Source organism: Podarcis erhardii (assembly GCF_964252035.2).
Source record: "Podarcis erhardii genome assembly, chromosome: 1".
In the NCBI taxonomy this organism is placed as follows: Eukaryota; Metazoa; Chordata; class Lepidosauria; order Squamata; family Lacertidae; genus Podarcis; species Podarcis erhardii.
In genome coordinates, this window is record NC_138497.1 from 87,294,504 (window position 1) to 87,430,875 (window position 136,372).

Below are 136,372 nucleotides of genomic sequence, written 5' to 3' on the forward strand. Positions count from 1 at the left end.
TAGGGAAAGGGAAAAATTGGGAGGTAGAGTGTGGTGAAGTATCCAGCGCATTGTATGTGTGAGAAAGTACAGAGCAATCTGTAGCTGACCTGAGTGTGGAGTGGGCAGTACTTCTGTTCCTAGTAAGGCCGACTTCACTAGGCAAGGAAACCCACGAAGCGCGTCTGTGAGTGACTGAGTGGATACTTCACAGGGCCATACAATGGGAGTTGGGGGTTCAAAGGGGGAAAATACACCTCTTGAGTGTATGTTAAATAATTTTAAGAAAGCCTTCTCAGGGGCATATGGAGTCAAAATGACGCCAGAGCGCTTGAGAACGTTATGTGAACTAGAATGGCCAAAACAAATTACTGGATGGCCATCCCAGGGAACCTTTGATATAAATTTAGTAAGCAAACTTTGGACTGATATCGCCAAAGAAACTGGAGGGTGCCCAGAACAATTTCCATATATAGATTCCTGGCTGAGCACATTAAATAAAAATCCTCCATGGATAAGGGAATGCAAAGTCAAACGATGCAAATTATTGGCTGTAAAAGCCGAAGCTAGGAAAGGAATCTTGCCAAATAAACTCAAACCCATTTTTGAGGGGCCAGAGGAAGAGGTGCTTCCACCTCCACCCTATGCTCCACATCGAAGGGAGCTTAATCCAAACACTCCACCAGTTGTAACCCCAAGGCAAGAAACTGGAATGAATAATGGGAGTGGAGTCACAGAGTTTGATTCCTTGATAGATTATGATAAATATCTTCAGGAGGCATTGGAGTCCTATAATAAAGCCCAAGCAGAAGTGGTTATTCCACCTGTGACTCCTAATAGACCTCCATCTACAGTCTCCTTTAGTGGAACAACTGATTGCCCACCCCAAACCCCTGTGCATCCAAGTCCCAGAGAAATATTACAGAAGTTACAGGGAGACCTTGCTCGGTCAGCAAGCAATACAGCCAGGCGTATAAAGCTGCTAAAAGAACGCCTTGCGACAGATACCATCCCCTATGATTTGAGGCCCCTAGAGCAAAGTGAAGAGAAAGGTCACGTAGTAGCCCCTCTTAGAAGAGTATTTGATGCACTTGAGGAGCCTGCGCTGGTTAATGGGCAACCCGGACCACGGCCACCTCGAACTTCGACCCTGCAATATATTCCATTCACAACTACAGATCTGATGAATTGGAAAACACACACCCCATCTTTTGCAGAAAAACCTCAGGCTATGATGGACTTGGTGACTTCAATAGTAAATACTCATAGCCCTACTTGGACAGATTGTCGCCAGCTCCTAAATACTCTGTTCACCACTGAGGAAAGGAGAGACATAATTGAAAAGGCACAGATATATTTGCGTGAGCAGGCCAGAGCGGGAAATATTTATAATGTTGACCGTCATCTCCAAGATAACTTTCCCTTGGAAGATCCTAATTGGGATCCAAACAATGCAATTCACCTGGCCAGACTCACCACCTACCGCCAGACACTTGTGCAAGGTATCCGCAGGGCATGCCAGAAGCCCACTAATATGTCTAAAGTCTCAGAAGTAGAACAGAAACCAAATGAGAGTCCGGGAGACTTTTTAGAGAGGCTGCAAGAAGCCTATCGTATATGGACTCCTTTTGACCCTGAAGCCCCTGAAAACAGCAGAATGATTACTGCTACATTTGTGGCCCAGTGCGCTTCTGACATTCGTAAGAAAATTCAGAAATCAGAAGGATGGGAAGGGATGCTGATGAGCCAAATTATGGCCATTGCACGCCGAGTTTATCGGAATAGGGATGAGGCTGAGAAACAAGAGAAGAAGAAGTGGCAGAAGGAAAAGATGGTAATGCTAGCCACAGCAGTGAAGCAAGACCACCGCCCCTTAAATGGAGGGCGAGGGCGAGGAAGGAATCCACCACTGGGAAGGAATCAATGTGCAAATTGCAAGAAGGAGGGTCATTGGAAGCGGGAGTGTCCTGAACCCCTGAGGTTGGAAGAAGTACGCCCAGGCCCAGGCCCAGGCCCAGGCTCCGGCCCAAGAAATCAGGGACGGGGACGGGGAATGATCCGAGATGGAAGATATCAGAGACCAGGACAGGGACGGAGTAGAGACAATTTCATTGGACTGGCAGAAGAGGATTTTACCCAAGACTAGGAACGACCGGACTCCATAAAGTTAGGCTTCCAGGAGCCCACGGTCACGATTCAATTAGGGAGCCATTTAATAGATTTTATGATTGATACTGGGGCTGAATACTCGGTACTCCCAGAACTATTGCAGAAAAAGGCATCTAAAAGTGTAGTCATTAAAAGTGCCACTGGACAGTCAGCCAAGAGGTCTTTCCTCCAACCTTTGGAATGCCAGATTGGGGGACATCGTTTAACCCATCAGTTTTTGTATATACCTGAGTGTCCAATACCTCTCTTAGGTAGAGATATGCTGTCCAAATTGCAGGCCCAAATCACTTTCACTCCTCGAGGTCCAGAAATGAAACTGCCATCAAAAGCAGCAGGAATAATTACCCTCTCAGTACCTAAGGAACAATCATGGCGCCTAATGTCAGCCTTGCAAGTCCAACCCACATTGGATACAGAATTAAACAAGCTCCTCCGAACTCTACAGGTGCCACCAGGAGTATGGGCTGAAAATAGCCCACCAGGAATGGCTAAGAATATAGCTCCAATTGTAGTAACCCTAAAACCTATGGCTACCCCTGTATCTGTAAAGCAATATCCCTTACCCCGGCGAGCAGCGGAGGGCATCCAGAAACATTTGGACCGCCTATTAAAATATGGTCTGCTTAAGCCTTGCCAATCAGAATGGAACACACCCCTTTTGCCTGTTCGAAAACCTGGGACAGATGAATACAGGCCAGTGCAGGACTTGAGGCTCGTAAACCAGGCTATCGAGACCTTGCACCCAAATGTACCAAACCCATATACTTTGCTGAGTTTGATCCCACCAGAAGCAACATTTTTTACTGTATTGGACTTGAAAGATGCATTCTTCTGTTGCCGGCTGGCACCACAGAGCCAACCTATATTTGCCTTCCAGTGGGAAGACCCTTTGACAGGAACAAAAGGCCAGCTAACCTGGACAAGATTGCCCCAAGGATTCAAAAATTCCCCAACTTTATTTGGCACTGCCTTGGCGAGGGATCTAACAAGTTACCCCTCAATACCGGGAGAAAAGGTGGTTCTGCAATATGTGGATGATCTTATACTAGCTGCAAAGGATTTTGATACCTGTAAAGAAGGGACAGAGGAACTGCTCCACTTGCTCTGGGAAGCTGGCTACCGAGTTTCCCAGAAAAAGGCACAGTTATGTTTAGAAAAGGTCAAATATTTGGGCTTTGACATCTCACACCAACAACGAGCATTGAGACCAGAGAGGAAAGAAGCTATTTGCCTTATCAAGGAACCTACCACAAGAAAACAACTTAGGGGATTCCTGGGAACAGCAGGGTTTTGTAGACTATGGATACCTGATTTCAGCAGTCTGGCCAAGCCCTTACATGAAAGCACTCGAGGTGCAGAAAAGGACCCATTCGTATGGGGACCTGAGCAGAAACAAGCCTTTTTAGTTATCAAACAGCGACTTATGGAGGCACCAGCCCTTGGATTGCCTAATTCGGAAAAACCCTTTCAGCTGTATGTACATGAACAGAATGGGATTGCAGCGGCAGTCCTGACCCAGAGATTAGGAAGTTGGAACCGTCCAGTAGCTTATTTGTCTAAACAATTGGACTCAGTAGCAAAAGGATGGCCTCCATGCCTAAGGGCAGTAGCGGCCACTGCGAGCCTTGTCAAAGAAGCTGATAAATTTACCTTTGGCCAGACGATGTATGTGAATGTACCTCATGCTGTTCTGACACTCATGGAATATAAGGGTAGTTATTGGCTAACGAACCCAAGGATGGCTAGATACCAAGGCCTATTGTGTGAAAATCCCAGGATTCATCTACGAGTAGTGAATATGCTCAATCCAGCGACTTTGCTGCCCCTACCAGAGGTAGATGATGAGGAATCACATGATTGTCTCCAAGTAATGGATGAAGTTTATTCCAGTAGACCTGATCTGAAAGATGAGCCATTAAAAAATCCAGATGTTGTATATTATACTGATGGTAGCAGTTACCTGCATGAAGGTGCCAGACGAGCAGGATATGCTGTGGTCACCAATGAGGAAGTTGTGGAAGCTGAAGCTTTGCCTGCTGGCACCTCAGCACAAAAGGCTGAACTTATAGGTTTAACTAGAGCTCTGCAATTGGCAGCCGGATGTAAGGCAAACATCTATACTGATTCAAAATATGCCTTCTTAACCCTGCATGCACATGGAGCTCTATGGAAAGAAAGAGGTCTAATCGGAGCCCACGGGAAGGCCTTGAAATATGGACCTGAAGTAGAAATCCTGTTAGAAGCAGTATGGGCTCCAGAACAGATTGCTGTAATGCACTGCAAAGGTCATGGACGAGGAAGGGATCCAATAACCAGAGGAAATCATGCTGCTGACAAAGCAGCCCGAGAGGCAGCCCAAAAGCCTGTGGGAGGATTTATAGCAGCCCTCATACCAGAGGTAGTTCCAGAAGAAGTTAAACCTCACTATACCCCAGAAGAGAGGAAGTGGGCTGAACAGGAAGGAGCGGTTGTGAGGGACGGTTGGATGATCCTGCCGGACAATAGGATTTATGTACCTCATCATCTAGCAGGCACAATTGTAAGAAATTATCATGAATCTACTCACCTTGGCGGTACTGCAACTAGAGAGAGTCTCAGTCGGAAGTTGTATATTATTAATCTATCACAATTAGCAACTTGCATTTCACAGAAATGTGTTCTTTGTGCTAAAAACAATCCCAGGCAGGGACCGGTACAACCTCCTGGAATTCAGCATGTGGGATACGTCCCCATGGAAAGCCTAATTGTGGACTTCACAGAGCTGGTCCCTTCTAAGGGATTCAAGTATCTCCTTGTGTTTGTAGATACTCTTACCGGATGGGTTGAAGCTTTTCCCACCCGAACTGAAAAGGCACGAGAGGTAACTAAAAGACTCCTCACTGAATTGATCCCAAGGTTTGGATTACCTAGATGCATTGGAAGTGATAATGGGCCAGCGTTCATTGATCAAGTAGTACAAGATGTATGTCGAGTCCTACAAGTAAAATGGAGACTGCATACAGCATATAGGCCTCAGAGTTCAGGGAAAACTGAAAGAATGAATCGGACTCTGAAAACCCAATTGGCAAAATTAACCCAGGAAACGGGATTGGGATGGGTAGATGTGTTACCCATAACACTGTTTCGTGTTCGGTGTGCACCCACAAAAAGACTTAAGTTGTCACCTTTTGAGCTCCTGTATGGGAGACCGCCCTCCTTTGTTCAGAATATTCCAGCTGACCTTAAACAAATAGGAGACCATGTGACACAGGAACAAGTGCAATCTCTCTCCCGTGTTTTTGTTTCTCTTAACAGGTGGGCCCTCGAGCGCACGCCGTGCAGCATTGCCGAGCCGATTCATCAGTTCCAGGCTGGCGATAGTGTATGGGTGAAAGAGTGGAAACGTGATCCACTTGCACCTAAGTGGCGTGGACCTTACACCGTCTTGCTCTCTACTCCAACAGCGGTGAAGGTAGCTGAGGTGACCCCCTGGATTCATCACTCTCGTTTGAAGAAGTCTGAAGGCAGTTGGACGTGCAAAGGTGACCCCTCTAATCCTTTAAAACTAACTCTCTCCAAAAACCCCTGTATCTAGCCCTACCGGGAACGGGCTAGGTCACGGGCAACATTTGACGACCGGCCTGCTGCAGCCACAACCTGGAAGCTGGCTGACCTGCGCACGCCTGAAGCTTGAGGAGCGTCTGAACCAGCGACTGTGAACGGAAAGATTCTCTAATACAATTGATTGACTGCCCCCCCCTTGTGGAACAATTATCAGAGATATTACTCATTGGGGATCCTCGGGATATATGTTTTGGTCTTGGTGGTTCCCCATTTCTGTCACTGGGGGAATTATATTGGGGCTAATAATTATTTGCTATCATAATAAGGTAATCTTTTGTGGAAGGAATGCATATACTAGACATCAACATGATTTTATTAATCCTGATCCCTTGGGAAGGGGAAGGGTCCTTGAATCTGACCAAATTGGCTAAATATGGATTCAGCCATGACCACAATATGTGGGTAGGTTTAGCTGAAATGGTAGCTAATGTTGCAAATAGGACCAATTGCCTTGTTTGCTCTCTTGGGCCAGATGATTCAGAGGGAGGTATGCCCTTATTACCGATACCATTAGATGCTATTGGTATGGTAAGCGAAATGCCACACCAAACTGAAATACAGAATTTCCCCGGATGGAACTCAACTAAACCATTACGAGTTATACCTGTACAAGGGGAATTCTGTGTACATAAATCATCAGATGCAGCTGATTCTCCCATGATAGGCTCTTCTCATTGTCACTATACTTGGGATTATAAGAAGAATAGTCATACCTGGGCACACGGTACTACCTATCGAACTCGGAATGCCTTGCCCTGTGCACCTCCTTTTATTCACGCATGGAAAGTGGTGTGGAACATAACTGTGACAGAAGAAGGCAATCTAACATACTGCACTGTGAACTCTCTACCCCTTTTGGTATTTCGCCTTCTGTATTCCCCGTACCAAAAACCTCAGACCCGATGGTTGTGGTGGATATGTGGAGAATGGGCATACAAGAAACTCCCTTCCAAATGGAGTGGGACTTGTTTCTTGGGTTGGGTATTACCACCAATGTGGATTATGCCCACTAGTTCGGCCAGGCGAACACGAAGGAATGCTGATATTTCTCATATAGCAGGAGGAAGTACCCAAAGTTGGAGCGGTACTGATGATTGGCCACCAGAGCGCATTATAGCCTATTATGATCCTGCCTCCTGGAATCCTGGTGAGCTCATACAAGGGGCACGGGATCCTATTTATAATCTAAACAGAATAATTCGATTGCAAGCAGTAGTGGAACTTGTAACCAATGCAACGGCCCAGAGTTTGAGACTTATTGCACAACAGTTGGATGAAAGTAGAGCCGCCATTTTGCAGCTGAAAATGGGAATGGATTATGTACTTGCCAGGCAGGGAGGCCTATGTGGAGTCTTGAATTTGACAGGGAATGCCTGTTGCTTTAACATTTCTGATAATGGTGAGGCAATCCGTGTGTTGGCCACAAAGATGGAGAATATAGCACATGTCCCAGTACAAACATGGGAAGGATGGGATATGGGATGGCTCACCAATTGGTTACCTAATGTCACAGGACTCAAAGGGATACTATTGTCTTGCTTGTTTTTCTTGACAGTAGTAGTATTGGTTTTATGTATGATGCCATGTATCATTTCATGTTTTAGAAGTACAATTAGCAAGATGGTTTCAAATGAAACTCTACCTCATATCATGGCCCTATACAGAGCTTTACCTCAGGAATATGATGAAGGTCAAGCTATCAAGGACACTTGGGATGAAGGTCCTTGAGCTTGAAAGGGGGGAATGAGGCATCTAATCATAAGCCTGCATTTTTATCAAAGCTTCTATATGTTTAATCAGGGCTTGCATTTTAAAAATGAGCTTAAAAAAAGGATTTTCAAATGTTTCATGCCAGGCAAAAGACCAGCTGCCTAAAAGAACCTTGGCAAGATGTTTTTCCTCCTAAGACAAGAAGGGCCCCATTGATTTATAGTAGAAAAACAATTCTCAAAGTCATAAAAAGGGAGAATTACATATGCTGCCCCAAGGCTGAGAAAACACCATTAGGAATGGGGAAAGATAATACTAATGTGCCTCCCAGTAAAATGAGCCAGATCTTCTTTCTAAGGTTAAAAGGCCAGGAGCAAATGGGGAGAAACATTTAGCTGGAAAGAGAACATTTTTGAAGAGGCTTCTTTTAAAAGCTGTGTTTTATTGAGTTCCTTCCTTTTCACTTTGAGAAGCTTTATTCTTTTAAGAGGCTACCTATGATAAATGTATGAAATATATTAGCTTAAATATATTGGCTTAAATGTAATTATGCAAAGGATTTAAGGAATGCTAGATTCTTATTTCATATGGTTGTAAGAGTTGTATTTATCCTGAAATTAAGTCAGCCACCAGCCCCCCCCCCTGCCAGACAGAAGACGCCATCCGGGCAGTCTTGATATATAGTTGTCAGGCATTTTGTTTAGAAACATTAAATGAAGGAAATCTTTCAATGTTGATGTGAAACTCAAGATCCTTGACATCTGTTGAACATAAAATGTAAGATTAAACCATTTGTTTTAGAAGGCAATAGGGCAAGAAGGGCAAGAGGTGAGCTGGTAATTAAGATTCCATGTAAGATATATTATTACTTATTTGTCATTTATATATAGCTCTTTGTCTCCCATATAAGGGCAAGGAAATGGGTGTATCTTTTGTGGGTGTATCTTTTGTGATTGGCTCTAGCAAACAGCCAATAGGAATTTCAACCAGGCTGATTGGACAGAGGCAGCCACAGGAGGAGCAAAGGGGGCTGGATTAAGGGAATATAAGTGCTGGCCAGAATGGCAGGAGGCCAGGCCAGAGCTTGGTAACCACGTACCACTGAGCCTCTTATTTATTTGTCTGACAAATAAATTACTATTTTAATTTCTCTATTGCTGCGTTGAATATTTCATTCCAGCTAAGCGTTAACCACAAGCAGGGTGCTACAGCTGGAGGGTACTTCTTCAAAGCCAAAGTATGAGACAGAGCTCAGACCTAAGTTCACATTTATAGGGCAGTTGCAGGACTACAGGCCTGGAGGAAGGAACCTCAGGCCCAGGGGCTGAATGTGGCCCTCCAGGCCTCGCTATATGGCCCTTGGGGCTCTCACTAGGCCACACTGTTTCCCAGGTAATGCCACTCATTGGCCCTGCTCCACACCCTCTCCAAGTGCTTTTGTTTAGCCAGAATGTGTCATTGAATTGCGATAATGCCTCTTGTTTCCTGAAAAGAAATGTGTGTGCACAGGTGCAAACTGCTTGTGTAGCTTACTGTATAAAGGAAAGACTTACATCTGTTGCTCTGGCCATTTTTGCAACTGCTTCCAACTCTACAGTGCTATGCTATGCTATGCTATGCTATGCTATGCTATGCTATGCTATGCTATGCTATGCTATGCTATGCCCTGCACCTACCACTGGCATGAAGCCCCCCAAAGTTCCCTGAGAGACTGTAGCCCTCAAGCTGAAGGAGATTCCCCACCCTTTCCCTCAAGACCCTTTCTTGAGGTTTTTTTTTCTGCACTGCACAGTAGTCCAGCTTTTCCAAACCTGTTTGCATGGTACACAAGGACAAGCTAAATATTGGCCACATTCACATCTTACATTTGAAGTTCTACAGTACCACTTTAAACAGGCATGGAGACTTCCATGGGCTCAACAACTTTGATTTCTCAAAAGCTCAACAGCTTTGCCAGCCCCCACCCCCAACAAAAATCCTGGCTATGGCCATGATGGCTTCCCACAAATTCCCTCTTCTCCCTGGGAAGAGGGGATTGGTTATTGAACCACCCTGGGAATTCTAGCTCTGTGAGGACAATAGGGGTTCCTAGAAATATTTGAGGAAGCCATGGTGATTTAAAGTAATGGTATAGCACTTTTCAACGTGTAGTGTGCATGTGGCTGTTTTCAGAGAGGTGCAGTATGCTCTGAGCAGCTGGAAGCTCAAGTAATGCTTGGAAATGTTATTGCAGGTACGCCATTTCAGAGCAGCGGGTGAGGGGATTCATCAGGGTATTTTGAGCACATTGAAGGTTAAATAGCATATATGCTGTGTATTTTCAGAGCATATCCAGTACTGTATATATTATATATAATCTTCAAACTATAGGAATGTTACTAACATTGGATGAACAGGCATCCCCCCCTTTTTTTTGAAGCAAGGGGGTCTGTGCCTTTCTGATGCGTATGCTATGTGGATCAGTAAGTAGAACTAGTGATCTTACCACAGGTAATAGGTCCCCCAGGAATAATCCTTGAGTCCAAAATACTGTTTGTGGAAGGGTTGCCACCCCCTGGTTTTGCCTCCCTGTGTTACCACCCCAGAGGAGTTAATGAATCAGTCATGCCCAGTTAATTGCATGATTACCGAGTGAAAAGTGCATTCACATGAAAACTGTTGCTCTTGGACATCTGTAGGTACCACTTGCACCCAAGGTACCACCTGTGTATTGTCAGCGAGGGCAGATTACTAGAATCCAGAGAAATGTGGGACCTGGAGATTAATTCTGCAAGACAAGACTCCGACCCTTTTCTGAGTCAGCAGATGGGACGCTTCCCCCCACCCCAAATCAACCGATGCAGAGGAGGGGCTTGGTGGGAATTGGTCCCCATCCTCTCCTCCGGTGACCTGGTGTAATGGATCGAAGCAGAGGGAGGGGATATTTATTTGTAACCGGCATGCAATGGATTGCAGCCGAGTGTCGGAAGGGAATCCCGGCTGCTAGTGTTTCCCCCACTTTACTTCTGGGTGGGTTTGCTCGCTGAAAACGAAAGGCGCCCAGTGCCGGATTCCTGGGCGGATGTGGGAGACTCTGAGAGGTGGAGCCTGGCAGTGTTTTGCTGGAGGGAGGAGCCCCAAGCAAGCAAAGTCAATTCAGTTCAAAGCAGCTCTGTTGGCAAGGCTTGTTTATGTAAGGCTTGCCAAGGTTCACGATAAGGGATGTTTGGAGAGGGAAAAGGAGCCATGCACCTACAATCAGACATGATCTTTTCACCAGAGGCCACACCTGAGTTTCTTTTCATTCAGTGTTGCAAAAATGGCACAGATTTTGTGGCACCTTGCAAGCTAACAAATCTATTGTATGACATGAACTGCAGAGACACATTACATTCCTGAGAACAAATGTCTTGCCAACATGGGCTTGCCAAGAGTAGTGACTACTAATTCCAGGACTGCCCAATTCAAGACCAACAAATCCATACACAAGTATAGCTAATAATCTTCTTTGTCCTGGAACAAATGAAGAAATAAAAAAGAGAATCCCTCTGAATGCATTTTGCATTTTATCAAGTAACTGCAATAACCTTAAAACACTGGGATTAGGGATAAGAGACTCCACATCAGGAGGAAAAAATTACCAACCTCTAGACACTCTGCTTGTGCATTTTACGATTCCCACACAGAGCCTGCTATCTCTTTGACAGGCTTTGACAGTATGCTAAACTGTGACCTGCAGTGACCAGTAGCAGCCCAGCTTGCTAGGACTGGTCATCTATTGATTTCAAAAGCAAATCTGAATATTAGGTGATACACTGGATAAGAAAAGTCAATAGGAGTCAAATGGGTAGTTTTAGCCTAGAAGGTGGAGGGAATGTTCATTCAGAGAATAAGATCAGCTGGTATTTCGTGTTTCTCTTTCATTTTCTAGGGCACTTCCAGACCATCACTATTTCTTGCTGGGATTCAATCATATATAGTGGTACCTCGGGTTAAGAACTTAATTTGTTCTGGAGGTCTGTTCTTAACCTGAAACTGTTCTTAACCTGAAGCACCACTTTAGCTAATGGGGCCTCCTGCTGCCGCTGCACTGCCGCTGCACGATTTCTGTTCTCATCCTGAAGCAAAGTTCTTAACCCAAGGTAAGCAGAGTCTATAACCTGAAGCGTATGTAACCTGAAGTGTATGTAACCCGAGGTACCACTGTACCAGCAAATTTCAGTGGCACAGTTAGAGTTGCACCACAAACTCACTTCCCCCCAAAATCAGACCTTTTCCCAATAAGAAGAATTACAGGAAAGGGTGGGATAATACTTGCTTTATGCTCCCTGAAAACAAATCAGGATGAATGTTCAAAAAACAAATTGTCTTGAAGCAAACCTAGTTTCAGTTCCCAGTTAAGGTTGCCCACTTTAGCCAGCCTGTGTAGCTGTGCCTTACTGTATAGAATTGGCAAGTGAAATGAATGACCTTCTGATTTCTACACACCAATCTGCTAGTAAAGCAGACCACGGGGTGGGTGGGTGTATTTGTGGCTTTTTTGGAGTGGACAAGTCTACTTCAAGTTTGTGAGAGTCTTGCCCACTTTACAGATGGTGGGTTGGCTATGAAGCAGATGTGGTGTTCTATGAAAGGACCTGTGTTGGTTTAATTGGTTGCTCACTTTTGAGTTCAAGTTATGTGATATGTCAGTGCTGCTGTTTTGATTCAACTCTGAGTCTTCTATCTGCACTCTTTGTTGCATAATTTGTCATGGGTCATGTAACCTAGGAAATAACATCCAGAGGACAGGACTAGAACTAATGTATGGAAGGTACAGGGAAGCAGTTTTGAGCTAAACCTCAGGAGAAACTTCCTAATGGTAAAAGCCATTTAACAGTGAAGCAGACTTACCTAAAGAGGTGGTGGGCTTTCCTTTGCTGGATACATTTAAGCCAGGTATGGGGAAGATTTGGCCCGCTGGATGTTGCTACAGCTCCCATCAGCCTCAGCAAGCATGGCCAATGACCAGGGATTATGGGAGATGTAGTTCAGCAAATATCTGGAGAGCTAAAGGTTCCTGACACCTAATCATAGCTGTCAACGTTTCCCTTTTTTAAAGGGAAATTCCCTTATTCCGAATAGGATTCCTCGCAAGAAAAGGGAAAAGTTGACAGCTATGCACCTAATTAAAGCAAAAGCTGTCAAGAATGCTCCAGTTGCATCCTGCATTGTAGACAGGGATGGGCTAGATGACTTGCAAGGTCTTTTCCACATTTATTGTTTTATGAATAGATTCTGTTCACGTTTGGATCAAACCTTTCGCTCCTATCTCTCTGTAATTGGGCTGTACCAAAACCTGAGTAGCTGAGAGGGGAACCTCAGACTTCTCCATTTCCATTGCGAGGGGTGAGTGAGCTATGTCTCCACAGTCACAAGGGGAAGAAAGAAAATGAGCCATTGTGCCTTTGCATAAGGATCCCCAACTAAGGTTGCCAACTTTTCAGCTGGTCTCAGGAACTGTGCCATTAACAGCAGCTTGATATGTGCAGGCATTAGCAGATAAGGTTTATCTTCATGCTGTGAAATGAAGATTTCATGCTGCCAGATTTCTGAGTGTGAAGATGCGGCTTAAAAACACAAGCACATACCAGGCCACTTTTTCTGATTGGTTGGCAATCCTACTGTGGCTCAGTTTTAGTTTCCTTCTGGTGTAAAAAAACAAATGTTTGTCTGTGCCTTGTTGAGGCTTTAGGGATGGACCTTCAGTGTGTTATTGTGTGTGTCAGAGACAGTGAATTCTGCTTAGCTTTCTCGGTTTGTATGCCAGCAGGTAAACCAACCAGCCTGCTGGGTATTAATTAATTAATTAATTAATTAATTAATAATAACAGATGCACAAAAAGAAAGATGGGTTTGGTAAATGCCTTTATTGGCTACCAGGTGCAGGTCTACTGCTTGGCGGGCCCTTGGGCGCAGAGGCAGGTGTGGGGGATGCTGGTGGAGTGCAGGAGGGCCGATGCTGCTGCTGCTGCTAAGAGACAGCTCAGTGCTGGACACGGCGGATGGACTGGATCTGGTTGGTGTGGGCCTGGGTGCTGTATTCGCTGTACTTTTTGTATTCACCATTCTGTCTGTCCCGCTCCAGGACATATTGGTAGCCCCGGTACCCTGGGTATTGATATGCCACCCATCTAGGGGATAAAGCAGAACATTGGCAATACAGGCACTTCCAGCCCCAAAAGCATATCCTACACCGAAAAAGGGATGGTTCAGCCCTGCTCCCACTGCTTCTTAACCCATATCCTTTGAGGGGTCCACTCCTCCTCCAGCAGCTCTTACTGATCAACCAGTCTCAAAAGGGCAGGACGCAATTGGGGAAGGAGACCGGGAGCCTGGGATAGTTTCTCTTTAAAAAGGGAGGCAGCTATGGCAATCCCAGGATTGCTACTGGTTCATCTAGCTAGCTGGTTCATCCAGCTAACTGGTTCATCCAGCTAGCTGTGTTCTTGGCAAAGTAAGAATGAGGCTATGGGAGGATTCCCTTCACAGAACCTGAGGGGCGGGTGGCCCTTCCAACTTTGCTCCAACTCAGAAGGCATCACTTACGCTCCAGAATTGACCTTGATAGAAGCCACCTCCTTGTTGCCCCAGCCCATGGCCTGCAGGGATGGATAGTCATCGCTGAGCTCAAACTTACGTCCTTGGAAGTTTTCTGCCTCATACAGGGTCACTTTGCTGTCACTGTGGTTCTGCAGGATAGGTTAAAGTGGAGGATGATTTGGTGTGGGACTGTCACAGGCAAAGACTTTTAATACCCAACAGATAAACCACAAGTTCACCATGAGTTGCCTAACAGATGAGCAAACACACCATGGCTTATTTCTCCTACATTTGGGTTTTTTCCAGCTGCCCTAGCCTCGTGTCTTTTGGTGAGTGTCTGCAGTGAGGTGGTGAAACACACCATGTTTATGGAAGGGTACTGGAGTCACAGATAACACCAAGCCATAGTTAAAACAAACCAAGTGTTGTAAGCCAATAATAAACCACAGTTTCATATGGTGATTTGTTGGCAGTAAACAAACCATAGATACTGCTGGGCAGGGTTCACACATAATGCTAAACCATAGTTTAATAAACCATGACTTAGTGTTGTGTGCGAACCAGGCCAGTTATGACAGAGGAAAGGAAGAAGGCAAAATCTTTGAATCTAAAAGAACACCATTTGCTATTCCTGCATTTTTATCCACCTTCCCTTTCAGCTCTCCTTTTCTTCACTTTCTTCCCTTTGCCACTGTCCTATTGGCAGGTTGGATTGCAGTGATCAGATTGCAGTGGATGGTAGAGCTCCTCAGGCATTGCTCTGAAGGGCCCTTTTCCTGCACAACCAGCACCTTCCAAAATTCCCTGATCTGTATTATGGACTTGCTCCCTTCTTCCCTACCCCCTCTAATGCCAGTCCCTTCAACCATGTGAGGTCTCGTCATCCTCTGGATGATGCCACAATGTTTATATTTGCTTCCCCTTATGACTGGACCTCTGCGTGGCCCACCTCCCTTCAAAAACCTTTTGAAAATCCCCTTTTCCTATAAGGCTTTTGGCACAACCCCTCTTAGTCCCCATCCCCTACAAAGCCTAAATGAACTGTAGACATATACTGTAAACTTCTCAGGAGCTGGAATCTGTATTTTGCTTGACACACTGTAAAACTCTGTGCACAGTGGTGATACTGCATGTGCACGCACACACAGAGAGAGCGCATGCACACACACACACACACACACCCCCCGCATGCAAAGGAGTTTTATCATCCATTGCCTCTGGTTTTCCTAGATCAGAAGTCGGGACCTCCAGACATTGTTGAACTCAAACTCCTATAATTCCCAGCCTGCATAGCCAGTGGTCAGGGATGATGGGAGTTAAGAGACCTGTAACACCCGGAGGACCTTACTTGGACATCCTTGGGCACTGTGTGTGCTGCTGCCAAGCAGCTGTTGGTGAATGACTGTCAAGCATCTCTATGGGTCTGTCTGTTAACATAGTCCCCAGCAAGCAGCAAAGAAAGGCTTGGGATTCTATCCGTTATGCAAAGAAAACCCTTCCGGCTTTGCAAGTGGTCAGGATGTGTAGTCTCTCGCTATCCTGCTGTGGACTCAAGGGGTTAAAACTGAAACTGGGCACAGCTGCATCCCCCTCCCCCCTCCCCTATCACCCATTCCTGCAGGCTGCACTCCGCCAAGTGATCCTGCCAGCCAGAAACGAGATGATATCTCACACCCCTTTATTAAAGCGCGGACATAATCTGACTGGTTGTTATTAAAGCCCAGAGATGAGGACGTGCAGAGATTTTAAACCCCGGTTAGGAACAGAAGCAACTGCTCTTCAAGATGGAGTGATATGCCATACTGGCTATAGCCTGTTTGGAGCTGGTACTACTATACATTTGTCCCAGAAAGCCTGGCTGACACTTGCGAAAAACAAAAAAAACCTTTCCTTTTCAATGCCAACCTTTCCCACCCTTGACCAGCTTTCTGACTTTAATGCTAAAAAAAAAGCACCCCTCCCAACTTATTCATTTGTCTATGGAAGCTTTTTAATATATGCCACTCCACATTCATTCATTTATTTAGTTTGCTTCTGCCATTGAGGCAGAAAAGGCCCCAAAGCCATGTGCCAAACTGAGCTGTATGTCTCTCCTTTCTGCCCCAGCACTGTACAGTGAATGAACACCTGGTTTCCCCCATGGGCTTGCCTTAGTTCAGTCCACTCTGCTTATGGATTGGGACACTTTTAGACAAAAAAGGAGTCCAAAGCATGTGGTTCATTTTAGAGTTATTTACCGCCTTGGCTTGCAGGGTGTGTATTGTTTGTCAAACAGCATGGGCCTCTTATTGATCTAGCCGAGGGACTCAGCCTTCTGACCCAAAGATGCTGCCATAAAAGCCCCAATGCACAGCACTTCTGCAGAGAGCGATCGAAATTCTTCATTCTCCTCAATTTCACTCATTTTAGTGAAAGCAAGGGGAAGGTCTTAGAGGGAATTGTTCTACAGCAGTGATTTTTCCCCTCTAAATTTGAAGCTGGCAACCCTAATCTGAGCCTTTCATTGGTTCAGATTGGGGTTGTGGGACCCCAGACCCTGATGAAGCTTTGAACAGAAGGGAAATATTGTCTCATCACTGGAGGACTAAGATGGCGAAAACCAAACTGGGAGCCACTGTAGAAGATGCAAGAGCCCTCTCGACATCTGGACCTAGCAATCCTGTCTGAGATAAAAGCTATTTCTTCCCCATAGCCACCCTCATTTGTGAAAGGTCATGAAGATAAGCAGGATTGCAACCATGTTTGGCCCTGTCTTCTCGAGTATATTGTTAATTGTTTATATGTGTCCCTTCCCTCCCCGGTTATTGAGTCACCATCTGGAGAATGGGCTTTTACCTTTAAGGCTCCCCAATGATGCAGGTGATGAGATCTCCGCAGCTTCTCCAAACCCCTTTCCCCCTTGTTCCTTCTTACTGCAGTCCTTGCCCTCATTCAACACTGAGCATAATTTTACATTTGCCCTGAGCCCCCGAAAATAAAAAGGTGGAAAACAGGAAGACCGCCATGGTTTTACTTGACTGACAGGAGGTATACAGAAATCCGCAACAAAAGAGTTCTGATGAAGAGCTCTGTATAACTCAAAAGCTTGCTTGCTACTGGATTAACAGCACTTCATTTGTCTCATAAAAGCAATCACCTTCACCTGTTGTGCATCTGTGGGATATCAGCTTGTCAGATAGCCTGTTAATTTCATTTCAGCTTTGTTAATGTCACTCCCCCTGGCAATTTCACTGAAACCACCTTTGTCCTTGAAGACTCTTCTGTCATGCTTCCACTTAATTTATTACAGGCAGCAAATGAAATCGGTATGTTCTGGAAGTAGCTTTGGTTAGAAGAGTGCTTTTCAAAGAGATGGTGCTTGATCAATGAAATATGGTATTGTTGTTGTTGTTGTTGTTGTTTTCCACCACCATTTGGGGATCCCTTTGCCCCACCAGATAGTTTTGTGTTTCCTTTTACTCTGTGCTCTCTGGAACAAGACCAGGAGGCACCCTTCTCCATTGGCGATTGGGTCCCTTTCAGGTGTTTTTTTAGAGCCAAGAGGTATATTATTACACTCACAGCACACTTGATAGTCCGGAAGGAGAGCAGGTGCTCGGTCCTGTAGCCACTGTTCCCACTCCAGGCCTCCCACCGAGGGTAGTCTCCTTTCTCCAAGATGAATTGCTGTCCTTGGTATTCAGGGTACTCAAACCCCACCCAGCTGTAAAGATGAGAAGAGAGAGAGCGCAAATGCTGGTAGCTTCAAATTTAAAACTCACAATAAAATTTAAAAATCAAAATCAAATATTGCTCAAACCATCCAATAACTGCCTGTGAAACATTATGGGGTGAAAGACTGGCAGAAGCCCCCTATGGAGTTCTCTCTCTCTCTCTCTCCTTCTACCCATCAGCCATATATATATCTGAGGATTCTCCAAGCATGCTGCTCTTTTCAAGCCAGCTTTGCAAATATTGCTCAATGGACACCGAAGCACTTACGGGCCACTTTCCACCTTGATGGAGCGGATCTTGCGGAAGCCACGTTCCATGATGCTGGGACACTCCATCAGAAACTCACAGCGCTTCCCCTGGAAGTTTTCTTCCTCCCAGACGGTTATCTTGAATTGACCCAGGGTCTCCATGTGCTGGCTGGTCATGGGCAGCTCTTCTGCTATAGAAATGCAATGTTTGTGGGTTTTTAATGCTTGTTTCTGGTGGTGAGGGCAGCAGGGTGGGGTCAGCCCTGTCCCCCTGCACTACCCACAGAAAATCCAAAGTTCACCCTGTTAGCAGCTATCATGGAGTAGCATCAGCAAGCACCATGCCATACAGTTAAGAGAATGGGTCATGGAGAAGAGACAGACAGTAGCATCTGAAATGCTAGAAAAAGTAACCGAACTCTGAGGAGGATTATCTGGCTAAGTGATGAATTGTACAGGCCAAGAGAGTCCATGATGCTTCTTTTCATCTATTCCTCCCCAATTTGTCATCTCATTTTACTAGCACCTATCCCTGGCTAGTTTGTACAATGGAGCACCCCCCTGTCCTTGCTGACCAGCGGCTGGATTCATGCAGATGGTGGAGTGAGTCAGTGGAAAACGGGTGCCTACACACCCAGCTCTACCATTAGACAGGGCGATGCAGCTCACCCCAGGGAGCAGGTTTGAAGGTCCTATTAAAGGGACCTTATTTCATTTTATATTATACAGGATGAGTCCTTTAAAAGAGGCCCTGTGGATACAGAGTACACATGTTCCACGGGGCCTCTTTTCAAAGACTCACTCTGTACTTTCTGACTCGGGAGCCAAATATATTGGGTCTTTTCTTTTTTCTTAAACAGAGCCAAATCTCATACCTTCCTTTAACCTATAGTTCAGTCAACATCTGCAAGCTCTCGTAGGGCTGTCAGTCCCCATGATCCAGCTGTATTCCTGTCTGTTTATGAGGTATGTTGTCTGGAGCTGAAGGGAAATCCAGAATCCAAGTGACAGGCCCCCTCCCCTCAACGGGAATTTTGGGGGGGAAAGCTTCCTTTACATTTTTATTACACACAGCCTGGTGCCAGAATTGTGCCACTAGATTTCTGCTCGCCCCTTCCATCTTACCTTATAGTGCACACTTACTTATACACACACCCTTCAGTGCTGTGTTTGACTTTCCTGCCAATGCATTCTAATTGTTACTTTTAAAAGAACAAAAGAAAAAGGGATAGCCCTGTTGCAGTTGTGGGTCATACAGAATTATAGAGGTAGATGGGTCTGAAATGCCGTTCAACATAGCCCTCTATCTAAAGGCAGGACCAGTCATTCAACAACAACACCCATCAACTAACACAATCCAGACCACAGCTTACTGCCAGCAAAGAGCAGGTGCATCAGGAAAGGTGCCGATAGAACAAACATCTCCAAGTAACTCATGAAAGCAAGTGAAACCAGTACAGAACCATACCCTGGAGGAATGTGCTGAACCTTTCCTGCCCAGTTCATCCCCTTTGTCGGTTGACCCAGAAATTATGAGTTGAAGTCCTTGCAGAGAAATCTTTCCCCAGTGATTCTCCAAGGGAAGGGAAGTATATAGGGAAAGGGGAGACACTCAATTCCATTCACATTTAAATTCACATTTTCCAAAGCAGTTATCCTTCAATTTTGTACTTATCCCAATTTTGAGTGCAATACTCAAAGCAAACAGTGTTTACAAAAATGCATGTATTTGGGGAAAGTGTGCATAGAAACAAAGATGTTATGGGAAAATAACATAAAAATGCATTATATTAGGGGGAATTGCTAGCAAAAATGTGTACATTAATTAAAACTGCATCCAAAAGTATGTTTATTAGGAGAAATACGCGCTAAAATGCAAATGAATTTTTATGAGAATTTAGGGAAATAAAGCACAAAATTGCTCCAGAAATATGAGGAATAAAATTTAAGACTGGAGAAACCGGGAGAACCAAAACTGATAGGTCCTTCCATCCCTACCAAGATACCACACATAAGGACACGGGGGGTGGGCCACTGGGGCTGTTTGGGGAGGGCAGGGGGCTGGTACTTACTTGGCTGGCAGTGCACGGAGGCAAGAGTGGTGGTGCTGGGCTAGGGGACCCCAGCAGCATTATATAGCCTGGCCTGGCCAAGTGTCCAATGACTGAACACCAATAGGTTGTGCTGAGTCAGCAGTGGCAGCTGTGGGAGGTGAAGCAGCCCAGCTCCAGCCCGGGCTGTCCATTCCTCTTACCCATCATGGCGAGATGCCTCTCCTCTCTCCTGAGGCTAACAATGGGAAGCACTGGGCATGTTTGCTTAGCAGCGGAGGGACACAAAAGACAAAGGCCCTGACGTGCCATTTTTCTTTCACCCTCCAAACAATGCCTCTGCTCAGCCGGAGGATTAAGAACACGGCCCTTTCCCAGGACATTGCACAGGAAAGGCTGACAGCCATTCCACTGGACAGAGAAGCTACCCCTGGCGCCATCAGGGATGGCACTCTAGAGAAATGCCTCCCTCTGCCCCAAGTGCCTCATACTTTCCTGTCCCTGGCATCGTGCCCCTCAGAGTGTGAAACCTTACTGAGCCTATACATCTGGGGTGATTCAAAAGCCCTCAAGTTAGCTCCAGGTTTTGTGACTCAGATTCCCCCTCTTGACTGTAGTTTCCTTCTCAGAGCTACAATGGGGAGCACCCTGAACAAACTACAGTTCCCAGGTTCCTGGGGGGGGGGTCATGTGCTTTAAATGTGTGTTGGATATGCTGTAAATGTATTTTGTGGGCCTGTCACACCAAAGTGATAAGAATTCACATTTCTGCTTTGGCACCCTTTACATTTTACTCTGATTGCTATACCACAAGGGTGAGGAACCTGCAGTCTTCCAGGTGTTGGGGGATTACAGTTCACATCTTCCCTGACCATTGGGTGTGCCGGCTGCGGCTGATGGGAGCTGCAGTCCAACAGCTGGTGGGTTACAGGTCCCCCCAGCCACTGTTGTACCTAGATGGGGTAACAGGTGTAGGGAATGTCTACTCCAAAGAAGTAGATAATAAGCAAGAATCCACATCTAAAGTAACCTGGCGGCATATGTCAACAACTAATAGGTAAATGTCACAAAAGCATGTTATTTCCCTTTAAGAATTCTGGGAATTGTAGTGCACAGTTACAATTTTCAATTCCCCTTAGCAAACTACAGTTCCCAGAATTATTTGAGGAAAAGATTGTGCTTTATAAGTATAGTATACACGGAGCCATAATGTTTGCACAGCCTTGTGGGGTTGCGTTCCAGCCACAGTGATGATACAGTACTTGCCTTGCACAACAATGAAGGGCTGTCCATTTGCATTTCAGAGTAACCTCTGTGGGAGCCACACCTGCTTCAGTGGCCTCCCAGCCAATTCTGTTCTTGCAGAAATCATTCCATGAAAATCCAGCACTCTGTTGTGCTTGCTGAGAATCCCACCCTGGCCCACAAGGGGGTGCAGAAGGGCAGGGATTGTTCAGGGAACTGCAAAAGAGAAAGACAATGGATAACGATTCACTAACTGAAATGAATCAAAACTATTTCCCACTTGCTTTCCCCTCCTGATGTTCTATACCAGGCTTCCTCAACCTTGGCCCTCCAGATGTTTTGAGACTACAATTCCCATCATTCCTGACCACTGGTCCTGCTAGCTAGGGATCATGGGAGTTGTAGGCCAAAAACATCTGGAGAGCCGAGGTTGAGGAAGCCTGTTCTATACATTATTACAGTTCTGTATTGGTAGGTTTAGATCAGGGGTCAGCAAACTTTTTCAGCAGGGGGCTGGTTCACTGTCCCTCAGGCCTTGTGGGGGGCCGAACTATATTTTTTTGTGGGGAGGGAATGAACGAATTTCGATTTAGAAGGCGATAGGGCTGGATCTGGCCTTAGTTTGCCTACCCATGGTTTAGATGTATTATTGATCTTCTGAAGATTGTGACTCTGTGGGCAGAGACCTATTGTTCTATATTTGTACAGAACTTTGTGCATATTAGGTGCTTTCATAAATGACCAGTGTGTGTAGTTTGATGGGGCCATTAGAGAAGCTGTGATCTTGGGCTCACAGTTATCATGCTAGCCAGTATTTTCCCCCTTCGGTTACATTTTGGCTTTTAACCGGCTAATTAACTGATTCCTCTTAAATATTCTTACCTATTAAATTAGGCACTTCGCATTTATAAAGATGAGTGGGGTGCATATGTAAAATAAATACATGGCAAACCTCAGTGAAGTTGCTTCTCTGAGGATGCTGAAGGCAACTTAGTACCTCTTAGATGTGTGAGGTGACCCATGTGACTTCAGCATTTCTGAGATCCAGGCCCATGAGGCAGATGAGGCAACCGCCTCACCTGGAAGGATCCATATGGACTGCAAATCTGGCCTCCAAGGAATGCTTCACTCACCAGTACAGCAACGGTGCCAGCGGCAGCTGCAACATGCTCCTTGGAGGCCAGATATGCAACCTCCTTGGCAGCCCCTTCCCCATGCTGCCTACACAGCAGATCTCACTTGACTGGTCTCCAACTCCATTATGATCATTGTTAATCTTTATTTCCCCCTTTTTTCCTGATGTAGATCTTTACTCCCCTCTTTTTTGTGGCAGGGTTTGTGTGCCATTATGCGTTCGCCTCCTCCAAAATATGGGTTGGACTAGATGACCCTTGGGACCTTTTCCAAATCTACAATTCTATGGCTCTATGTATTTTGTGTTTTTATCTTGTATTTTTATGCTGTGAACCGTCCTGAGATCTTCAGATGAAGGGCAGTATTCCGTTTATACACGTGTTTGCATACTTGTGTATAATCGGAACACTCACCGAAAGCCTGTAAATACCTCATTCCAACCCTGCCCCATTCTGCCATCTTTTGTGACGTTTTTGTGATGTTTTCAGGTCGCTTCCAGGTTTGGCACAATGCACGCGTTTGCAGTTGCACCCATATGAGATGAGCCTAAAACGGCCACTGGCTGTATACAAATTTAATAAATAAATAGTTACAAGTGTTGGATTGAAGCCATGCATTCTGATGTGATGTGTTTTGTGCCCCCACCATTTTTATACTTTCATAGTCATTCTATAATTTACTTTGACCCCTAAGTTGTTTATGGATCATCAGTGTGTTAGGAATGGCTTGGGTGAGTTGAACTTCCCCCACGCTAGGAAGATGAAGGATTAGATGAGAAGACCACAACTGCCTTCATAAGGAAAGTGGGGATGAGTCTCAACAATTGTGCTGTTTAACTTTGCATCAAGTGGAAAGAGAAGGCAGCAATATGCCCCCCAGCATCCAAAGGTGATTCAGCTCCTTAATGCCTTGGAAGAATTGCATCTCATGCCCTTCTGCCAGCTGTTCTATCCTCAACAACTGGTGCTGTCTCTAGGGGTTCCTAACTAATCTGCTAGCCATACTACAAGCAAGAGAAGGAGAAGGGGGGGTGGTATTTTGTTTCCTGTGTTGAAGTTGCTGCCTCCTATTGTTAGCACAAGGCCTTCTCCTGCTTCTGTATAAGTTAATTTGATCTGTCAGGTCCATTCTATGCGGCACTAAAACAGATCATGTCTTTTGTTGTACCCAGCAGGTATGGTCAGTAAATATCCCTTCCCTGCAAGGTTTTCAGGATAATTTGGACCTCAATATTGATTGGCTGGTCTACTTGCAAGTGGTTTCCCTATTACTTCCCTCCATGTCCTTTACTGGCTTCGGATGCCCAAATGCCACAGGAAGCAATGGTTTAATTACTCCAAATGGACCCACCCCACCCCAATGACTGGCCTTGAAACTTCCAAAGGAAAAGTGTCTCTATTCCGTAGAGTTCAGTTGTCATTTCCTGAGTCCTTGGCACCCAGGCCAAGGCCAAGTAGCTTGCCATGTAAGAATAAGAAAAATTGCACCTCCCAAAACAAGTTATTCTATGCTTCTGTTGAAAGAACAACGTTGCATCCAGTTACTCTACTGTGGTATTGGTGGAAAGAATGTCTGTTGTTTGTATCTAGAAGGCTTGGCTGATCTAGTTGGTGAATTAAATGTGAGCAATCATTTCAGTTAATACATCTCTAGAGTACCTACAAAGAACTTGGCATCATTATCTTTGATTCGTTTGTTATAACAGACCAGAGTATAATTAGTTTGTTGAGCTACGGTAAATCGCTGAGTAACCAAACCTTCTATTTGACTTCATTAAAAGTGACTGAACCAATGAAATCACTTACTTTCACATCATGGGACCAACCCCAAAACCAGCCACACAATTACATCCACAAATTAGGTAAATGTTGAATAAGGAACCAAGGCAATAATAAATCCTACCACTTGTTAAGTGTATGATTGAGTAAATAGTGTCAAGCCGAGTCTGCTGGTTCTTCTGCAGATTTCCAAAGCGTGGGGCATCACATCACCTTCCCTTATTTTCAGCCCTTCTAGGTGGAATAATAGGAAGCAGGTGAGCAATTGCATAGATTTAACAGACTGCAGCAGATTCCTCAGTGTGGATTCTTGGTCCCCACATGTGTGTGACTGTCCAGCACTAGGGAGACAGTTTTGCTGCAGCCACATTTCCCCCCTCCCTCCCTGGAGCAGATGGGAGCAGCACCAACCCCTGTTTATCTTGCCACTGGTTGCCTGGTGCACTGTTTGCTCCGAGGACCATTTCCTGCTGCAGGCACAGATACAGCTGGGTTTATTTACCAGGTCTGGCTGATTAGATCAGGAATAGCTCCCACTGCCTCTCTTCTCCCTCTTCCCCCAACTCACACTCTCTCCCTGCTTCTGCCATCTGATTTCACTAACAAATCATCCTGCCGCCTTAGGAAGGAAATGCAAACAGGGCAGGCAGCCTGTCATTTACCCCAATACAGCCAGGTGCTAAGGTGGCAGGAAAAGCATCTCCTTCAGTAAGAGCTAGGAGATGTCCAGCCCACTGAATCCATTCCAAATACAAGGAAAGCTTATTAAAAGCAGAGTACACCATCTGTTATTTATCACTTTGGGTACTGTGGCAGCATTCTGGACAGGGCACTCTGTTTTTTTCTGACACTCCTTCACTCCAGCACAAATGTTCTTGAACGTTAAGCTAAGGAATGACCAGTCGCCTCTTTCTCATTCACTCACTTGCAAGTTTCTGATCGCTCATTGCCTCATCATCCTCACAGGTTGCCTGATCTGAAAATCCCAAGAGGGCAGCAAGCTCTAGGACCTCTTGTGGAGAGTCCCCATCTTCAGTCTGTTACCTCTATAGTGCCCCTTTGGAGCTCACTACTCCAAAGGCAGGTCTTTGCATCTTTAGGAGCTTTTTCATCATATTGCAGCTATTAAGGGGACATAAGCCACACCATACAAAGGTATGCCTTACCTCTACTTTCCAAAATACATCTGCCTATTCACACCTTTCCTGCCGTCATCTCACAGGTTTTCCTATCCTGAACCCCTTAATGTTAGATGTTCTTCCAAGATGTGAACCATATAACCCTTCAAGTCATAACACTAACTTTGGCTATATAAAGGTGGCGAGGAAATCCAATGTGAAAAATAAATAAATAAAAGGGTACTATCACAGCAACATATGGACATATGTTCAACACAAGTATTTGGAAGGGACATGATGTTAAGGGAGGGACATTTGGATGTGCCAGCCCACAGGGCCAGATTTCTTGGGAAGACCTTGCTTCTCAGCTTTCTGGTCTGCTTCACACCCAGTTCTCCTTGTACCCAGCCAAACTGATACCCTCTTCCCTCCCTGGAGTGAAGATACTGTTTAGCTGATTGGTTTGTTCCTTGAGTTGATGGAATGATCATGACCAGCATCATCTGGTCAGGTTACCTTGGATCAAGTTCAATTCTTGCAGTCTGAGAATACAGACAAGCTGCTTGAAGGAGATTGACTAAGTGTCCTTTTGACCCTTGACCATCATGGCTTACAAAAGGCAGATGAAAGGGTGTTGCTGGGTGAGCCCACATGGGTGAGTCGCAGGAGGGAGAAGGTGCCACTGGTCCTTAAGGAGGCAATGGTCCATTGCCTTCCCAAGAGGGATTCCCTGGATACAGAGGTACTGAACAACTATTGTCCAGTTCCCAATAACCTCTTATTGGACAAGTTGCTTGATAGTGCATGAAAACTGCCTTTGTCACTCTGTTCAGTCAATTGCTGCAAGAAATTTTACTTCCAAATTTTGTAGGTGCGTTACAGTATAAATAAAAATATGTATGTAGTGCTTTTCTAGAAAGCCCAAAGCACACATACAGTGCATCATTAATGATGCCCCTGTAAGGTAGGCCAATATGATTAGCCACATATTATATAGCTTGAGGAGGATAGTAGTTCGCCGAAGGCACCTACTGAGTTCTTGACTGAGCTGTTTGGTCTGAGGGGCATCCAGTTCAAAGCACATGCTCTTACCCACTCCCCAGATGTCTTTAGGAGAAGGATCTTTTGAGAGGAAGGCTCTGAAGGGACCTCTGAAAGGAAGAGCATCAGCTTAATGTTTCTCTGTATTTGGACACTGGGGACACACACACACACACACACACACACACACACACACACACCCTTGCCCTTGGTACACAGTGTGAAAGGAAACAGACCTGCTGATATCCTGAGCACAGCTTCTCCCACCCCCACCCTGAACATCAAGTTACCTGTCTGGCCTCTGATTGCTATGGGGACTAATCCACCTGAAAGGCCACAAAAGACCAGCCAGCTGTTACCACACAGATGATGATGTCTCAATGCCTGGCTCCCGGGACTGAACAAGGGTCTCTAATTGATGCCGCTTCCATAGCGGAAGCCTCCTAGCTCCATAGAACTGTATAGCATAGATAGACCCTAAACATATGAACTCACAGAAGTGACACTCTATGAACTACTTTGTTTAAATAAATAAAAAGTGTGCCACCTCTCTCAAACTTGAGGCAGTTAACAACAGTGATAAAAAGTGAGATGGAATTTCACAGCTAAAACAAAAACAAGGACTTGGGGGGAGGGGGAATTAGAATGCCTATATCTAAAAATTACCCCCAAAATATGTGCATTGTATTCCTCCCCCCCCCCCCGCATGTCAAGAGAGAGGGAGGGACACAACTGGATTTCTCCCTGTAAACTTGACCAGTATGTTGGAGCAACCACTGTGAAGGTCCTGCTTCCTTCCTCAGTATCAAAATGCCTCAGCAGGGCCCAACAAGAGGGACTTTAACTGGCAGCGGTACAGGTAGCTTGAGAGATGCCCCAAATTAGGAATACAGATTGGTAAAACTTTTTATGTTGATGTCAGCAACATTCCCCCAGGGAATGTGCAGATGCTTAGTGTGGTCAGAGCCAAAACTGAGCAGGCTTATTCCTTTTCTATTTCCCTTTCTGACACCCCCTTGTCTGTCTTTCTTTCTTTCTTTCTTTCTCTCTCTCTCTCTCTCTCTCTCTCTCTCTCTCTCTCTCTCTCTCTCCCTTTTTCAGCCCTCTCAGTGATCTGTCCAGGGGGGGACAGATTGCTCTTGCTAGAGGTCTGATCACTTGCAGAGCTTTTCCCCACTTCCTCCTTCAGCTTATCCCCCTTTTGCCCCCATCTCCACTCTCCCTGCAGGCAACAGCTATGTGTGGCTTTGGGGTCCAGGTTCTGCACCTTGTCCTAAAATACTGGTGGATCTAGAGGGTGCAGGCTGGAATTTGTGTGTTGTTTGGATGTGGACATCAGAGGTGGCATTTGGCTATAGATTTGCTAAATGTGTGTGTTAATGCATGTACAAAGGGTAGCCAGATGTAAAGATGGGTAAGACTCCTGTATCTTGAAATGGCTGTATATAAGAGGGGATGCTCACAAGTATAGATTGTCACTTAGGAATGAAAATACAACACTTTCAAAAAAAAGCAGCCCCAACTGTTGAAAGAATCAGGGTCCTGGTTCTCCTTTACATGTGGTAACTCTAGATATAGGACAGGATGCAAGCATTTTCATGAGCATATGTGCATGTGTTAGGATACTCAGATGTAACAAAGGAACAGGCTTCTATATTTCTTCATAATTTTGTATAATCATAATTTCTATCCTGCCTGTTCTAGTGCTTAAAGTGGCTTGCCTCAATAAGCACAATAAACACAATATAACATTACTATTAAAACAATCACACGTAAAAAGAAAGGCTCCAGAACAGAATCATTTAAGGTCATTGTCAGCAGCAGCAGCAGATCATGTCAACAGTACTTTCAATTGAAAGTCTTAACAAAGTGGTTTTGTATTTTATCCTTAAGGCAAGGAAGGAGTCAAACAGGGAAGTTTAGCTAGTGCAGTTGTTCCCCTCATTCAGGCAGCATTAAGAAAACAACCATATACTGAAATGTCTTCTATGCAACTATTAAAAATGATGGGGGCCTTGGATAATGTTTCTGCCAAAGCCTTAGGGTTACCAGCTTTCTGAACCTTTAACAACAGTATGATCTGCAGATCCCATGGACTGCAAGAAGATCAAACCTATCCATTCTGAAGGAAATTAGCCCTGAGTGCTCACTGGAAGGACAGATCCTGAAGCTGAGGTTCCAATACTTTAGCCACCTCATGAGAAGAGAAGACTCCCTGGAAAAGACCCTGATGTTGGGAAAGACTGAGGGCACAAGAGGAAGGGGACGACAGAGGACAAGATTGTTGGACAGTGCTCTCGAAGCTACCAACATGAGTTTGACCAAACTGCGGGAGGCAGTGGAAGACAGGAGTGCCTGGCGTGCTCTGGTCCATGGGGTCACGAAGAGTCGGACACAACTAAATGACTAAACAACAACAACAACAACAACATGATCTGCAGAATTAGCTATCTCCATGCTCCGGAAAGTTGAAGTCAATTTGGGGTCCATGTAGTTGCTGAGGGATTTCCCCCCTTTCTGGCCAGTTATTGGTGACCCTACGCAAAACTCAGAATAATTGTACAGAAAAGGGAACTTCACTATTCAAAGTACAGGAACCCAGTCCTCTTTTTTTCAGCTGGCCACCCTAGTTGAAGCCTTGTCCTCTATTATTTCCTGATGATATATTACCTTATAGTCAGTAAAGGATGGTTTTCAAAGGGGGCTTGGGTTGGGAAAATGTGGTGTTGGTGTTGTGAAATTGATGGAAACAGAATAATAATAAACACCCTAATTTGTGTTGGTAGCAGAATATCTACAGCTTAGGGAGTGGACGATTTCCACCTTCAGTGGTCAGCCCTGCTGGTGGGAAGAATCAGGGGCAACAGACTATTTAGCAGAGCAGATAGGGAAATTTCTCGTCACATGGGGACCTAAACCTCTAGTGCTACCTGGCCCAGTTGCTAGGTAGCACACTTCCAGGGGAGGGGCTGTTTCCCCTATGGTGATCATGGTAACACATGGAACCTTGAAAGAGCAGCAGTTTTTGTTATTTTCCTCTATGGTTACCACAGAACCTTCAAAGATTAAAAGTTGGGAACAACCACTAATCAACAACCATTAGTAGCAGCAGTAATTAATAAGGGTTGAGGTATGGACATTTCCCACTCCCATCCCTCCAGAGCTTTCACACTCACCATTGCCTTAAAAAAATATATTATCATGCTTCCTGGCAGCTGCCTTGGAGATGGTTGTGAGGAAGAAAGGTAGTGTAGACAGGGCTGTGGCACCATCACCTCTCTCTCAAATACACAAACCTGTAAACTATGGCAAATATAATCTCCCCAGATATTTTTCTGTTATGATGCATTTATCTTTCCTTGGCTCAGCACTCAGGGTCACTGGGTGTGGCAGAGAAGGAAGGATGTTGGTCTGACATGATAATCAATGATCAGCCTTCTTGCCTTCTTGATCCTCTTTCAAGCCTTCTTGACATGATAATCAATCTTGACATGATAATCAATGATCAGCCTTCTTGCCTTCTTGATCCTCTTTCAAGCCCAGTAGCCTCTGTCTCCATAGTGGTTCTTTCACTGGACCACTGGCCTCGACTGTTCCTATTGTACCTCTTTTCCTGGCCTGTGGACTCCTTGACCCTCATTCTGGCCAATGGCCTCTGACACGCTACCCAAAAAGAAGCTCTTCCTGCTGCACTAGCCTCTTGGCTGTCCATAGCATCACTTTTCCAGGCCCACTGGCCTGATTCACTGCCTCTGTTTCTGGACCTTTGTTCTCTTTGCCTGCCATGGGGCAGGATTTTCTTCCTAGCCCACTGTCCACAACTGTCTGCAGAGGGATCCTCTTCCTGGCTTGCTGGCCTCCTTGATGATCCTCTTAGTGCCTCTTAGTGTCTTCCTTCTGGACCCTGGCTTCCTCTATTGTCCTCAAACCAGCTCTTTTCTTCCTTGACTGTCCCCTCTTCTGCCCGCAAGACAGTGTCTTTTGCTGACCCACCAGCCTTTAGAATCCTCCCCAGAGGCACCCTCTTTCTAACTTCTTTTCAATCCTGCGCTAGTATCTGTGATTTATGTCAGTCTCGCAGATCTGTCTCAGTCCAGTAAGTCCCATCTAATTCCCCAGCAATACGGAATAAATTTGTGACTTCACTCCTTGGCACTTATAACTTACTGTTTTCACCATTTTTTTGTACCATATATGTGATCTGCAAGTTTGAAGTTTAATTATAGGGTCGTTCAAGATAAGCTGCAGTTGTAGGGTTTGCAACCATGCTAATTCTAGACTGTTTATAATCTTTTGGCTTTTTCCATATATATTGAGTACAAACTCTGAGTTTATCTACATTATAGACGTAAGCTCACTTAACAGCCATTTGGTCTTCTAAACAATATACTGTATCTGTCATTTTCAATTAAGCCTAGGAGTGGAGTAACAAGGAAACTATTGGATAGGATTGAGGTTCTCATAGGGTTGCCAATAACTGGCCAGAAAAAAAAAGGGGGGGGGAATCAATCAGCAACTGCTTGGACTTCGAATTGACTTCAACTTTCCAGCGCATGGAGAAAGCTGATTCTGCAAATTATACTGTTGTTAAAGGCTCAGAAAGCTGGTAACCCTAAGGCTTTGGCAGAAATGTTATCCAAGGCTTTGTGTTCTTAATAACTTTGTCTGGCAGAAATCAACAGGTAAACACTTCCCAGCAAGGAACCATGAAAGCAGAAAATGTTTTGCTTGCAGTTTCTGCTTCTCCAGCAGCTCTTAAGGGTGCACAGTGTTTCTGCCACTAAAATATATAAAACAGCAATCCTAAAGTATGGAAAATAGACATGGCTTCAGGGAGAGAATCTGAGGGATATTCTGCAGTGCTGAACAATCGCCATTGATAGCATCAGCAATAAAACTTGCCTCTGATAGCTCATGAATGAAACCCTAGCGGGTGGATTTGTCCCTCCTGTACTTGGTGACGATTGTGGTACAGTGAGAACAGAACATCCTATTGCCTGAGGGTGCCCAGACAGACAGCTCGGTGGGAACAACAACCCTGCCTAATAGAGGGGCTGAATATTTCATCCTCATTCAGCCACCTTGTGAGCTCATGCTGACAGGTGAAATTTAAACCAGCAACATTTCAGCTTGTAATGTTCTTAGCTCCTATGCCACATGGTTCAATGGGAGCTCCCCCCCCCCATTCAAATTGCAGACTTGCACACTTCAGATCAGGATCATAGCACAGAGCAAAGGATTAAAGTTCCTCTCACTTGCACTGAAAACTGGCCTGGCCTTCTGCATTGCCTATTTGTGTAAAAATAAAAACAACAACCTAAGCTAAAGGGCACAGCTCTAACGTTATGCTCTAGTTTAGCCCCTACAGTTGCTATGTGAATTTACCTTTTGGTTTCAAGCTTATAAAATTCCTAAACAACTGGCCCAGGGTTATAACTGATTTTTAAGCCTTGTAGCCCAAGCCTATGCATGCTTACCCTAGATAGTTTGGTGCCCTTTAACGTTTTGTTAAAATTGGCTGCCAATTGGTTGGCAACTTGCAGAGGCCAAACTAAAATAAGATGTTAGAGATCTGTGTCTGAAACACTCATCATTTAATATTTTTTAAGCAGCTGCTGGGCCTGGGCCACTTCCAGTAGAGACCACAGCACTAACAAAGCAGGGTGTTAACCCATTCAGCTAATGTAAAATACCACCAGGTGATTTTCTGGTATTTTCCTTCACCAGAAAGGCAGCCCTTATTTAGGTTGAGGATGGAAGGGTAAATATTATTATCTAAATCCATGGTTCCCAACATGGGGCACACACCCCAAACGGGGACAATTTGAATTTTAAGGGGGGCAATTCGAGAATGAGTTATTAACAGTTAATGCTTCCTCCACATGAATAAGAAATCACTTTTTAAATAATAAAAATTATATGTCACGGGGGGGGGGGCGTGTCAGGATTTTAGAGATGCTTAGGTGGCACATGGCCAAAAAAAGGTTGGGAACCACTGATCTAGATCCTTGGTCTCTCTCCTGCCACCCAACTCCTCAAAAATACATTAATATGAGACCAGTTGTCAAAGGTGGATTAAGTGGACTACTCAACAAACAACATATTTGGTCTGGTTGACCCCCGACATGGTTCATTTCTGCAGCCACTCCTTGTCTCCCAAACTATTGTCTCATCTCTTGTAGGTTGGAGCCTAGGAGTCCTGGTTGCAGTCCTTGGCTAGTTGGGGTTAAGGTGACCTGCTAGGAATTGAAAAGATATCAATCACTAAAGCTTCTTGCCCTGGAGTCTTATGAGCACACATATCACACCATGCAGTTAACAGGAAAGAAATTCTATAGCAGCTAAAACCTTCTCTAGGGTTTCCACAGCCCAGCCCTGCACTATAAACTCCAACTGTCTCTCTCCAGCTGCTTCCAGACACCATGGACTCACATCTGTTTGGTTGCTGGCATCTGTCTGTTTTGGGAGACAATGGTGGAATGCGCTTTTGGGGTGTTGGAAGGTTGTGGCGCCTGCTGCTGTTGTAGAGACTGATATGGGAGAATGCCATGTGCATAGCCGGGGAGGGGCTGAGGGGCAGCTGCCCCCCACCCCCAAATCAAGTTAATAAATAAAAACACTTAACTGACCAACTGAGTCTCGGATAACTTGGTTCTGCCCCTCCCAACATAAAGCCTGCCCTGAAATAAATCCTGGCTATGCCCATGGAGAGGAATGCTGGTGGCAGTGTGGGTTAAACCACAGAGCCTAGGACTTGCTGATCAGAAGGTTGGTGGTTCGAATCCCTGTGATGGGGTGAGCTTCCGTTGCTCGGTCCCTGCTCCTGCCAACCTAGCAGTTCAAAAGCACGTCAAAGTGCAAGTAGATAAATAGGTACCGCTCCAGCGGGAAGGTAAACGCCGTTTCCGTGCACTGCTCTGGTTCGCCAGAAGCGGCTTAGTCATGCTGGCCACATGACCTGGAAGCTGTCTGTGGGCAAACGCTGGCTCCCTTGGCCTATAGAGCGAGATGAGCGCCACAACCTCAGAGTCGGTCACGACTGGACCTAATGGTCAGGGGTCCCTTTACCTTTTTTATACCCATGGAGAGTGCCTCTGACTTGCAGACATAAAATGAAACATGTTTGTTTTTTCTGTATCACATAGACCCCCCACAGTATCAGTCTTACCATGTCCAAATCAGCCTTGCTCCACAGGGGCAGAAGACATGACTGCCCAGAGAGGTACTGGAGTGGGTGGGACCACTAGAGCAGTGTTTCCCAAGCTTGCGCCTCCAGCTGTTTTTGAACTACAATTCCCATCATCCCTGACCACTGGTCTTGCTAGCTAGGGATGATGGGAGTTGTAGTCCAAAAACAGCTGGAGGCCCAAGGTTGGGAAACACTGCAGTAGAGGGAATTTCATCACCCCTGCATGGCAAGCTGCATCTGCTAAACAATTTGTGTGTGTGTGTCAAGAAGACCTGTTAAACACACAAGCCTTTTCTTCCTTTGTATCTTGCTGCCCTATGAAGGACTACCTGCAGCTATATTTGCATCCCTGCTTTCTGTTTGCTCAGGGATGCATCCACAAAACATGCTGCAGTTAACTCCTAGCTACCACATCCTGGTGCCTTACCCTGACAAGCAGGAACTTACCACTACCCTCCCATTCCCTGTCTGGGCAGGCTTTTTACCCTGACCCAAGATACAGATCAAAAGTCTGAAAAACACAGGACAACTTGGGTGCACTGATGCAGAATCCAGCCCCTGCCAGCACTTCCTGTACTTTGAAGAGACATAGAGAAGAATACTGAATTTGACTAGGTGGGCTTCTTTTTAAGGGCTGGGAATGGCCGGCCCTAGAGTCCCAGCTGTTGTGCAAGGATGACATGTTGGCACCACACCTGACTTCAATTCTATTATATCCAGGTTAAAAAACAAAACCTTTCCTGATGAGGAGCTGTGACAAGGGACAGCATAAAGTGCAGAAATAAAAGAGCAACATATTTCTTTGGGACTTTGGCAGCCCTACTTACCTCTCTCCATGTCCAACATTCCTTATGACTCGTTTGTGACCTTCCTTCTTCTGGGCTAAATGTCACTTCATGTCAAGTCTTTTTGCTCTGTCTTTTATGCTGCAATGAAACCAATGAACAAAGTGAGAGCAAAGATAGCGCCCCCCCCTCTCTCTCTCTCTTAAAAGACACTGCAAATATGGAATTCTGTTCGATGAAATGTAATGGAGCTGCAGTGCTCTGAAATAACAGTCACAGATTGTGTAATGTTAATTAACATATATACCCTACTTTTCCATAAAACTCTATGATACCTAGAATAAAAGGCAGCCTTTCACGAAGGCCTTTCTTATCAACCTCTGTGTTTGTGCATATAATAAATGCACACTGGTTCCTGTTGGTTTATGCGTAATGTGAAATGTAGTTGTGCTAGTCACAACCACATTTTAGGGGTGTCACAGCTATTTTAGGTATGTTGTTGATCATCTGTGACAGGTGACACCACACACACACACACACACACACACACACACACACACCAAATACATTTTGAAAAACTATTTGATAGTTTAAAAGATTATTTGGAGGCCATGCACTCCTCTAGTTTATGAATCTAGCTGTATTCTTTCTTTCTTTAAGGAACTCCCTCCCTCGGGTCACTTCTGCATCATTTTCTGGAGCTTTCACTTTAGAGACAGGGTTGCCAACTTGGAAAAAAGTAGCTCCTGTTTTTGTGCTTTTAATGGAAACATTAGTAGGTGACAGTGGTGTGAAATCATCACCTGATTTCAAGCTGTTTTACAAGGCACAGGAGCTGATCAGTTGTTTTCTGGCCAGTTGGCAATCTAATTAAATATTATGCATTTCCCTTAGAGCATAAAATTAACTAGTTTTATTTAAGGGAGAAACAGCAGCATAACAGGATCTCACTCTTATCTATCACACTTTCATTATTAAAAAGTCACTGGTGGGCAGGGGAATATCATGAAACAGTTAAAAATAAATACTTTCAGAATGCTTTCAGGGATGAAATGCAAGGAAAAATTCTGAAGAATGATATTTGGATTCTTGGAATTATAGGCAGAAAAGTTGATAAAGTTAACAGGATGGACTTTGGTTGAGATTTGTGAAATGACTTTAGTGCATAAGAAAACAAAAGGCAATGTGGGAATAATAAGAATGCCAGTGAGTGCAGGTTGCATCTGAATATAAAGGGACCCCTGACCATTAGGTCCAGTCGTGACCGACTCTGGGGTTGCAGCGCTCATCTCGCTTTATTGGCTAAGGAAGCCAGCGTACAGCTTCCAGGTCATGTGGCCACCATGACTAAGCCGCTTCTGGCGAAGCAGAGCAGCGCACGGAAATGCCGTTTACCTTCCCGCTGGAGTGGTACCTATTTATCTACTTGCACTTTTGACATGCTTTCAAACTGCTAGGTTGGCAGGAGCAGGGACCGAGCAACGGGAGCTCACCCCATCGCGGGGATTTGAACTGCCGACCTTCTGATCGGCAAGTCCTAGGCTCTGTGGTTTAACCCACAGCGCCACCCGTTTAAATAGAATCTATGTAAATGAAGTGTGGTGTAGTTTTCAGGGCGTCCTGGTTTTTACTTTTTGAAACATGGCAACCCTAAAATAAAGCTTGAAGCATTTTCAATTTGCTAGGAGGGAGGCCTCCTAGAATGCATCTGATAGATTGAGGAGAAAAGAGGAACTGATCTGAAGGGAGCAGCCCTGATCTGTGCATATGGTTGCCTCCATGTTAGGAACCAATATTCTATGCCCTTTGCAGTTACAGCATAATAGAAATTTAACAAGTACAGCTGTCATCATAATTTCATTTCCATGCAAAAAATAAATAAATGAAAAAGGCTTGCCTGTTGGGTGCCTACCTGCCAAATAGCAATTAAAAGCACAGTCTCCTTCCATAAAAAACAGATGGCATCCCATTTGTGAAGAAGCAGATTTGTGTTCTCTTAAGCATTTAAAACCGTACATGGTTCAAGTGAAAGAGAGAGAGCTTAAATGTGTTGGTCTGTCTACAAAGTGGCCGCTTATATATCACCCCCAAAAAAGGGGCACAGATTTGCATAGCTAGGAAAAATATTGCCATAAATAAATAAACTTGTCAAGACAGTTTTAAACTGGTGGGGTTAAACAGATAGCAGTGCTGTTTGAGATTACAGTCCTTACCAGGGAGTAAGCCCCATTGAACTCAGTGGGACTACCTTCTAAGGAGACACTCTTTGTTAAATGCCTAGGGGACCTGGCTCTCAATTATCAGTTTGTTTCAACAAATGGAGACTGGCTCAAAACAGTTGAGTGTTTTTAACACACACACACACACACACACACACACACACACATGTGGGCTGTTTATCATTTTGTTCAGACTGTATTGGGGGCTTTGCTATTAGCATATTTGAAGTGACTAACAGCTTTTTATTTCTTTTTGCTTCTTTTTCTGAATAGTATTGTAACTGCTATTTTCTAATACCCACCTGTTGAGCTCTGACTCACTGCCATTTCTGGGGAAGGAGAAAATGTTTTGTTTGAATGGGGTGAATGAACTTCCTGAGAAGGTTTAATTATACAGATGGTGATTTTCATCTAACCCATGAGTTTGAAAGGGGGGTGTCTCATTTAAGTGGTACCCATTAACATGTAAATGTTGATACATATGTAAGTGGTGTTTTTGCTGTCTTAACTGCAGAACTGTTACCATGGTGTTCATGCTGTACTTTGTGGTAATTTTCCTCTTAATGAAGGAGAAGTCTTTCTGCCTCGTAATACTAGAAATCAAAATCAGGGCCATTTTATCTAAGATGAATGCTGGAAAATGCTTATTTATTTATTTATTATTAAAGATTTTCTTGATTTACAGAAGTATGTGTGATGTCTCTCGTATTTTTTCCATGTAACATTTTTACAAATCAGTTTCATTTGTTGAGACATTAGGAAGAAAAGGGGTGGAGGGGGGGAAGATGGGTGGGGTTGGGGTTGGGTGGTGATGTTTCTATTTTGCTTAATGTATGTAGGGTTTGGTGTCAGCGTTGCTCGTGCAGGTTCTCTGCTGTTCACTTGTGTTCTTCTGGTGGTGAGAGAGGTTGGGGTTGGCCTAGGGTGTGGTTGTTTGTTTGTGATTGGCTGTGGTGATCTTTGTTTTCGTGAGTGGGGGGGTGTGTGTTTTGGATCAGGTTAGCCATATTGATTTGTATGCTGTTGGTGAATTATTGTCATTGCCTTGTTGGGCTGTGTATGTGATAAAGGGGAGCCATACCAGGGTTAAGGCATCATCTTCTGTTTGTCCCCATTTCAGTTTATTGGTTAATTTTTCTAGTAGGGCTGTTTCCCATACTATTTGCTACCATTGGTCCATGCTTACTCCTGACAGGTCTCTCCAGTGTCTGGTTATGGTGTTTCTGGCTGCTGAAATTAGGTGGGCTATGAGTTCTTTGTGGTGTAAGTGGGCATTGTTGTCTTGGAAGATGTTTAGTAGGGCCAATTCTGGGGTGATGTCTAATACTTGCTTAGTTATTTTACATATTTCTCATATGGCTGTTGTCCAGAATAGTTGGATTTTGGGGCACTCCCACCACATGGAGGTATGTGCCTGTGGAGGTGCACCCTCTAATGCTGGAAAATTCTGAACAAAGGAAAGTACTTCTTCACACAGCATGTTGTAAAACAATAGATTCCGCTGCCTCAGGATGTAGTAGTGATGGCCACAAACTTGAATGGCTTTAAGAGAGTATTGGACAAATTCATGGAGGATGCCTATATTTCTACATCCATTTGTTGTGGCAGTATGTCTCTGAATCAGTGTTAGAAATTAGTCAGGCACCAGGTACATTTTGCAACTAGTACAGGTCCAATTGCGACTACGTGGAAATCTCTGGATGCCAGATTGGCAGTTGGGGGCAGCAAAATGTCACAATATTTTCCTTGAAGCGTGAATTTGTTTTATTCTGGATTGTTTGGTTTGATGTTTTAATGTGTTGTAAACCGCTTTGAGATTTGTTTTTTTTAATATAAAGCAGTGTAGAAATGAAATTGATAATAATAATAATAAACCCCACTACAAAAAATACCCAAAACACATGCCTAGACATTCCATTGTGGTGATCACAACCTATATTTAAGGTGCCATTTGACAATTAGATTTTATATCTGATTTTCTAACACTCCTGAATATTGCTGGGAATGATATGGGGAGGTGCTGTTGTGTTCAGGTCTTGCTTGTGGATTTCTATAGGCCACTGTGGTAACATGATGCTAGGCTAGATAGATCTTTGGCCGGATCCAGCAGGACCTTTGGCCTGGCCTTCTTATGTTCTTGACAACATGACATTTTAATATGTAGATTAAATAGAAGTGCAGAGTAATGGTCTATGAAAGCTCTCCACTAAGGTTCCAAACTCATTGCGAGGTATAATGTCTGTACTATTAATTGGTATAAGGCACCCAACCATGTTGCCTTCCAGATGTTTTGGACGATGATTATGGCCATGCAGGCTGGGACTGATAGCAGTTGTGTTCCAAAACAACTGAAGGGCAACAGATTGAGGAAGGCTGCAGCAAGGTCCTGAGTCGTCTGCAACTTCTGTGCTTTCCAACCTGTTCTTCCTCTTACACCCCTTCCTTGCTGGTTTTGAGTTTAATTTATGGTTCCTGCTGGCCACAGAATAGTAGACAGGAAAGAGGATAGGTGAAGGGATTTGTGAAAGAACAGAGTAGGCTGTGTGGTTGCTGTATCATCTCTTGGTGTAATGAGGCAAAGTTTTAAGCACTGTCTCCAGTCGAGAATGCTGGCAACCCTACTGTGGATACCATAGGGCAAATATTCTGTGGACCTGCATTGCAACCAGTGAACCAAATCCAGTAGCCAGTAAGTATGATTTTATAAGGAGCTCTGCCAGTTGGATCATACATATTAAATCTCCGAAGCACAAACACACTCACCAGAAAGAAACTACTTGGCCAGCTTCTGTGCCTGTAACAGCAGCTTCATAGGGAGAAATCAGCAAACGAGGCTTTTCACAGCATTGAGGGAAAATAGTATAACTTACTAACATCTGCACGTCAAGTTATCTTAAAAGCACAGTTACTGGGGCTAGTGGAAAAATTAGAAACCCTAGGGACAGGGTAGGAGTCCTCGTGGCCCAACTGTACTTTCCTGAAAGGAAACAAAATGTAGTGGAGAGTTGTCTGTTATTTGTGTCCAGGTGTTCAGGTTGTTCCTTTTTTTCTTACCAGGCAGAGGAAACTTTCCCCATTATTTGATGCTGGAAAAAGCACCACTTTGCTGAATTTCTGTTTGTTACCTAGCGGTTCAAAAGCAGAAAGGCCCTGCCAGGTAAAGATTGGCAATCTTCTTTTGAAGAAGTTCTGTGAAAGCTGAGTAATTCACATGGTTGTGATTGCTAAAATATTCATGTGTGTTCTACAGTCAAAAATTGCTTGTTGGTGCATTTGAAACTGATAGTTATCTTGTTTATGTGTTTGAAAAAAAGGGCTTTGGGGAAAAGCAAACCTTTTGTAAATGCAAATTTGTCCACATGAATATGTCTTAATATATACAAAAAATTGGTTGATTTCTAAAGTATGATTTTTGCTGCAGGGTACCTATTGTTTAGAATTGAATTATGTCTGAAACTAAAACAAAATATCCAAGATAGAAATTAGGGTCAATGAACCATTTTTATCTACTTTTGGTTGGTGAAAAGTTAAAATGTTAATGCAGCTAAACAAATACAGTACAGTACTTGCTTATTCATTTAAATAGCTGGGATTCAAGGAGAGCATCTGGAAAGTGCACAATTCATAGGCAGCTATGATTGTTCATAGTAAGGTCCCTTAATTCAATAGATTTATGGTACAATCTATGTCATGTATACAGTACTCAGATGTAAGACACATTAAATTCAATGGGACTTGGTCCTTGTCCTAGGTTAATGTGCATAGGATTGGAGATTCGGATAGTCACGTTAAAAATGTGATTCCTAAAACTCATTTGGAGTCCTTACTGGAGTCACTCTCCCTCATTTTTTACCATAGCAGTAGCAGCACTTTTCTTACATAGACCACATAAGAATTGTTGCCCTCTTTGGTTATCTTTTCTCATCCCTGGTGATAAGCAAATTTATCGCTGCACCCTGGCTAGTCCCAAAATAGCTGGCTCATAGGTAATTTTTATTCAAAACTGAAGCTAGGCTGTGTTGGCTCTCCCTTCCCGGATGCAAATCTCCTCTCCAGTTTCTGCTTGAGGTAGCAAGGACTGATGTGAGAGATAAAGTTACTGGGGACTAAGAAGAACACTCCCTAGCCCACCCTGCAACACTCTCTCTCTCTCTCTCTCTCTCTCTCGTAACTTCCGAACTTTCAGGTAAATATGGAAATGCATCCGTGCTCCTGATTCTAGGGTTTTCAGAGGAACTGTTGCTGGAGATTTCCCAACTGGAAGGCAGAAGTTTTCTTTGAGCAGCCCACAACTGCATCCCTTAATATTAATCTGATTCTGTATCCATACATAAGGACTGCTGACTGCTCTTTGAACCTCACACAAGCACCCTCTTTCAGTAGGTCCCCCCCCCCCCCGAATCTGTTTTGGTGAAAGGAGAAAAACTCATATGTGTTCATCTTCATTCCACTCTATTTCCTCCCCCATTACCGTATGGAAAGCAATTCTTTTTTTTACTACAACAAGGCTAAAGAACACAGTATCTGGGTGATGATAATTTTTTCTTTGTATATGACAAAGCAGCTAAAATAGCCAGCCAAGAAGATCCAATCCAAAGTGCTCATAATCGAGGACAGGAGTATGTGGGTGAACTGGCATTGGGAATAATGGGGGCAGTAGAAATACCCTTAAAACCCAAATTAAAATCCTAGTTTTGCCACAGAATCCCTTTGGGAATGGAGGGCAAACTGTTTAGTTTCCGCTTCAGTTTCTTTCTGCAAAATGAGCCTAATGGGACTTGCAATTAGTGGGAGGTCAAAGGCATTAAAAGAAGGTAACAAGAGTGGCAAAATTCAGTTGGTCAATAAAGTAGTTAGAGGACAAAATGGGCAGCAATGTTACAGGTGTCCTTTGTAAACTGCATTGTCTTTCTGAACATACGATTCCTCCAAGTGCTGGCAGCCTTCAATAAAACCTTTTCCCAAGCATAGCTGCTGTGTAATGCAAGACAAAGATGGCTGACAACTCACTTCAAAATATCCCATTATAGCCATGCTCAGAAAAAGGCTTGTGGTGGCCAAGCCAAGCCTTTTATAAAGTTGCCTAGGCTGTCTATGGCTGTTTTCCTGGACAGGTTGTATTGCCAAGCGTAGCTTACTTGATGCAGAGGCTGGGTGTTGAAGCAATAGGAGGGCACAGGTGTACAAGGCTCTAAGGATGCACATGATGCCCCGCGAGCACACGGTGCATGTAGGTATGTATGCTACATGCATGTCGCCCATTTCCACTGCGCAGGCATGCCATGTGTTTGCAGATAGGCTGGACCTGCCTAACGCGAGCCGAACGAACAAAACATTCACGTCAGGTCTTGTGCGTGGGGCTCGACGCGAGGCAAGCACAGCAATAGCCTGGGGAGAGGCTACTGGAGATGTGTGAAGGAGCCCATTCCTGCCATGTCATTCTGCCACGAAATATGCCCCACAGCTGCCACATGGGATTCCAGTCAGAGCATCACCTGGAAGGGAATGCCGAGGTATCTGTGGAAGAAAAAGAGCTTATAGGGAAAGGAAAGGAAAGGAAAGGAAAAGGGATGGTGGAAGGGAATGGTAAAATAAAAGAAAAATGGGGCCAGGAGTAAAAAAATACTTAACAATAAACAAATAAAAGAAAAGGAGAGGCAGGGGTCATGTCCGGCAGAACTAAACCCTCGGATTTAGTGCGGGATAGGTTTTCTTTGCCTTTAATAAATATCCAACCGTTTTACAACAGTACAATGTAGGACCGAATGCTGTCTGGAGAAGGGAAATTCCAGATTCCGTTTCCTCTGACTCATGAATCACACTGGGTAGCCACGTTGCTGTAAGCAATTAAAAATAATGACAGAGGGAAGAATTTTGCCAAGCTTAACTTCTCTTCCCACCCTGATGGGAGAAGCTGCATATGCTTAAATGCTCTCTTGTTGGCAAAACTATCGAAGGCAGAGAAGTGCAGTGCTGAATCAGGCACCCCAGCAGGTTCCCTTTTCTCTCCCACCCCCTTCCCCATGTACCAGGGATGGTCCTGGGGCACAGCAGAAGCCCCTGTGCATTTGGGGTGTTGAGCCCCCCATAACAAACCCCCACTGAGGCAGCCTCCAGCCGCCAGTCTCCTCTTCCCAGCGCCCATCCCCCCCCCCCGGCATTGCTGAGCAATAGCCTGGGAACATCTCACCTGGCTCCAGTGACACGTTGGCAGCTCCAGGTGAGGGACTCACCTTCCCAGCCGAGCAAGTGGAAAATGAGGGTGATGCTGGCCCTGCGGTGGCTTTTATAGGCCTGATAAAAATAGCTCTGGCTTGGCAGGCAGCAAGGGGGGCCAGGGCGTGGGGGGCTGCATGGAGGAGCCCGAGGGCTGGGTTGTCACCAGGAGAGTGCCGTCTCCCCTGCACACCTGTCATGGGCTCTGCATTTGCTCAGGGCAAATATTGACACAGCAGGGCAGGAAGGCAAGCCAGGCATGCAGGGTGGGGGGAGAGGGGGGCATCAGGAGCCCCCCAGATTAGCACCAGAGCCCTTGCTAATGGGGTTGATTAGAGCCAGCAGCCCGGGCAACTCACTGCACAAAGAGCAGAGAGGGGGAGGGAAGGAAGGCAACGCTCATTAAACCTTCCCTGGAACAACACCAGCTGTCGCTTTCCGCCCACCTGCCTCTCTCACTTCGCTGCCCCAGGGCGGGCAGCGTGGGGAGGGGGGAGGGAGGGAGCGCAGTCCTGGGCAGGTGTATGGCACTGCTGGGAACACAGGAGGAGAAGGGAGGAAGGAGGGGATGGGCATGGCCGAGGGAGGGACGTGTAAAACGTCCACATCCTGGTTCAGGTGCAAGGGGATTGGCAGGTGCCAAGGAGAATTGGGCTTGAATGTGCAGCTTTGGGAGGGAGAACAGGAGAGGAGGCTGTGCAGAGTTCCCTTTGTCACACCGCTGGCACTGGAAGGCAAACCAGAGGGAAGCTAGGTTGCCCATTTGTGCCAGGCAGAGGCCAGCAAATTCAAATCAGGCCTAAGTGGGAAGAGTACCTTGAGTGCACTATTGAGGAGTGAGAGGCTGGAGAAAGTCACAAACTGAATGTAACTCAGCGTGGTGTTTATACACGCACACACACACACACGTACGATATGCACAGTTTGGAGACGGTAAAGCAAAAGAACTGCACACAATGTACTGGAGCTTGGGAGGTGACTGTATGCTTGGGCTTCTGCTGGAGAACAAGATTCAGTCTTTGTATTAATCGTTTGCCTAGTCCCTTTAATTATATTAAAGTGCTTTTTACAGTTTTCATTTTGCTATGATATATTCCTCCCATTTTACATATTGGGCACCAAGGCAAGAGGTGTACTTCCTGAAGGTCTACCCAGTGATTTCATGCTGAGCGGACTTGAACCTTTACTACACATCTACAGTCATTCCGCTTGGACAAAAGTCTTCTCTCCTTGGGATCCCTCTCCCCTTGGTCTTCTGTAAACAACATCAGCATTGGTAGAGCCACCGCTGAAGTCAGTGAGACAGAGTTCTCTCTATGGAAACCAAAAAGGCCATGAGAATGAGATTTCTGAGCCAGGAACTTGGAAGAGAGTGTTGAGTTCTAGTAGTTAAGGCAGCTTTATGTGACTGAAAGGAAACATTAAAGCTAGTGTGTGCATTGCCTGTTCTGGGAATGCATTTCTGGTTCCATGTTGCAGGATTAAACTATACTCCCAAACTGAGTTAATGGATGTCATCTAACGAAACAGTATTTTAGCTTTAAAAAAAACCCCTAAAACAGAGGTCAACAAGGTTTATCTTGCCTGAGCCGGATTGGTCCCACGGAGATCCCTCTGTGGGCTGGATTGCATGCCCGTGAATGAGCGTGTGCCCCCACGCGTATGCGCCTGCACAGATGCGTTCTTCAGCGTCTGCGTCTGTGCAGATGCGATTTTCGGCGCCACGGGAGCAAGGCGCTGTGCCGGTTTAGTGCAGCATGTGAGCGGGCAGCTCGGTTCAGGGGCAGCTCATGGGCTGGCCAAATGACCTCTACAGGACGCTACCAGCCCATGGGCCTTAGGTTGCTGACCCCTGCTCTAAAACAGTGCTGGTAGTTAAGGCCCTAAGGCAGCCTGCAGTCAATGTTGCTAGGGGCTCTGCATCCCAAGAACCCACACTGAATGGAGTCTCTCCAGGCAAAACTAGAATTTATCCAAAGCACAGAACTGCTGCCCAAAACAGCTGCCACATCTGGAGTTCCTTTCCCCTGTAATATTTTGTAATGATACCATCATACTGTGCATTCACACACACATCCCTTGATCCACATCATGGGGCAATAGACATGGGACCTCTGGCCTTAAGAGGCATTCCTGTGTTTTCCATAATGCCTAGTTCTCCCCTTGTATGCTATGCCAGCAATGAAATTGTAAGGTTGGAGCGGACTTGCACATCATTTAGAGTAGCCTGTCAGAAATGAAACTGAAATTTCCATGTGCCAGCAGTCCCATAAAACAGAAGGGTGCAGCCTTTGTTGTAGACTTTATGATCACTATAGCAGAGTGTAGGTGCATCTGATGTCCATGAAAAGCTTATGTCATAATTTGTTATTCTTTCAGATGTCTGCCACAAGATTCTTGATTGTTATTGTAGTGTATGTGTGACAGCCAGAAGTGCCTGTAGGCTGTAAGTATAAGAAGGAAAGTAGAAGAAGCAAAGCAATTGGGGTGTGTGTGTGTGTGTGTGTGTGTGTGTGAGAGAGAGAGAAAAAGCTTGGTAGGAATTCAAAGAGGTTAATTTTTCATTGAATGTTGCCCTTTTTCCAGGATGACTGTGTGGTTTTTCTTATTTAGATAACACTTACAGGGTGGACAATGCTTTACAATGTTACTTGATTTCAAGACGAATGTGTGCTATTACTCTTGCTCCCATTTTGCAGCTGGAAATCTTAAGGACAAAGAGATTAGTGACATACCTAACACCATACAATGCGTTTTCTCCTACATATTTTAGAGACATTCTCACTCAATTTTCTTGCCTTAAGTGGCATGTTAGTTTCACTTTTGAGGGGACTCAATTTGTGCTTCCAATATAATGTGTGCAGTAACACCAGCAGCATTGGTGGGACCAGTATCAGTAGAAATCCAGGTGGGTGTTTCTTTTCTACATAATTATACAAAACATAAATTGAGCCATAAATTCAATATAAGACCTCTGCATAAAACTATATGTCACGGTCTATTATAAATCCCTGATTTTCAAATGATAGACAGAAAGGTGATCATTTACTTCAGAGCTTTCTAAACATTCCATGTTGGAGACATGCATCATTTTGTGACACAGTAACTCAGTTTTACTTGCAAACCGGAGGTTAAACTACCTTATAAGAGCATTTGCATGACACTACTACACACTGCAGCTGACACACTAACGTGTTGCACCACACAGTTTGGAAAGCTCTGCTTTACTTTGTTACAGTGGAACTACTGGGGCGGAAGGCAGTGAGCCCAAACAGTAGGTGGAACAAGAGACAATGGTAAGCAGAGCCAACTAATTCTTGTTTTGTCCCCTTCTTTCTCCCTGCTGAGTTCTTCAAGGACAACACGGGCAGTCAGTGTCACCCTCTGGAATGGTTCTAAGTAAAAAGATAGGCAGGTGGGACTAACAGAGGACAGGGCCTTATTTTCCGAAAGGACCAGCCAGCATCCACTGCATTGTATTTTGTTGGAACTGTCATGAACAATACAGGACATTCTAATGGCCTTAAAAGCATTTTCCTTTCCCCAAACAATTTACCTGTTTTTTTGTTATATACCAGGTGATGTGCCATGTTCTCAAAAGTTTATTAAAGCAGCCCAGGCATTCTCCAGTATGATGTTCCATTTTGTCTTACTGATGTTCTTCCCCATTCCACCACCCCCACTTATAGCAAGGATGCCATAGAATGACACCCTGTCCTAGCCAACAAAAGTGGACCCTTACGCACCAGTTGCCTGAAGGAAAGCAACAACATCATCATCATCATCATCGTAAGCCTGCAAAGAACAGCCTGCCAACAGGTGATCTATCCACTGCTTTTGTTCTTTCTCTTTTTCAGACCAACAATGGAGAGATACAGCAGGTGTTAAATGTTTAACAGGTCTGAGGATCACACCTGGCCCAAAGAACCCCCCCCCCAAAGGCTGTCAGGTGGAAAATGCACAACTGTTGTACCCCCTGCTTGTACCTGGTGGTGCTGGAAAGAGCTGCTCCTGGTGAAATTTGCCTCTCAAATATGTCTTTGTGCCTGAGTTTTCATCTTAGATAGAAATGTGCAGTAGCTGTACTGTACATACAGAATGATATCCAAGATGGCAATGTCCTCATAAGACATGGATATCATCATTGATTTTTAGCATTCTGACCTTGGACAAAGTTTTGGCAAGACATTTTGTGGTAAAATGAAATAGGTGTGTGTTGTCCATCTAATGTCAAAATTCACCAGGTTGTCTTGTCCCATTCATTGTTAAAAGCAAGACTATGAATTGAAATAAATATTATTTTGAAGTTTGTTTTTTAAAAAATGAAGATAACTCTTTTATATATAACACGTATGTATTGATGTGGATATCATTTTAAAACATGTCACTTGCATCAAGAATGACAGTGGGATAGCACCAGTTATAATTCAGATCAGAATCCACACACAGTATAATTTAGGAAGCAGGACATTAATCAGTGACCCTAACTGGTTAAATGATGCTACTATGTGTTAGAAAACAGAAGGTCCCTGGCTGGGCAGCAACTTGACCAAGAAGGATCTGGGCTTCATGCATGTTCAGTCACTTAGTGTGGAATTATCTTTTTAAAGGGCCAACATTCTTCATGATGCTTTCTGCCAGTTAACTTTGTGCATCTGTTCGAATGGGTCCTGTAGCAAGAACTATAGCCCTACTGATTATAAATGTTTGTTACTTTAAACCAGTGATGGCCAAACAGCTGTTTTGGGACTACAATTCCCATCATCCCTGACCACTGGTCCTGTTAGCTAGGGATGATGGGAGTTGTAGTCCCAAAACAGCTGGAGGGCCAAGTTTGGCCATCACTGCTTTAAACAAAAGAGGGGGGTTCCAGTGTAGAGGGGGAAAGATGGGTTTTGAATCTGGGGAACCAGCAAGGCACCAGGGAATAGGGATAGTCATTTTCCATTGAAATCAGGAATGAGGATCTAACCCTTTAAAATTCATTACAATTGCTTGGGGGGTTGATTGTCATAAGTGATGTCATAGGCACATGTGCCCATGACAATTACACAAGACCACACTTCAATTAATAAAAAAATATTGCTTATAGAGTGAGGGTAGGAGATTTGCCAGCAACAAAACCGGTTTTCCCTGTTGCAGAGCCTCAGTGTGAAGGAAGGACAACCGTGTTCCACAGTCAAAACGCTCCAGGGTGGGGTGATTTGCCAAAAAAACCTGGATGTCTGTACACACCCCTTTAACAAGAGGACCAACGATGGACAAAAGGCTACTCTTTGAGAAACAGTATGTATGGGGGGGAAGGATATTCAATTGTGCAAAGGGTCTGGGCTTCTGGTGGGCATAACCACTGATGGAAAACCAAGCAGGAATGTGCACTATGTGAAAGCAACAGTTAAAATGAACTAAATGTTACTGTAAATTTTAGGAAGTGTATGAAAACAGTGGAAGATTTTTGGCTAAACACCTCACCTCATATGTTAGATACATTCAAAATTGTTGCATGAAGTTATGAAAGATGCTCCATATATGTTGGTTAATCTTTTTCTTTCTCAACACACTCCCACATTTTGTGAATTATGATCCTACAAAAGCTGCAACATTTTTTTTGCAAGCTGGAATCCAGATAGCACAATATAAACTGGAGACTGAAATTATGCAGGTCACAATCCAGCCCTGCATCTGAGATAGATGCAAAATCCATCTTCTTTTGGAGCTATGAAGAGATTTCACACCCTTTTATATAGCAATTCACAGGATATTAGACCATAATCTTCCAAAATTTCTTTACATTGTTAGTCTTTTAATAGTAGAAGAGAGTAGAAAACAAAAGCAAATAGGGGTTTGTCTTCGTATCAGTGCATGTTCCTGTTACAGATAGGTAGCCGTGTTGGTCTGCCATAGTCAAAACAAAACAAATTCCTTCCAGTAGCACCTTAAAGACCAACTAAGTCAGTAGGAGAACACTTCAATCTCCCAGGACATTCTATACAAGATCTCAAAGTAGCTGTTTTACTACAAAGGAATTTCAGAAATAGACTGGAAAGAGAAGCTGCTGAATTACAACTTATCACCAAACTTAAAACCATGGAGAAACCTGGTCTGAACAAAGACCTTGGATTCTTATCTCATTATACATGACAAAGCCATTTTTCACCTTTTCACCCCTTGCTTTTTCCTGTAAGACCTATTGCAGTCGTTAAGAGTCGTCAACAGGCTCATCACAGCTATCTGCCAATCACCCATTCCCACCACCCTTCTGAATAATACCCCTCCCCACCTTCTCACTATATAGAAGGGTCTGGAAACTTCTGTTTCATTGTATCTGAAGAAGTGTGCATGCACACGAAAGCTCATACCAAGAACTGACTTAGTTGGTCTTTAAGGTGCTACTGGAAGGAATTTGTTTTGCATGTTCCTGTCATTGTTCCCCATTACATAAATTTTGTACAAGACAAAGCAGAATGGAACTAACAATTAGACTGTGAATCCTAAAACATTAAATTTTTATCATGGTGTTTTATCTCTTCTACATAATACATATTTAAAACCTCATCCTCATAATCTTGATTTTTTAACCATATATCCAGAATCAATTTATCAGGGGGTAATTTGTGTATTGATAAACCTTTACACATTTAGGCTATGATCCTGAGAGCAAGTTCCACTGAACTCAGAGGGACTTACTTCTGAGTAGACATGCATTGGATTGCTCTGTTTACAGGCCTGTGGTAATAATAATAATAACAATAATTTATACCCCGCCCATCTGGCTGAGTTTCCCCAGCCACTCTGGACGGCTCCCAATCAAGTGTTAAAAACAGTACAGCATTAAATATTAAAAACTTCCCTAAACAGGGCTGCCTTCAGATGTTTTTTAAAGATAGGATAACTGCTTATTTCCTTCACATCTGAAGGAAGGGCGTTCCACAGGGTGGGCGCCACTACCGAGAAGACCCTCTGTCTGGTTCCCTGTAACCTCACATCTCTCAATGTGGGAACCGCCAGAAGGCCCTCGGTGCTGGATCTCAGTGTCTGGGCTGGACGTTGGGGGTGGAGACGCTCCTTCAGGTATACAGGACCAAGGCCGTTTAGGGCTTTAAAGGTCAGCACCAACACTTTGAATTGTGCTCGGAAACGTATGAAACATGGTTCATACCAATGAGTAAGTTGTTTCCCCTCTCAGTACATTTGAACAGAAGTATTTTTATAATTCTGTGTTTTTGTATCTCCAGTCACAATTATTTCAACAATGAAGAGCCACTGACAATATATAATGCTCTTTAGAATAGAGAATCAAAAATGAATGAAGCTTGGGTCTCTAGGGGATACTAAAGGGCAAATGAGAACTAAAAGCAGTGTTGCAGTGGGTGGGGAGATAATAGACAAACTAAGAAAGGTGTGTTTTCCCGGAGGGGGGGAGGAGTGAATAAGGTAGGATAGTTAGCCAAGGCTGGGAGTCAGATTGCCTACAGTGATTGCATCATGGCTTGTGGGGTTGCCAGCTGACCAAATACAAACACATTCAACCTGGCCTGCTCTTGTGCTTTTTAACTGTTGCTTGATGTGTGATGTGTAGAAGCAGCTTGTCAAGGTAGAAAGGCAATCATTTTCACAACCAACATCTGTTCAAACTTATGTTAAAGGCACAGGAGCAAAGGTTGGTGTCTAGCTAATACCCTTTCCCCCCAGATTGGGCGAGGGTTTTTTCCTCCCCGAGAAACTATTTCATGGCAAACAGCAATTCCAGGAAGCTAGATTGCTGGCAAGGCACCAGATCCTGGCTGCATAAAGCACTTATTTGTTTCTTATTCAGCATTATGCTGCTACAATAGAACAGCACTTTGTGGTTCAAACATGAGTTGGTTTATTTTTGTGATCCTGCAAGGGAGTAAGCAAGACAGTCACAGGGCTAAACTTGACTGCCAAGTAGATGTTAATTACATGACTACAATTAATGTACACTTTTCTTTTCAGTTATGTACATCAGCCAGGAAGAAGCTTGACCATGGGACCATGTGGGGAGAGAGGGGTGAGTTTAACTCTTCAGCTTCCTTGCTGCTGACCCAGGCTTAAAAACAAAAGAGAGAGAGAGAGAGGTTTCTACACTTGAAATGCAAATAGCAGCTTCAGAAAGGCATTTTTGGGACCAGTAATGTGGCAGGAAGGCAAAGTGTTAAACTACTCTCCACATCTCGCAGGATCCTCAGACTGTGACTGCTATTTACATAAGGAGGGGGAAGTGCACAGTAATTGCATTCACACAATTATTGTCATGTTCGTTTGGCCCTGAAGCTCCTAAGCTTGGAGGCTCCATGCTCAGCTTCCTTTTGAGGGCCTAGCATGGTGCTGCTTGCCATCACATAATGAAGCTATGGCATAGCTTGGCTCTGGGGCTCTCTCTTGGGTTTAGTTAGTCTCCCTCTCAAGGCAGCTAGCTAAAACAGCTCACAGAAAAGAGAAGCAATGTGCAGGCTAAAGAAGTGCAGAAGAGCAGAGGTGCTTTACTAATAACAGCGAGGCCTCGAGCAGCCAGCCTCCCCAATAATTTAATCACATCAGACCATATTCCAGTTCACGTATACGCAACCCATGGCTGCTCTCCATGCAGTGCACCAACCCCTGCCCACCTTTCCCACCAAGCTTCAGCCATCACCTGCGTAATGGGGAAGATACTGCTGTTCCCAGGCTGCTAAGCAGCATAGACACGGCCGTTTTGGCTGCATCCTCTCTAAGTGTTTCCAATCCAGCCACAATAGATAGCTGCCCCTGTGCTTTCTTTGTCTTGAGATTCTTTCTAGGCTGTCTCCATTTGACACCTAAATACTACCAAGTGGCTAATAGAGCTGTTGCCCTGGTTTGCAGATAGGTAATGAAACTCAGGGAAAAAGAGCAGCCAAATTAAAGCCAATTCAGACTTTCTGAAATAAATTAGCTGCAGTACAAATACTTTGTTTTTTAAAAGGCTTATGGGTTCAGGTGTTAAGTCCCCCTTCTAAGTCTGTGATGGTGAGAGTTGAAGATATTGCTGAAGTAGCTACTTGAGTACTGACAGTGTGGAGGGAACAAAAGTGTTTATTGTTGAACTAAACTGCTGTTTGAATAAAGCCACTGTTTTCAGTACTCTTCTCATGCTGTTTTAGTCACAGGAGCCTCTGCTCCAGAAACAGAAGCACAATATTTGGTTGCATGGAATTTGTCATCCTGAAGGTATGTCTGTCCATCAAGCCCTGTCATGTTTCATTTAATTTTTTTGCTCTCACCAACCTTGCAGAAACCTTTGCATGTGTGACCCATATCTTCCTCCTAAAATTGCATGTTTGGAAATTGAGGGAGGGGTTGCTTTTCTCAATAAATTCTGGATTTAGACCACCTCACATACCCCAATGATTGGGGCCAGGTGTCCTTGAGAGGAGATGGTGAAATAAGTTAAAATCTTTGCTAAAAATGAACAAAGCAGCTCTGGCAAATGGATGGGTTAGGCACAATGGCAATTCAGCATTGTCAAAAAAAGGGGGGGGGGAATGTTGATCAAGGATGATAGTCATGACATTAACCTAAAGAGATAAGGCAAGACTACTGTCCACAGAAATGTTTATAATTCTATATTGAGGTAAATTTTGCACACAAGACATTGCAGTGAATGGTGTACCTGTTGGTTTATTGTCAGTCTGCTGGCTGGTTGCTGCATAACAGAGAACACAGGATCATGCTACCTCTCACACTTCAAATTCTTTGTTCCAGTTTTCATAGATGCTTATGTGTGTTGAGGTTATGCTAACAATTTTGTCTTACAATTAGAACACATTTTGGATAGATACCTCTGCAAATTCAAAAACAGGACACTCAAAAGAGATCTTTGAAAGATGCAAATCAAGCTGCTAGGAGAGTATATTTGGTGATGTTTAGAAACTGCAACACACTGCTGTTACAGAACTTCACAGCTCAGTGGCCCAAGCCCGACAATGTATAGCATTCTGAAAATGTTTGTGTGGTGATCTAGCCTTTAAAAAAAACACCTTCGAGGTTTGTAGACCTCTAGCTCCTGGAAACTAAAAAGGAATGACAGAATGAAGAGTCTCTCCATAAACAGCCTGTTTTTAAACAGCTGCATGCTAAGGCTCAGGCCACCCCAGTTGGCTTTCCGTCAAGTTTGTATTATTTTAATCTTGGTTCCTAGTGTTCAGAAAGGCTTTGTGGCTTGCATATCTGGTTGCCAGATTTCATTATGTAGGAATCGTAGCAGCAAGGAAAAGTGCACCCTGTGCTGTCCTCTGCGGAGGCTGGAGCGCTGACAAACTAGACTGCACTGCCCCTTGGTGGAGGGAAAGTTGAACACTTACAATACAAGAGGCTTGCCAAGATGAAAACAAAGTCATCTTAATTTGAAAAAATAATCTCTCTCACACATGGCACAAGTGAAACCACTTCTGCTTTGGTGCAAACCAGAGTTGTATTTTGAAGGCTGCATGATAAAGATCCCGTGCTGTTATTGAATAGGGTAGGGTCACATAGGTTTCTTTGCAAGTCACTTCTCCTTTGACCCACCTCCAAGAAAGCAGCTTTCCAGTGGCACCATGGCTCCTACAGGGACTAGCCAGATGCAAATACTGGACTTGTGTGATACCAGAGTTCTTCAAGCCCCTAGGGGGGCAAGATGATGTGCCGCTGCCCTTCAGAGTCCTTGTTCTCTCTGGAGGCACAGGTCAGTGGTGCTGTGGTGGGGTGGAGCAGAGACGGTTTGTGCATTGGAGCAATGGGACTGATAGTTCTGAAATAAAAAGCTCCATTTCAGTTTTTACAACTTCATAATACTAAACAAAGTATTCTAAAGCGCCAGGTCCAGTTTCTGACTTTAAAAAAGCATGGCTGGGCATGTTCTTTGCTAGAGACCTTGGGAAGATACCACCTAACAGGATCCCAATGGCACACTTCTCATACCTTCTTGCTTGATTTCCTTGTGTAGCAGCAGGTACCATGAGAACCTTCTATTCTAACTGATGCACACCTCTCCAGGCTTAACCTTAGTGGATTCCTTACTGCTTTTACCTCTTACCAGTCTCCTCTGGCCAGCAGCGGAGTGTATGCTGGAAGTGCCAGGGAAGCTGCTGCCCACTCTCCTGCCCTCCGCCACCAGGTCATGCCTGTTACTGCAGCCAGGCGTAAAGCCAGGTGTAAACCAAGGAGGGTGCATGGCAGCATTGCCACCAACATTTCTGCTTTCTGCTGCCGGGTCAGAAGTACCGTATTTTTCGCACCATAGGACGCACCGGACAATAGGACGCACCTTGTTTTAGAGGGGGGAGAACAAGAAAAAAAAATCTCCCCCTCTCTGCCCAGCGCCCCTTCAGCGAAGCGGCAGGAGGCGCTGCGCAGAGAGGGGGAGAATTTCCCCCCTCTTGTTTTCCCGCTCTAAAACAAGGTGCTGTTTAAGGTGCGTTCAGGCAGCTACCTTGGAAGCCTGGAGAGTGAGAGGGGTCGGTGTGCACCGACCCCTCTCGCTCTCCAGGCTTCAGGTTCCTTTCGACCTGCTCTTTGGGGCTGGCGGGGGGAAGCCCACCACCAGCCCCAAAGAGCAGGTCAGGGAGCAGCGGAAAGGCGCAGCGGAGAAGCTGCTGCCATAGTCGCGCGTCACCTCTCCAGCTGGGAGAGGGTCGCGGGGCTATGGCTTCTTTAGCCCTGCACGCGCTCTCCCAGCTGGAGATGTAGCGCGTGGCTAAAGAGGATCCTGCTATAGCTGCACGTCACCTCTCCAGCCGGGAGAGGGTCATGGGGCTATGGCTCCTGCAGGGCTCCCCACGCTGCGGATGTCTGCCCAGCGCGAGGGGCGCTCTGCTTCAGGGCGCATCTCGCGCCGGGCGGCAGGCTGCTATCCGCAGCGTGGGGAGCCCTGCGGGGAACTCCCGCAGGGCTGCCTAGGCTGCGGGTGTGTTCCCGAAGCGCCAGGCGCTCTGATTTCAGCGCACCCGGCGCTCCGGGAAGCAGGCTGCTATCCTCTATAGGGGCTCCTTCCATAGCCGCGCCACCTCTCCAGCCGGGAGAGGGTAGTGGGGCTATGGCGTCTTCGCTCCATAGGATGCACACACATTTCCCCTTCATTTTTGAAGGTGAAAAAGTGCATCCTATAGAGCGAAAAATACGGTAACCCACCAGCAGAGCTGCTGCCGCTGGGCATAAGGAGTGCCACAGTCAAGGAGGGTGGGTGGCAGTGCTACTGCCCACTCACTTGGCTCTCCTCCCCTGGACAAGCACCACAGCCAAGGAAGGAGCCTACTGTGGGGTCATCTGTTTGCGCAGACCCCTCTCGAAATTGCACCTGAGGCCACAGCACTCACCACACTACACCTCTTCCTCCCCCAGACCTTCTTTCCCTTTATTCACCATCTCCTTTAGCTTCAACCATATACCCATTTCCCTCATCTTTTGTGCTTCCATTCTGTGGCCATTGAGCAGGCCAATCACACCACAAGGTGAGACAATCAAAAAAGGAAACCAATAGCATACAAAAGAAAAGAGGGACGAACATTCCAACCACAAGGACATAAATGACCCTCTGCTACTAAGCTTTCATAGTTACTAAATAGGCATCAACCAAGTTCTTCTATCCTTTTGTTCTAGGCTCATACAAAAATGAAATAATTTATTATTATTATTAATTATTATTATTATTCCATACCCCGTTACTCACTTTTGGGAGAAAACAGTAGGGAGTGCAATGATTCTGGGTCGTGCTGTCAGCACTACCTCCCCACGACTGGCCTCCACCAGAACGTTTCTGATGGTGTTTTCCAGCACCATCTCAGTCAGATTTGAAAATGCTGGCAACCTTTAGAGAAAAGAGCATTTCAGTTCTCCCTCTCCAGGGAAGTTGGTGTTTCCAAGCATGCTTACAGAATGGTGCTACAGCATAGGGCCCACCCTACTCGCTACCTTTTTAATAGCATAGCTGACTAGTTGGCAAAGTTCTAACAAACCAAAGGCACACTGGCCTGAATGAAAAAACGGTAAACCAGTTGTATTGAAAGGGTATATTCACAGGCAGGACAGATGAATAGATGAGTCCATATATAGAACTGAATGTCTATGATGGGACTCAAAGTACCAGCACACACACACCAGGCTAGTAAATGTAAGAGAGGTTCTAGGCTGAAGCTTAGGCACAGATTCATTGCTTCTCTCTAATACAATGGAATCCTTCTCAACTTCAGAGTAGTAGGATCATCACTGTGATGGATTGTATTTACTTTTTCTCTTAGATGTCCACAGAAGTCAGGGGTTGCTCACTTCTATGGGCAAAATAAAAGCAACAGTCCTGTCAGGGAAGGGAGTAAATTTTGTCCCTTGCTCAAGTATGTGCCTGACTGCAGTCTCATTTCTTTCTCCCATAGGAATGTATTTTTCCCTCCAGTATATAAAGGGAATATACTGGAGTGGAGGGGAAAAACCATCCCTCCATCTCAGATACTGATGGGCTCAACATCAGGGATGAGGCCAAGTTTTGCACTACATCTTCAATGTCTCCAATTATAGCTGCTTTGCTTTCTCCCACAGACATGAATGGCTGCTTTTGGCTTTTGTGGAGGAAGAGAAATGCATCCCATGATATAGCAACAGGTACTTTGATAGTGCAGAATATAACCTAAAATGTGTTGCTTAGCAATATTTTGAAATTTGGAATATTGTGGCAAGAGTTAGCATTTTAAGGACATAGGTGAGCCGCAGGGACATGGAATGAGTGACATTCTTTTAAATATTTTTTAAGTCAGGACACTAGATCAAAATCATTGTTGAATCCTGCCCATTGTTCTGTGCATCTTTCACATTACGTAAGTGTCAGAGCTGCCCCTTGGTCCCAGCTCACAGAGGACCAACGCCAGGCTGTCGTTATGTACAAAAGTCTTTATTGAAGTTTGGTTTCCATTTCAAAGCCGCAGCGTGCAACTCTACGTCTTAACCCCTAGACCGGCGAAGCTCCAGCTGAGTCTCCTCCCCTTCCACACCAGTTTAAGACTCTAGCCGTGCTCCACCTCTTCCTAAGTTCCTTCCTCCTCTGGGCCCTCCTGCCCGCTGGGGTTTCATCCTTTCTGGACTCTTCTGACGCTGACCCCCCTGATTCTTCCTCCTCCTTCCGGCGGGCTTTAGGACCTGGTTCCCTATCCGGGCTACCTGCTGTGCTGCTCGCCTGTACATTTGAACTTGGCGCGCGCGCCCAGCCGGCAACCTTCCTCTTGACTGTTCCCCCGCTCTCCGATGGAGGCGTGGTCAATCCTGACTCATCTCCTCTCGCTGGTGGTGAATACGCTGGTCCCGATACCTGGGACTCCTCCCCCCCACTGCGCTCTGGTGGGGAAGCTGGTCCTGATTTCCAACTGCTGCTCTGGGAGTCCCCGCTGGCCCCTTGCTTCTGGGGTGTCCCCCTTGGGGCCCCCCTTGCCCTGGCCACCGGCGCCCCCTTCTGTGAATCTTCCGATTCGCTGGAGAGGCTCATGGAATCTCTCGGGCTACTGTCTTCTTCTCCTACGCTGCCCTCGGATTGCTCCCCCTCCCCCTCGCTCTCCATCTCCTCCCCTCCCTGCGCTCCTGCTGCGTCCCTGACAGTAAGTATTGTCACCAGAGTATAGCTATTTTGCTGAGAACCCCTACTTAGATATGCCCCTCAATTTGGCTCACCTGATAATGGTTTCTTTCTGCTCCCGGAATTGTTCCTTCCGAATAATGACACTTAGACTCTCTTGAGCGTCTGAAGTTTCTGTAGGAGATCTCTCTTGTACTCCTCCAGCATCTTCATCTTCTGCTCTACACTTAGGGCTAAACTCTGGGGAAGTTGGTGTTGTAGAGGTACCACCTGGGCTGTGCTTTTGTTTGGCTGACTCCTCACTCCAGAACTGGCAGAAGTAGGGTGTGGGCTCTGCTAGGCTTCTGATCACTGCTTCCTGGAACTGTCTTTCCTCCAGCAGCCCCCTAGAATGTCAGGAGAGGATTCACTTTGGAATGAAAGACAGAGCTGGCTGCCTTTGTCACACTGTTGCCCTCTGCCCCCAAACCCTGGGAATATGAAAAGCCAGCGTCCCCTTGAGACTATCCAGGTATACATCCGAAGGGATATGTGTAGGAAAAAGGTATTGGAAGTCTTCCCTGAATATAGGTTCCCCCACATCACACTAAATTAGTAAAATTGGCTGCAGTGAGATGTCATGGTGAATTATCAGCAAGAAAGCAGAGCAAAAGATGCAAAAGCTCAAAAGATTGCCACTCCCCTTATGAACTGACCCTGCCCTGTGATCATCATTTGAGGCCCTTCTTCATGTGCCTCCTTCACAAGAGGTCTGGAGGGTGGCAACACAAGAATGGGCCTTTTCTGTGGTGGCTCCCCATTTGTGGAATGCTCTCCTTAGCGAGGTGCGCCTGGTCCCTTCACCTTTTTCGCACCAGGCAAAAACATTTCTCTCCAACCAGGCGCTTGGCTGGTTAACATTTGATGGCTTTTTAAATGTGTTTGTGGGAGGGAGGTTATTGGTTTGACTTTGTTTTATGTATTTTTGTGTTGTGAACCACCCTAAGATCTTAGGGTGATTATTATTATTTAATTTGTATACTGCCCTTCACCCAATGTCCACAATTGATTAAATCTTCCCTTTCCTGCAGGAATTTGAACTAATTTACCTCCATGTTACTTAGTCACTACAATGAAGTGGACTTGGACCAGGACGACCTGACTTTCAAATCTCCGTTCAGTCATGAGGTTCACTCCGTGCCTTGGATAATGCCAAGTCTCAGCCTAATCCACGCAAGAGCATAGGAATCTGCCTTATCCAGAGCCCATGTGGCTCATTATTGACTGACTTGCAACAGCTCTCCAGAGTTGCAGACAGGAGTCTTTCCTCAGCCCTTCCGGGAGATGCCATGAATTGAACTTGGGACCTTTTGCATGCCAAGCATGTACCCTGCCACACCCATTCCCTATGGCCTTTCCCCACCTCATAGGATTACTGTGAGGACACAGTGTAATAACTCCTGTACACTATTGCTGACCACATTGGAGGAAAAGAAGGCAAATGTGACAAATGCAAACGCCTAGCCTTGCAATTCTATGCATCTGAGCAGACTGTTATGAAAGCATATTCTGCCTTTGAACAGCAGGATTCTGGTTGAGGAGCCACCCACTTGATCACTGTCGACAGCATGTCTGTCACTAGCTGTGCCTCCTGTTCCGTGCAGCTTGCTAACGCCATCAAACTTGGAGATCCGCTCTTGCTCCTGCTCCTGCTTCTGCTCCTGCTCCTGCTCAGCGTATTCCTTCTGATTGTCGTCTTCTTAAGTTGGCTGGAAAGAGGACAACAAGGAGAATTAAAGTGCCTTGTCAAATGATACGAGAATGCCATGAACCACAGGGTCTCTAGAAACAAGCCAAGATTTTTGTCCTCTGGCTCAGTTTGTTAAATTTCCCCACAATCCACAGCAGTGGATTGGAAGGAATCAGACTCACACACTGCTTTTCTCAATTCCAACATACAAATGTTAAGAAAAACAACATGTAAAGCAGCTTTCGTAAGAGTGAGATTTACGTAAGATTCACAATTTCCTTATGCATTGGGTTGTATTCAACTACGTCCTACCTAGAGTAGATGGTGTAGAGCAGTTGAAATTAATATGCTGGTCATGTTGTAAAGCAAGCTTCCCCTGAACTGAACTTATGATTTTATTATTTTAACTGTTTTTAATTGTTATGTTTTTAAATTATTTGTGTTACTGTATATTTTAATAAAGGAAGTTTTAGTGTACTCTTAATTATGGATTGATTTTATACTTGTAAACCACTTAGAAGCCATCATAGCATATCAGTATTACAGTATATAAATTATTAATAATAATGTCCATTAACTTCACCAGGTCTACTCTGAGTAAGACCAGTATTGAATACCACCCATTGCTTTTTGAAGAAACCGTTTTGGATGCCAGTAACAAACAGCATCTCATTTATTTGTCTTGTAGGAGAATATACAGAGAACCAACATCTCCCCTGGGGACCTGGGGACAGGGGAAGGCCTTACCGGAAAAGGAAGTGCTGGGGCAGGTCATTAGGGAAGTTGACCAGGTAGTCATCAGTTGAGTGTGACCTGGCTGTGACCCCCAAGTGCATGAGGAAGGGCTTGGGGGGCTCCGGTTTCACCCACAACCTGCTGGCATCTTTGTTCCTCGTGAGCTTCCTCTGGCTGCGGCTGGCAGGAGGGTTAGGCACATGGATGTTCCTAATGGGTGGAAGAGTCTGTTGGGGTAGATTTTAAAAGGCACTCTTTAATGAGTGGGTTGGAGCCCTCCAAAGCCAACCACCACTATGTATTTTGTGTTCCCATTTTGTATTTGTATGTTGTAAACCACCCTGTCTTTTTGGATGAAGGGTGGTATACAGATTAAATAACCACCACCACCAGAACAAATTGCTTAAAAGAGGGGTAGGGGTTTCTTTCTGTTTTATACACAGTTCCAATTTTCAGCCTTCATCTTGGTTCTCCCATGAATTAGGCTGTGCATAGACCTCTCTCTCAAACACAAATGTGTGGAGAAAAGAATGGACTATATATAAAAAAATACAGTAATTACTCAGAACCTTCACCACATCATTCTTAGGGGCTCATTACTGGACTAAGAAGTACCCTCAAGCTAAGAACCTGCTCCTTCAGCAGAATTGTGATTCCCGTCCAAGCACCACTTAACTTTTATATATATATATATATATATATATATATATATATATATATATATATATATATTCTGAATTTTTTTCTGTGCTGCTATATCACAAAATATCAAAGTAGTATATACTGCTCAAACATAAAACATCATTTAAAGATGAAATTAAAAATTCAAGAATACAGATAATCAGTAAGGCTAATCAAAATTAAACGGCTCCAAAGGTCTGTTGGCGCAAGTAGTCTTCAAGAGGCCTCCGAAAGTCAAAAGCAAGGATGCTTGCAAAATCACTGCTGAAACACAGTTCCACAGCATGGGACAGGCAACTTCTCTGGACAGAAGAACCACCCCAACAGTGAAGAAGCTGGATTGAGCTTCAGTTTATTGACCCTTATCCAGCCCATTACCAAAGTCAGGCACTGGTTTACCATGCAAAGAAACAGAACTATGTGTCCTCAGCATATTGATGACAACACACTCCAAAACACCAGATGACTCTTCTCGGTAGTTGCTGTGCCCAGGAAGCCTGCTTGCCACATTGTGGTTAGACTATATGACTATTCCTTTCTTAAGGAAGATTGATTCTGTAGGCTGGAAGCTGAAGCTGTTTTTGCACAGCACTGATTGGCTGGTAGTGGTAACTTTTGATCCCAGAGCAGCTTTGCAAATTAAACCACCACAGCCCCCCCCAAAACAATACATTTTTTTAAAAAAATGCAAAGAGATTTTGGATCACATCAACATTTAAGTGGTAGTTCAGTAAACATTTTCAAAAGGCAGGCAGCTCACCTAAACCACTGGGGAGCAGGGAGTAATGGGACACAACTACAAAATCAGTATTTAAAATGGACTATGCAGTGTAGTGGAAAGGCAGACAGAAATCTGACACATACATCAAAGTGGTGGGGACTAGCTCTTGTTTTTGGATAATCCGTATGCCCCCAAAATGCATTTTTCCTGATCATCATACTGGATTGCTACCCACCCTGCAGCAAAGCATTTTCAAATAATACAGAAAAGCTGTACAGTCAAAACAGACCCAACAAATGCTTTGATAGCAACACACAATTATTCTGTGTGCGTGGGCACTTCCATTCTGCCACCAAAATGCCAAATTCTTAATCAAGCATCCTAGCTCTGAAATAAGAGCCCCGTTGGTTCACTGCCCTATCCGTCACCCTCAGAAATCTCAACATATTCCACTTCAGAGAAGGTAACAGTCAACTTATTACCTTGTATTTCCGGATCACTGGATGTGTGGCAGAAAGCTTTGCTGACGCCAAGTTTGAAGCCCCCTATACAAAGGGAAGAAAATCATAGTAAACGTAACCATGATGCTGTTACACAATGACATAAAGTAAGGTACTCAATGGTGCAAAGTAAAGTATATGCAAATGTTTATAACAAAGCCCTGGCAATTTTGTTTGTTACTGTAAAAGAGCCAAAGGAAGGTGCAGTTTTGAGCAGAGGGGAGCAACAGTCAATGGAGCAGGGGCTTAACCCTTTCTGTACCAGCCATTTCCCCCCTCAAACTGCTTTGCTCCATGTGAGGTTCTAGATGGTTAATCTGGAAGAACATAGGGGGAAATCCTTCCTTCCTTCCTTCCTTCCTTCCTTCCTTCCTTCCTTCCTTCCTTCCCTAATTTAATAATAGCCTGCAATTTGCAAACAGAATGAAAATTCAGAGTTAAAAACAGCAATCACAACAATGTGTGTAAGAGATTTCGAGGAAATTGCCTACAGAGAAAAGGTTCAAAACTCTTTTCTCCCTTGCTCCTCTTCTGCTCACAACAGCAGCCTCCTGAGACACCTCTGCATTTTTGCAAATGCATATAGCTGTGCTTCACAACATGCCTTTTCATATAACATGTACAAGTACACTAGTCAGGGAGCTGTAATTGGCTGCAGCTGCCTGCTGAGTGCATCCTAACAAAAAATCCAAGTTTGCCTTCATGTAACTTGTGAAATGACCTTGAATTTCTGTGCTGAATGGCAGGAATTTAGTAAACTTCTGTGAAAATCTGCCAACTCGTGACATGGTTTGCATAAAACTGCAGAACAGTTATGGAACTGGTTCCCCTCTCTCTTTCTGTTCTCTTAATGTGCTCCATCTAAAAGGCACCTCCAGAATGTCAGTATTTTGAGGGAGGGAATCAAGTGCATAGCAGAATGTTAGGTTTGTGTCATTAAAGTGGATGAAAGCAACACATCCACTTAAAAAACCCCCAGACTTTTTGTCATTTGTAATGTGATGGGGAAATGTGTTGTAAAGTGGGATGGACAAGCGCCTAACAGGAGCACGTATAAACACCCTGCAAGGAAATAAGGATGAATGCTCAACAAACAGGTGGTCTGGAGGGGCCCTAAACACTCTGGCTTTATTTTCAACATGCAAATTAGCATATGCAGCTAGATGAGGACAGGTGCCAATGCAGGAATCCTGACAAGTGTTATCATCAGAAGAGGAAATTTGCAGAGCATTGTATCTGACACGAATGCAAAGAAGATGAGTTTTTATGAGTGTGAAGCAGGCAGATCTAATGCACAGGGACAATTCACCTGTAATTTCTCCTGTGCAAGTTTCACTGAAATGAACAGTTGTTAATTAGGTTTGTGCAGGAGAACTTCCTGGAGGCTTGTGTCCTGGGTTAATTAATTTGAGGAAGATGCCGCTTGGATTTTCCACCTCAAGTGCTGCAATGTCTTGAGCTTGCCCCACAGAAAGCAGCTCAGTTGCTAACAGGTTCTTAATATCACTTTTGTCTCCCCCCGATTTACATTTGGAAACTGTATGTGGGAAAGCAACCAGAAGATGGCTGAAAATACATATTTGTAAAGTCTGAACACTCACATAGCTTTCTCAATTGTGGGACTCAAGTCTCATTTGTGCCTGTCCAGTCCACAACTACAAAGATGCATATCTTCACTTAAGTCACTTTTTGCTCTACATGTGCTTGCAAAACACCAATAGAATCATGTGATACAGGTGTCACTTTGAACAGAAAACCCATCCAAAGAAGCTGTACTGTTCTTTTTTCAGTGCTAAAATCTCCCTCTCTGGAAGGCCAGCTTACCACTGGAAACTGTTTTAGGTTCTTCTGTGTATCCAGGTCTTTCTCTGTGATGGTGAACTCCACAGCCTGGCGTGCCTTCTCAGCTTCCCATTCTTGCAGCTCTTTCTCATACTGATCAAGTGGGTGCTGGGTAAAAATCTACAGGGGACAAACCTATGATTAACTCAGCATTCTGCAAGTTTGCACTCCTGCTACTTCAGTACTCTGAGATGATGAAAAACTTGCTCTGCCTATAGACATATTGTCTTCTAAGTATGAATTTCTAGCAAAACTCTTTCTTTTCTGACCTTATACACCAAATGTGTGGAAACAATAACTTGTCCAACCAATCAAAGCAAAGAGTTAACCAGGATCTCAAAAACCTCCCACCAATATCTCAGTAAGATTTAGAATTCTTAGTTAACACACAATCAAAGAGGGAACAAGGTGGTTGCAGAGCGGCAACTACAAGTGTTTGGACCAAGGACGAATCTCAACTTCAGCACCCTGAGAAATTATGAGGGGGGAAATTGAGCCATGCCGGCTCAACAGCATCCTCGTTTGTTGTATGTATTTGTCACCTCATACAATAAGTTTCTAGGTGATGTGCAACAGTGGTACTATAGGAGTAGGTAATGTACAGTGGTGCCCCGCAAGATGAACGCCTCGCAAGACGGAAAACCCGCTAGACGAAAGGGTTTTCCATTTTGGAGGCGCTTCGCAAAACGAATTATGGGCTTGCTTCGCAAGACGAAAATGTCTTGCGAGTTCCTGCGGGGGTTTTTCCCTCCCCCCCCTTTTCCTAAGCCCTAAGCCGCTTATCAGCTGATCCGCTGATAAGCCGCTTATCAGCTGATCCGCTAAAAGCCGCTAAACCGCTAATAGCGCTAATCCGCTGTCAATGGGCTTGCTTCGCAAGACGAAAAAACCGCTATACGAAGAGTCTCACGGAACGGATTAATTTTGTCTTGCGAGGCACCACTGTAATTGGAGTCGAGTATATTTCAGTAATCTAGCAACATCCTTGGGTTTTGGTGTTCAAAGAAGTGATGATCTAAAGTACACACTAATCCTCACCTCACATATCAAATCTATGTTGTAGAAGCATGGAATTTCACCAGCATACAGTGTGAGAACAAATGAGACGCTCTCCCCAGCCTGCACAACTCCAGTCTCTGGAATAATGTCCATTACCTTGAAACAAAGAAAGTGGTTGTCAGAAGCATTAGCAGTGCATATTGCATCCCCACCAGAACTTTTTCAGGGCTATGGCTTCTAACCATTAGGACAGGAGGGTATGTGGCTTTCAGTACTCCAGCATCACAGTGGGAGAGGCCACAACACTGCCAAAGGGGACCAAGAGCAATCAGACAGATGAAGCTCACCACCATGGAATTGGAAGTCCCAGTGTGCCAAGAAAAAACAATGGCCTCATTCTCGGAGGCATTGTTGAGAAAAAAGAGTCGGCTGCATTTACTGTAGACTGGGATGTTGCCAAAACAAATCCGGGGATGAGATAAGTACACCGTCTGCAAAGAGAATAAACAGAGGGTGATCCCCTATCCTAACAAGATGGGATCTCTTGTCTCCCCCTTCCCTTCCCTTCCCCACCCACCCCTCCCCGTGAAAGGAAGCTAGAACAGTGCTACCAGTGACAGACATTTAAGCAGCACTATATGCATGAAACATGTCTAAAAAAAATACAGATTAATGGTAGCAGCCTGTTTCACAAAACTCTCTCAGCTACAGATGTGATCCAATTGCAACAATGCTTTCCTAGTAGGAGGCATCCGTATGGGAGGATTGTGAAAAGACTCCTAGTGTAGCTGAAGCAAAGGGTTAACCGGGATCTCAAAAACCTCCCACCAACATCTCAGTAAGATTTAGAATTCTTAGTTAACACACAAATATAGGTCAAAACCCCAGTACTTCAAGGGGACAACATTCTGTGCTCATCCAGTTCTCCCCCCTCTCCCAGTTCTTTTCTACCCAAAGGGGAAGGAGAAAGTCATGGTCGTAGCAAGACATGCCACCTCTGCCCCACTTCCTGCTTTGACCAAAAAGAGATGGCTCTACTCATCCATCACCACCACTGCATCCATGATGAATATATTTTCAGAGAAAGCTTAAGCCTCACTGGAGAAAGAGCATGTGAGCCTTCAAATAATGTTTCAGGTGTCACATGCAGAACCTCCCTACTGTTGAATATATAACGGATCATACTATATAGTCACATTAGACTGACTTCGCCTGTTTCAACGTTGGTAAAAGGCTCTACATGGTAAGGCCTCTGCACCATAGTTATAAAATTTATAAGCAGCAATTGTGGAGATTGGTTGGGCAGCATGCTATATCCCTGCATCAGCGCTGCACCCTGTTGCAGCTGCTGGCTCTGGCATTTGAACTCTATCATGCAATCCCATGCAATCCCAATCAACCCCTGTGGCTTCCATTTACAAATGTTGCAGCAGTGGCATGAATCTTTCAATAATACTGAATTGTTTGGTTTGGTTTTTGCAGTAATCACACCACACTTGCAAAATCTGAAGCTGGCCATAGAATTCTACCAAAGGAGCATCATGTGTCATCCCAGAGATGACTGAACAAGCAGCATTCAATTCTCAAAAAGCAATGATTCATTTGCAAGTTACTTTCTTGCAATGGTCAACAATCTGGGTTTTGCAAAGCCTAGCGCTACTCATCCTTACTTGTGGGCATCTCATAGTTGATCAAGGAGGCTAACATTTTAAAACAAAGCAAATCAAACAGCACCAGAAAATTAATAAGAAATCGCAAACAAAATAGGCCACAGAAGTGGAAATAAAATAGCATTACTGAGGCTCTTGTAATCTGAATGCATGTTGGCAAGACAACAGCGCAGGGCAAATTGAACAGATGGTTTATCCAGTAAACAACTGCTGGTTCATATCACAACATAAAGAAGTTCTTCAAAACATGAAAACCCAGAAACATCTGCAGTATGATAGGAGACTACTATTACATGCCTGGTTCTTGAAGAAAAAACAACACTGATTTTGTGGTTCATGGACCACAAGTTGCATAGGCCTGGTTTAAATTAACCAATTGCACAAAGATAGCCATTGCTGTTTGGGTGAGAGGAGGATCACACAACACATTACTCAAGAGGAAACAGGACTACACAGAGAAGTATAGCTCTTGCAGTGCCAAGGGCTCATACAATTTGAAATCTCTGTTCTACGCCCTTCAACGTTCTTCCATGCTAGAACCACACCATCCTTTGATACTTACCAGGCCAGGCACTGTTAATTTGGCAGAACCTGGTGTTGTCGCAGCACAAACCACTTTGTCAAATTGTGCTGATTCACCCATAACGTGTGGATCGAAGCCTATGCCTTGGAAGGTAATGAGAGCAGAGTCCCCTTCAAGGATGTGGATAGGTACCTCTACCTAGCCAGAAAAACGAAACACAAAGCTGCGACTGGAAGGGCTCTGGTTTTACTCTGGTGTTCAATAAGAGTCAAAAACAGCTTTGTTGGAGTACAGCAGCTATCTTGCGAGTTAAATCAGGGAAAGGATGTTCATGTCAGAGCCCAAGGGAGTTAGCAAAGCAAGGAGAGACAGAAGCAAAATAGGCCTGTTACCTTTTGCTGGGAAATGTTCAAATCAGATTTCAGTCGGTAGTTCAAATTTAAAAACAGAGCTCATAAGGCTCACAATCTCTGTCCTAGGAAGGCAAGTGTGCTTTTTACATGCTCAATGATACTCTTTTCTATTATTTTACACATGCCAAAGATGACCGCTGAAACAGATTCTGGATTGAATTCTGCAAATGAAGCCCTGGTTGCGCATGGTTCAGAGCCATTTTAATCAATTTTAGTGTTTTTGATAAGCCACTGTGCACATGAACCAAGAGTTTCTCCCCACTTTTAGGGCTTTCCTGCACCATTGTGGCCTTGGGTAATGACTGCCCAGTTGTTTCTCATTTGTTAATCTCCATGTATCTTTCTGCAAGGTTGTGTTTCTTTGCAGCTATGTTTTTCCAGCAGTCACGATGCAGTCTTTTGTATCTAATGAAAATATGACAATAATTTTCACGGGTAGTGTGCTTGTCACTGCTGTAATTGTATAGGACGTCGTTGTGTGGATTTTACGTCCACTCACTAGATTTTGCCTGAGGCATAACCAGTGGTGTATAGCCCAGCTCTTCCTTCCCGTACTCCCCAATTTGTACATTTTTAAAAGGGTTTGTTGTATAATTCTCCAGTGGCAATTAAGGATATCAGAAACCGAAACAGGAGCAGAAATTGCCACAATTCCCATGTTCGCCCAAGGTAAGGAATGAAAGTCAAGGAGGTGAATACAAATGGCCCGGCGAGTGTTGGTTCCTCCGACACCAGGAGGGGGCGCTGGTGTGTGGGCACCTGCTTCATGCCTCCTCCACCCACACCCGGGGCCATGGCCCTTCTGGCAGCCCTGATTAAAAGTGTGTTGGGAAGCATATCCTGCAAAGGCTAAAATGCACCTGGAGCTTGTTTTGGCTGACTGTGCATAAAAAGCTCTCAGATAAAAAGGTGTTGGTCACATATCAAGTTTGCATTCTTAGGAATTCACACTGTAATGCAGCTTTGGGGCAGCAATGGGGGCTGAAAGTTGGAAGGACCAAGTAGCAGCTGCCTTAGCAGGAGTTATGCAGCAATGAACAATATGGGAATGTATTAGAACTCTTGTGAATAAGGGCAGTCAAAGAAGAAAGTTCTAATCAGCTAGGTAGGAATGCTATGAGACACAAACTCCCAAAGGAAAGTGCTTGTTCTTAAAGGTGCCAGCCTCACCGAGTACATTTTGGCTTCCAATGGTGAAAAGATCCATTCCGTGTGTGCTGTCAAGCCTGGACCAATCTCTCCTCTTGGATTCAGGCAGACAAACACCCCATGCTGGTAATTCTCTTCCTGTACTTTCATCAGAGCATCCACTTGGATTTCATACACTGCAGTTGTGGCACCTCCATTGTACAGTTCATAGATCTGCAAGAAGAGAGGGGAAAGACTGGTCAGCACTGGCTTTCAAGATGCTCACATGGTCTGGTGTGGCTTCTTCTGGGTCTTCTACTATATAGTCCCTATTAGAGGGTTACCTAAACCTGGCAGCTACAATCTTAAATGTTATTCCTTAGCAGAATTCCAAAGTTCTATATCAATCTGTGACAGCTAACCAGCCAGTGGTATTTTCTCAGAATGCTTGGAACAGTTCCGGAAACGATATGAGAGAAGGATTCTCTTTGAGGTATTTTATTTACACCATTCTCTGCTATGTGGCAAATAAAATGGACTAGATGAAATCAGGATGAAGAAGGTTCTCCCACAATATGTATGCAAGAGACTGGATCAATCAATGTGCGATAAATGAACATGTAATGCCACTTTTTCCTAATGTGAACTGTTGCGTGCAGTCTAACTGCTGGGCACAAAGAAAAATTAAATGCAGGAACAGAGGGGGAGGGTTTATAGAGAAGCATCAAAAGGGAAAAAGTGGAGTCCTGAATCCTTGTGTTAAGTGATTCTCCCATGCAAATGCTCCTCCAGCAGTTCTCCACCCCCTGTCAGACATTCCAGTCTCTGGGCTCATCCACACTTCCACTTCTCCTAGGCCTAGAAAGCATGGGTCCAAGCGGTTTTCAGCTTGTCTTGTGCCTGTCAGACCCGGAGGGTCTGAGCGGTTTTCTGTTTGCCCCGCTACTGTCTGCAGGAAATCCCCCTTCTTAGCGCTGAATCGGAGCAAACATCAATACACAGAAAACCCGACGGACGTTTGCTCTGATTCAGTGCTAAATAGCAGGTTTTCCAGGAGAAAGCAGTGGGACAAGCAGAACTCTGGATGAACCCTCTGCAGGAAATGATTTAAAATGGCATGGAGTAGCTGCTGAAAAGGACAACTGGTGACCAGTCCTCCCTGCAAATGTCCCTATGCCTGCATTGGCCTTAAAAAAGCACTAGAAAACCCATGCTCACTCTATAGTTTGTTACATCACTCTCACCCAAAGCATGATGTTTCTTCTGCCACCTATCACCCTGTTACTTTTTTTTCCTTTTACTTTTTAATTTGTTTGCACATTTTTCATTCACAGTCAGTTATAATTATTCCAGTTACATACATCATCTCCTAACTCTTCTCATCTGGACTTCCCAACCTATCTTTCCTTGACATCCTAACCCAGTCACTTTAATTTGCTGCAACTCCTAAAGCTTTCCAATCCTTCCTCTCCTTCCCCTCTTTGTTGTGTTTTCTGGTGTTATGTTTAACCCTACTTGTAAATTTATATTTATACCACTTCTTTTTAAATACTCCTAGTTGTTTCCACTCACTTAATACTGTTTTTCTCTTTGTATTTTTTATTTTGGTTGTACATATTCTATTAGTTTAAGCAACCACTGATCTTTGGTCGGGGTTTTCCTCTTCTTCCACATTTTAGCATATAGTACCCTTGCTGCTGCTGTTGCGTAAAAGAAGAGGTTTTTTACTTGATCTGGAATTTCCTGTCCTATTTTAGCTAACAGGAATGCTTCTGGCATCTTGGGAAAGGAACATTTAAGCATCTTCTTCAGCTCTTAGTAAATCATTCCCCAGTAATTTTTTTTTACAAATTCGCATTACCACTACACGTGGATTAATGATTCCTCCTTGTCTAAACATTTCCAACATAAGTTGGAGCCTCTTTTATACATTTTAACCAGTTTGCTGGGCGTTAAATGCCACCTGAAGATCATTTTTGGGGTGTTTTCTCTAATTGTGTAACAGGCTGAGAATTTTATTGTGTTTTTCCATGATTTTTTGCATGCTGATAATTCTATACTAGGTAAAGATAAAGGACCTCTGGACGGTTAAATCCAGTCAAAGTCGACTATGGGGTGCAGCGCTCATCTTGCTTTCAGGCTGAGGGAGCCAGCGTTTGTCTGCAGACAGCTTTCCAGGTCATGTGGCCAACATGACTGAACCACTTCTGGCACAACAGAACACTGTGACGGAGGCCAGAGTGCACAGAAACACCGTTTATCTTTAATTCTATACTGTTCCTTCTCTTGGGAGGTACCTGCCCATACAGATCTGGACCTTTGAATTTTCTTTTCTCCTCACTGCTTTACAACATTCTGTTGGGAGGGTGGGGGGGGGGCGGTGGGGGGGAAAAGACTTTTGATGCCTCACCTGTTTAGGAGGGTCATAGGTGCCAATAGCAATAGGCGTGAACATATGCTTGGTTGAAGTGAAGTGAATGTATCGGCGCTCCATTTGCAGGGTCACACCAATAAAGTTCAGCTGCAGATGCAAAATAATTGTAGGTGTGGGGAGAGGAATAGACTTAGTTTGTAATATGCAGATCACAAACACACGGATTACAAAAGCAGAAAACACCTTGCGCTTGCTTCACTCAGAGGGGCCATGCAGAGGAAAGTGTAACAGTATGAAATGAAGGGTCTTTCACTCTTACCCTTTGAAGATAGTTGAAGCAGTATGACTTCAGGGAATAGCTTGGCAGCATTGTCAGGAATTCTCCTCTTTAACTCTCCCACTGAAGAGGTTTAGGGAACATGCGGGTAAAGAGTTTCTGGCCACCTGGCTGAATAGGATGTGTGCCCCCCAGCCGGGACCCCTGCACTCAGCTGCCCCTCTGGGCAGCCATCAAGACCTGTGCCAAATGGGCAGAGCCAAGAGAGCCCATCCAAGGGCTTTGCACAAAGGCACAGTTAAGCCTTGTGTTTTCACAGCCTGCTCAACAGGCTGGATTTTCAGCTGACAATGGTCCCTGAAGTGGGGCAGCGGGGAAAAGAAAAATAAAGGGTGATGGGAACACAATACTCTCACAGGAAATCTTGGGCACCTAGTGGAGGTTCAGTGGGCCATGAGAAAGGTGCCCACTGGAGCACAAGGTGACTCTGACTCTAACTCTAACTGACAAGTCAAAGGGGAGAGAGGAAAAAAACAGGGAAGGCAGGCAAAGTTCAGAATTTGAGGACAACCAAATGCAGGAAACACGAGTGGCATAAGGGAAGATGGCATGAAGTAATAAAAGGACTGTGGCTCATGTTTCTGCTTGGGAGGAATGATGTGTCCCACAGCTCTCCACAAAGTTATCTAGTCAGGATGTGAGCCAAAAGTGAGGTCTCTGCGTGAAGGAGGAGGATTCAGAGAGCTGGAAATGAGAGGATGCTTCCTAGAAAAGTGCTTGCTGAAGGGAAAATTCTGCCATCCATGTGGCCTTACTGTGCAGGGAGTATAATAGTAGAAATAAAATATGGCTATGCTTGAAGAGCTATAGTTCTAGGGCAGATTAAGGTGTGAATACCTGTGGTCTGCGGGTACAGGACAGGATACAAATTTAATTAACAATAACCAGTGCTTTTGGGGGGGATACTCAAGAGTACACACTACTGGAATCACTCTTTTCTTGTTGTTAAAAAGTGTGGCACTTACTATAACAACTTCATGGTGAGTATTTTTCTAGGAAAAAAGCACTAATAATAATAGTAATACCAAAAGGCATACTTTGTCCCTCCATCCAAGAGAAGGCCGCTTCAGGAAAACAATGTCTCCTACCACTATACCATTAAAGGAGCCTGACTGGCTCTAGGAAAGGGTTTTGGAAATCCTCACCAGTGAGGACCGTTTCTGAACCTCTCAGCCCAGTATCGTACCAGAATTTCTCGGCCATGGGAGATCTTCAGCAGGACTGGAAGCCGATCAGTGCCAATGAAATCATGTCTGGCGGGGGGAAACAAAAAACCAATATCAGAAACACACGTAGATTAAACAGTTCCATACTTTTAAGCAAGAGAATCCTGCCTCAAACAGCAGATTAGCGACAATACATTTACCTGCTAAGAGCTGAACTGTTGCATAAAGAGCCAGAAGGACAGATATGTCTGGACAGATATGTTCACCTAGAAATGCCTTGTTTTCTACAAACTCAGGGCACTGAAAAATTGGGCTTTGGAGGAAATAGAATCCATGCAGCTGTTGGCTTTTTCATGGTGCAAGGCTATGTTAATGATGGTGACTTTTTCTGCCTGGGTGTCACACTTAAGACAACCTTGATAATGCCCAAGGACAGAAGATGGCATACTCAAGGGGCCCTTGTGCTGGTGGATGCTAATTAGGAGTTGACCTGGGCATTTGGGTTTGGGATCAATTTCCACATGGGGAAGGAAGGAACCACAGCATGTAGGTACCTGTAGGATAAGTGTATAGCTTGCTCTTGCCCTGGAAGAAGCTTTCCTGCCTTGGGGGAAATGGCAAAAAGCTGGTTATCCTGGATCCGCATCTGATGCAGCTCACTGGGGTCAAACTCTGTGCTTTCTGCCCAGTATTCCATTTCAATCCTCTGGTCAGAAGGAAACAGAAAGGCCCTGGGAAGCAGGCAGAACAAAGCAAAAAGCATCACTTAATATTGGAAACCAAAAAGAATCAAGATATGAAAACCAAGAGAGCAGCCTGCCTTATGGTCACATTGACAAAGCTCCCCAACCCTGAGCTGGGCAATATGCATAAAATTTAAATAAATAAACTTCTGCACCCAGGAAAAGCTGACGATGGGCCACCTAGTCCAACTTCTTGCTTGAGACAGGAATTGAGAGCGAGAGTATCCTCAGCACTTGTCTGTCAAGCCTCCTAGGTATGAGTCTGCCATTGCAGGGGGCTGAACTAGATGTCCCTTGGGGGTCCCCTTCCAACTGCAGTTCTATGATGCTATGAATATCTCTAGCAATAGGGAGCCCATCTGCACCCTAGGCCATTGGTTCCATTGCTGAACTGCTCTTATTGTTAAGATGCTTCTCCTAACAGACACAATCAGTCCCTGTCTTTACTGTGCATGTATTGTTCATGGAATCATAGAGCTGGAAGGGATCCCAAGAGCCATCTACTCCAACCCCCTGCAATGCCATAAACATTTAGTTGTGCCATACAGGGGGCCAAGGAGCCCTTTGGGACATAAAGACCTGCAACCTGGCCACTAGCAGTCCTTGCAACAGAGGTTTTGTGTATCTGCATGTTAAAGAAGCCTGCACTGTGAGTCCTGTGTAAGTTCCTGCTAGGGTTGGTGGCTGTTCTAGATGCCTGCCATCAGAATTCTACATGGCTGTCCTAACTATTCCCTCCTTCGTTAGGGCCAGGAAGTGAGGATTACTCACCAGCTCACAGGTATCCCCCCGCTGTTTTGTAGCATCAGAACAACTACTGAGGGCACACTTCTGACAGGAGCTGCACCGAAGTTGAAATCCAGCATGACAGGAGTGTAAACCGGAGGGATTAGCCGTGTGCTTCAGATGAAAGAGAAACTGGATGTGAGAAAAATCCATGAGGTGGTGTTCCATGGTGGGGCTGGAAATCCCAAGTCTGGCTCACACTCACACCATATTTCCTAGCACTTGTTTGCCAGAGTAGAAAAGGGAAGGAAGCTGTTGTTTCAGACTGTGAGGAAATCAGGAGTACTGTACCCCTGTGTATGAAACAGAAAAACTAGGGGTTCAAGATCTGGCAGAAGATGAACTATTCTTACCTATGCCTGGTAGGCACTCTGAAGGTGAGCTCCTGAGGTGTTGGATCTAGCTCCAGATACTGGTTCAGAGCCTCCAAAGAGAAAAGCCGCCAGAGAAACAGCTTACTGATGCCACTGGCACTTCCTGTCCCACAGGCATCCGTGATGCAGATGGATGGATAGACACCTGTTGCTGTCACCTGGCAAAGCGGCTGCTTTTCCCCAAGAGGATTCGCGGCTTGCATGGGGAGACAAAACAGACTTGCAGACTAGGCATCATAAAAGTAAAACTTTTATTATTATTTTATAGATGTTAAATGTCTCCCTTTCCCCACATTTGTGGACAGCAAATCTCCCTCAAGGCTGTGCTACTTCTTGCAGACTCTCTGTGTTTTTCTACCGCATGGATAATAACAAAATGCTGTTCCTAGAAAGGGGGCCACAGCTCAGTGCTAGAGGATATGTTATGAGAGCAGGTGCTCTTAGGGTCAATCCCCAGTATCTCCAAATAGGAAAGACCCCTATCTGAAACCTAGAAGCTACAGCACCAGATGGACTAGTGGTATGATTTCTTTCCCCAGATAATTGAATTGAACTTTGTTCTGCAAGTGTCACCAGCACCTCCTGGCTATCATTACTGACAATGAAGTCAAGGGAGGGCAGATGTCAAGCTTGTGGGATCGACTTTTTGGGGAAGGGGTGACAAACCCTTGAGGCTCCTGCACCATAATTTCTTCACTCCCTCTTACAGTTTGGGAGCCTACAAACCAGTTTGCATTTTGGGTGAACAACAGAAGGACTATTCCCTTCTCTATTCAGTCTATTACTGCACATGGAAATCTTGGGCATTACTGTCAGTGAAGTGGATTTATATGAGCTTTCCACAAATGACTAAAGATGGTTGGCGTCCAAACTTTCTTCGATTGTGAGAGAAAGCCCTCAGGTTTAACAAAGGAGACCCTGAACCCCAATGCCAGATATTCATTTGAGGGCAGAATGGGGGAAGATAGAAGCAAATAAGATAAAAAGGGGAGCTCTCTTTCTGCCTCACAATCCCACAATATAAGCTAAACCTTCTATTACCACATCACTCATTCCTCAGCCGCACAGGTTTTCTATAGGTTTGATGTGTAGTCAAAGAGATGGAGCCTTTTCATCTGGTGCGGAATCTCTCCCTGCTGAGCCCACCCCATTAATAATATCCTTGGTGTAAGGCTGCTTTCATACTTTCCATTTCTCACCTTTGGGAGTGGAAATGGCATAATAGATTGTCCAGATGTAGTGCAATTGGCGGGTCGGCCTAATAATCCCGCGTACAAAGATCTTTCCCCGAGCAGGAATCGTCCCTTTGTAGTGGTCAAGTTCTATTGCTGTGAGGAGGAAAGACAAAAAACAAAATTGTGAGTATGGATGGAGACTTTAGGCAGCTGCAAAGCACAAGAAATCTGTCTTTCCATTAAATACCTAAGGAGTCACTGGCAACTTCTTCAGGGTCACATGGTCCAGTGATCAATTGCTCCACACTAAGGACGTATTTTAAGCAGCAGGCTCCGTTGTTAAAGAAGGCAAATTCACATGACTGTGTGCTGCCAACCAGGATGTTGCCAACAGCTACCTGCTCTTTTTGTCCCTGCAGAGCAAGCACAACACAGGAAGTTTATTAAGAGACGCTGACAATGGGTATTCCATGCAAATAAATTCTGAAATTTAATACACTGAGGGGAAAGAATAGCATCGGTGGGGTAGGCCAAGGGTCTCATTAGGATCACTATTCAATCCATCACTGCCAGCAGCAGTGGGGGTTTTTTCCCTGGTGGAACCCACCAGAACACAGTTCCAGGAAGTTATTTTTGTCAAATCTGCTCACCTTCTCTGGTGGGTACAGCTATTTCCCTGAGCAAAACCCTCTTCTCCCAGCCTCTTGCGTGGCCTGGGGGCAAATCCACACGCCAGAGCAAGCGCAAAGCAAGGGCTAGGGCACTGCTGCTGAGCATGGCCAAAGGGTGGACAGAGGAGCCGCTCGGTGCTCTGCTGTTCTGGGTACACCTCGCAGTGTTGCTTGGCGAGGGGAGGAAATGCAAGCAGTCCTCCATTTTCCCATCAGAGAGCGCGGCAGCAAGCTGCAGAAGGGCAGCCATGGGGCAATTTCACTCATGGAAGGGGCGAGTGTGTGGCAGGAAATGCTTCTCTGCCAGCAAAGGTCAACTGTGGGCTGGATGACGGCAAAAACAGTGGGCACTCTTAGGAATAAGAACCTCCATCCTGCTTTGCAAAGCCATTCCCAAAACCTGTTGGCCTGTTTGTTGGTGCCAAGTGACGATGCCAGCATTGGAAAAGAGCAGTGTGCCTCTGAGCAAGTGCAGAGTGTTCACCCTCTGACCCCCCCCCTGCAACTGAGCAGTAATTTTTTCCAAGGAAAAAAACGCACTGGCCAGCAGGTAGAGGCTTCATAGCACTACCAACTGGAAGGGATATGTCCAGGCTTCCATAAATGCCAGGTGTCATCTGGGTAGGCTTAAACTATCAGCTCTGTGATTGGACTTCCACCCTCGTCCAACATGGTCTTGATTACTTCTCCTGCCCCGTATGCTGTCACTTACTGTTAAAGTGCCCTGTGATCCTTCGCCGATAACCCGCAGGATATAGTGGGCAGTCTTTGGGGTATTGTCTTCCAGAATCTCTTGCTCTCTCCACACTATCACCCAACTCCGCAGAAGGTATTTGATTTGCTCACTGGGAGTGAAGGTCCATGTCTGAGCCTGAAATCGCATACAAGAGAGAAGGCTGAGCGGGGATTCACAGCACTCCGCCTTTCTGGGATGCAGCATCTGGGTGATCCGGTTGCTAGGGATACAGGAGAACCCACAGGGAGAACCCAACTTCCTCTCCTCCCCACTTCCACACCCAGAAGCATGCAGGGGTGAGTCCATGTATCTAACAAAACATTTGTCTTCGGCACTGGTTTCGCATTCATTGGTATCTTTGGCTTGGCTCAAGGAGGACTGTGCTATATTTCAATGCAATTGCTTCAGATTGCTTAGTGACCAAGGTCTACTCACCAAAGCTTCATTGGGCAATATAGTCCCTTCAGCAGGCTGTACAGATAAAAGGTTTTTGTCTGACTGCTGGATTTTCCACCTGAAGAGCATGGGTAACCGGGTGCAGTTCTTGATAGTGAAGGTGCGTGAGGAGGAGCCGCCCACATATGTGGGTTTGAAGTACAGGCAGCCATCCCCTTCTAATAGCAAGACCAGGGGCTCAGCGCTGCTCTGAAGGTGGAGCTCCTGAGGAAGCAAACATCAGCAAGAATCTTCAGCCAATGTTGAAAGCCACAGCACTTTCACAGGAAAGTTGAGCTAGGTTCTAGGCAGGCATGGACAGGCCAGGGAAAACTGAGACAATACACAGAAGGAGGCACAAGGCCAACGCTGCCAAAATAATTGTTTCCATTGGTGAAGTTCTAGAAGTGCCATTAAACAACGGTTTTCAAGTGCAAGGTAAACCATTATACTGAACCAGGAACTGCATGAAGGTGTGTGCATGGGATGGTGTATAAGCATCGTCTATAGCACCTAGATTGAGCAAGAATAGCCCGGCAGATGTGAAATGCAGCACTCCAAATCTCCTCTTCACCCAGGAGAGAAACAAAGCAAGCTGCCACTGTGGTTTAATTCTATATCTTCATGTCGGTCTCCAGCCTGACAATTTTTTGGCAGGCTAGAAACTTTTGGAAGCTTATTTAAAGAAGGCTGATATAAACCAAAATGTGTGCATGTGCTGGAAGGCCTTTCCTCATGAACCAATTTTCCCAATCATTAAAGGCAACGTAAGAAGCACAGGAACATAGGAAGCTGCCTTATACCGAGTCCAACCATTGGTTCATCTAGTTCAGGACCATTCGCACAGACTGGTAGCAGCTCTCCAGGACTTTAGACAAAGAATCCTTCCCAGGGATTGATCTTGCATGCAAAACACCTACCTCTGAGCAACAGTCCCTCCCCAATTCATGACAGTTTTAATTCATATTTTACAGAGGATCTAGGAGCCTCCTCTAACAGAGCACTTCTTTTATGTTTTCATAATAGTTAAACCAGTTATCTTGCACATTGGCTGTGATCACCATATAGAATGCAGTCACTTAAATGTCACCAGGGCTACCAGTGAAGTGATGGCTGGCTACCTGCCTCCAATCCATTGGCAGGTTATTTTGCCTTTTGAAGTGTTCTTTGGTAGGAGAGGCTCAGCTTCCCCAAATAGCTGAGATCTAAGCAGTCAAACAAAATATTTAATCTAGTCACTAGAATACTAGTGCATCACCTTTTTATGTCCATGATAGTTAAGAGAATACACTGAAGACATATGCAAGGTGTTTGGGCAGAAGGAGAAGGAAGTAAACAACTCCCTCCCACACACCCGAGGACTTTTGTACAGAAATCAGCTGAGCACATGGACCTACAATAGCAAGGAGCTAAATAACAAACAGCTTTCCTTTCCTCGTGGTTTATCTAGTTTATGATGCACTGCATCAGAAAACAGTGTTATTTGATGGATTCTATACATTATTGGGGAGTTTTAAATCTTGCCTGACCTAAACTGATAATTTTGATTTTAAGTGTTACAAGTTGTCTTGGGACCTATTTTGTAGCTGATAAACAGAATGATAAACAAAAATAATGTGTACTTCAACCTCATTCAGCCCATTTGGAAGATGACCAAAAACCATACTACTTTTAAAAAATAGGGTAGATGTGGTTTCCAGTGCATCAAAGAATTCTTTGTATTTATTACCCTCCCTTCACCCTAAGGTCCCAAGGAGGATCACAATAATTTAAAATACAACATTAAAAACCATTTAAAACAAATTATAGTCACACGAATAGTGTGGCTCCTCAAAAAATCACCTCAAGTATTGAAGCATCAAACTAAAGAAAAGAGATTTAAAAATGGTACTGCTGTGGGCTGAGTGGGTAGCCATTATTTTTTAAAGACTAAACAAATGCTTTCACATTGAACTATTACAGCAGGGGTGTGCTTAGCCTCCAAATCATTAGAATATTAAGATAAAGAAATTAGGGGTCACGGAATTGTAGAATTGAAAGGGACTACCAGAATCCTATTGCAGTCCAATGCAGGAATCTTTTGCCAAGTGTGAGACTTTTGCCAAGTGTGAGGCTAGTTATCTCCCGCTTGGACTACTGCAATGCGCTCTACGTGGGGCTACCTTTGAAGGTGACTCGGAAACTACAACTAATCCAGAATGCGGCAGCTAGACTGGTGACTGGGGGCGGCCGCCAAGACCACATAACACTGGTCTTGAAAGACCTACATTGGCTCCCAGTACGTTTCCGAGCACAATTCAAAGTGCTGGTGTTGACATTTAAAGCCCTAAACGGCCTTGGCCCAGTATACCTGAAGGAGCGTCTCCACCCCCATCGTTCTGCCCGGATGCTGAGGTCCAGCGCCGAGGGCCTTCTGGCGGTTCCCTCATTGCGAGAAGCAAAGCTACAGGGAACCAGGCAGAGGGCCTTCTCGGTAGTGGCGCCTGCCCTGTGGAAAGCCCTCCCATCAGATGTCAAAGCGATAAATAACTACCTGACATTCAGAAGACATCTTAAGGCAGCCCTGTTCAGGGAAGTTTTTAATCTGTGATATTTTAGTGTATTTTTGGTTTTTATGGAAGCCGCCCAGAGTGGCTGGGGAAACCCAGCCAGATGGGCGGGGTACAAATAATAAATTATTATTATTATTATTATTATTATTATTATTATTATTATTAAACCCACAACCCTGAGATTAAGAGCCTCATGCTATACCAACTGAGCTATTCCAGGGTGTTACAGACAGGGTGAAGGCGTATCTCCCTCTTCACCATATAGTGATAAAATGGGGCAGAGAATGAAAGGAAGAGTCTACCTCTTCCTGCCCCTACCTGGGTGAAGGAGGGCCAGAAATTGAACTGCATGGACAAGATGTGCTGCTGTATAGATGTTTCCACTGGGCAAGTTGAGAGGAGAACGATCTGGTGAGCTCCAGGTGCAATATACCCACAGTTGGGCTTCACTAGGATGGAAGGACACTTCTCCCGGCTTAGGCTGAAGCTTATGGCAGTGCTACCCACGTTGGAGAGCAGCATGCTGCGATACGTGGTGATGTTTGGGCTCACAGGAGGGAAGACCTAGAAGACAGGAAGAGGTTTTGGTTGGAGGAATAACTCATCTGCATTATTCTCTTCTTTGCATCTCTGCCTTGAATAGCCAGTTGGGAAAGGCTGGACTTCTTCAAAAGACAAAGAAAACAACGAGGGCCACAAAAAATGCATAAAATCCAACTCACTTTCCAAGATCATGTCCATGAGTTTAATGTTTTTATCCCTTTTATTGACTGGCATAGAAGAACAAAACTAAAATCCCATGCATGCACAGCTACCCAATGATTACAATCCTGGAGTCTTTTGCAAGCTACACCTGTGCAAAAATTAACCTCATTTTGGAAGGGAGGGGGTGATTCAGAGGTGACGTACAGATGCACATGCAAAGGAAAGTGTGCACACATGATTCTATTGTGGAGTTACCTCAGCTTCCTGTCATACTCTCACAGGACACACACTTGGGGTTTCTGTCTTGCTTTCCAAGCACCTTGCCTATTTATCTGATCAAACATTTGTTCAACACTGTTTTTAGGGGGGGGGGGGGTAAAACACTTTTATACTTTAAAACCTGCTTTGGGTGTGGGTGGGTGGGGGAGAAGATTTATTGATTGACATAAGGGCTGGCCAATCAGCACTGTGCACAGCCTTTTCAAGTGCAAATTGGAAGTATGGGTTTCCTCTGAGCTTAAATGGACCAAAGCACAAGCGTGCATCCACAGCAAGCTCACCACTCAAATGTTGTACGTCTATACACACCTAAATAGAATTAAAGGAGGTATGGTTTAGTTCAAAAACCCAGGCTTGAACAAGTGCCTCCTGTTGTAAAGAATAGGAAAAATGGCCTCCTTTGTTATTGTTCCCATTTTACAGATGGGCAAACTTTGACTCCAGAAATAAAGGGAGGGACTGCAAATATGCTTTTACCATACTTTAAAATTGGTAGGTATTTCCCCTTGGAGGTGGACCCCTTGTTGACCTCTGCTGTCACTGACTGGGTTGAGGCACCAGCAGAGACATGCTAACCCAGAAACTCTGCTAAGGAGAAAATAATAATTTCCCCCAAAATAGAAGAAGAAAGGGAAGAGATCAAGAAAGCCACTCCAATTTCAACTTTATCAGGAATGTACACAATGCAAGGCTCTGGCTAGGTTTGTAAGTACACCAAAGCAGAAAGAACGCTGGAGTGACTGAATGAGGCCTCAATCCAGTATGCCTAGATTAGCAAGTGCTCATCTCTGTGGCCACTGGGTGTCCTCGTCATGACTTTCCAAAATTTGTTCCTTTCTGGAAAACGGAAAGAATAGAAAACAACATCTCATTATTGCAGGGAAACAAAAGAAAGATTGTAAAACACATTGCAGACACACAAAACTAACAATGAATCCTTTCTACTTTGCAGGCAGTAGATGAGAAACACCCCACCCCAAAAGGCGAAGACTATCCCTCTCACCTTGTGACACTCCAAGTCGTACTTTGGGATAAAGTGCTGCCGCCCAGGTTGAAAAGTGTGTCCACGCAAGGAGATGGCTAAGTCCCAGGATGGGCACATGGTGATGGGCTCCTCAATGTTGTTGAAGTTCCGCAGCACCTGCCAGCAACAAACAAAATATTATTAATTTTAAGATTTGTTAGTCACTTTAACCTGCCAAAGACAAGCCAAAGTGACTTACAACCAAACTAGGGTATGCTGGGATTCCTCTGATGAGCAGCATGATACAGCAGGGCTTCATCTGTGCTCTACCTTAATGCCCTGCCATGGGGTTCCAAGCCAGAATTTTGTAGCAGAAAGAGAACAAAACTGCCCTTCAGCAGGAATCCCATCACTAATCATCATTTCTGATTTTAAATCTGTTCCCTCTTGTCTTCTCAGTGGACGTGGCAATTTAACGTTTTGCTAGGGAGTGCTTTTGCCAAAAGGTTCTGTACTAGCCAGCCAACCAGCCCACGTTGTGATGATTGAAGCATCTTTTTTTTCTTGCTGTCCTCATGACCAGGAGAAATTATGAACCCAGGACAATGGGACCATATATTTAAGCAAATGCACTTTAAGCACATGGCTTCACCCCAGGAATCCTGGTAACTGTAATTTGCTTGGGGTGCTGGGTATTCTAGCTCTGTGAGGAAAGAACAACAGTTTCTTAGGAGGAAGTCGTGGGCTTTAAAAGTGCATTGAATGTGCTTTAAATATATGGTGTGGATCTGCCGAGGCTAGAATTTCTGAGCCATAAATGTCAATGCTTTGGACACCAAATTTCTACTCACCTTATAGAAGGCAAAGCCCTCCAGTTCAGCTGCATACATGGAGTTGAGCAAAGAAGGCTTGAAGGTGACATGGAAAGCCATAGTCTTCAGAGGTGGGATGTCGCAAATTTCTGGGAGCACTTGAAAAGGACTATGTGGCTTGTTTGTCCATATAACCGTGATTTTCCCCTTTGTGTGATTGGTCACGCAGAAAGGGAGTGGTTGTACCTCTTGAAGCTTTGCACAACAGCCAAAATCATACTCCTTGATGCTAAGGCTAACGTGGGGAGGAAACACCGTGAGGTCACTGCTTACACCATCATGGAAATATTCAACCATGGGCTCAAGGGCAGGGTACTCTTCAGGAGGTTTATCCTCCAGCATCTAAAAAGGGGGGAAAGGAGAGGTGTATGCCTAAACCAAAGACTAACATCTTACTGAAGACAACATTCAGCCCCCAGGCCTGAGCTTCCCATCTCTGCTATACTCAACAGAGTGCGCTCTGGTACTTGAATAAGCACTCAAAGTCTAGCAACTGTGATCACATGCATACTCAGCATGGGCAGCAAGACATCACTGATTCTGCAGAATCTACCTCCAGGGGTGCAAAACTGAGTACTGTACCTCCGGTGGGAGTGTGAGAGCTCCGGTTTCATCCACCAACAGTTTGCCCTCCTTCAACATAGTGCCCAGGATGTCCGGTGGGAAAAAGGTCAGTCCTCTGGCCATGTGTGTCTTGTACCTGGTAATGTCGCTCAATCTCAGAATGTTTGGGTTCATTGTTTCCGAGTGGCAGGTCCCAATCAAATCTATGAATAATGGATCCTGAAACAGCAGAGACCACAGCAGAGTACACTTCATCTGCATTCTTTTCAGGAATATAATTTTGCAACTTTCACCCATTAATATGTTGTCCCAGGGACCCTTTAAACATTATCCCTCCCTGTCCCTCCAGGGGCACTTTTCCATAAGCAGCTCCCACACCAACTATGGGAGCCTTTAAAATCCAGATGTGAAAGGGCCAATCATGTGGGATCTGATCACAGAATAAGCTTCTTCTTTGGTTTCTGGGTATTGATTCCATGAGAAAGATCAACCATGTGGGTGGTCATTTAAACATATACTCCAACTGTACAGGAACTGCTCACAGAAAAATAGCTCCGGTTTGGTTAGGGTGACATTTATAGGGATCCTCGGTCAAATTTTCCAGTTATCGTCTCTTGCTTTTGAGAGCTGGACTTCGTTAAAATGAGAAAGATTACACACTGGCAGAGGCAGTGCACTATATGCATTTGTTTTAGTATTAGTTTCCCAACCTTTCTACAAGGAATTGCAGTGAACAAACCAGTAAATGAGGCTGGGAGATAATGACTTGTCTGTGTCCATCCAACTGGCTCAGAAGCTAAGCTGGGATGTGAATCTGTGTTTCACATGTCCACACTCAGCACTCCAGCAGCTATTCTGTGCTGGTTGTACGTATCCACAAAGCTTTCATTTAGGGGGTAGGATGCTCTGTTCCTGTGCATCCAACCTCCATAGCAAACACAACCAAGTTGCTTCCCTTTACACTGGTCCTCACAGATGATAGACCACTGCAAAATCAGCAGTGTTGTGCATTCTGGACAGTTGCCTTCTGTTCTGAGAAGAGGGCATCCTAAGGGAAAGCTACAGAATTCTTCTAAGCTTGCTTCATGCATTCTTGCTTTTATGCTACCACTTTGAACTGGAAATGCAGGAAATTGCCTTGGGAAGATGCTCTATCCTTCCCTGCATTCCAAAATCAGCCTGAAAGCCAGGTCCTCTTATCTACACAATTCAACACAGGGTAATGACTTAAAATCAAAACCTCTGGTTCATAAGAGGGACAAGAGCTATTGAGCGCGGGGGGGGGGGGAGATGCAGTAGGTCAGGGCTTGAGGTCTAGGCACACATTACAGGGGTATGGAGGTTAGGGCTTGAATAAAATGCTGTGCTTCTAGGTATGTTTAAGAAAAGCTATCAAAGATGTGGAAAATAAGGCATTGGCCTGAGAAAGCCTGAGCATTTCCATGTAAGGATATTTGCCTGATAAAGCACAATAACCAGGCAAGGAAGAGTTCTGTTCTCTCCATGAAATGGCATTCAACCACCCCCTGCTTGACTGGGGCACATAACCAACAGGCCTGTTTCAATGGAAGATGTATCCTAGCCCTCTTACCTGATGATGAACAAGGCAAACCACTCGTCGGTAGAAAATTATCGGGTAGGTGGGTTGGAAGGTGACCTTCAGTGTGATAGTGGACATCCCATCCAAGACCCCAACAGGACGGTCAAAGGAAAAGATGCTTTGTTTGCAGTCAATGTTAAATTGATAGTAGGCTGGAACGTCAGAGTTATTGGTCATCTCTAGGGGCTGAACTAAGTACTCTCCAAGGTTAATGCAGCTAAAGTAGACAACGGGGTGCTGAAAGGAAACCTCAGGACCTGGAATGACAAACAAGGCCAATTTTCACACCATTGCTGCTATTGAGAAAGGAGGCTGTTTTTAGTTTTTGTATACCAATAGTTCCTAATTCCCTGCCCTCCAGGGTTGGTTGTTATTATTGTTGCTGCTATAAAAGTGGTTGATCCTCATCACCTATCTTCATTCAGCAGTGCTCCCAAATATACAGTCTCACTCACACAGCGGCAAGAAGACATGCACAGAGCCCCACTCCCTCCACCCAGATGGGGTCAACCTCTTTCTGCTAGGAGGGCAGGGTTCCTTTTGCTAAAATCTCAAGAACAGGCAGGAATAGGGGTCCAACCCAAACAACCTCCGGTTGCAACTTAACTATAATATACAACAACTCACAACTCTTCAAATGCAAATGCTATCGGAAAGTAGCACCAGCACAGCTTTGAAATCTTTGGACAAAATGTTTTGTACATGCTCAATATCCAGCAAGGTACCATAACCCAAATCTGCTGGAATCAGGAGCGAAACACTGGTATGCGTGCTCTGATGAAGCATTGAGATGCAAAAGGGCTCTCACTGCCTTGTACCTTTGCATGAACCTGTCACCTTCAGCACAGAATGGGTGCTGCTCCCAGCAGGCAGAACAGTGAAGTAGTCCACACTCTTTACACCCACGGTGTGTGGGCTGAACCTCACAGGGATGACTGACTTCCCACGAGCTGGAGCAATGTTTTGGGTGGTGTCACAAGAAAAAACACGATCACGAAGCACTACTTCCTTTGCTCTCTCAATCCTGAATGGGGCACTGACCTGCCGAGAGACAGAAAGTGATATCCTTCCACTCACTGAGGAGAGAAAAGCCTACAGCTTAGGCCAATCCTCTAAATTGGCAGTTTTTTATTCTGATGGAAACTTTGGTACATTCCCACACAAAACACTCATAATCCCCTTTGAGTAACTGGTGATGCATCTGGAGACCAGCAGTCTTAGCTTCCGAGACACTGTATTGCATGAATATAGGAATTAAGAAGAAGCAGCAGCCGCCGCCTTTGTGGTCCTGTGCCTATAATGCCAGGGAAACTGCAGACAGAGACCAAAGACTTCAGCAGAATGGAAACTCACTAGCATCTGCCTGCCCTCTGTTTCAGGAGAGATCCATTCTACAACCAAGTGTCTCCATTAAATCCTATGTCCAGGCTCCTGCCATTCTTGGCAGCTGAACTCTCTGCACAGACTATAAATTCCCCTCAAAATTCCCAAGCAAAGGTTGCCACCTACTGTGTACATCTAGAGAAAACTTCCACATTGTGCAGATGCTTTCAGAGTGTTGCTGGAAGTGTGGTATTCAAAGAATGAATAACTTAAATAAAATAATTTATTATGGCAAATGTAAAGTATGCAGTCAATGTTTACAGCTGCTGTTTACAATTAAGTCGACACAATTTCGAGAATGGCAAAAAGTCTTGTCACGATTCATATGGCAGGGGGAAACACCCAGGATAAAATGTCAACTATTGACTGATAAGTTGAAGAAAAAGAAAAAGAGGAGGATTCTGGGTGCCAAATTTAAAGCTTTATTATGAAGCATCTTGCTTGTGTTGGATAAAAGATTGGATATTATTGGAAAACATGGACCTGCTGGATCTAGAAGGGTATAATAATAGATATGGATGGCACTCCTATTTATGGTATAACAAGGTGAAAATACATAGAGGATTTGTGAATCATATAATTAGGGGTGCTTTATATGATGTTTGGGACAGGAATAGGACTTTATTAGAAAGAAATACACCATGGTGGATATCCCCGGTGGAAGAGTTGACAGTAAGAAAGTTGAATATGGAGGGAAGGAGGGCAATTTATGAAGAAATATTAATGAGAACTGAAAAAGGATGGAAACTAAAACCTTATAATTGAATAGAGAATGCACTAACGGGATGGTTACAATATCAAGTGAATGATATACTTTAAAGAGGATAGGTGTCAGGGTTTTAGGGAGAGAGGAGACAGAGAGCGAGGGCGAGGAGGAAGAGGACGACAACGAGCCGAGGTTGTCCCAAAGTCCGTCTAGCGAATCAGAGGATTCCCAGAAGGGAGCCCCCCTGGTCAGGCCAAGGGGCAATAGAGAGGGAATCAGTCAGAGAGAGGGGAACGAAGAGGGAATCCCCAGTGGGAGTGGCAAAGCGGGACCAGCTCCCCCGTCGGAACGGAGTAGAGGGGGGGGAGTTGCCAGTGTGTCAGAAAGAGCAGGACAGGAAGGAGGAAGGGGGAGGAGTTCGGAGCAAGACGTCCTGCCTGAAAGGGAGGAGTGTAGTACCGAGAGCAGCGTAACTGTAGAAAGGAAGGTCAGAGGCAACGTACGCGCGCCAAGTTCAAATATAGAGGCGCGCGGAAATGAGGAGAGCTCTGAGGAGGAGCCTGGTGCCAAAGCACGAAGGAGGGGGGAGCAGGCGGGAGAAGACTCAGCCTCTGGGGAGTCCCGGAAAGAGGGAAGACAGGGGGGCAGGAAGACCCTGCGGAAAAGGAAAGAGAGGAAAAGGTGGAGCAGTACAAGCCTCTTAAATTGGTGCAGGGGAGGGACGGACTCAGAGGGGACTTCTAACATCTAAGGGTAACAGATGCGGAGCCACGGAGTTTGGATGTAATGACGACAATGATCTTCAATAAAAGCTTTTGTATATAGCTTGGACTGGACTTTGGTCTCTTGTGAGCTGGGACCCAGGGTGGCTCTGACAATAGGAAATTGGGTTTTAGTGATAAAATGTGAGGATATCAAATTGAAATTTAGAAGGCAGGTCAAAACTTTTATCAAAAATGTACGATTATTTATTGGAATGGAACACAAAAGATGAATTGAAAAAAGTAGTACTGATAAAATGGGCAATTGATTTTGGGTATAACATTGATTATGACATTTCGGCAAAATTATGGAACGAAGGTCTGAAATTCACAGCATGTACCACCCTAAAAGAAAATATAATGAAAATGATGTACCGCTGGTATATCACCCCTAGCAAAAATGTACAGAGTGAGGAACAAAGCATGTTGCAAATGTAAAATGAAAGATGTTGGATTTTTTGGAGCTGGCTGACCTGACTGGAAGAATCCGCGACCAGAAAGAAGAGGAGACACAAGAGGATTGGAAGAAATTTAAAGAATATTTAGCTAAATATTGCAATACAAGATAATTAGAAAATACTTATAAGCAACAAATAGGCTTAAGGGTAGAATAAGAATATGTGGTAATAAATATTAATGATTTGAATAATAATAAAGGAGAAGAGCTTAGTTAATGAAAGGAGTTAATATTATTAGAAATATGAAATTGGAGAACTGTTATACAGGTGATATAATGAAATTCAGATAGAGGGGATTCGAGGAAGTCAATTACCAATGTTAAGAGATTTAGGTATTTGAAGTAATAATTTTCTTTTGTGTTTAGTATATTGTCTTTGTTGTGTGTTTTGTCATGTTTTTTCTTTTTCTGTGTGAAAAATCTGGAAAATCAATTAAAAAAATGGAAAAAAGAAAAGAAAAATATAGGCATGTTGTAGGCACTGACAAAGCAGAATATGTACATGTCCTCTTAGGCACACATCTAGGTCATGAGAATATATCTGTTTGAAAGCTTCAAGGATCAACTTATCGTACCACAGACACATTGAAGACATCCACATATTTTTCTACAGTGCTGCCAGCAGCAACAGCACCAAAGCAGAGCACATCCCGGAAGTTTCTAAGCCTGGCATCTTCACACGAGTCTCCTGGCACATTCACCAGCAGGTGGGGATATTTAGCTGCAGAAAATAAAGATTACTTTTAAAAGCCAAAGGTGGAGGCCTTCCTACACTGAAAACATATTGGTTTGGGCATTTGAATCACTGTGTCAAATATCTAAACTGAAGCAAAATCATTCAGTGACCAGTAATCTGCCTTTTGAACAGTTCTCAGGCCATGAACTTTATATTCAGGACAGAAACCCTCTAAATTATGAGCATGGGGATTAAAATGGCTGCTCCATGGGGCCTTTTGGAGCCTACTATATTTCATAACAACTGTACTCTTCCTTGAATGGATAGCTTAGGGTATCAAAAAATGTAGCAGATACTATGATGATTTCTAGGAGGCATTAGGTATAATTTTAGGCAGCTGCACATAAAATAAGAATATGTGGCAAAATTAGATAAATTGCAAGTGAGGCAAGCGAGAGAACAGGTGAAAAATGAGGTTCAGATTAGAGATGTTCTCAGCAACCAGGAACATCTGAGAGCTAAGACCCTTTGCAAAACAGCAGATAGGACCCTCTATTACAGGACTCCTTTAGCTCATGGGGTTTCAGTGTTGCAGGTGAACCCATAGGCAAGAACATAGATACCCATAAAATCTAATGTTATGGCCTACATTGTGTGCCCTTTTGCTTTAGAGTTGAAAAATCCTCACCCACAGCTTTCAGCTGGATGGCCTTTTGCTCCGGAGTATCTCCAAAACTGCATATTGCTGATATGTTGTGCACTTGAGCCATCTCAGGTTGAAATATCACTTTCATTGTGCACTCTTCACCTGGATCCAACATGCCACGAGAAGGAAGAATGCAGAAGGAAGGTGGCACCTCCCAACTAAAGCATGTCAGTAGTTCTCTAGAAGAAACACACACTGTAAACCGGGGATGGGGTACCCCAAATGTGGCCCTCAAGGCCTCTCTGCCTGGCCCTCAGGACTCTCCCCAGGCAATACGACCTCCAGAGCTGCATCTCTCATGGGCCCCACATTGCACCCTCCTTGAATGTTTTTGCCTGACTCGAGTACATTCATGAACTACAACAGTGATTCTTGCCTGCCTAGGTGGAGGATACAGAAGGACATTTGGGGGTGAAGAAACTAGCCTGCTGTACAAAGATAAAATTCGTATTTATTGCTCTGCCTACTTTCGCCATAGGCTCTGCCCACCACCGGCATGTGGCCTTCAGGCTGAATAAGCTTCCCCACCCCTGCTGTAAACCAAAGGCTTTAGAGCAAAATTGCTTTTCTCGACATCTCATTTGACAGTGCCTTTCCACAATATCCCAAACAGATGCCCTTTGGAAAACTTAGGGGCACTCTGTGTCTCAGAAGTAGTATATGGAAAAATATGATAGCAATCTCCAATGGCAATTATAGCAGGAATGGGTCAGCTGTATGGATCCCATCCTAATCCAGTGAGTAAACAGCTTTAGAGGCTACAGACAACCGCACTCACCCATCATTGTACATGGTAAAGGAGGCCTCTGTAGAGTCATAGACAGCACATGAAGGAAGCTGGATACTCTCTTGGAAAAGCAAATCAAGGTGAGGTAGCTTGGCTACCAGAGCAACAGAAAACTCTCCTTCTGCCTTTTCAAAAAGAACGCTGTCTTCATACTCTTTCTGCATAAGAAGTGGAGAGAGTGGCTGAACTCCATGCCAAGTGTAAAGAACAGGCAGGCAACTTCTACATACACAGAGCAGGAATTACACATTCATGCATTCCAAGAGAAAATAAAAGGACTGACTGAGCATGAGCAGCTGTGCTATGCTGTGATTAGGTCCATTTGTTTCAATTATTTCTGTCCCACATTTCAAACACTTATTTTTTTCAGAACAGCTTACGTAACAATATGCGATGCAAAAAGCATATGCATACAGCAGCATTAAAAACCAGCAGAAAAAACAAAACCAATACAAACAGCAGACTCTGTCATAAAATACCACGCAGATTTAAAATATATTCAAATACCATCTACAAATGGTAGACAGAGGGCCTATTAGACTTCCAGAGAAGGGAATCTACGGCTGTGGTGTAACCTCCACAAAAAGAAGTCCTGTTCCTTGTATCTTCCAATGAGATCTTAGCTAATGATGGGCCCTAGAGCCAATATTAAGACTCAGGCAGGATTACATAAGATGCAGACTATCCTTAAGATAACCTGCTCCTGGGCCAAATTGAGCCCGAAAAAAAAAATCCCCCATAGCCAGTGGTGGAGGAACCCTCTCCGGCACCCAGGGCGGGACAGGATGCCCAGTGGCACATGTGCACCATCCGTACAAACTGCGCATGCGCAGAAGCCCGTGCAGAGGCCCGTATGGATGGCGCGAGTGAGCGGCAGTCCGTACGGACACCGCATGAGCGGCACCCGTACTGACTGCGCACACGCCCTCGGCCACTTTACAGCTGGGGGGAGGCAGCAGGCCATCTTGTCACACACACCCCAGATGGCACCCAGGACGGCTCCCCCACACACACACTTTGTATGCCCCTGCCCATAGCTCATTAACTGCAATATTTTGCCACTTTGCTGAAAAGAATATTGTGAAGTTGGTGCAAATGAAAGGTGAACATAACAGTTTTGTAAATGTCAAGGGCATATGGTATTGCACCATTACCAACAGATCAGTATTTTTACTGTGCTCAAATTCTGCCCTGCTTCCCCCAGATTTGAATTCCTTTCTGTTACGGGAGCGGGAACGGCAAATCAAATCAGAATTCATACATTTGTGACATCAAACAATTAACAAGTTTGGGCTGCAACAGGAGGTGCACATTGTCTCAATCTTCACATAGGCTCGTAAGTTCAATTGTCATCAACTTTCCTTGCTGGCCATGTTAGAAGAGGACACAGAGAGAACACTGCTCTGATAGACTGGTGCTTTTGGAAGAGAGGTAGGTATATCCCTGAACTGCTTTACCTTTTCCAAAGGGCAGAAGATGATGGGCAAAGTTATGGACATCCCAGGACTCAGAATAATTGGCTGTGGGAAAACAGTATTGAAGAAACGAGTTGTAGGAGGCCTGGAAACAAATCAGAACAAAGTGACCATGGAAAGTGGAGATGGAGGTGACACAAAACAGTACAAAAAGCATAACTATGAATATTTAAGAACATTTTGTATGCTCTTTTGTATGAAACAAAATAAATAACATTGTGAAAAGTCAAAACAAAATTTGCACTGTCAGATTTAATGATACTTAATATGCGGGGGAAAATACTTCGAAGAGAATAGTAATAAAAATGTTAAAATTCAGCACCAAATAAAGACTTACCTATTTGCCCGGGCATTTTTAGTGTTGCATTGTAATAACTGTAGCAGGCAGCCATTGCTGTGGTTTCAGCAGTTTTTATCATTAAGTTAGTTTTATTATTTATGGTTGTTTTTATGGAATTTTATGGAATCTCTTTTCCCAGTCTCAGCTGGGGAGGGCGGGATACAAATAAAAGTTTTTTTATTATTACTATTGTTATTATTACTACTATATCCTGCCCTGGGATCCACTGAAATGAAGGGTGGGTTATAAGCATTTTAAATACATACATACATACATACATACATACATACTAAAATTATGGTAAAAACCAGAATTGTTGAAAAAGTACACAGTACACCCATCAAATAATGTGAAAAACCTAACAAACCATGCAATCTGTTAGAAGTTGCTAGTAGATAAAATATATTATGCTGACAACCCTATGCATATTTACTTGGGTGAAGTCCCACTGAAATCACTGGGAGCTACTTCTAAATAATCATGTCTAGGAGCAGTATGCAGTTGAGTAGGGTTTGCAGTGACCATCCAACATGTACACATTTGTGCAATGTAAAATATCAGCAAAGTTTTACTCAGCAGAATAGGGTTGAGTGGCGAATGGTAAATGACTACTACTGCAGTGAAAAGAAAATTCAAGGGAGAGAAATGGCAGCTCCTTTCGCCTTCTACATGGCTTACACACCTGAACTTCAACTTCTGGGGTTTCAAACACACATTTCTCAAAATGAGATGTTTTGTGAATTCTTTTCCTAGACACCATCCTTGCCAGGTGAGAGTATCAGGTACTTCAATACCCCAGAAAATATTCTTGGTTTTTCTTGCAGTGAAGAATGAAGGCTTTTTCCGCACGGACACCACCAGCTTCTAAAGAAACAAAGAAAAGCAAGTTGCCATGCTGCTCATCACTTCATCATAAAGTATCCACATGAGCCCAAAGATTTTACATAATAAAATAGTATTATTTGTAAGGGATAAAATGTGAAGATTTTTATGGTAAAAGTGTGATTAAAAAATGGTTAAAATTATGATATATGTAAACTGCTAAAGATGAACTAAAATGAAAATCAGATAGGGGGGACTTGGGGAAGCTCACCTAACAATGTTTAGAAAAAATAAGGATAAGACAAGAATTTGTATTGTTTGTTTTTCTGTTTATGTTGTTCATTTGTGTTATAAAATGCATTTAAAAAATGGGGGGGGGGGGAGAGATTTTACAGGAGAAACTATGCCAGATGAGTGCCGCAACCCCAGAGTCGTCTGCGCCTGGACTTAACGGCCAGGGGTTCCTTTACCTTACACTGGAACAGATAAGAAAACATTCTTGTTTTGAAAATCCTACCCAGCTGCACAGAAAGTTGAGGTAATTTTAATCTGTTTTAGTATTTTAACTTTTGTATGCTTAAGAGTAACGTTGTGAATGTTTCTTGATTTTATTGTTTTATCTTTTTTGTAAACTGCTTTAATGTGTTTTACAGAGTATAAATTTTATTAAATAAATAAATAAAATATCAGTGGAAATTACTCACAATTTAAAGGCAATGAAAGCTCTATTATCAGCTATATAGCACAAAGATTACTCACCTGCTTGGTACCACCACCACCACCGAGTCTCTGAAGGGGGTTTGAGTTGGCTGTGTATCTGTGCATATGAGTCAGCATCTTTGCACCTGAGAGAGCCAAAGAACATCTCAGTTGTTCAGAAAATTGTAGAACAGCAAAGCTGCTGGTGACAGGAGAAGGCTGTTCTCTAGGGTGAGAATCTGGCAATAATGGAATTATGGGACCGATTACTCTGTTCCACATAAATTGAAAACAAAACATTTAAAATAAGTAATCTTAGGTTTCTGTTTGCATGGGCGTTGCCAGGTACTTTAAAAACTCATTCATATGCAAATTGGTGCCCTAAGTATTTTTTGTGTGTGCAAATTAGGTCACTGAGCAAATAAAGATGCTGGATGAGCTGGGGTCTCCCTGGCACTGTGCTTTGAAACATGCCCAGCACAGCGCTTTTTGTTTTTCGTGGGTACTCAATGGTACACAGTACCGGCACCTCTTTTTTGTTGTTAAAAAGTGTGGCACTTACTGTAACAGCTTCATGGTAAGTAACGGCAGGGCTCTCTTTCTAGAAAAATAGGTGCCCAAGAGCATGTGATTTTTCACATTTTTTAAAAAAGGGAGTGAAGGACAGGAGATCTGGAGCGCACAGTCGGTGCCACTAAGTGGAAGGAATATCCTGCTTTCGATGAGCCCTGCTAAGAGGGCGGCGGGAGTGTGGAGGTCGAGCGTCCTGGAGCGGGTACCGGGTCCTACCTAATCTTCACCTTCCCACAGCTCAGGAGAGGGAAATCCTAGAACAGGCGAAGAAGGCGCGAGAGGAAGATCAAAGCAGGCGAAGAACGCGAAACCGGCGTTGCTACAGCAACGAGACGCGGAAATGGCCTAGACGAGTAACTAAGTACGGCCGCCGTGGAGGGACATTCCTATTACAAAAGGGCGTTTGAGGGCCGTCCCGGGAAAACGAGGCCAAGGTGTGCGCGTCGTGAATGGGGCAAGCAGGGTAGCAGCAGCTCTAGGAGGTTTAGTTAAAAAATAAGAAGAAAGGAAAGAGGTCAGACCCCACCCTCTCCGCTCCCCGTACCTCATAACGAAGCTGGCCTGTAGAGAGAGCCCTCGAGCAAGAAGTGGCATTTCTCCTCCCCCCCAAAAGTGGCTTCTTGTCCAAACCACCGCCAACTTGAAGAGGGTTCTGTTCCGTGTAACTCCGGCATTTATTAATTTTTGCCAGCTGCGGCTCATTGAACTAGATGCAGCTGTTCCTTAGCCTGATCCCGCTCAGGTGCTTGAAGAAGCGGGTGGGTGTGTCGCGGGCGGAGCGGGGAGATCTTTTTTTTTTTTTAAGATTTTTATTAAAATTTTAAAGGTTACATAAGTAATAAAAAAAATAACAACAGAAAAACACCCAATTAAACCAAAAAAGAAAGCAATACATAAAAACAAGTCACATCAAAGAAAAAAGATAAAAAATGGAAAACAGACAAAAAACAAAAGAAAGATGCATAGAATCAAGGGGGGGGGGGGGAAGAAAAGAACAAATCAAACCTTTACATGACTTTCCTTCTTTAACTTATTTCCTTGACCTCCTCACACCTCCCCACTTTGTATTCTGGTTCAGTTAGATATTTCAGCAAATCCTTCATCTTTGTTTTTATCCTAATAATTTATCTTAATATACTGTAATTTAACATTCTCTTCTTTCACCAATTAATCATCCATTTTTACTTTATTTAATCTTGTTTCTCATTAAAACTAATATATTGAACTTAATCTCTTAAGACATTTCCCCTAGGGTAATAAAAATTTCATTCCACGATTTTTCCATTTCTCATAATTATTTTTTTTAATCTCCTTATATACACTTTAAATTTCCAATTTCTTTCCTCCGTCTCCCCTCCCCGGTCCCGGCCCCTGCCGTCAGTTCCATCAACCTCCCAGCGTCCATCAACCTGGAGATCTGATATCCGAGGCTCTTAACTCTTCTTCATTTCCCTTCTGCCGATCTTCTTGATAATCTTTGGTGCTAAAAAGCAGATCTCGGGGGAGCTCCAACCCAACGATGCTTATATTCCTTCTTGACAAGTCTGCCAGGTTTCCATAATTAAAGCTAGGGCCCATAAAGTATTCCAAACCTTGTTTCACAATTCTTCCAAGTCCAAAGGCCCCCGAAGCTCCAATCTCCTCCTGGCTCAAATTCATATTCCAAAAGTCATTTGATCCCTGCATAAAGGGATCTCCACTTTTCCTTTTCCAGATCAGGCCAGGCACCCATCTTCAAAAACTGGCTTCTCCTAATTACAGTCATATAAGGCCTCAAGTTGTAATCCTCCATTTGCCTCTTTAGGGTTAAGGCTCCCCCATGTTTTGCTTTATATTCAACAACAGCAACTTTCTCCTTCTCTAATTCATCAATTTGTTCAGTTAAGAAAGATTCTTGTGCCGGGTTCTTGTCGACTTCTATGCTGATGCCCACTTTTGTTCCCAAGATATCAATATTAGTAGCCATGACATCTATCTGTTTATGCAGCTTTCCCAGCAGATAAATTGTCCTATTCAGAACAGACGCCACTTCTTCCTTTACCGACATTCTTAAGATATTCAAGGTCAAAACTAGTTTCTCACAGTCCTTATCTTCGGACCAATTTCGCAGCTGCACACTTATAACAATGTCCCAAAACTCCCTCTAGAGGGAAACAGTCTCAATTTGTATCAATCCTTTCCAGCACAATTCCAAAAGTAAATTAGTAACAGTTCCCAGTTACTTTTTCTTCTTTTTAAGTGCAGAAGCAGACAATAGAAACAATGTCTTTCTTTTAAAGCTAGCTGTCAAATTAATGCCAGCTGTCAAATTAAAGCTAGCTGTCAAGTTAAAGCTAGCTGTCAAATTTGTCCTGTTTACCATCGATGAACTTTTTGCAAACCGTTCCCAGATTCAGAGACGTGATGCTTCAATTTTTAATTTTCCACCTTCTCCTGCAAGTTCACTTGGTCAGAATTGATGGTTTCAGTCAGTGGAGTTTTAATCCTTTACGTGAGACTTTCCAAAACCTTAGTTAATAACTACTTTGCTTCAGTCTATTTACAGAAAGGGAAGGTGGACTTCCTGTTTAGACCTTCCCTGTTCGGTGCCAAATTAAATTATTTAAAAGCTCAATTTCCCGTTCTACTCACGGGTTGTTGTTTAGAATCCAATTGTCCACAGGAAAAGAGTCAGCGCTCTCCGACAGCGGCAATGCAGCTTCGCTCCGTGAAATAAGCGGTCAATTCAAAGCACCGTGCCTCTCACCCCACGTCACTCCGGATTCCCGATACCAGGTCTCCCCGCGAGTAGGTGGGCGCTGAAGGTGCCAGCCAAATCCCAGGTTCACAGACTTCGGAGCGGGGAGATCTAATGATCTTCTAAAATGCTGTGGTCTTCCAGATGTTTTCACTCCCAACGCCCACCAGCCCCAGCTACTATGACTAATGGGCAGAGAGAAACCATGGGAGTTGTAGTCCAGCAACATGTGAGGGGGCAAAGCTGGGATAGATTAATGGTTTCTTGTTCGTTTGGTGTAAGATTTTGCATAGAAGTTTTGCATGGATGAAGGAATAGATAAAAATAAATCATAATGGGATTAAATAGCAGTGTGACAGTGCTTTTTTTAAAAAAAATCCTTCAAACTGAGAGCAATAGTTTGATGTGGAACATATTTTTTCATATGATATTTAACCCCTAGATCTCACTCCCAGGGTTTGATAGATTTTAGGTGATAAAGTGCATAAACAAACCATACAACTTACTCAATACCTTGTGTGTCTGATGCATAGTCATGAGGTTTTCAAATTCCATTTTGTCTCATACATGGCAATATTTTGTTACAAAACTATTGACTATATTTATTATATGTAAATATTGGGAGAAATACTGGAAGTGCACACTGTGTTCAAGAGACAGTTTTGCGGGACACAGGTAGGGAATTCAAAGATGGAATGGGGAAGAGGGTTTATATACCAGTTTGATCTTTGGGTTATAGTCAGCCTGGTCCTGCTCAGAATAAACCCACTGAAATTAATCAACCTGAGGTGGTCATGTCCATTAATTTTAATAAGTCTACTCTGAGTAGGACTAACATTAGATACAACCTTTTGGCTAATTAGATTCCCCCTCCCAAAAAATGTGGCAGCTGTGATCTTAGTCATTCATTGATGAATTCTAGATGTTTGCTGCAAAGCTGGGTGATAAAAATATTATCAGCTTTTGTTCACCTGACAAAAACTACATTTGGACAAAAGTCCTTTTTAAAATTTTATTTTTCAGTTTAACAACAATAATCATACATTAAAAAGGTAGATACATACATATTTATTTTGACTCCCCTTCCCCCCTTCCCTGATTTCTTATAAAAGAATTTTTAAAACTGCATCTCCCCCTTAACACCTTTAACTTTGTTACTCTCTGAATTTCTTTTAAATTAACCTTTTAACTGCTTCGTTTTTAAATTAATCCTGCTAATGTGTTTAATTGTTCCTTCTTGGCTCTTCATTCTTCCTGTAAGTTTTGCCATTTCTGCATAGTTCACTAACTTTGCCTGCCATTCTTCCTTAGTTGGGACAGTATCTTCTTTCCATCCCTGCACAATATGCATTTTTTTTCCTCATCTTTCAGTATCTCTCATTGGGACAAAAGTTCAATAGGCTTAAAAGCAAATAGCTGCCCACCCCACTTAAGATATCCTTATGCTATTTGAAGGCAGTAGGTGGACTGTTCAATATCCTTGGTGTAATCCTTGATGCCTCCCGTTCCATGGAGGTGCAGGTTACAGCAACAGCTAAGGCGACATTTTTCCATCTTTGCCACATTAAGTAGTTAGTCCCTTACTTTTCCTGCCCCGATCTGGCCACAGTGATCCATGCAATGGTCACCTCCAGGCTTGACTACTGTAATTCACTCTATGCGGGGCTGCCCTTGAAACTGTCCCACAAACTCCAGCGGGTGCAGAATGCTGCAGCGAGGCTCCTCATGGGGTCCCTGCCATGGGAGCATATTCACCCAGTGCTTTACCTATTGCACTGGCTCCTGATGGGGTATAGGGTCAGGTTCAAGGTGCTGGTTTTGACCTTTAAAGCCCTTTGTGGCTTAGGGCCCTTGTATTTACAGGACCGCCTCTCCTGGCATGCCCCGCAGAGGACCTTAAGGTCCATGAATAACCATAATTTAGAGGTCCCAGACCCTAAGGAAGTCAGACTATCCTCCACCAGGGCCAGGGCCTTTTCAGTGATGGCTCTGACCTGGTGGAATGCTCTGTCGCATGAGACTAGGGCCCTTCAGGATTTAACCTCCTTCCATCGGGCCTGTAAGACAGAGCTATTCCACCTGGCCTTTAATTTGAATTCAGCCTGATTTTTTATTTCCCTTCTCTTCCCTCCCCCTCCCCTTTTATGAAGATTACCCGCTCTGAGACCCCACAGCTAATTCTCCCCTGGCCTCCTCGCTGGCCCAAGTAGGACTAATTCAGCCAGCTAGCCCTAATGCTTATTAGATGGATTTTCCCCAAATTGGTTTTTGAATTTTGAATTTTATTGTTATTCATATTTTTATACTGTATTTTATGCTGCTTTTACAATTAGGTGTTTTAAATTCGGGGCGGGGTATAAATAAAAAATTATTTTTATTATTATTTATTATAGTATCCAGCATCTTCTCTCCCAAAGGTACTCTTGGGAACAGTATTATGATAGAACATATCCCAGATCTGTTCCTGAAAAGAGGTTTTGTTCTGATGGCAAATGCACAGGCAACAGTGTCCAGATTCCCAAGTTCCCCATCCTAGAGAGAGATCCATGGGATCTAGAAACAAGGGCCAGTGCCCTTGGTGTTGTAAAATTGCATTGGTTCTGAGATACGGGGAGAAGGGTAAAAATGTGTCTTTAATGGGGTATGTCTGTTTACATTCTGAGTCATGCAGCTAAATGACCATAAATCAACCCTTTCCCCTCTCTCCTCAATACCACCTCTCCCCCCAAACTGGACAGGTGCCCAGATGCAGCAGAAACAATCTCATAAATAAGAGCCACTAAATAACATGCTTTGTGCAGCGGCAGGGAGCCACAAACAAACTCTGCATGAGCTGAATGCCACCATCCATCACTTTAATGGGTGTACTCTGGAAATTAAACCTGTCATGGCCCATCAGGGGGAATGTTTCAGCATGTGACATCCTGATAACACACACTTCTTCCATCTTTTTCTCTGCCTCGTGCCACCTTCTCCATGTGCTTCCACTTAACCTGTGACCTTTGCTACTTTGAAGCTCTGGTGTCAGATTATGAGGTCAGTTCTAAGGATGTGATAGGGCTTGGCTCTTCTATCAGAATTCATGGGTGCTCATGTGCCTGAGAGAGCCATTATTTGCTACCCTGCTGTTTTAAGCACAGTTCTAGAGACACAGGGTTTGCAGAAGAGGACAAGTGGAATCTCATTTATGCCACTTGGGAGAAACACAAAGCTTACCTGAATGCAGGATGCTGAAGGAACATGTTCCTTATTATTTCTATCTATCTCGAATATGCATGCCTGGATGACAGGGGCAAGGCATTGGGCGTAATTGGAAGAATCTTATCTGCATGAAAAGTGGTGGCGGTGGCTTCCTGAAAGTAAGAAGATCACTTCAGGGAAGTCAGTAATTTGAACCTAACGTAAAACTCCTCATTAATAGATTTACATTAGCAGCAGTTCTTCTCAATAAATTGCAGGGGAATGCAGCAAGGAAATTCTGTTGGCATCCCTGCGTATAACCACCCTGCAAACAGATCAGTATGAATGCTTGATAAAGACCAGACATAGTCTACCCTCCATGCAAGCTTTTTCGGAAGAAAGCAAATCCAGATGAAAGCTCAATAAATGGATCATCCAGAATAGCCCTTTGGTGTAAAACAGGCTTCCTCAACCTCGGCCCTCCAGATGTTTTTGGCCTACAACTCCCATGATCCCTAGCTAGCAGGACCAGTGGTCAGGGATGGTGGGAATTGTGGTCTCAAAACATCTGGAGGGTCGAGGTTGTGGAAGCCTGGTGTAAAACGATCAGGGCTGCATTTCTTCACTTCAGCCGCTGTGTGTCACTGTTGCTCTGTGCCTCTTATCTGTTTGTAAGGAGCTGTCATTTTATGGCACTACCTTTGAGGCAGGCCTTCCTAGGAAGCTGAAGGCAATAGTTAGGGAAGTTCTTCCCCTCTCCTAAGATGTAGTACAGTATATCCCAGGTTCTGATGTCATTACACTACTCACCAAACCAATGTCATTAGCTGCTGCTGTTGGCAAATGTAATAATGTTCAACAAAATAGTGTGAGGATACAATGCAAGTTGTGCTACATATTACTGAAGGAGAGACGTGGCTTTTAACTGAAATAAAACCCCTCATCTTAGAAGTAGCAATTTGTATTCCACACTGTGGTATACTCTATACCACAGGAAGGTAGAGTCCTCTTGTGCTCTAATCCTGCTTGTTGTTTTCCCACAGGCATCTGGGTGGCCACTGTGAGAACAGGATGCTGGACTAGATGAGCCATTGGCCTGATCCAGCGGGCTCCTCTTGTGTTCTTATTTTGAATGCTTCAGTGCTAGGTCTCCAGCTTGTTGAGATCACTTTAACTCTTTGGAAATCTCCTCACTCAAGCTCCATGAGCTGCATTTTGGTGGTGTTTCTGAAAGGAAGCAGCAATCGCCTCCTTCTGTATGAAATATATACCTCAAGTTTCCTCCAGCCATAGTGGTCTATGCTCAAGACCTCAGGGCCAAACTGTGATATTAATTGTGTGGCATTCAGCAGCTATTTCCATTGAGAGGGAAGGCACAGGAGAAAATGGTTTAATTCTCCCTCCCAATTTCTTGCAGTTCTGATGCTGGTCTGATCTCCTTTGCCTGATATCTATATTGTGGGGGGGGGGGGATGCAAAAAATGTTGATTGCATTCCTGCAGGTCATGTGTACTTTGGCCCTTAAGATGTGCCTTGCTGTATTGGCTGGAGGCCCGCCCTGTCCACCAATCTTTTCAAGAATCCCAGCCCCCCCCCCAAAAAAAGAATCCCAGCCCCATTAGCAGCGGAGACATCAACCTCTGCCCCACCAACTTCAGGTTTGAACTCAAGCTGCACTTGAGTTTCCAGGAGGATACGAGCCAATGCAAGTGGGGCTTCAAGTCTTGATGATGACTTTAAGGCCCACTTGGACTAGCTACACATTGGAGCGCCTGATGTTCTGAAGCACAGTCAATCCCAGCAGAGCCTAAAGTCACCACTGATCAGCTGATTGATGCCGGCTTTAAACCCTGCTTTCAGCTGGGATCAGGTCCACTTGGATACTCCAATTTGGAGCTCAGAAACTCTGTGAATACAGAACTCTGGAAATCTGGGAATAGAGATTGCATGAAGCCTAGGCTAGATGGGGAATTGAACAGTTGACTCCTGGTGATACATGTTGCCAAGTGTTTAGCAGGATGCTTGTGAAGAAGGAAGTCTTTATTTGTGGAACAGGTGAAGTACCAGCTGATGAATGTTTGTGGTTGGATGACTAATGAACATTGAGGTTTCTGAGGTTTGTGGCTCAACAGCATGACACAGGTAACGATTACATCTCTTACAGAACCATCTTTTGTTATTCTGAAGGCTTCTAGACCACACACAGTCCCTTGTCAGAAAAGGAGGTACAGAGCAAAAATAATATTTGACTTGCATGTGATATCAGGATGGATGTGTGTACAAACACACACACACTTAATTTTGATTTGCCCAAGGTAAAACAGTTTCAAGTCTTCAAAGTGGCTCTTTCTTGAGGGGCGGTGTCTTAGAATGATCAAGATATGTAAGAACACCCAGCCTCTTTTATTTTTGCACTTATATTTTAAGTATCATTGTGAGGAACTAATAAACATTAGATGTGGAGAAAATATGACTGAATTATGAATATTGCTATGGGGGGAAGGAATGAAACGTTGTTTGCCCACAGCTATTCCTTCCTCTATGTCAGATTTCTACATGCAACCACTGAGTTCCTCACCTTTTGTGTGAGGGCATGGGGCCTTGGAGTGCAAACATACTTTGCCCTGTCTATACAGTATTACATGTGTCCTCTTACTTTGTAGAGCAGGAGTACCCAACATAGTGCCTTTGAGATGTTATTGGACCACAACTTCTGTGGGATGTAATCCACTGAGAGCAGTCAAGTACAACATTCCTTGTTTTCCTAGAGTGGACATGCAAGGGAATATTTGGTCCAGCCAGTCAAAACTTCCTGTTCCTCCTGGCCTGGAGGACATTCCTTGCATGTGACTAGGGGGTGAGCGTGAGCTTTCCAGACCTGGTAAAAGGACAAGGCATGCTGCCTCACTGCCCTCCGCTTTCCATCTTCCTTTTGTCCTGCAAACTTCCCAGACTGCTACCTGCAGTCATTGGGTCAACCCACATGTGGGGTAAACCTGTTTGTATATGCTTGTAACTTGAAGCCTTAAGCCTGCCTTCAGGGATCACACTGTGCTCTGCCTGATTGTGAGTATACTTTCTTTTTATTGTTTATGAATAAGACTGTGGTGTCTTTATTCTTTTAGGAGGGATTCAAGGGGTCTTAACAGGAAAATAGTAGAACACATTGCAATGTGGGCAATCCAGATTGAATTGCATATTGTCTTAAGGAACTCACACGGATTTGCAACTAGTTTTCTGCTGTGTAAAGGGGAATGCACTCTGCTAAGTAAAGGAATTTGCTAGCGCAAGTTAGGAAGGATATTAATAAACAATATATCTTCTCCTGCCACCCTGAACATTCCCAGAACTTCCATCGTTCCTGATGATTGGCCCTGCTGCTTAGGACCACTTGGAGCTGTAGACCAAGAGCATCTGGAGAGCATCATGTTGGCTACTCCTGGCATAAGCAATACAATATCTGAGTGAAAGCACATCAATACCTGTAGAGTTAATATTGATAACTCATTCCCTGGAAGACCACACACATGGAAAGTCAGCATATTAAGTAACCTAATCTGCTTCCTACTTGCAGCCTGATCTTATGCATGCTTATCTTCCTGGCATCATCATATGAGCACCAGAATGTACAGTTTATAACCCCCTAATGGCCATAAAAGGGGCTTTTAATTCCTACTACCTGGGTTACTATTGCAATCCATCTTCCATGCAGTATCTCTAACCTCAGCATGTTCCAAATGGCTCCTAAGTACTTCATTTCAATCCATTTCAACTATTTGTGAATATGTCAGGTTCTGGACCAGTTTTTCATTACCTCCAACTACATGTGTTCTTTTTTTCTTATTTCTCCAATGAGAGGGCTTCTACCCAGGAGGCTAGGATATCCTCTTTTCCTCACCAGCCAACATTGTGGAGACAATATCTAGAGCCCTCTCTCTTCCTCATTAGCGAGGGCTGAAGCAATTAAATTGCAGGGTGGAAAGGTTCTGTTATGAAGGGTTTTGTCAGAATACATGGATGGGGAGAAAAATGCCTTGAAACCACAGCAAAGCAAATCGCAGCTTGCTAGTATGCTGAAGTAAATGCCTTTATACCATCGTGAGGAGAATCCCAAGGCGTGTGCTTCCCCTCCCTGCTCCAAATACACTAATAGAACAATTACAAGATAAATATATTCCAAACACACATAAGTTAAGTGGCACAGTTTCACCAGGGCACCAGCCCAGGCAGAGTCTTTTTAGTCTATGAGCAAAGGGAGGGCACCAATCCTTTTTCAGTGATCTAGAGTTGGTTGCTGGATGCCCCCCCCCCCCCCGCTTGTTGGGCTTATGGTCCACTCATAGCAACAAGTTCATCTCCCTGTGAGTAGGGCTTCGAACCTCCTCTTCCTCCTCTGAGCATGAGGAATCTGGGCTGTAGCTGAAGGTGTCAGCACTGTGGCGCAGGAACTGTGTGCCAGCACTGTGGCTGCTGCATTCATCGCCACCGCTCTCCTCTTCCTCCTCCTGCCCTCGCCCTTCTCCGGACAGCAGTTTCTCAGAGGCCTTGCTCACGCCCCTCTGTTTCTCAGCCTCAGCTTGTGACACCTGCTCTTTGGCCTTCCGGCTGCGTTTCCACTTCATCCTGCGGTTCTGAAACCAGATTTTCACCTGTGTGAGATGGACAGACAGACAGTGACAGGTACTCTGTTGGGAGATTTCTTCCAACACTCTGGCATTTCCATCCTTCTGTCCTAACCTTAAGACCCCAGATCAGCCTTTTTCTCAACCTGCTTGCCCTCCAGATGTTTTGGACTGCAACTTCGATCAGCTCCAGCCAGCATGGTCAGGGAGGATGGGATTGCAGCCCAAAAACACCTGGAGAGCATCAAGGGGATGATGGCTGCTCTAGATATTCCCATTGTCTGTGTCACTGTGCCTTCTACTGTTCTCCATACGTGGAACCATACCTTAGTTTCACCTGAACCAGATTTACTCCCATACCATAACCTATGACTGATCACCTCCTCTTTTTCTGATAACAAGCTACCTATTTTTGCTGCACCGCACAGGAGCTACTTTCTTTCTGTACATTTGTGTAGCCCATCAACGTTCGCCACAATATTTCCTGCAGTTTTCATCTGGACATTTGTAAAGCTACAGGCCTTGCCCTTCCAGTGTTTATGCACTAAGTAGTACAAAATGTGTGTGATATACACCTAAATATATCAATAAACCTAGTGTGCTCACAGTTGACATTGTTTATAGAGCCCAGAGGTTTGGTCTATCTATTTATTGCATGATATACCAAAGAAGTCCTTTTGTAGCTTTCGTTTCTGTGTGGTAATTGGTGCAAATATCTTTATGGGAAAGTACTAGGGGAAGAGGAGAGTTCCCTTGACTGTTGCGAAGGCCATACACCCTCTCCCCCTCTGTGATGTACCTGCGTTTCAGTCAGCATCAGAGACGTGGCCACCTCAAAGCGCTTGGGCCTTGATAAGTACTTGTTGATCTTGAACTGGTTCTCAAGTTCAAGGAGTTGCTGGCTGGTAAATGCTGTCCGGGGTCGGCGGCACTTGCCCATCAGGCCAGACTGTGGGGCAACTGAAAGGGAAAGAGAGTCAGGAAGAATAACTTTGACCCAGAAGGATGTTACAGGGGGCAGCTGCATAGTAAGTGCAATTTGTTTTAAACTGGTTTAATATTATATTTTAAAACTGCTGGATGGGTAATAAATCAGATTGTTATTATGGAAGAAGGAGGAAGAGGAAAGAGTAGGAAAAGGAGGTGGAGGTCTGGGCTGTATCCTTAGCTAGAGAAAGAAGGGAACACAATACACTTTTTAAAAAAAATTGCCAACAGAAACAAACTAAGCAGCATGTTTATGGAGCAGGTTAAAACAAAACAAAACCCTACTCGTGGACCATTGTATGGACAAGTAAGAAATTCCTACTCAGCCCCAAAACAGCCAGTGGACTGGGTGGGGACCAAAAATGAAGAGTGAGGGCAGAAAGTCTTAAACAGTCCCTCAGCTCCAACAAAGCGAACTGGACTGACTCCTTGGCAGCTTTTGAATAAACATTTACAATTTTTTTACTGATAATAATCAGCTAAACAGTTTGAAGATCTATACAACTTTGTAACATGCAAAAAACAACATTATTGGAGAAACCAAAGACTGGAACTGAGGGAAGTCGGGGGGTGGGGTGGGGTGTTCTGGGGGGGGGAGGAAAAATGGGGGGAAATAAGGATATGTTTTTAGATATGTCTTGTTATAACTTTGAATAATAATAATAAAAAATTAAAAGTCCCTCAGCTCCATTCTTCACACCAAGCACCAGAGCATCACACGCCTTTCCCTTGCCCAGTGGGGTGTGTGGGAGAGCTTTGCTTAAAGGTGCTTATGGGAGCACCTTTCTTCTGCAGAACAAGACACTTCTTTCTGCCCAAGGAAGTGAGATCCGGTGTGTGGTGTTCTGGTCAGAGTGTCAATCATCTTGATAACCTTCATGTTACTAATCCAATTTGGCTACTTTATGTCATAGCAAAGCCAGTTCAGAGTGAGAACAGAAACCATTGCCCTCACTCTAGGCAAAGACTTTCATCCCTGTTCAAAGACAGCCCTCCAAAAATCAGCGAAAGACTGGTGATTTTTTATTTTTTATTTTTTTTGCAGGGAATAGAAGTCTCTGAAAAGAAAATAAATAGATCTTATTTTGACTCGTTCCTAGATACCACACCTCTAATTAATTCCACTGGAAACATACATAGATCCAATAAGGAAATAACACCTGTGGTAGTATTCCCTAACCAGCAGTGGCATTTGGTGCTGTATATGAGGCCCAGCAGATGCTGTGAGGAGACATAAGCTAGACGCATGGAGCCCACTGCCTTCCCTTCAAGTAATGATTTTATTGCCTCACTGATATTAACCTGCTTGATATGTTATCAGTGCTCATTTTAACAATCACAATCAATTCCGTTGGTGAAATTAAACCTCCTTTATTAGCCTAAGGTGTATTTAATTACCTCCAGCTGTCCTAAGGTGGTGATAAAGGCAGCCTGACTCCACAGAGGCCTTAGAGCACCTATCTCACTAATGAACCTTTATCAGAGCAGCCTGCTGAATAGAGGAAGGAGCGGGAAAACTGAACAAAAGAAGCTTTGAGGGAGAGCATTTGCCCCACACAGGCAGAACAGGAAGGGTGCTGCTGATGCCCCTAATTATCATCAACTTTATGGGCTTCCACCAGGATTAGCTTTTACTGCCCTTCACTAAATAGAGAACAGACTTTCAGTGGTGGAAGTGGGCGAGGACAGACAGGTACAGAATGCCCGGAAAACATTGTGGGAATTCTATACAAACATGCTTTGATCACGGCACACATTGGAAACGAAAGAGGTGAGTTCCTAAAGGGAAACTCTCACACCCCTAAAAAGGCTCCCCATCGTGCAGGAAAAGACAATGCACTGCCCTCCCATGGACTACAAATCCCATCATCCTTGTCCATTGGTGATGCTGGCTGGGGATGATGGAATTTGTAGTCCAAAACATTTGGAGGGCTACCACATTGGCTGGCAACATAGGAAGCTGCCTGATACTGCATGGGACCAGTGGTCCAATAAAGCTAAGTCCACACTAACTGGCAATGGCTTGCCAGAGTTTCAAACAGAGTAAATTCCCAGTCCTATCTGGAGATACTGGGAACTGAACCTGGAATCTTCTGCATGCAAAGCAGTTTCTCTACTGCTGAGCTATAGCCCTTCCCCATACTCTGAAACATATCTCCAAGCCCCAGTTGTCAACAAGGTGGTGCTTAATTTGCAGAAGCTGAGTTAAATGAATGCCTCCATGTAAAATAAGCTAACCTGCCTGATCATAACCATGAAGGTATGTATGCATGGCAGTAACCAGCAAGGCGTTTTATTTGGCATCCACCTTTGGATTGCTTTGTACTTTTGAATCTTTGTCCCTAAGGATCTGTGTCATGGAGCTCCTTGCTGCTCCTGTATATGCCAAGAAGATGCTGAAATTAAGTTATGGGAACATGGGTAAGATTGCCTCCTGATTGAATTCCTGCAGCAAACTCCTAGGTGGTTAGCAGGAGCTGTCTGGAAATTCCAAGGCATTTCAATATTAAAATAAAGTATTTCAACAGAGTACAACATTTCAGTTTTCAGATCGACCAATTGACAAAATATAGATATTGTAGATAATTTAAGGATGATGACCCTAATCTGGCTAAAGTTAGTCATGATTAACAGCCGTCCCTATTTATGATCTTGCAAAAACCATTTATTTCAGTGGGCTTAGACGCACCTCACCCTAGGAGTCGAGTTGTAGGTCCACTGAAACCCATTGCTTGCAGTATAACTTGCATCTTAATTAACTTGGACTGAAGTGTTTGTACATTATGTACAAATTTAAGCTGAAACAAAATGCGGAAAAACATATTCGCATTTGAAGATGCCTATTTGACTGTCACCATGCAAAGGGAAGGTGGGATCCCAAGTCAGAGTGAGAACCTACAAGGGCAACTGTTTTCTGAAAAAAAATAAAATATGCCAACGATCTAGATGTACAGATGCAAATGAGGGCAGGGGGTGTCTTCCATGGATGCAGATAAATGCAGATGATTTCCAGGAAGAGGAGTAGGAGTGTGTGTGCAAGTGGGTGGCAGCAGTGGGAAGTCATGTTTCACCAGGATGCTATGTTTTATTTCCTCTTGTTCATATTTTGAGCATTCGTATGAAATTAAATACACTTCCTAGGTGTTCTGCAGACTGGAGAACTGCCCAGCTTTCTTTCTCTTTATTCATTTTTCATGTTGGAGAGCAGCACAGAAACATTAAGGCAATTTGAACAGAGCCTTGCAAGGCAGTTCGAAGGGAGCACTATCAAGCATAAGGAAAAAACAAAAACAAATGTGCCTCAGATAATGATAAAGTGGAAATGAATATTCATGAGTATTCAAAATTCACTAGAATGTCCCGTTTCACTTGTCAGTTTTCTCATATCTGTGACTTAGGCTGTGATCCTGAATACACTTACTAGAGAATACCGGTAAGTATTGCTGAACTCAGTAAGAGGCACTTCAAAATGAACTTTCAGATTATTTTTTAATTTTATTTTTTGATACCATGGGGTTGGGGTGCTATTTAGATTTTCAGCCACAGCAAGACTCACATCTTTTCACATGGAGCCAGGATGTCAAAGATGCTCCTGTGTTCTGTTGAAACAAATGTGAATTACTACTAAGATCAAAATATTCTCCTGCTTTTTCCCTTTTTTTATTTGCCTCTGCCCATTAACTCAGGTGCTGGAAATGTAGCAAATCAGCACCTTATGCTTAACGCAAACTGTTAATACATAGACTTACTATTGGCCCTTTGTCTGTGGAAGGAAAGAGAAACCCCTCCATATTAAAAAACAACAACACACCTGCTTGCAATATGCTATTTTTATTGGAGTTCGTCGTTATTAAAATATTAAACTCCACCCCACCACACACCTTCTCTTTTAATAATCATCTCGATCATCTAGGCATCTTTGTTTCTCTTTTATTTTTCAGGTGTACAAACCAAAAGTATTTTAAACACAGCAAGAACGAGCATAAACAAAGGCTTTAAAGGGGGACAACTGATATTAGTAACGTGCTAACATTTCTCCTGGAGAGTTGTAATTTTATGTTGTGAACCTCCCTGAGACCTACACATGTAGGCAGGTATGCCAATTTAAACAAACAACAACAACATGTTTAAAGTGTACGTTTTCCCGAAGCACCTCTGCTTGTAGTCGGCTGTCTGCAAGTTTTACAGTAGCCGCGCAGGGCAGGACACACCTTGGCATAATAATGGCTGAATGGCCTGACTGGGTGTGCCAACAGGATGCCAAATATACCAGCTGGTACGCGCGATCTTCTGGAGGCTGCCCTGTCCCTGTGGAAAAGGGGAGCTCGGGCTGCCTGCGATGCCATCTCTGTTTCATGGTTTTGCGCATTTGCTGTTTCGTTTTTATTTTCCCGGTTTGTTTTATTGATGAAAGGCTCACCTTCAAAGGGCTGGGAGAGAGAGCATCCCCTAGTTATCAAATGGGTGGCCTAGAGAGGGTAATCCGGGGAGGCATGTGGCGTTAACATATCAGAGTCGAAGAGCCCAGCAGCAGATATGTTGCGGAGAAATGGTACTGGGCTATGAAACACTCATATTCCCTGAATTGGATTATCTTGGAAGATCAGAACAGGGGCGAAGACTTGATGACAGAACAACCCACAACATTCGGCACAGTGCAGCCAAACCGAATGAGACAGTCAGGCACGGGCTTCGCTTTATCAAGTTGTAATTCATAGGAGCCAATCCGGCTTCACTGCTGCTCTCTCCACGGAACGTATCCGAGTTGGGGATGGCGCGTGCCTTAGATGCGGATCTAGGTCTTGTTTGCTTTGAAACTGGAAATTTGGGGTGCATATTTTCAGGAGAGGCCTATGCATACATGCATGCCCACAGTTTCCCCTGCTGCTAGCTGCCAAAGAGGCTGAGCAAAACAATACAGAAATAAGTAAGTAAGTAAGTAAGTAAATACGTATAACTACCGGTATATCAATCCAACACGAAAACTTGGTGGGTGGGTGGGTGTGTGTGTGTGTGTGTGGAGAGAGATAGAGAGAGAGAGAGAAATAGAGGTGTTAGAAACGCAACATGGGATTACGCTATGGATTTGCACACGGTTCATACTCCTTGCATATCTTCTCCTTTGGGCACTTCAAAGACAACAACAGTGTGATGATATGCTCACAGTTTACGGACGTCGTGTCGTCGTCGTCCCCACTCCCATCTCCTTGCCAGTCAAATACTTCTGAAAACTGCGTTGGATTCGCTCCCGATCCTTTCGCGCTGGGAAACCACGAAAGCACAGCGGAGCGCCTTGAGAACAAACCTCCTGCGCTTCGTCCTTTTCTGTTTGTGCGGGTGAGGAGGGAGGGAACCACGCTTTAGGAATCTGCCCAAGGAGGACCTTGAAGGGGTCACTTTCTTAGCCAAGAAAGCCTCCTCTCCTGACGAACAACGCGATCCATCCAATACACATTTACTGGAGAGTAAGTCCCATTGATTCAACTGAACCGGGGCTCAATTCCAAGAGAAAGAAATGCGCTTCGAATGTGCTTTAAAGGTCTCGCGTGCACGCAGCCACAAGCTGGCAAGTCCAGGTTGCACAACTGACGTTGATTTGGCGCTCTTGAGACAAACCTGCTTCGCCTCCTTTCGTCCGCCCCCCAAATCGGATTTCAGGGGATATGGAACGGGTCGGGAATTGCACTGAAAAGCCTTGGATAACAATTCCTTGAGGCTAGGTCCAGGCAAACAAATCTGAATGACAATGTCGCCCGGAAGACCATTCAGCAACACAAGCGACCCAGAGCCGCTTTAAAACCGCACCGGCTGCGGCGTTTATAATGAAATAATTAATACGCAGGTTTTGGCCGGGGCGGCGGCGGCAGGAATCCATCAGCTAACTGATTTGCTAGCCTCCCAAGGACGATTGTTGACAAGGATGCCCGTAGCTACGCAGATGACGCAGTTTAGGATGGGAATAAACTTCCCTATTTAAAATCACAGTTAATGAACATATTAAATCAAGGGAGCGATTGATGGGTGCATTCAACCTTAATGTACGAAAGCCCCTAATGCACAGCCTCTTCAAATGCACAGCCTCTTCAAAACCACCCACATTTTCTTTCTTTTCTCTTTTTTCCCTTCGTGTTCCAGGAAGAGACACCGTTTGGGTTAGAACCAGCACAGCGGCAGAGACAGAGCTAATCCTAACTGGGGGAAAGGGGGAATCGGCGCACACGTGGATCTGCAGCTCAGTTACGCTGCTGGATATTGCTTTTTTTGTATTTGTTGTTAATTTAAGTAAAATAAAAATGAGACCATTTTTTTAAAAAAATGGCGCACATCTGCTGGAGCTGCGGTGTGATGACCCGACACAGATGAACAAAAGGTCAAGAAAGAAAGAAAGAAAGAAAGAAAGAAAGAAAGAAAGAAAGAAAGAAAGAGGCATATTGAGTTCAGAGGGACTTTAAATGTCCTTGGAGTGTTCAGAGTCTGACTAAATACCAGGAAGAACTTTCTGACAGTAAGAGTTGTTTGACAGTGCAACGGCCTCCCTTAGAAGGTTATGGACTCTCCCTTCATTGATGGTAGATTTTAAGTACAGTGTACAGTATTGGGGCAGGGTGATGCCTGTTCTCCAATCTTTCCCCCGATGTCGTACAGCTCTTGAGACAGACCCATCACAGACTGAGTGTGGGACTTGCTTCTGAGCAAACGTGTACAGGGTGGCCTTCCTAAGCGCCTTTATCCAGGAGCGGCAAATATCATGGAGTTCACGAGAACCTTAGGGATGCCTGTGTAGCGATGCCTTTACTGCTCACACTGATGGCGTTTTCACACACGCGCACCTTGCTCCCTAAGTGCAGCTTTAAAATAGTGGCTTGCGTGTATGAATGAATATGCCCCCCCCCCCAAAGTGCAGAATAAATGGAGTCTCCGCGGGTAATACCCAGCGGTAGTTCTAAGTAACTAACCTAACGTCCGTTGATTTCGCTCGGTGTACTCCGAGTATGAATTAGTAGGATATTATCATAGGCATTCAAAGGGCAAAGAGTCGGAATGTCTTCCTGTTTGTTTGCAGGTGATGAGGAGCATCTCCTAATTCCATAGCTACATCATTGGGGGCAGTAAGAACCGGGCCAAAACTGAGGCTTTGACCATCCTCTCTGAGGCAGAAGATAACCCGCGCGGATGCGACTTTCAGTTGATCGAGCGACCATCTCGGAAAGTTGTGGTTGTCGATTACATGACCGAGTTGTCAAATGGCCCAGTCATACGTGCATGGCAATCACATCGCTAGATCTCCCTGTCAAAGCTCTTTCTTCTCTTTCCCTTGTTGAGTTATTCTCTGCGCTTGCGAACGAGACTCGCAAGCGCGGAGATATGCGCAAGGATGACCAGAGATGGAGGCTACAGGTTGGCAAGGCGGCTCTAGAGTCGAAGATTGCCTAACTGCGCCATTGCCAGATCTCGGCGGTTCGTTCGCCCCTGAAGGCTCTTTGTAGTTGGCTGGTTGGCTACCTAACCAGTCTTCTGCCGGGTCTTCCTCCTTTAATGCAATAAGCCGCAGACACTTGTCTCGCGTCGTTGACCGGCGAACAAGGCGTGAAACGAGGCTTGTCCTTGCGCGCTGGAGCAGAAAGAAGGACAATTGCTCCGGGAACAATTTCCTCTGATGGGAAGTGGCAGCTGCGGAACTACGCTGTCACCTCTTCCTCTCCAGCTCTGGGACCCTCCAACACCACCACCCGTCACGTTCCCGCTTGAAAAGAGTGGGGACAGATCGGCCGATGAGCCCTGGCCATTAGCTTTGGTTAGTTTTGGTGATCTTGCATGACCAGGTAGTCCAAAGCGGCATGCGCGAGATCCGGGACGCTACCCAAATCTCCAGGCAGATGAAAGTAATCCCCGAAAAAGGGCAAGAAGCCGTTCACCCGTTCATCCCGCCAAAGGGCCCATTCATTCACACGTGCACGGCAGGTGCTTCGCTCGCTGTCACAGCTGAACGTGTGAACTGCCTCAAGCTGAAACCTCTGAGTTTGAGGCGACGCCAGTCAATGCTCCTGCCGGTTGCCACGTAGACACCCGTGTTGCCAACCGAGTGACGAACCTGGTTTTGTAAACTCAGGACCATCTCTGTGATTAAAATCGTTGCAAATAAGAGCTGGTAGAAGGAAGGAGGGCAATCGCAAGCGCCACCCTGCTAACCTGGGGATCCAGAGACCATGAAGGCAGGGCAGTCACCATCACCACATCCCCGTCCCGGTCAGCTCCCACAGTCCAGGCGACCAAGGGCTATTTACCTCTGAGAGATTAAATATCTGAGCTGCAGGTTTAGTGTGGCCAGGTTCTCTTATACCGAGTTAGAAGTCCCATTGTGTTTCAGTGGAGCTTTATCTCAGAGGAGCGTGCACAGGATTTCAGCCTGACGGGACGACCCTCAACCTCCCTACCTGGAAGTAATCCTCGTTTAACTCAGGAGACATACATTTTACCTAAACCCACATAGGATTGCACAGTTAATGTTGTTTTCTGTCTGCTGTCTGTGGCAAGGGACATAGCGAGCTACAAACACAAAGAGTTAGAACTGAGAGCAGAACCACCAGCACCACCGGCTCCTTCTCGGCATAAGGCTACCCCTCTCGGCATCCCAGCTCCACTGGTGGGCTCAGGTGGCATGCGCTCATCCCTTGCAGCCATAAACTCTGTAATCTGAGAACTGACTGCAACCTTTCCTCCTTGTCCTGCTACAAGAATCTGGAGTATCCATGTGTGTGTTTTAAAGGATACCATAAAAATACTCCAGAAAATAATAATTGAAAATGTAAAGGAATGACATTGGGGGTGGGGAAGAGGGAGAAACAGGAAATCAAAGTGGTTTATTGAGATACTGGATCAATTGATCTCCAATTTTAAGGAATGGAAGACTGATATTTGGGGCATATCTATCTTACTATCTGAAGACATTTTTTAGGGGCATGGTTTTTTTTCTATGTTGAGATCGAGCACAGAATTTTAAACCATTCGCAATCATAACTAAATGCACCGCCCTATTAAATGTAGTTAAAATACTACCGTTGAAAGTGAAACAGACAGTGTAACGTTAATATCGACCAATGTATTAATTGATGGACCTGTCAAGATGTTTTATTAATCCACTGCTCAATTAATAAGGAATGCTTTTCAGCTGATAACCAATTCAGTGTTTAAACGAGGTTTATCAAGCTGTTTAGTCGCTGCTGCTGCTTTTCTTCAAACGAAATCCCCATTGCTTTCTCATTTGGCTCTTGGCGACCAGACGCTGGCAACACCTCTCTCTCTCCCCCCCCCCGCCCCGTTCTTTACTGAAGGGCAACTTAATTTTTTTTCGAAACTGCGAGGATTCTATTTCTTTTGTATAGCAGACTTTCTGAAATGTGAATGATGGAACACTTAGCCTCTCAGCCAGTTAGGAAGCCTTATAAAATCGCCTAGGTTTTTAAAGAGAAGCCAGTGGTCAGATTGAAGCTGGACAGCTTTGCAATCGGCATCTTAAAAATCTCCGATAAGGAATATGGAATGTGTCTTTCACAATCTTTCACACCAACTATTTAGATGGGGCGGGGATAGCCATCACCACCCATCCACACCTGTAAGCTGCATTCCGAGAAAAAGAGCCTAGAAGATGAAGAAATAGCGCAACATAACACACACGCAAAAGCTGCCGCTTTCTTTCTTCGCTTGTCTGCGTCGCCTGCTTCCAGCTGACAAGACAGAGAGACATTCTTTTTTTCTCCGCCGTTGGTAACAAATTAACTGCACCAGCCCTCCGTCAGCTCCAGCCTAAGTACCCGGAGACCTTGGGCGGATTAAAGTTCAAAACCTTTTACAACTTCCCCTGCCCGGGGTCGAGTGATTGATGTGGGAAAACTTGCCGGCAGGACAGCAGGGCTCCAGAGGTGGCTCGGCTCAGCTCAGCTCTGCCCCCACCCCACCCCGTCACTATGCCTTAGAGCCATGTTTGGGTGCAATAAAATATCACAACCGCAGTTGCCTAATGCCTCTGAACAGGTGAATCCTGCCGCGGGGAAGCCTGGAGTCTTGCCCTAGTCGATTCCAGGCTCCTTCATAACTCCCCTCTCTGTCTCCTAGGCAAAAAGGCGCTCGGGTATGAAGCACTCCCAAACATAGACTGTCTGCATTCGAAGCGGTGTCTGGAGCGATTTAAGCAAAGCACATTCCATCCATCGGCAGGAATAAATACCAAAAGCGGGGTGTTCGACTTCCAGTTGCCTAAATGTAGTCTTTAGGATCAAAATATTACTATGGGGGAGTAAGCCCTCTTGAATTCAGTGGGGCTTGCCACTGCCTAGACACGTCTAGGACTGCACCGCAAAATGCGTTGAGGACCAGAGAAGGCCCCTACGGAAGGCAAAGAACATTCCGCCCTCTCCAACCAACCTCTTTAAGACAGCTGGCTATTTTCATTCAGGAGCAGTCAGACCTAGTTATCACAACAATAGAAGCGGGTGGTAAATTTTCCTCTGGGCACTACCACATTACACAGAGCGAGGACTCACATAATTAAACGCTGTCCCAGAACGACACACACACACACACACACACACACACACGCAATCACGTACTTGGGGGGCAGGTTCAGTAACGTAGCCGGACATATATGCCTAGTTCTCTCAAGCATCAGATGGGATGGTTATGCCCAAACTTACCTCTGGACTGTACCATTTCCAACTACCCATTCCGACAGGTACGACTGCATGCTTCTTGTGACAAGCCGTTCCCTTCCCATATCAAACTTGATGTCAGGAAAAAAAGATTTTAGCCTAGCCTTCTCCTTCAAATTCTTATTTTTCTATTTGTAGAAGTGTCAGAAACAAATGACTCTCCGTGAGCGCGCGAGACAGTTCAAGGCGGCGTTGCTAATGAGGTGGTTTGCTTTGTTTTTAAGGTTTTTAATAGCATTTTAAAGTAATGTCAACAACTACTCTAAGTACACCTGAGTTCCCCTCCCTATTTATTATTTAATTTTATTTGTAAGATTGCTTACCCTATCTTCACCATGAGGTTCCAGGTTAATCTTTAACAGCCTCTGAAGACTGCCATTAACCCGCCCATTCTAAAATCTGACTCAATGCTCCTTTTTTGAGAGACCAGAATTCTGGCCTTAGGCTGCAATCCTATACACATTCCCCGGGGAAGAAGCCTCGTTGAATTTAATGGGGTTTACTTTCGAGTAGGGATGTGCAGGAGGAGTGCACCGTTATTCCCTTTTTTCTTGACAGCAATTCCCTTTTTTCTTCACTTCTCTCCAAAGCAAGATTCCTGGAACCACAGTTTAAATCATTTTCATGTCTTAGACACTTCTGCTTAACTGGGATGTAGAAGTCGTGGGACGATATTGTAGGGAAAAAAGCTAAGCATTAAATCTGCGAAGGCTTGCTTGGGAATCAGCCTCACTGAATGCAGTGTGGTTTGGTTTTGAGCAACAGGAACACATAAGAGCAGGCTGAACGTCACGCTGATGGGGGCTTCGGGGGTCACCTAGTCTAACTGCCAGCTCAAAACAGGAACCTAGAGTTAGAGCACCTCCAACAGATGGCGGAAGCGCCCAGCTCGAAGACTTCACGAAGGAAAAGCCCCAGCTTTCCCCTCTCCATGACAATTGGCTCCAGTGTCGAATTGCTCTTACCATTAAAAGGTGTCTCCAAGTGTATTTTTTTCCAATAACCATTTTTTAAAGCTAGGAAGAGCTAACATGTGTCATTTAGATTAGGTTGCGATGAAGGAGGATGTTAAACGTTTCAAAATATCTGTTAATAACTTTTTTTTGGGGGGGGACACAGATACCAGTCTTTTCACTAGGTAAAATTGGTCGGGGGAAAATACATCCCAAAAGTTGATATAAATATTCCGTTCTTATCAGGACGTTATTGGGAGAGCACTATGGGTTCAAATAACAAATCCAGGGTACAAGTACTCTAGGCGTGCACGCCACAGGTGCGATTAATAATTTTGCTAAACTACATGAAAAACCAGCTTACTTTTTGTTTTTCTAAGATAGGCTAAACTATAAACAGAATCCATGACTGACAGAATCCAATTCATGCCTCAAATGGTAGAGGCTGAAGCTCGGTTTTGATAAGCAGCGCGTGAGGGCAGGTGGGGATGCTGTGATGGACTTAACCCATTTGTTGAGTCCTGTAGGATCGGATCAAAGTCCCGCCGTTCAGCACCCTAAGTGCCCACAGCGCTTCACCAGACGCTTCTGGGAAGGAAATCGCCTTCCAGAAAGTGTCATTCAGAAGCACGCAGCCATCGTGACTAGGAGCCGAGGACAGACTCGTATCCTTTTAACCACCTGGTAAGCCAGCGGCGAGAGCCACATCTTGTGACAGTGATTACTGTCCACAGCCACAATGACAGTGATTGCCACTGCACACCCTGCAATCTTTACCTACAGTTTTTGTTTTAATGGATGTGTGTGTCGTTTTTAGCCTCTTTCGCTTTTAAATAACGTCTTCGCAAGATGCCATGACCTTTCCCGCGCGCTCCTACTACCTGCCCAACCGAGAAGCAGAAACTGACCCCTCCAGAAGTAGAAATGGATCAAGAGGAAACGCGCAGTTAAGGAAGATCGCGCTATATACCGGAATGTGTTTCTTTTCCCAGGCGTAGCTTATTGGTCTCCACCAGTGGCCCTGGAGAGACTTTCGCCATGCGCCCTGGGCGCACGGTGTCCTCCCGGCTACCGGAGGCTCCGGAGCTGGGGTCTTACTCACCGTGGAAATCGGGAAAGCGGGGGGCCATGATCCCCGCGCGAATCCAGTGCTCCAGCGGGACGGCCCCGGCCACGGCGGACGCCTTGAAGTGCTCCGGACCCGGCTGAGGCAGGTGGGGGAAGGCGGCGCTGTAAGCGAAAGCAGGGTGCTGGCCGGCCAGAGCCGAGATCGGGTAGAGAGGGGGCGGGTACATGGCGGGCAGGCCGCCCAGTCCCGGAGGGGGAAAGTTCAACAAGCCGGGCTTGGGGATGAAGGCGGCAGGAGGCAACGGGGCCACCATGGAGGGCGCGCACGGCGAGGGCGTCTCGTTCCGCGCGCAGGAGCCCGGGCTCCCCGTCGAGCTTTCGGGGGAAGCGCTCTGCGCGGGTCGCGGGGGCTCCTCAGCCAGGAGGGCGTCTATGCGGAAGCTTTGAGATTTCTCCATGGCTTTCTGCATCATGGCCCCCTCTCCCCAGGAGCCTTTGGGGAAAGCGGCAAGCCCCTTCGGCACGCCGTCGCAAGGGCGAGATCTCCTCCTCTCAGCGGCCAGGCAGACTCCAGGCTCCTTCTCGCGCGGGGTCGGAGGCTTGGAAAGGCTTTCGCTCCTGTACGCGCACCTGCTCGCCCCCTCCTCTGGAGCCACTTCTCCTCGGTCGCTCCTCCTTTCCCTCCCGCCTCCGATCTCGCCTGACACGCGAGGCAATTGTTTGAAATCTCCTCCCCACCTGTCTATTGGCTCCCGGCCCTTTTGTCCATACCGCTGCGGATCAGGAGCTGCTGCCCAAGTCATGAATAGCACACTTTGGAAGGCAGTTCTGAAGTAGCCTGAATAAAAGGGTAGGCTTCTTTAGAAGAGGGAGCGCTCACACCCAGCGCATTTACTGCAGAACCCTTCAGGCATGTCCAAAGTCCGTTTCGGGGGCCTAATCCGGCCCGCCAGTCTGTTTAATCCGGCCTCTGTGGCAGTTTATTTCCTGGGGTAAAATCCTAAAAAAAACCCTCAACTTCAACCATTAAAAAAGCCCAACAACTTCAATCCTTATAAAAGGTTAACAACTTTGGTTGGCCCTTTGGTCGGCCCTCACGGTCCTTCACTTCATCAAATCTGGCCCTCTTTGAAAAAAGTTTGGACACCACTGCAAGGCTTACAGAAATAGCGGTAGCTGCTTTCAGAGGATACGGTCTTGAGAACCATCGCAGCCCCTTTCACAGGGTAACATGGAGATCACCCTGGTTTTTCAGCTGTTCAGCTGGAAAATAGGGGGCAATCCTCCTCCACTGGTTGACAATACATGCTGAGGACTAGTAACTTGTGGGCTTATATTGCAAAGCTACAGTAGCCCCCCCCCCGGCCAGCCTCCTGCAAAGCCTTTTTAGGACAGAGGCTAATTCTTTGACATGTGGCCACAGTATTATACTCAAGAACTGTTGTCCCGGTTGCTAGAACTAAACCGAGGGGCGCCCTTGTACCCCTGGGGATGTCTGTAAATGTTCCTTTATAAGAGAAAGACACAATAATCTCAGTCTCACGGGACCCTAATTCTGCGCATAAACCGGCCCCTGTTCCTTCTGATGAAGAGCTCTGTTTGCCCCCCCCCCAAAAAAAAAACAACTACCAATTTAAACTGGTTCCACAACCACAGAGCAAAGCTTTTTACGTTTTTTGCTTATTTTGGTGGCAGATTAGGAACACGCAGATAACCAACTTGTGTTCTACATTGCCTCTAGAAAACGCTCAGTGACACTCCCAAGATGAAGCAGCCGGTTCCCCAATGGTCTTGACTCTCTGCGGATGCGAACACCGGAGGAAGCAGGAAGGAGGCAGGTGTTGGGGGCAGGGCACAGCCCACTAGCCCAGTTCTGAAGTCCCAGCAAAAAAAAAGAAAGTGGATCCTTTTCCCCACTTCTGGGAGAAGAGATGTCAACTCAAATGCGTTTCATACTATAAAACTAAAATGTGTCTTCTATTTGCCAAGATGATTGATTGATAGCTATTCCGCGCCCAGAGTCCTTCGGGTGCCTGATATTTAATAAAACTATTTATTTATGTGCTGTATTACTCCGTTGGACTTGTACCCTTCCTAGAGCTCAGAACGGAAAGAAGCATTCTTCACAGCACATGCATTTTATATTGAAACGTTAAATTTACAACACATGACGCCCACAGAACCCCAATCACATAATAATGAATCAATATTAAGAAATAAATTTGTCCATGATGCCCAATGAGATTCCATTATCATTGGAATATTAATTATATAATCACCCCTAAATTCATATTGCCCCCCCATATAGTTGCCACTGAAGCAGCAATGTCCTGTTCTCATTGGACACAATGGGACTTACTTCCGAGTAAGCAAGATCTTAATACAATAAATCGGTGGTGAATTCCAGTGCATTGCTTTATTTTATAACTATTACTATTGATTCAATCTGTTTGCAGTTTAACAAGGGCAGGGGTTACTTTCTTTCTAATTTTTCAGTTTCGCACAATCGCATTCTATCCTGTTTGCCGAAAGGACTTCTATCATTTGTCTTACATTTATAGAGAGCATCGAAGAGTGTATAAAATCAAGATTTTAATCGCGGTTGCCAGCTAAACACACCAACTAGCAATCGGTTAGCAATCATTAGTCCCGGGACTCGCCGCCCAGTTTGGGGTAATAATATAGTAAATACATTGAGATCATCGTTATATTAGGTCGTGAAAAAACAGTCATTTTTGCCTTCTTCAAAGCCTATACTTGCCTTTTCCCCACCTATCCCCCGTCTGAAATCCTGGAGCCGGTTGCGGGATGACCTATAGGTGTCCTCACCTGTTTTGTATATCAGACTTTGCAGGAAGCCCCGAACAATTCAGCTTTCTTTTGATATACTTTCCCTTTCCTTTCTAAGTTTCTAGTCCTTATGTGAAGGATGCATGGAATCTTTTGGAAGAGCAATGAAGGACAGTTGAACACACTAAATTTCATGTAATATTCCTTTTAAGCTCCTATTTATTGGGAGTTAAAAATTAAATATGGTGCTGCTATTCAAAAGTGGAAGTTTAATTTTATATCAATGCGTTTCATGTTTCACTCATATTGCTTCTTATTTTAACCTTATTGGCATATTCATATCCGGTGACGGTAATGTCTGAACAGTTTAATACTTAGCATAATTTATTATCAATGTTCTATGTATTGGATGGTTTTAGATGCGTAGGATATTTTATTTATCCTTCCTCTTCTTACTTTTGTAAGAATGCAAATACCTATTTCAGCAGAGTAATTTCACTATCTGTGTGCAACTTATCTTTAGAAGCTTTTAGAGACAAAATGAGGGAGGGACTGAAATGAGATCAGCAACCCTCAGTGCATCAGTCTAGAACTTGAGGGAAAGTCAATGCAGGTTTGTTCCTAAAAACGTTTAGGAAACTTGGAAGTTCCTCTCACTATCTAATCTTTCCCACTGCACACACATCAGCCTCCAGTGCAAAGCTGAATTCCATCCAAAAACTTCCAACATAAACTGTACACATGGCTGAAAAACCCAATTGCCACCTGCATATTAAAGTTTTATGGGTGCACCTAAATGCTTTGTGTATTCTCCCTAAAACCATAATGTGTGAAGTGACACTTAATGGATTGTCAATCACTTTAGACCAACTGTATTTAGGCTTTAGATAAAGGTGGTGGATACACCTATGAATGAGTTCACAATTTCTTTAGAGATGGTGGTGGTCCATCCAATGAGCAAGGAAGTCTCACTGGTTCCATGCTGTCACTTCCCAGTCTGTCACTTTCTGTGAAGTGCAGAATGGAAACTAGCAGGAAAATGCTTGTTGAAAGGGAGCAGGGAGTCATTTGGTAGAATTCAACCTACATGGAGGTGCAAAATATTTTCTATGGCCACTCACAGTGGGAAAAATCCAAGCTGGCTTTAAACCAACATTTCCCTCCCTGTCTCCTGCCACTGGCCAAGGCCATAAACATTTGGGGAAACAAGCTCTTCATAACAACAGGAATCAGACAAACAATTAATTTTGTCCTTATCTCTCCTGGGGGTAATTTAGCATTTCATATACACATTTTTTTCCTTCAAGGGAGAGAAGTGGTTGGATCAAAGGTTAATGATCCCCAGCGTCAATCTAAAGTCAACAGTTTGCTCTGCATGAAGGATCTCTTTAAACAGCAAAGGAAGGCCTTGCTGATTATGTCTCAGTGGGAAAACTGGAGAGAATGGAAAATAATGTGGAAAGCGATCAGCACTGGAGGCTGGTCCGTTAGAGTGAATGGGGGAATACCCCACCAGCCTTCATCTGCCTTCAGCCAGCCCCTTCCTCAACAGATAAAGCCAGAGCTTTGAGTAAGGAGTTACAAGTTATGTGAGCCAGAAGTGGGAGGCAAAAGAAGCAAGAAGAAAAATAGCAGGCAGAGCATGATGGTTGATGTCTATTGAAATCCTGGGCTGTATTTATGGGAGAAGCAAGACCCTCTTGGGGTGATTATGCTGTGAAACCCCTCCATCGTAGGCTCAGGTTGTATATATGCACAAATAAACGATAAAGACAGTCTCTGCTGGGTCTCATTTCCAAAAGGAAACACAAACCCTGGGTAAGCGATCCTGGAAACCCTGTAATCTTGGAGCACTCAGAGATGGCAGTTTCATACAACCACAGTTTTTTCCAGCTGGAACTCAGTTCTGGCCCCTCTCAGGTGGGCGCTGTCGCCATTATAAGAGAAAAAGGGAGGCATTCATGGTGAGTTCCAGCACCTCTTTTTCTAGAAATATAGCACTGCGTACAATAATATTAATTGGGAGGGCAGTTTGGAAGCTGGAAGATCCCTAAGGGAATCATTCATAGAGCAACTCATTCCAGTGGCCACCTGATTTCATAGCCAACATTTCTCTGCTTGACAATTAAACATGCTGTCTTTAAGAGTCCAGGGCAATGGGGAGGGGTGAGTGGCAGACACAGTCCTAAAAGGCAGAAGCTAAAGCTGTAAAAGTTCATACTGTAAGGCCCCAAGCAACGATTAGGCAAACCTCCCAGAGAAAAAGATGATGTCTACTCCTCCCATCATTCCTACTCTGCAATGCCAAACAGGGAACTCTGACAGGGTAGCCCACGTGGCGTGCTACACTTGTTATTGGACTCTGATTCCCAATAGCTACAGCCATCATGGCCACTGGTCAGGAATGATGAGAGATGTAGTCCAGCAATATTTGGATGGCACCACATTAGCCATCTCTGCAGGACATTCTTTGGTCACACACATGACTATAAATCCACTGGAGATTGGTTGATCTGCATTTGCTGAGGATTATATCTACCGCCAATGTCTAATTGGCCAGGTGCTAGGATAAGCCATAGCACAGGTCTTCCTATTTAATGTTAACAGTAGATCTGAGTCCAGGAAACCCCAGCTGGGACCAGGTGCCCTGGAAATCCCACAATCTCCTCTTGCAGTGGAAGAGCTGGGCCTAAAACTAGGGCAAGGGGTCTAGGCAAGGCTCAAGACAGAATAGAAGAGCTGGCTGGAAGGGGCGGGCACCAGTCAGTGATAGATGCCAGCAGCACTGATGAGTTCAGAGTCTGCAGGGCATCAATCAGACCCAAATCAGATTAAGGTGTCCAGGCTCTGATTAGCTTCATTTCCCATTGAAGGAAGGTGCGAGTCCATTGCCATCCGTCACAACTAGGCTGACAGCTCACTTGGCCAGCAGCAAGGATGCATGGGTGATTAAAGTCAGCAAAAGAGCAAGTGTGGTAGCATTTCTACCCGCACACCCAACTAAAAGGCAAGGAGAATTGGAAGAGGTTTCACCTGAATGTGAAGGCCCTGGTAATATGGAATAATTGGCAATTTGGGAAGGTTCAAAAAGAGAAGGGTGGGTGGGGAATGCTCAAGGTAAAAGTGAGTTTCCAGCTAGATATCAAAGGTTAAATAGGACACCAAAATCAGATGGAGATAAGAGGTTCCTTCTTTTGTTCTCCCATTGCTCAAGGCAATCAACAACAAAATATCCAGTAAATCTGTTAAAATAAAACTTTAAAGCCACTATAAGAGAAAACAGTTTGAGAGTAATCATATAAAAAACGTTTACTGCTTGGTCAAAGGGCACCAAATTTTATACACAAAAAGAAAGACTTTTTCCTAACCTCATCCACCTCAATGAATGGGAGAAAGAAATGCAAGAAACAACAAAAAATAAAAATGATGGGTGAAAAGGCATGTTGGATAGGAAATACCGTCCTGTCTCTTACCCACCCAGCACCTTTTAATATGCCACCTAGCATCTTGTGATGATCTCTCTCTTGAAGCTACGTACCTTTTAATGCCCTTGACCCCCGGGGCCATTAAAAAGGACTACCTTTTGCTATGCACTTGAGTAAGTTTTCTCAAAAGGAAAACTTTTTGAACCAGGTCCTTGTGCTTGAATGGAAAACTGCATTTAGTGCAGAATACCTGCAGTACAATTGCTGACAGAAGTGAGACCTTGTCAGCATATAATACCTGTGCTCAGATGTCTGCACTGGTTACCAGTTCACTACTACTGGGGCAGGTATGTTAGTATATAAAGCCCGTAACAACTTGGGACCAAGTTTACCTGAGAGACCACCTTACCCATATGTGCCCACTCAACCATTTTAATCTGTAAAAATGGCACTGATACAGGTACCGCCTAATAGCTATTCTGCATACGTAAGAAAACAATCTTTTAATGTGGTAGCACCTATACTTTGGAACTCCCTGGTTATTGACATCAGGCAGGCACATTCACTGTTTTTGGTGTCTGCTGAAAACATTTTTGTTTAGACAAGACTACCTAGCTATGTAGAATGTTGATGTCTGTTTCCATCTGTTTTTAGTTTATCACTGATTTTAATTTTTCTTGAAATGTTTTAAATTGTTGTTTAACTGATTTTACTGATGATTTTATTGTATTATTCTTTTTGTAAACCACTTTGAGGTTTTTTATTAAAAAAACAGTGTATAAATATTACGAAATTTTAAAAAAATAAATGGGGGGTGGGGACTGATGCCATTTCCCCCTACTCTCTATCTTTGCTACGGACATGAGCCCACACCCTTCTTCATAGAAGCTTTTCATTAGCACACTTTTCCACTTGGCCTAGCAGTTCATTAAAGCCAGAGGGGTTTGTTTGAGGAGTAGCTTCATTAAATAAACAGTATCTTTGAAGAGTGGGCTGGTTGGGAGGAAACCTGCCTTGTTTACTTTCCCCATTAAGTCTGTGTGCTGGGAAGGGTAGTTCTTCTCCCTGCTTTGTCAAAATGGTTTGTGCTCCTCAGCCACAGGCCTCCTTCCTCCTACTCCATCCTGTGCTTTAGCTCCCCCATATCTTCACATCCAAGTGTCTCATACAGATTCCCTTCTATTCTTCCACTGCTTATTCCAGATAGAAGATCACAGTAGCAGAACTTAGGGTGGGGGCAGAACAGCCAAGTATGTAAACTCTTTTTCTTTTCTTTCAACACAGCATCTCTCATGGCCCTCCACAATGAGCTGTGGGCAGGAATCTGAGTCCATTGAAAACATTTTGCTTACCTGAGATAAGGTGCATAGTATCCATCAAGTTATTTTGGCATGTAAGGCAGAAAATCCCACAAATGCCTCTCCCCTTTCCTGGTAGCAAAAATACAATAATAATACATTAAATAACTAGCAACTTGCTGTCCTTTCATGGCACCCAAAATCAGCTGCCTGAGACAGCTGCCAGACTCTGCTATACTGTAAGGTCAGCCCTGCAAATAGGGAATAGGGAATTTCAGCATTTGTGACTTATTCTTACATAGAAAGTTTCCTTTTCCTAAACTGTTCATGCAGCCCTGCTTCAAATAAAGACATGAGAAAAGGGGATATATGACGAACAGCCTGCACCCATATGGGCCTGCCTGAGCTTTAGGATCTGCATCAGAGGTCCTGTTCATTGATTTGCTATTAAGAGCTATTAGATGGACGCATACCAGGGACTGTAGGAAAATCTGCAGTCAAAGTGACAATCATGTTTGCTAAATAAGCACATGAAAGGGTTAAGGCTCACAGAGTTCCTGCATTCCTAGAGAAGACAGGTTGGTGTGACATCATATCTCTTACTTCCTGTGGCAGGAAATAGGACAAAGGATCTTAATCTTTTCTCCTTGCCTCAGTCTCTCTCTTCTTTCATGCCAGCAATGTGAACACTCCATTTTGGAAACTAATTTTGTATTTTGTAACTAAGAAGCATTTTCACCTGCATACTGCTTTGATATATTTGCTGCCTGCATTGAAATGTAAGTAAACATTTTTTTGCTTTTATATCTGGTACATTCTAAAATGTCTTTTTTTAAAAAAAGTTTTTATTGTTAAAATAATTCAACATTAATACACACATATTGCGAATATACAAACATACAAACATACATTTCATACAATCCTTAAAAATGTTCAAACATACCTACACTCAATCCCACAGATAATTCCTTTTCCCATCACCATCCACCACCCCTCACCCCACCTTTGTGTTAGACTTCCAATCTACTCAATTGCAATTCCTTTCCACTTCTATTACTTTCTTTCACACACTTTAACCTAATTTCATGCTTCTTTTTCTATTACACATTGTTATCCATCTTATTTGGTATTCCAGTATTTAAAACGGAACTTGTTTATTCTAATAGGAGTTCTGATTTTTCAATATGGTTTTGCAAGTATCCTTTAAACACCTTCCAGTCCCTGTCTATCTTCTCTTTTGAGGTCCTTCCAATTTCTCCCATTGTTTTGGATATATTGTAGCACTCCATTCTAAAATGTCTGGAACATTCTTAGCAACAGGGACAGAGAAGGGAAAGGTTAGCAGACCACAAGTAAACTGGAATAAGAGGTGTAATTGTCTAATCCATAGTTTCCAGCAAGTTGCAAAAGCACATGTGTTTTTATTCTGCTAACAGGGTTTCACAGCCTGTTTACTCTCATATTTCTCCCACACACATGGGACAGGAGGTTTAAATTTAAATTTTCAGATTTAACCCTCAATTCATCCACATCAGGGACAAGGCTTTTTCAGTGGTGGTCCTGAACCTCTGAAATATATGTGATTTCATTGTTGTTGGTCTTCAAGCAGCCCTTTAAAACATTTCTTCTCTCCCTCCTTTTAAAAACAAAAACTGATAACTTTTAGTAAGTTGTAATACAGTGGTGGCGCTGTGGGTTAAAGCCTCAGCGCCTAGGACTTGCCGATCGAAAGGTCGGTGGTTCGAATCCCTGCGGCGGGGTGCGCTCCCGCTGCTCGGTCCCAGCGCCTGCCAACCTAGCAGTTCGAAAGCACCTCCGGGTGCAAGTAGATAAATAGGGACCGCTTACCAGCGGGAAGGTAAACAGCGTTTCCGTGTGCGGCTCTGGCTCGCCAGAGCAGCGATGTCACGCTGGCCACGTGACCCGGAAGTGTCTCCGGACAGCGCTGGCCCCTGGCCTCTTGAGTGAGATGGACGCACAACCCCAGAGTCTGTCAAGACTGGCCCATACGGGCAGGGGTACCTTTACCTTTACCTTTAATACAGTGGTACCTCGGGTTAAGAACTTAATTCGTTCCGGAGGTCCATTCTTAACCTGAAACTGTTCTTAACCTGAGGTACCACTTTAGCTAATGGGGCCTCCTAAATCAAAGTTCTTAACCCGAGGTACTATTTCTGGGTTAGCGGAGTCTGTAACCTGAAGCGTCTGTAACCCAAGGTACCACGGTACAAGCTTTGCATGAATCTATAACATTCCATGTAAAATAAAGATGGAGGAGAAAAATATAGTAAATTCCATTTACAGAAGATGGAAGGAAACAGAAGACAAGTAATAAGCATTTGTGATTATTTGTGGTTGCACATTATTTTGCACTTGATTATTCCACTCCATTACAAACAATGACCATTTTTCAATAGAGTTTTTGCTTCCTTGCTGACATTCTTGATTTCTCTGTTTTTGATGTCTCTCTGTCAACTTTAGCATATCTCATGTCCTGTTCAACCATTCTCTTAATGATGGGGAATCTTTCTCTTTCCACTTTTTGCAAATTGGCATTCTGGCAGGTGTAAGTAAATAAATAAGCATTTCTATTTTCTCCCCGTTTCCTTTATTTTTTCATGTTACCAAACAAAATGACTAATAGGTCCTGTGTTAAATTATAACCTGCCATTTCCCCAATATTCCCCAACAAAATTTCTTAATAAATGTACATTCTTATCCTCCTCACCCTATCACCAACATTTGTCATCTGCTGCAGGACACATAAATACATATCAAAATAGATGGATATTTCAATTTCAATTCCTTGATGCATTTGGTTAATTTTTTTTAAACAAGAAAATAACTTCAAAAAGTTTTTGAAAACTGAGTTTAACATACAAATATTAGATGACAATAACGTCTGTAACAGTACATTAATGAGAGAATTGAGATGGTACTATGATGAGGCATCAAGGTTTCTGAGTAGAAAAAAAAGTTCAGTCGAGGAAGGTCTTTCAAATGTTGTATTAACCAAGATCAGATCTCCATGGGTTCACAGTGGATTATGATTACTTTCTGAAGTGGAAGCATATTCAATAAAGCAGTGTTTCCCAACCTTGTGCCTCCAGCTGTTTTTGAACTACAACTCCCATCATCCCTGACTAGCAAGACCAATGGCAAGGGATGATGGGAATTGTAGTCCAAAAACAGCTGGAGGCACAAGGTTGGGAAACACTGCAATAAAGCAATACCACACCCATGGAATGTGTCTAATTCTGCTCCTTTTCACCTGGCCACATCCTGATACCAAATTTCTATTACATTTGTGTGTGAAGTTTTCCATTTTTTAAAGCAACTGTTAATCCTGAAGTTATTGCTACTGTTGTTGTGTGTTTTAAATTACAGTGGTACCTCGGGTTAAGAACTTAATTCGTCCTGGAGGTCTGTTCTAAACCTGAAATTGTTCTTAATCTGAAGCACCACTTTAGCTAATGGGGCCTCCTGCTGCAGCCGTGCCGCCAGAGCACGATTTCTGTTCTTATCCTGAAGCAAAGTTCTTAACCCAAGGTAATATTTCTGGGTTAGCAGAATCTGTAACCTGAAGCGTATGTAACCTGAGGTACCACTGTATTGCAAACTATCTTGTGAGAGTAGTGTGCCCTGAAAGGATTAGAAATCCTTTAAATATAGTAACTAACTACAGCCTCCTATGGAAATGGAGGTTATCATCATCACATTGCAGCACAGCCAAGAAAAGAGAGCAGAGGTGAAGCCCAGCAAGATGGATGGATGTACATAGAGACATAGTCAAGGCTTCTCCTACACAAAGCTTATTCCCACCACCACTCCAGCTGATAGCACACTCCCCTTCTTCATTCCATCTTAATGCTCTTTTCATTGAGTAGACCCTCCAGCATGGGCAGGAGGAGTTGAATAAATCAGCCCCCTTTCCCACGACCTTGAGCTCTAATTAATGTCAGCTCATTAAAAAGATAATGGGCATTTATTACTGTTTCTCTGGCTTCTGATTAACCCACTTCTCCCTCCAACACTGCCAAAGGGAGGTGGGTACCTGCTTCCTCTCAACCAGCTTAACCCTGAAGCAGGTGAGATTGACACCCATCAAGAAGCAGCGGGGAGTCTGGCAACGAAAAAGCAAGGGGGTGGAGGGAGCCCAGCTAGTGAAGTTGCCCCCCATCCTGTGCATGATAGGAATAAATTGCACCAAAGATAACTATTTCTTTTTGACAAAGGAATCTATTGTGAGCAAAACTTCACCTGCTCAGTATTTGATTGTTTATTCCGTGGGTTGACAACATGGTGTCTGTGGGCACATCCACACCTACAGAGGCCTTCCCTGCCACCCCAGAATCCACCCTCTGCTGAAATCAGTCTTTAGATAGTCCTTCTATTGCACTCAACAAAAATTTCATTCCTAACTATCAGGCCCATGCAGAGCTTGTCTGAGGCCGTCAGGAAGAGCTTGTCTGAAGCTTGTCAGGAGTCTAATTAGAATAAAATTATAAACTTAAACAACAAAGTAGCCAGTCCCTGGAAGGTGCCACCATCCAACTTAGCCCTCTGAGGCCAGGAACAAGCATACCCAGCTCCCGCCACCCCTGCCACACAGGCCTGCTAATTGTGGTGGCATGTGTGTTAAACTTACTTCTGCATCTCTGTGCCCCCACAGAAAACACTCCTCACTACAATTAGGGCTGAGAGAAGCCTTATACTGGTGCCAACAGAAGGCTTTTTTTTTTACACAGCCCAATTGCAATGGAGGAGGGGTGGTTTTTGGAAATCAACTGGTGAAGGTAAGATTTAATCCCTTCCTTGCCCACAGTATTTATTATTATTTTTTGTATTTTTCAAGTCTAATTGTTGGAGGGGGGCATCTTCTTGGAGATTGCCGCTGGATAGGGAAATGTAACTCTTGCCTCCCCATACTTATATTCTCTTCTTGCCCTCATTATGCTTGGAGAGGAAAACAAAAACATTTTTTCAAGCCTAATCGCTGTCACAGTTACCTGTTTGTGGTGTGTGCCTGGTGCAGTGTATATATGCTTGTGTGGTTGCAATATGTTTGTGGCGTGTGTACAGTTTGTGAGAATTTTTCTACTTCAGCCACCAAATAATTTGATGCTCCTGGCATACTCTGCACTTTGCCATTTGCTGCTCTGCCTCAGGTAGCAAAATGGCTTGAGCTCTATAAAAGGTAAAGGTAAAGGACCCCTGACCATTAGGTCCAGTCGCAGACGACTCGGGGGTTGCGGCACTCATCTCGCTTTATTGGCCGAGGGAGCCAGCATACAGCTTCCAGGTCATGTGGCCAGCAGGACTAAGCCACTTCTGGCAAACCAGAGCAGCACATGGAAATGCCATTTACCTTCCCAGACAGAGGCAAATCAGGAGCCAAAAGCCCTGAGGCTGACACCATCTCTCTTTTTTTACGAGTTTATTTTCTGTAGCTTAACAACAGCTGGATGTGGCTGCTAGACATGATGGCTGCATTCTTCTGAATACCAGTTGCTGGCAAGTGCCAGGCTTCCCACAGGCATCTGGTGGACGGCTGTGAGAACAGGATGCGGGACTAGCTGGGCTTTTGACCCCATCCAGCAAGGCTCTTCCGATGTTCTTATCATGATAATCTCCATTAAATGAAAAGCTGAGGCTTTTGATTTCTGCATACCAAGTGGAAGGGAGTTTATTTGTGTTTCTGGCCAGTTGGCAACCCTCATTTGTGGCCCAGGCAAGAGCAAGGCGTCCCTTCTGTTCCTTACCCTGATGAAGCGAGACCCTCAAACGACCTTCCCTTCCAATCCAGGTGCCATCGTGTGGGTGTGAACGCCATAAATAAAGCGCCGGCTCGCTTCTCCCCCGGCAGCCTTTAAGGCTAATGAGCCCCATTATATCAATCACTCCGCTTAGCGCGGCTCTATTAGCCGGAGCGGTGGCGGATCAATCAGGCTGAGGACTTCACCTCGTCACGCTGACACCTCTGAGGCGAGGGCCACGCCGGGCGCTGCTCGCTTATTGACTCCTTGCCTAGGGAATAGATTAAACAAATTAAATTTCTGGGGCGTTTCGGATCGCCGCCGGAGGGGGCTGCCTGCCTGCCTGCGGGGGAAAGGAGCGAGGCGCACGGCTGAGGCGCACCATTCTCGCCCCGTTGCGTTCTCTAGCACTTCTCCCGGCTGCGTGACAAGCAGAAATTCAACAGGTGAAGCCCCATATTGGCACGGAGGGGTGGGTGTTAACGATTGGCCTTCAGCACTGGAATCATCGTGTGTGCGCCTTGGTCATGTCAGGTCACCTAAATGAGACAGGGATAGGCTAATCTGAAAACTGGGGAACTCAGGATAGGGTTACATATTGATGGGTGCTTAGATGTGGAGGGGAAGCTGAAGATCAGCCCCCCACATAAAATTTGGGAGTCGATATAACTGGAATGGCATCCCAACCCCTCGGAGTGAAGGCCTCTGTATGCTATTAGAAAGCTGCATGATTGCTTCTGCCTTGTTCTGTTCATGGACCATCGGGCTCTATTTCCATTTCCCGAAGAAGCGTCAATGGGCAGAAGACAGAGCTGTACTTGAGAATGAACGTGGCCTGGGTAAACACAGGTAAAGGTACCCCTGTCCGTATGGGCCAGTCGTGACCGACTCTAGGGTTGCATGCTCATCTCGCTCAAGAGGCCGGGAGCCGGCGCCGTCCGAAGACATTTCTGGGTCGCGTGGCCAGCATGACGAAGCTACAACTGGCGAGCCATCACCAGCGCCGCACATGGAAACGGCGTTTGCCTCCCCGCTATAAAGCGGTACCTATTTATCTACTTGCACTTAGGGGTGCTTTCGAACTGCTAGGTGGGCAGGAGCTGGGACCAAATGACGGGAGCTCACCCCGCCGTGGGGATTCAAACCGCCGACCTTACGATCAGCAAGTCCTAGGCACTGAGGTTTTACCCACAGCGCCACCCGCGTCCCTAACTCTGGATTAAACTCGAGACGCGGAATTTCCTCTAATGATCCTTCAGTACTTTTCTGTGCCGGACAGTTCTTTGCTTCTTAAAAGGCTATGGAACTGGTTAATCTAGCCCAGAAGCCTGGAAAGAGGTGGAGTTCACCGTCAGCGCTCTAGATAGTTTGTCTGTCTGTACAGTATAGAGAAGCCAGAGTGGACAATAAATGCAGCATGTACTCCACACAAGTTGAAGAAAAGATTTGGGGTTGGTCACTACCAACCTCGGTTGGTTTTTTAAAAGAACTCTATAAATGCCATTGGAATAACACTAATCTAATTTGCTAGGCTGTTGCAAAAATGAAAGGGAAGGGTTTTAAGGCACAGAGATGTGAGCTGCAATCCCACTCTGCAATGAGGGTTTCCTGGGTGGCCTTTGGCCAAGCCGCAACCTCTCTGTCAAATTGATGTGAGGAGTCAAGTGGGAGGGTCCTGCAAATGCCACTCTGTGTTCCTTGGAAGGAGAGCAGTTCAGAAGTATTGTTGATTCATAACAATGGGTGCAACAAGGAAGTGAGAGCAGGAGGCCTCTGTACAAAGCAGTTCTGGATGTGGAATGTGAAGGAAGATCCTGCTAGTCTTTGGAAACCCAACAGAAAGTTGTGAGGTTAAAGATGAGAGACTATGAATCCCAGATACAGGGTGGAAGAGGTTGGTGTTTCAATGTAAATTGTTTTTAATATTGTATTTTTATATTGTGGTGGTGCTGTGGGTTAAACCACAGAGCCTAGTACTTGCCGATCAGAAGGTCGGCGGTTCGAATCCCTGCGACGGGGTGAGCTCCCATTACTCGGTCCCTTCTCCTGCCAACCTAGCAGTTTGAAAGCACGTCAAAGTGCAAGTAGATAAACAGGTACTGCTCCAGCGGGAAGGTAAATGGCGTTTCCATGCGCTGCTCTGGTTCGCCAGAAGCGGCTTAGTCATGCTGGCCACATGACCCGGAAGCTGTATGCCGGCTCCCTCGGCCAATAAAGTGAGATGAGCGCCGCAACCCCAGAGTTGGTCACGACTGGACCTAATGGTCAGGGGTCCCTTTACCTTTACTTTACCTTTTAACCAGCGCCAACACCTTATGGTAGAAAGTGGATAAGAAATAGATAGGTAGGTCATCTGGAGCAGGAAAATGCTTAAAACTGGCTCAAGGGAAGAATCTTTTGTGGTCTTCATAGTTTTCTGGCCACCTCTGTTATTCCTGTCCTTTTTCCTAACCCTTTCACCACCACTATGGTCTCCTAATCCATGCCTTCCCCTATTTCTTGTGTTCTTCTTCCCCAGTCTTTAACAACATATTCATAGCTGTTCAGTGTGTTTGTTAGGGTTTTATTCTTTTTTGGGGGGAGGGGTTAATTCAATACACCCAAATGTCTGTTTTTCTGCACCCACATATTTATTTCACAGCACAGAACAGATGTATTTAGTTCATTCACTTTCCCTGCCAATGCCCCCACTCTATGCTAAATCCTCATTCTTAGCATTTGCCAAAGGAAAACACAGGAGATTTTAATACACTCATGCATTGCCATTACCTCCTGTCTGCAAATGTCAACGCATTCCTGTTCAGTCCTTCAATTGCCTGTTTATTTAAAGGAATGGTCCCACCTTTTCCCAGTGGAATAGTGACTCCCGCGAGGTTAGTGAGGAATTAGAAATAATTTAATTTCCGTCTCTTGACAGGTGCTTTGAGCAGAAAAGCCTCTTGTCAGGAAGCAAATCCATCTTGCTGTGGACTTACATCAAATTTCATTCACTAATTAGAAAGTCTTGCTCCCCCTCACCTCCCCAAGCCCATACAGCCCTGCCTGCCGCCTGCCCCTTTTCCTTGCTCACAGCAAACCCGGCACCATTATGAAAATAAATTGTTCCATTAGCCGCATTGTTGCTGCAGTTGGGTCCCTGATGCCATGAGTTATTAGCTGGGGAGGGTGGGCATTTGATTAAGACAAATGATTTATTAAGGGAAAGGGCACTGATTAGATTTGACTGCCCCCCCTGCTCCACTGTGTAGGCTGTCAGCCAATTCCAATTGTGTTTCTCTCTCTCTCTGTCTCACACACACACACACACACACACACACACACACTCCCCAAGGAGTCATCCACTCGAAGGTCACCAGGAGATGGCTGTTGTCGGCACCGCAAGCACGTTCATTGCATATCATACATCGGAAGAAAGAACTACTTGTTGATTCAGCCAGGTAGGCTTCAAATCAGGAACCGTAGGCCTCTGAATGTATTTATTAAACACAGATTTTCTACTTCAGTAGGGATGGTGATTTTGGCCCACACAGGGCCAAAAGAACACCAGGCTACTGATTCCCTTGGTTTTGCTGCAACCAGAGGAAAATGCTATGCTTATCTCCAGCTCACAGGTGAGCAACTTGCAACCCTAGGGCTGCATGTAACTTTTAGACTAATTTCATGGACTGGCAAGAGGTTAACCAAAAAAGGGGGGGGGAGGGTGGCAGAGAGATAGGAGCAGCAAGCTAGTGGCAGAAAGAGAGAGTAAAAGGGGGCTTTGTCTCTAGCCCCACCTACTTTGGGATCCAGCCCTGCCCACTGCTAGTATGCAGCTCTGAGAACAAAAAATATTACTGTTGCACTGAGATCCTGCCTATAGTCCTCTCATAGGGATCTAGCTGGCCACTGGACTAGATGGACCATTGGCCTGATCCAGCAAGGATCTTCTTATGTTATTGAGGTTGCCTACCCAGTCCCCATCTTGCTCTAAATCAGGGATAGTCAACCTTTTTATACCTACCACCCACTAATGCTCCTTTCTTGATGGTAAAATTTCGTTCTCGATGGAAGGAGGATACTTGTGCCATAGAACAATCTACCGCCCACATAGAATCCTGAAACACTCACTAGTGGGTGGTAGGGACCAGGTTGACAACCCCTGTAGTAACAAGCTTACAACTAAGCAGTAGAAGATGTGATTATAGAGATAGAACTTTTCCCACAAGGGACTGTCATACTAGCTGTGCCCCCACCTAGAGTAAAGGAGATTTGGGGTTAGAAGTAGTTTCCCCAAGAAATCATTACTTTCTGCCACTTGAGCCAAACTCAAAAGAGCTGGTCTCTGAAGGTCTGCAAGGCCCATACTGTAGGCCCTTAGAAAAGAAAAACTTTGTGTTGTTCCAAGGAGGAAATAGGGAGCTTATTTATTTGAGAGAGGTTTAATGTGGACAGTATCCTGTTTATAAGGGACTGTCCATGGTACTGAATATTTAAGAAAAAGAAAGGTCTCTGCTGTGACCAGATTTGGATAAGCAATAGATAAAGCTGAAAGTGGTAACTAGTTCTCAATTCCTAATTCAAAATAGAACTGTATTAACAGCCTGAATAAGGTACAGTACTGAACTTCATATGTGCCTGTCCCCCAAAATAAGCTTTGTGTCGCCTCATATCATACATCTCATTGATCAGAAGACTATCCCCTTCAGAACTCACAAGTAATAACTCTGATCAAAAGTGCTATAACCAGCTAGGAAACAACTTTAGCCTTGTAATACATGGCTGGGGGAACTTCTGCAGATGTTGGTCTGTAGGTGTTGTTGGACTCCAGCTCCCACCCACCCCAGCCAGCATAGCCAAAGGTCCAAGACAATAGTACT

The 136,372-nt window shown here is 44.6% G+C and overlaps 4 protein-coding genes across 18 annotated transcripts; 1 reads left to right on the forward strand and 3 right to left on the reverse strand.

Moving 5' to 3' along the window:
- Positions 1–13,338: 13,338 nt before the first annotated feature.
- On the reverse strand, positions 13,339–42,863 carry CRYBA2 (crystallin beta A2). Of its 7 annotated transcripts, none has more exons than XM_081853547.1 (7): positions 29,022–29,072; positions 24,317–24,426; positions 21,302–21,496; positions 18,004–18,175; positions 17,584–17,725; positions 14,029–14,171; positions 13,339–13,613 (listed from the first exon to the last, which is right to left on the reverse strand). In XM_081853547.1, the coding sequence occupies exons 4-7, from the start codon at positions 18,159–18,161 to the stop codon at positions 13,466–13,468; spliced, it is 591 nt and encodes a 196-aa protein (XP_081709673.1). In that variant the 5' UTR covers positions 18,162–18,175; positions 21,302–21,496; positions 24,317–24,426; positions 29,022–29,072; the 3' UTR covers positions 13,339–13,465. The 7 variants fall into 7 exon arrangements, with proteins under 7 accessions (XP_081709673.1, XP_081709674.1, XP_081709672.1 ...); XM_081853548.1 differs by lacking the exon at positions 29,022–29,072 and adding an exon at positions 26,403–26,692 and having other exon boundaries at positions 18,004–18,172; XM_081853546.1 differs by lacking the exon at positions 29,022–29,072 and adding an exon at positions 26,403–26,692.
- On the forward strand, positions 29,317–59,891 carry LOC309337037 (uncharacterized protein). Of its 3 annotated transcripts, none has more exons than XM_081853680.1 (7): positions 29,317–29,481; positions 46,618–46,709; positions 47,903–48,046; positions 50,738–50,792; positions 51,904–51,970; positions 56,312–56,374; positions 59,753–59,891. In XM_081853680.1, the coding sequence occupies exons 3-7, from the start codon at positions 47,982–47,984 to the stop codon at positions 59,857–59,859; spliced, it is 357 nt and encodes a 118-aa protein (XP_081709806.1). In that variant the 5' UTR covers positions 29,317–29,481; positions 46,618–46,709; positions 47,903–47,981; the 3' UTR covers positions 59,860–59,891. The 3 variants fall into 3 exon arrangements, 2 of the variants coding, with proteins under 2 accessions (XP_081709806.1, XP_081709805.1); XM_081853679.1 differs by lacking the exons at positions 29,317–29,481; positions 46,618–46,709 and adding exons at positions 42,364–42,764; positions 46,450–46,579; XR_014154095.1 differs by lacking the exons at positions 29,317–29,481; positions 46,618–46,709; positions 47,903–48,046; positions 59,753–59,891 and adding an exon at positions 58,406–58,918 and having other exon boundaries at positions 49,176–50,792.
- CFAP65 (cilia and flagella associated protein 65) lies at positions 52,395–94,641 on the reverse strand. Of its 6 annotated transcripts, none has more exons than XM_081852454.1 (33): positions 94,539–94,641; positions 93,482–93,567; positions 92,583–92,764; positions 91,543–91,645; positions 90,077–90,243; positions 89,281–89,477; positions 88,492–88,637; positions 85,428–85,650; positions 84,601–84,866; positions 83,028–83,228; positions 82,425–82,787; positions 81,613–81,750; positions 79,944–80,189; positions 77,074–77,298; positions 76,615–76,773; positions 75,479–75,644; positions 75,256–75,384; positions 74,036–74,252; positions 73,668–73,796; positions 72,708–72,884; positions 72,174–72,240; positions 70,687–70,797; positions 68,319–68,510; positions 66,775–66,933; positions 64,890–65,033; positions 64,582–64,698; positions 63,526–63,663; positions 61,684–61,746; positions 59,812–60,026; positions 58,925–59,083; positions 57,431–57,721; positions 55,449–55,586; positions 52,395–53,531 (listed from the first exon to the last, which is right to left on the reverse strand). In XM_081852454.1, the coding sequence occupies exons 2-33, from the start codon at positions 93,557–93,559 to the stop codon at positions 53,405–53,407; spliced, it is 5,433 nt and encodes a 1,810-aa protein (XP_081708580.1). In that variant the 5' UTR covers positions 93,560–93,567; positions 94,539–94,641; the 3' UTR covers positions 52,395–53,404. The 6 variants fall into 6 exon arrangements, with proteins under 6 accessions (XP_081708580.1, XP_081708582.1, XP_081708578.1 ...); XM_081852456.1 differs by lacking the exon at positions 94,539–94,641 and adding an exon at positions 94,211–94,511 and having other exon boundaries at positions 92,583–92,761; XM_081852452.1 differs by lacking the exon at positions 94,539–94,641 and adding an exon at positions 94,211–94,511.
- A 6,890-nt stretch (positions 94,642–101,531) lies between these two features.
- On the reverse strand, positions 101,532–118,878 carry LOC309336427 (uncharacterized protein). 2 transcript variants are annotated; one of them, XM_081852153.1, is made up of 3 exons: positions 118,282–118,878; positions 105,333–105,493; positions 101,532–104,542 (listed from the first exon to the last, which is right to left on the reverse strand). In XM_081852153.1, the coding sequence occupies exons 1-3, from the start codon at positions 118,718–118,720 to the stop codon at positions 104,249–104,251; spliced, it is 894 nt and encodes a 297-aa protein (XP_081708279.1). In that variant the 5' UTR covers positions 118,721–118,878; the 3' UTR covers positions 101,532–104,248. The 2 variants fall into 2 exon arrangements, with proteins under 2 accessions (XP_081708279.1, XP_081708278.1); XM_081852152.1 differs by having other exon boundaries at positions 101,532–104,560.
- Positions 118,879–136,372: the final 17,494 nt, after the last annotated feature.

Coding starts and splice junctions, on each gene's coding strand:
- CRYBA2 (XM_081853550.1), bottom strand. CDS start 18,161: ATGACCAGCCAGCACATGGAGACCCTGGGTCAATTCAAGATAACCGTC. Junction 17,726..18,003: donor ATCAAGGTGGAAAGTGGCCC/GTAAGTGCTTCG, acceptor TCATCTTTACAG/CTGGGTGGGGTTTGAGTACC. Junction 14,172..17,583: donor TCCGGACTATCAAGTGTGCT/GTGAGTGTAATA, acceptor CCTATCCTGCAG/AACCACAGTGACAGCAAAGT.
- LOC309337037 (XM_081853680.1), top strand. CDS start 47,982: ATGTCTGTACACACCCCTTTAACAAGAGGACCAACGATGGACAAAAGG. Junction 50,793..51,903: donor GACCATGTGGGGAGAGAGGG/GTGAGTTTAACT, acceptor ATGCTGTTTTAG/TCACAGGAGCCTCTGCTCCA. Junction 51,971..56,311: donor TGGAATTTGTCATCCTGAAG/GTATGTCTGTCC, acceptor TTTCTCCCACAG/ACATGAATGGCTGCTTTTGG.
- CFAP65 (XM_081852451.1), bottom strand. CDS start 93,721: ATGTTTTGTTTTCAATTTATGTGGAACAGAGTAATCGGTCCCATAATT. Junction 88,638..89,280: donor CATCCAGCTGAAAGCTGTGG/GTGAGGATTTTT, acceptor TATTTTCTGCAG/CTAAATATCCCCACCTGCTG. Junction 75,385..75,478: donor AGTTGCCAGTGACTCCTTAG/GTATTTAATGGA, acceptor TCCTCCTCACAG/CAATAGAACTTGACCACTAC.
- LOC309336427 (XM_081852152.1), bottom strand. CDS start 118,720: ATGATGCAGAAAGCCATGGAGAAATCTCAAAGCTTCCGCATAGACGCC. Junction 105,494..118,281: donor CCGCTTTCCCGATTTCCACG/GTGAGTAAGACC, acceptor TTTCCCTTTCAG/TTGCCCCACAGTCTGGCCTG. Junction 104,561..105,332: donor TGATGCTGACTGAAACGCAG/GTACATCACAGA, acceptor CATCTCACACAG/GTGAAAATCTGGTTTCAGAA.